The sequence below is a fragment of the Megalops cyprinoides genome, chromosome 1 (genome assembly GCF_013368585.1).
Source record: "Megalops cyprinoides isolate fMegCyp1 chromosome 1, fMegCyp1.pri, whole genome shotgun sequence".
In the NCBI taxonomy this organism is placed as follows: domain Eukaryota; kingdom Metazoa; phylum Chordata; class Actinopteri; order Elopiformes; family Megalopidae; genus Megalops; species Megalops cyprinoides.
In genome coordinates this window covers 10364337-10467290 of record NC_050583.1, presented here as the reverse complement: position 1 = coordinate 10467290, position 102954 = coordinate 10364337, and the positions used below count along the sequence as shown (strand labels likewise).

The 102954-nt window shown below is 47.4% G+C and overlaps 2 protein-coding genes and 1 non-coding gene across 7 annotated transcripts in view; 2 read left to right on the top strand and 1 right to left on the bottom strand.

Annotated features, from left to right (window-relative positions):
- Positions 1–4810: 4810 nt before the first annotated feature.
- Positions 4811–80424, bottom strand: LOC118776883 (rho GTPase-activating protein 44-like). Of its 5 annotated transcripts, XM_036527516.1 has the most exons (23): positions 80158–80424; positions 31871–31910; positions 31328–31447; positions 30441–30517; positions 29664–29775; positions 29232–29308; positions 26549–26666; positions 26195–26263; positions 26009–26090; positions 25107–25234; positions 24374–24485; positions 21876–21957; positions 21497–21577; positions 19178–19291; positions 18498–18589; positions 17872–18052; positions 15509–15526; positions 13981–14172; positions 11948–12451; positions 9218–9342; positions 8131–8517; positions 6556–6607; positions 5226–5303 (listed from the first exon to the last, which is right to left on the bottom strand). In XM_036527516.1, exons 1-22 carry the CDS (start codon positions 80208–80210, stop codon positions 6600–6602), a joined length of 2772 nt encoding a protein of 923 aa, XP_036383409.1. In that variant the 5' UTR covers positions 80211–80424; the 3' UTR covers positions 5226–5303; positions 6556–6599. The 5 variants fall into 5 exon arrangements, with proteins under 5 accessions (XP_036383400.1, XP_036383417.1, XP_036383426.1 ...); XM_036527507.1 differs by lacking the exon at positions 6556–6607 and having other exon boundaries at positions 4811–5303; XM_036527524.1 differs by lacking the exons at positions 6556–6607; positions 11948–12451 and having other exon boundaries at positions 4811–5303.
- A 17441-nt stretch (positions 80425–97865) lies between these two features.
- On the top strand, positions 97866–97936 carry trnag-ccc. The gene has a single exon. It is a non-coding gene; the product is annotated as a tRNA-Gly (tRNA).
- A 548-nt stretch (positions 97937–98484) lies between these two features.
- Positions 98485–102954, top strand: part of fbxw10 (F-box and WD repeat domain containing 10) — a 12300-nt gene continuing 7830 nt past the window's right edge. Inside the window, exons 1-7 of the mRNA XM_036545570.1 lie at positions 98485–99019; positions 99280–99486; positions 99982–100203; positions 101478–101605; positions 102081–102182; positions 102570–102676; positions 102780–102954. The exon at positions 102780–102954 is cut by the window's right edge and continues 29 nt beyond it. Of these exons, the coding sequence (XP_036401463.1) occupies positions 98485–99019; positions 99280–99486; positions 99982–100203; positions 101478–101605; positions 102081–102182; positions 102570–102676; positions 102780–102954 (1476 nt within the window). The remainder of the gene's footprint in view (positions 99020–99279; positions 99487–99981; positions 100204–101477; positions 101606–102080; positions 102183–102569; positions 102677–102779) is intronic.

Below are 102954 nucleotides of genomic sequence, written 5' to 3'. Positions count from 1 at the left end.
TTACATAGGTTACATTTTTTTTTTTTTTACAACGTTATCCATTTATACAGCTGGATATTTACTGAGGCAATTGTGGGTTAAGTACCTTGCCCAAGGGTACAGCAGCAGTGTCCCAGCAGGGATCGAACCTGCAACCTTTCGGTTACGAGTCCTGCTCCTTAACCACTATGCTACACTGCCGCACACACACACAAACACCGCACACACACACAAACACACAAGCAAATGCACACATATACACAGACACACACACACAGACGCACATACTTTCATTCATGCATATGCGCACACATACAGTACATACACACTTGCAGAAACATGCACGCAACCGTATGCACACGCACACCCACACATACACAGACACACACGTGTGCAAACACACATGTACAAACATCAATCAGACATGATAAAACACCGGGACCAGGCCGAGTCGTTAAAAATGTACTTTTAATTGTTTTGACATTCTGATAAGGACTGCTGTAGGTCTTACAGTACACACTGCGTTCCACTTGGTAGGTTCAGCAAAAAGGTGGAGGAGGTGTGGGGCGGGGTGAGGTGTGGGAATGGGGGGGTGTGTGGTGGCGGAGGGGGATAAGATGTCCAGGGGGAGTGTCCACTTCCCATCCCACACTCTCAAAAACCTTCTCCCCCCCCCCCCCCCCCCCCCCAACCCCCCAACCCTGGACATTTTGCACCCGACACTGTCCGTGACAAACGGAGCCTTCTTTAAAAAAAAAAAAATCACATATTTTAACACACTTCCCTCTGTTTTTCTTTTTTTTCATTTTTGGCCCCCTTCGTTTATTTTCAATTTCAGCACAAACGTAAAAAAGGCAATGAAAGAACTATGTCCTGGACAACACGATCTGAGCATGCACCACAATGTTACAATTTTTCTTTTTTTTAAAAAATACATATACAGGTAAACCAGGTCACCTGTGTTTTTGGGGGCAAAGCAAACACGAGGGAAAAGACCAGCTGTTCTCGACAGATGTGGGGGGCGGAGGTGGGGGGGGGGGGTGTTCAGGTCGTCTCGTCTTATCCACCGATTAACAGACAGAATGGTATTGACTGCCATCTGCCTTGCATTAAGCCCAATTAGCACTGCCGGCAGAGAGTAATTCCAGGGGTGTCTTCTGGGTCTAATGCACGCATTCAAAGGTCATGGCAGCATTCCCCTTCACGGCCAACCCAAACACAGCAAGTCACTCTTTTGACTCAGCAGTAAAAACCTTTCCAACACAACGTAATGTTATCTCGCCCGGACACCCAGCATCCACCCCACACCCCCACCCCAGCAAAAACAGCTCGTCTTCTTCACAGCGAAAGTGCCTTTTCCCTCTGCTCCGACATGACAGGAGCTTGGACAAACCGCCAAATTCTACACTAAGAGATGCTAATGTGGTACAACCTTGTCCAGAATATTCATAATGTGTTGAGAATTTATCTTGCGTGGTTTATATCATGCTGCCAGCTGACATCTGGTGGTTTTAATGTTTTTTTTTGTCCATTCAACTGAATTGCTAAATATATAATGGAGACAAAAGTCTGAACAGAGACGTGATGTGTTTCTGGATGAATTAACGTTGACTATGTGCATTAGACTTCTGTTCTTACGGTCCATCGCCCTTTGGCGTGTCTGAAACATGTACGTGACCCATAGATAACAGGGATAGAAAGATATGAAATGATTTCCGCAGGCATGAAAAAAAGCATGCAGCTGATATCATGAGACTTCCGAAGTGTGCCGGCAATGTGTCTACCCGACACTGCTCTTCTCCCCGTTTGATCACATCAGCGAAACACGTTGCTCTGTGTTCATAACTCACCACCGCGTTCCATCTACCCACACCGAGGAAAGGTCACATCCACCACCGCTCAACGGGCATGCTTCAAAAGGACGATGACAACGACAAAAAAAAAAAAAAATTCCCACAAAAGTTTGGATCTCCCTCCTACAGCTCATGGTAGGCCTCAAACGTGACCTCTGTTTAGAAAGTTGCGCTTCACCAATATATATACAAACTGCCTCTTTAAAAAGTTAACCCCTCTTTACAGAACAGCTAAGAAATCAGCACAGACAAGAGTCCAGTTACAGACAAAACTGACCATTACTTTGTGCACATCCACAAATTAAGGACACATTGCATTATCATATTTTTTAATATATCACCAACACCACGTATTTAGAATCCAGTCTGAATCAAAAAGGCATGAAATCATGAAATCGTCTGCTTGAATCACTGTTGCCTTCGGCAAAGCTGAGAAAATAAGACCCCCCCCCCCCCCCCCCAAACCTGACCTGATTAGAAGAATGGACCAATCAGTTTTACCCTGGAGTTTTGGCCCCCTCCTATTGTCTGAGGTTCTTCGTTAACAATTATTGTAATTGCACTTTGATCGGTTAATGCCTTCTGAGATTTGGGTGTTCTCTTTTTTTTCTGGCAATGTCTGTTTTGCTTGGGCTGGATTTTTATTGCTCTTGGAAAATGTCTGCTGCACTATTTGCGGCCAAAAGAGCAACATACCTCTAACGCTCAGTGTCCGTACGGTATATATAACAAATACTTTTTTAAAAAAAGCTGAATAGTGCGGAGGTCGTTCGTAATGAAGTGTCGATCGTTCTCGCTCTTGCCAAAGTAAACCTCGCGCCGTTCAAATTTCATTTTATTGGTTAAAAAAAGAGATTTGTGAGCCGTCTAATTACGAAGTTAGGAGAAGTTAGGAGAGACACCGGCAGGTGCCATATCAGTGAAACAGATGCTTGTCGTCACGCGTGTTGCGTGTCAGCTATTGCTAGTGGTTAGGAAATCGAAGCAATGCACACAAATAAAGCACTATCCATTCAAGGTCTCCTCGGGCTCCGAGCTGGTAAAAACGCACATCCCAAATATCAGCACTTCTAGTTAGAAAGTCCTACAAAATATGTTGAGCTCGTGTTGTTTGTTCATTCGTATTAATAGAACTATAAAGCTTGCCATTGTTAACTGTGCAAAAGATTACTGCAGTTTGTAAAGTGTGTATCTGGCAATATTGTGTCAGGAACAAAATAACAACACCTTATAATTATATTTTTATATATATATTTATAATTTATCTTTATATATATTTGTTTTTTTTTTCACCAGGTACTGTATGTATATACACATATTTCTGTACAGCATTTTTGTATTTACAATAGAGTTGTGGTGAGCTGGATATTTAGCACTTGAAACAGGGCGTAAAAGGAGCAGCATTGTAACTTCCAGGCAGTGCATATGGATTTGTGAGTCTCTCAGGGTTAAAGGAGGGAAGCAAGACACTTTTTGGGGGAAAGCCCATCTGGGGAAGACACACATGCCCCCCTCTAATGACCTCTCCCTCTTTTCCTTTTAGTGCCTCTTGCCTCCTTCTGGAGGTTCTAGAGGTTTAGTTCTGGGGCTCGGTTCTACACGCCGTGTCCTGCAACAACACATGGGATTACCGGGTTTGTCCTATCATCTGTTAATATCATCCTCAGTTCAAAGACATTTACCAAATAATAAAACACACCCACTTTAAACTGTATACCATTGTAATTTTCATAACACTCACTCTTCAAGAAATACTTCTGAATACATTTAATTACATTCCAAAGGGGACTTCTCATTCTCCTGTAAATTCCCTGGCTTCCTGTGGAAACAGGAAGCAGGAAGCAAAGTGACTCCCTCAGACTCAGCCTCCCACACAGAACGAAAAGACCCAAACTCTACAGGGATATTGGCCGCGAAGCCGGGCCGATATCAGCACCACGCGACTTCATCTAGAAACGGTGCCATGCTATCCGCGGCCCGGGGGCTGTGCCGCAGCTGTCTTTTAACCTCAGAGTTATTCTAATAAAAGGGGGGGACACGCTCACGGACCCTGTCTGCAGCAGTCTGAATGCAACGCGAGCTCTGGCTGCAGCAAAGGATGCTGGGAAAGGGGCCCTGGAGGTGGGTTAACCGAGGAGTCTGAGTCTGTTAGCAGACCGCGGAGTGTGGAGAGGAGTCTGTCACACTCCTGTGCATTCCTCATAGACAGTAACGTCGAGACGGCCTCTGCTGTTCCTTACTCTTGCACTCCCGCGTCTCACGTCTCACTCCCAGACCCCCCCCCCCCCCCCCCCCCCCCCCCCGTCAGCAAAAATAAATCATAAATTCCAAACCATCCACAGGCATAACTGACTTTGATAAACACATTGTAAAAGGTATGACCTGTCTGTCAAAGTATTATTGCTGACCATATGCCACTTTCACTTATGTATATTTTAAATACACATTACTCACATTTTAGATAATATTATTTTTTTCATAAGGGCCAGAAGCTCTAAGTCTCCCACTAAAATGATTCAAAATGAGAAAAGCAAGGCGGTGCAACGTCGAAATCGATGGGCCATTTTGCAAGGAGGTTTCCCACAGCACCGCTTCATGGAGACGATCGATTGCGTGCTAGGGGCCGACCAAACACGGCCACACCCCACAGACAGGCGTGCGAGGTGGGACGAGCTGAGAGATGCAAGCTGCGCCGTGCCCTTCCGTCCAGCGAGGGGCGCCAGTCTCCTTTTGCACAGATGGGCTTCTCCTCAGCAGTTCCAGTAAAGAGCACGACCTGAGGTTCCGCTGAAGATCCAACATCTGATACAACTCCTGGGAGCAGGTAGTGTTTTTTTTTTTTTTCGATGGAGATGAAGGCAGAATTGCAAATGACTCGAATAAGGCAAATAAAGAAAATTTAACAAAAAAAAAAAAACAAAAAAAAACACACAATAAAAAAGTTGTTTAAAAAAAGGGCATGCCATAATCATGTAAAAACAAGCGGGTCAAACAAAACCAGTTAAAAGTTAAAATAAAAAAATAATAATAAAGCATTTAACGCCATGTTCAGTTCTCAATATCTCTCCTTTCCACATTTTCCAACTGTCTGTGGAATCTGCTGGATTATTTATTTCTAATCTATGCAGATGAGATTGTTCGCAGTCAGTAGGGGATGCGGATGTGAGGAGCGGAGCTGGTTCTCGTCTGGGGACGGGTTCCGGGGTGGCCCGAATCGTTCATGGGCCTCAGTAGTAGAGCAAGACTCTTATGAACAACTGAAGGAGGAGGACCAGGTGGGCGGGGCCATGTGGGGAGAGGGGGTGGGGTTTGGGTGTCATAGTGCCGTGCTCTCCGATTCCTCCTCAGACTCGGCCTTGCCGGCCGGGTCTGCCGCTGCCACAGAGTTCCTAAAGGGGGCGCCCATGGGTTCGTCGAGGAGGCCGTCCGGTTCAACATTGATGGTGGGAATTTCCAGGCTTGAGAGAGAATCTGACAGCGACGACGACCATGGCGACAATGGCGAAAATTAAAAAAAAAAAAAAAAGGGAGGGGAAAGGGGGGGGGTGGAGAGATAAGAAAGAGAAGTCAGGTGTTGGTCAGGAGCGGGAGGTGGGGTTAGGGACAGACAGAGTCACACCGGAGTGTGGCGGCAGCGGGGTTACACCAGGGGGGCTGACGGACACATCGCACATCGGGACGCCATCGTGCACATGCTCAGTGAGGGCCCCCCCCCCCCCTTTTTAATGGTCTCTGAGGGAGCGCTGCCCCTCACTGACGCCTCAACTCCATAAACAGGAAAGGATAAAGGGTGAGGGATCTGTGGCTCTGAATATGTGGGAGGGAGAGAGAATCCAGCAACCCACGTTCTCCTGCATCGCTCGGAGGCTAATGCATCCGTCTTTTTCTTGATCTGTAACGTTCAGGCAAAATATCTACACAAATGATGCTACTGTGATCACTGACAACTGTCTCTTACACCTCTGGGCAGGAGATTAAAGACCAGTTCCCCCGAATACAATGGGAAGCAAGAGAACTGGCACAAACGCAGAACGTGCCTGAATGGCTTTTAAAAAGAGGCCGAGATTTCGCCAGAGGGGAACAAGCGGGCCGATTCAATGCACGTGTCTGACGGGCGGTTGGCGTGCTGGCTGGGGGTGATGGGGGGGGATCGGGCGGGGGTTACCTTACAGTCATGTGAGAGAGATGATATCCCCAGTGTGATAACAGCATGGAGGAGAGGGGGGGGGGGGGGGGGTGTTTGGAGAGAGTGATCTTATTTCGGGGGGGGGATTCACTAAAGCCACGGCACTGCAGGATGGGGGCGGGGGTTTACACTTGGTGGGGGGGGGGGGCACAGTACACACGGCCTTGAGACAGGGGCTGCTGGGATAAAGCGGAGCTGGGGGGGAGCTTGGTGGGAAAGCTTGGGGGGGGGGCGCAGGGGCCACCTCAGAAGCAACGACATTGGCAGCGTTTTTGTGGCGCGCCTGTGAGACACTTATTCATAAAGCCATGCACTGCTCCGGCTCAGCCCCCATGCAAAGGCTGAGCCCACAGAATGGGTTAGTGCTGGACTGGACATTGCAGATATATCTCTATATATATATACACATACGGTCCATATATACAGGTATATATATACATATATAAAACACAGCAGGCTGGAGGAAACTCCAGAGTTAGCCAGACGGTGCCAGACGGTGAGGTGAGGCTTTGCACAGTACTTGTAGCTCTGGCTTACCCTATAAGTGCCCCTCACATTTAGCCCACACTGAATCACCCGCCTCATACAGCTGTAAGCACACAATAATAAATCGACAAAAGGAAAAAACAAAAACAAAAAAAGAATAATTCAGAGCTACACAGGATACAGAGGGTAGCTTTTTAACCCTTTCCCTGCTTAAAGTGGGGGCTTGGAAATCCTGGGAAAGACTGATACAGTGTAGGGCGGGCATCTGCCAAACCTACACTCTGTTAAGGTGCAGTGCAACTGGAAATACTCTCCCCAGGAAACACAGAAAGACTCCTCACCTCCTGTCTTCAAGAGAGACAGTGGGGTAAGGAACCAGACTACATCCTACCTACCTACCTACATCTTTTCAAGATTGAAGCATTAAAACAAATAGCCCCTCAGCTTTCTTCAGGGAAAGGGTTAAAAGCCACTGAAGGCTTACATGTTAAAACACTCTTAATTATCTATGCCTGTCTATGACTTTTCTGAACAACTCACAAAATGCACTATGTACAATATCAATGGCGGCTGGTGAGCTGGAAACAGGGGAGGCTGAAACATTACCTTTAAATCTATCATTACTTTCAACCTGTTACCCTTTATCCTCCTTGATTAACAATGAAACAAATAATTCACAGAATAATTGACACCAATCACGTAAATGCAGTAAATGATTATGCTCGCGAAACAGCGCATATTGTCTGTAGTTTGTGTGCTTGCGAAAGCTACAACGTGAGATTGTTTAATTAACAAGGATGGCATTTGTCGATTTAAATTACGTTAAATGCTCATGACACATCACAGCTTTTGTGAGGTCTGTATTCTAAACGTTATTGTTCATTGCACTCAACCTAACCTAAAAGTTTATTCTCAGTAATTTAAATCGATCTAACTAAATTTAGCTCCGTTTTGTAATTTGAATTTTGTAACACAAGAAAGCTATAATGTGAAACATTAAAGAAAAAGCCTTGGGATTACTTGCCACTTAATTGTTCAAATTGCCATCCTTGTTAAACAACCTCATGCTGTAGCTTTCACAATAGCGGACACACGACAGACAATCTGCGCTGTTTCGCGAGCATAATCATTTACTCTATTTACGCACTGGTATCAATTATTCTGTGAATTATTTGTTTTATTGTTAATCAAGGAGGATAAAGGGGAACAGGTTGAAAGTAATGATAGATTTAAAGGTAATGTTTCAGCCTCTCCTGTTTCCAGCTCACCAGCTGCCACTGTACAATATGTATCTATACTTCTGTCCTTTCAATTACAATTCAGTTTCATTCCTCAAGCTTGAAGGCTCTAGTCTAGAAGACACAGACCTTCTCCCACATTTCAAAAAGTGCAATCACAGCTGAAATTGTACCCTGTGATTGACCTGAAGAGTGGGCGTAAAGGAACAGTGATAGAAAGCATGTCTTCATGTCCGTTGCATACTTCTTTAGGACAATTAACACCAAAATAGCACAATAACCTAGCCTGCTAGCAGGGATCTTGAAGCCCAACCACCTGCAGGGGAGAACAGGACAGATAGCATGAGAGAGGGACGTGGTGTCCCAGGTGAAGTGGCGAGGACTTTACCTGTGGACATGCTCTCCCCAGGGGACATTCCATCCAGCAGGCTGTGCTCCAGGGCCTGGGGGCCCGAGGCGGGCAGTCCGGGGGCGCCGGGGGGCTGGGGAGGGGGCAGGCTGGGCCTCTGCCGGGGCTTGGGGGTGGGCCGGGATTTGGTGAGCGTGCCGGTGAGGGACGGAGGGGAGGACAGGGAAGGGGGCGCTGTCGACGCGGCCTGGCCAGGGGAGGCGATGGTGGCATACCCCTGGGGGTAGCCGAATCCGTACGGGGAGGGGGTGCTGGGAGGGGTGGGGGACAGGCTGACTGGCGAAGGCTGACCTGTCGACTGGTCCGACACCCCCCCCGACTGGCCAAACGGCACCTTGGGCGGAATGGGGGCCAGCTTCTTGTTCACTGCAGGGTGGGAAAGACATGGTTCGCACAGTCAGAGGACCGCCACAGGTGTCTTTACAAAGAGTGCCTCAACCAATCAATATAATCATTCACAAACCTATATTTATCATTATTATGCTAATTCCCTGCCTCTTACTGGAATTAAGGGACCATTCTGTAGCTTTTCTAGCTGTTGGATCTTTTTGGTATTCCTGTTTTTAGGTTCCATCTGGAAAATGTACTCTATACAGTGCTTTCTGACAATGCAGCAGCATAGCATAGTGGTAAGGAGCAGGGCTCATAACCAAAAGGTCATTGGTTTGATTCCCCGCCAGGGCACTGCTGCTGTACCCTTGAGCAAGGTACTTAACCCAGAATTGCCTCAGTGAATATCCAGAGGTATAAATGGATTACATGTAAAAACTGTAACCTATGTTAGTCACTCTGGATACAAGTGTCTGTTAAATGACAGCAACGTAATGTAGCGCAACTGTGGAAATGCACTAGAACAAATGCATGTCACGGATCTGTTTGTCTGACAAAGCGGTTAGATGTGGTCACACCACCTGTATACGTATCGTTCTCATGGCACTCTTCTGTAAATCAGCAACAAGTGATTGATCCGCTATCAATTCCCAGGTCTTTTCCCTCCGTCTGCCCTCTGAGAACCTCGATTCCATTTTCGGAATCCCCTAAAGCACAGACTCGCAGAGGACGTTACCTTTGCGCAGGGTGTGAGGGCTCTGCTCGGTGGGTGGCTGTGCCTGTCCACTATTGGCTGAGGGACCCGCAGTCTGAGCAGCCTTCTGCCCAATCACAGGAGAGAGCTCTTTGTTCTTCAGGGTACTGGAGAGAGAAGGGGAGAGAAAGGAAAAAAAGAGAAAAAGGAAGAAAGAGAAAGGAGAGGGGGAGGAAAAGAGTGGAGAAAAGAGAGACAGAGAAAGAAAATGAGAAGAAAACAGAGAGGAAGAGGGAGAGGGACAGAGAAAGAGATGAGAGGAGAGACACAGTAAAGACAGAAGGGAAAGGGGACAGTTTAAAAAGCGAGAAAGAGAAGGACAGAGAGAAGAAACTAGTTATTCCCAGCATCCTGTCTGTTTTCCACCTTCCAATCAGGCTCATTCTCCAATCACTGCTTCCTCATCAGAACAGTGTAAAATCTTGCCTTGTGTTGCCCCATGCTGCCTGTATATCCTCATGCATTGCTTGGAAGTGTTGTTGTGAAATTGTAATATCAGGAAAATCAATGACTTGGGTGGGGAGGGGGGCAGGTTCTGCGCCGCAAAACCAGTGGAAAATAACTGGAGGATCATACTATACAATGTAGTAATGGCTTTGGAAAGGTTACATCTCAAATGACTAAAATGATTTACCCCCCTGCCCCAATTTCCACCCATAGTGATTCTCAGACCAAATGCAGCAATACTTGGCAACCTTGATTATTTCTTTTCACCATCCAATGCCCAATGTTCTAAGTCTAGGAATATTATCCATTACTGTATGAAAACTTTAATGAAACTCAGATGTATGAGATTTAGAGGCTCTATACCATAGTGAGGCCAGTAGCGTTATTCATTTGACCAAGGTACTTAGCCAAATTTTCTTTCATAAATATCTGGCTGTATGAAACCGATGACACATTGCTGTGCATAAGAGCGTGTGCTAAGCAAATCATGTACATTTTTCTCAGGGATTAGTCAAAGGACTTCCTGACTAATACATAACACTGACAACATTTCTGTATTTCTGCATTTCTGTTGTAGGAATACCATCACACCATGTCAATGTTGTGAGAGTGTTATCTCTTTGCTGGATTCTGTTCATCCTGATATTGATTCAGACCACCTAGTATGATTCAGTGAGACTAATTTAGGCTTGGACTGAATTTATCGTTGCTTAGGAACCCCTGAAAAATGAGAAGGAGACAGAAGGAGAAGGAAAATTCAAAGGGTCCAGAGTGCTCTTTTCCTTGAGTGTGTTTATGTGCGTGTGTGTGTGTGTGTGTGTATGTGTGTGTGTGGTTGAGAGAGTGTGTGTGAGTGTTTCATGTGTGTGTTCAAGCATGCATGCGTATGCGTGCCTTACGGTCGCTTCATCTGTTAATCCACAGGCATGCAGATGGGCACTGTCATGAACACTCCACAAAACACTGTACCTGCATTCCCCAAAAACCACATCTATCACATCTCAGCCCCTCGTTTCAGGATTCTACCCTACGGACCTCACATTCACAGAAAACAACACCCACAGTGGAATGCCATGATATCGGAGAGAGCGAGAGGGAGCTCCATTTTTAAACCTGGCTGGCCAAAGCCACTTCGCGGCTCTCTTCTGTAGAGGGAAAGATATGCAAGGGGGGGGGGGTGGGGTAGGGGGTGGGGAGCTGCAGCCATAGCCCAAGTAAAAATCCCTCAGGGTCAGGGGGATGCCCGCTCGGGATTTTGTCTTGTCTTTATGGATATGCAGAGGTAAGAGGATGATGGAGAACAAGCGGACACCTTCACCCCTGAAGGTTCAGGCAGCTATCGTTTTTCGAGCAGTGGAGAGAACGTTGCACTCCCCTTTGGTTGGATTAGGCGTGTGGGGGTTCAGGGTTCGAAGGGGTTTGGAGTCCTGGGGGGATAAGTGATGCAGAAGATACACCCCCTCATGGCTATTCCAGGGGTTTTTTTTTTAATGGTTCATACTCTGATCCCTGATGCCTTTCACATCCAGCATCAGAGCCAGAACCTCACCATATGGCCAAGGCAACCTTCTAAACACCCCAAGGAAACCCCCACAGCTGGGATAATCAAAGAAGTACCAATTAAGGCAATCAGCCATAACTGCAAGTAAACAAGAACAAAATCCAGCAACACAAATTAAGCCTCGAACAAAGAAAATGAAACCAAAAATGTCAACGTACATCATTACAAATCTGAATGTGAAGATGAAGGGTCTATTCATCTATTTAACATGTGAACCCCCCCCCCCCCCCCCCCTCCCGCCACCCTCCTCCAATAACATCCTTTGCTGCTTAGTAATACCACCCTAAAAGGTATTACCCAACAACGTGGAATGTTACTGCTTTTAAGTCAATCGCTGTTGTGCGGTTTTTTATTTGTTGAAAAGAGGCCGAGGGTCAGAGTCGGATTAGATGCATGCATAAAACCAAACCGCTTCCACATGGTTGAAACTGCTGAAATGAAACCCGAGATCCGACTGAACAAAGGAAAGAAACATAAATGACCACAATAAAGTCAGAAAAAAAACAACAGAAACAAAACAGTTGATATTACCAGGGGAGGCACACTTCTTTTTCTCTCTCTCTCTCTCTCTCTCTCTGTCCTCCTTTTTCATCCCTTCCTCTCTCTCTGTCTCTCTAAGAGTGTGTCAGTTTGTCACTCGAGGCTGTCTGTCTTGGCACGGCGAGGGGGGGGGGGGGATTGGCGGGAGGAGGTGGCGTATTTACCTAGTCAGGTTGGTTCCTCTGTCTCGGCTACAGCCACAGGCGGCCCACTGCAAAGGGGCGGACGGGAGTAGGCTAGGGGGGTTTCCGAGGGACGGGTCGTGTCGGGTTAGCACGAGGGGGGTTTTGATGTAGAGGGGTGAGACGTTAGTTTCGAACAGGAGGGGCGCATGCGGTGCGTCGGAGAGGGAGCCCTGCTTGGGGAGGTGCAGAAAGCTGGGTTTGGGGTTAGAGTTTATGTCAAGCTGCTGGGGTGAGGGGGAGGTCGGAGGCGGGAGGGGGGCGCTGTAGACAGTCCAGCGGGAGGGGGGAGGGGAAGGCCCGGGGGGCACGGACTCGGGGCCGGGGGCGACGGGCCGCGCGCAGGGCTGTGTTTTGGGGTGGAAATGGTGAGGAGGGGGGAAGCAGGAGGAGGAGGAGGAGGGGTAAGGAGGGGGCAGTCTCTCCTCCTCTGGGGAAGGGTAGGCGTAACAGGAATCCGACCAATTGGAAGACGCATCGTCCGAGCTGCAAATGTCAAAGAAAGCAAAACAACACAAAATAAAACAGAAAAGGAAAAAAAAAAGGCAACAATGACTGCACAGGGAGATGAGTTTATCTGAGGCAGAGAGAAGCGATCCGTTTTTTTTTTCCCTTGTTTTTTATCAGTCAACGCAGAGCAAAATACACGGACATATACAGGTCGGGTCTCACACAGACATGATGTTACGACGCATTCTACATTAGCAGTTAAGAGTTTTTAAGGTGGTTGAAAAAGGGGAAACGCATTCGTGTTTAATCGTACGTGCTCAGCCGAAGTGAGGGTTTTCGGGTTAAGAGAGGGGGGTGGGGTGAGTCAGTGGTGTGGAGAAGGGGGGGGGGGGGGCAACGTCGTGAAGAGGAAAAATACTAAAACACAAAGTGAAAGAAAAGAAAAGAAAACCCTTCAGATTCCCTGGTAAACAAAGACAGGACATGCATGCGCTTGTGTTCCCGGCCTTTGCCTGCGATGGATTACGAACGATCTTGCGTCTGCACACCGCCACCGAGCGGAGAATTGATGATTCGAACCCCAGTCACACCCGTGAGTGTGTCCTGTATCAGAGGGCCTGGTGTGAAGGGTCAGCGTTTATGACAACGGGCCCTCATAAATCCAACCTCTGCTTTTATGACTTAGAAAAACCAATAAAAGGGGAGATACGATGCCATCTGGCCTAACAAACAGGGCCAGAGCCATGACGTTGCGGTCCGCCCCTCCTCCTCGACGCGGTGTGTCAGACGCAGAGGGCCGTTCAACACCTCCGCAGAAAGGGAGAGAACATTGTGAGCAAAAGAAAGGAAGAGAGAGGGTGTTCATTCCCCTACTCCTGAGCTTTTTTTCCCCTCTGTTACAAAACCAAGCGCCCTAGAGGACAAAAACTACAATCCCGCTAATCCTCTTCTTTTTATAGAAATCCAAATTTCATCCAGGAAGTACACAACTTTAGACAACTACAGCCATACAATCTACCCACAGGGAAAAACAGAACCCAAACAAACAGGAAGGGAGCCAAATAGTCTGTGATACTTTGGAGGGACATGGAGTCAACAGATGGATAGACTTCTGCTTGGCAAGAGTCAAGGCAAGAGAGAAGCAACACTCCAAATCAGGCTAAAGCACCTGTGTAAAAAAGTCAAAAAACTTCACTGAATTCTTCCTACCCTGCAACACTTTCCTCACCTGCGAGTAACCAACCCCTATACAGCATAAAATTAAAAATGAGGTAAAAAAAAAACATCTATTTTGATTGTCTGTATCTATGAATCCAAAGACAAGGAAGTGAAAGGCAATGACAATGTCACTGACATTGGCACCGACAAAGGCAACAATAGCAACAGCAACCACAAAAAAGCTAAAGCAGCAAGAAATGAAACACGGCGAAGCGAAAGAGAGGAAAGAGGGGAAAAAAAGGGGGAAGACGGGAAGAAAGAGGGAGGGAAGAGCTGTGCCAGCCGCGGGATGGAGGGGTGAGGGTATGGAAGAGGACGAGGGAAGAGGCCAACAACACCCGCCTTACCTGGCCCGGTCACCGCTAGCGGGAGGAGGAGTGGGGGAGGGGGAGGCGGACTGCTCGCCCGGCTGTTCGGGGATGAGCGAGTCAGCGGGCGGGGCGGGGGGCTGCACGCTCGGGGGGGTGGAGGAGGTCTTGCGCGCGATAGAAGAGCCCCTGCGGGACACCCAAGACGTGTCCATCACCCTGACACCCATGCTGCGGCGAGAATAAAGACACACGGCCAATCAGAGGTGGCGGGGCGGGGTGGGGGTGGAGACTCCATGGTTGCCCCACCCTGCCCCACTCCCACTCCCACTCCCACCTCACTCACCAACCCCCCCCCCCCCCCCCACCCCTCAATCCTCAGAAGAAAAGCACTCCTCACACTTCATTATTCACACCACTCTTTCGGTGAAATCTCTGCTGGTCTGTGATGGACTGACATAAACAACGTGGAACTCCATAGAGACATCCGACACAGGTCCCCTGAGTAAAGTCAAGTCATTTTCACCCACTTTTTCTTTCCAGAGTGGGACAGAGGGGAATATTTATTGTCCCCAGCAGTGGTTGTTGGTTGGTGATAGGCACATCAGCAAGCAAACACTCCCCACACACAAACTGCACAGCCCCATTTCAGGAGTGAGCCCCTTTTTTATGAACGAAAAGACAAGGTGGTCGTAGGCGGAGCAGAAGCCCCTACCAATGCTGTAAGAGTAATGGGGACACAGCAGATAAAATGGTCACCCTTCCACTGTCACTCTTCAAAAGCACCTTAAAAACCAGGGGCGCCTCTGTGGCCTGTATGAGTCACCTACAGTCACACACGGCTGGGAGACACACAACATACAAAACCGGGGCCCCGCTCTCTTCAGACAGGCCAGGAAAATGGTCATTCTGTACTCCTCTGTGGGATGGCAGTGCTGTTCTCTCCATAACAACAATAATCAAAACGGCATTTAATATAGAGCTTTTCATCAATCTCAAAGCGCTTAACAGTAATGCCAGGGGAAGTTTGGGGGGTGATGAGGGAGGGGCGGTTGAGGCTCACTCACCCCAACCGCCCCCAGAGTATTCTACCCACCTGGATGGTGTGCGGCAGACATTTTTACACCAGAATGCTTGCCGCACGTCATCATCGGTGGGGCTAGGGGATTTTGCCATTTTAAACAGGCGGATAATTGTTAACTGTGGAACTGAATTCTGTAAATTGGGTGGGCAGAAAACAGACTGGGCGTAACGCGTCGCTAACAAACAGGTGCCAATTAGGTTTTTGCCAGTTAGCAGAGCGGGGCTGGGGGAGGGTGGGCAAAGGGAGGACAGCTTGCCTGTGAATCAGCGCGCTAAGAGAGAGAGCCAGCGCCAGCAAAAGTGTACAGAATGGAACAGCCATGTGGACTGGGATCGTGGAGATACCCCCCCCCCCCGTCATACTACTGAGCACTACTTCTTCCTCCCGCGGCTGGAAACAAGATGGGAGACATTCGCCTCTTACACTCCAACGACAGAGAAAAAAAAAAACTGAGAAGCAGGAAAAGGGAGAGTCGTACAGTACCTTTGGATCTTCCTGATGCTGCGTTTGGTAGGACAAAAACAATCAAGAATCAAGGGTAAAAGATAAGCAGGACTGTAGAGCACTGTTTGCCTCGTAAAGCATTACAATCACAGCGACTGCAGGACAAGGGGGGGGTGGGAGGGGGCCAGACAGAGCCAAGATGGTGAAGCAGCAGGGGTCTGGTGGCCGGGAGGGGTGGGGAGGGGTTGGTGTGTACGAAATGAAAGGCATGCTGGGAGTAATGAGGAGAGGGATTCTGGGGGTGAGGGCGTGCCTTCCCAAAAGAGCTGCCAGCATGTCCTACTGCTGAGAATCAATTAGTGCTTCAATTAGTGTGTATTTAAGGCAGCACTGCTCCAGGGACGAGAGACCCCTGATTAAACCCCGCAAAACAAAGGAGAGAAAATGACATGCAAGAGCGTTTAATGCATACATTATCACAAACAGTGAAGCATTACTCCGGTGTGCATGGCCATCTGCGTAGATAGGACTCATTTTACACTGAGAGGCACCATAACGAAAAGTTCACTCTCAGACAGCTACACACTCTCACAACAGCCATAGTTCCAAACTGCTCGCCAATGCTAACACTTTCTTTTATTATTATTCTGGGAAACAGCACCAAAATACTTACAATTCAAAAGGCAGTACGACAGACCTACGTGTTGCAATGGAGAAAGTGAAGTGGTTTCAGCACTCATTGTTCTCAGCATTAAAGAAAAACCTCTCCCTGCTCCTAAGCCCTGGAAATCTCAAGAAGACTCTATTTCTAATGCATACAGTGTGGTATTGATTTGTCCGAACACAGCAGCAGACAGCTGCCATCTAATTAGCTGGGTTTGTGGTCCCTGGCTGGGAGCTGAGATGAACCTGGCTCCTGGAGCTGGCCAGATAAGACGGAGGTAATTTGAAGAGAAACACAGTACGACTGACTCGGAGCTAATCCTCAGCTGACCCAGAGAGCTGTTTGCTTCACACGTCTCCCAGTGACTGGTTTCTCTCTCTCTCTGCTTGTTCACTTGCTCGCTCACTCTCTCTATCTCTCATTTGCTCACCTAGCCCCTCTCTTTCACTCTCTTTCCCACATTCACTCACTCACTCACTCACTCACTCACTCATTCACTCACTCATTCACTCATTCACTCTCTATCACTCACTCACTCATTCATTCACTCTCACTCACTCACTCACTCACTCACTCACTCACTCACTCACTCACTCACTCATTCACTCACTCATTCACTCATTCACTCATTCACTCTCTTTCTATCACTCACTCACTCATTCATTCACTCACTCACTTACTCACTCACTCACTCACTCACTCACTCACTCACTCACTCACTCACTCATTCACTCACTCACTCACTCATTCACTCACTCACTCTCTTTCTATCACTCACTCACTCATTCATTCACTCACTCACTTACTCACTCTTCACCCTTTCAAGACGGGGGAAAGAGAAGAGGAGAGTGAAAGTTCAGTGTCTTGCACCCTTTTCCACCCTTCCTGGTTTGGGGGTGGTCTGCGAAATACTTTGAGCAGGAAAACAAGGAGGTGCAGAGGGGTCATTCTGTGGTTGACTGAGCATTGGACTGAGTGAAACCTTCAGGGTCATATATAGACATCATATTATAATGATCTGGCACAAGCCTGGCTTTGTGGTTTGACATTCTGTCCCGTCACTGGAAGGTTGTCGGTTCACAACCCAACCAAGTACAAAAGTCAGCACAGAGACCTGAGTCAGCACAGAGGCCCGTAACTTCTCCACATGACGATTAGACTGCAAAGACTGTGCTGGGGCAGTTGCCCTGTGATGGATGGGAGTAGCTCAATGCATGGCTTTTTCATGTCACATAAACAGACATAAGCACTGACTGCTGAGGCTCCTGAGGACAGGAAACTCACATACCGAAGTCATGGCTTCCAATAAGCAAAGCACTTCCCTTCAGGCCGTGTGTTTACACACATGGTTTAGATCAACATCTGTCATCATTGCGCAAGAGAGGATGCCATGTGCTCCACTGGCTTAAGAACATTATGGAGGGGCGCTTACACACGCTTCGTAGGTACAATTAAAATGGTGAAACCTACCCTCATCTTCCTGCCTGAAACAGCCACAGTCACATCCAGGTTTGTGCATACTGGTCTTTTAGGTGTTCCATTTAACCCCAGCCGTTCTTGTTGCGTGGCGTTGCCATGGCAGCACGTTGCCAGGAGATAAGCAATGCGATGAGGATGAGGACGAGAGAAGTGTAAGGCCAATGGCAGGTGGTGGATATGGGGACACGGGGTCCGTCAGTGGTTAAGTGAGGGGGAGGGGGCGGTTAACCCTAACCGGTCGGAGAGAGGGGAACCCTACCCGTCCTTCTTGTAGAACTCCAGCATCATGTTGTCGGTGGCGACGCTGAGCGGGCGGCGGCCCTGGTCGTGCTGCTTGCGGTCGGCATGGTCCATGTCCGGCGAGGGCATGGAGCTGTAGTTGGCGTTGTGGTTGGTGTGGACGGGGCTGCCGTAGTTCCCCGTCACGTTGAATTCGATCTCTGAGGAAGAAGAGGAGGAGGAAGACGATTCGATTAGCCTGGATATAGACTGTGAAGAATGTACGGCACACATCAGTGAGGGGTTATAACCTCAAAGCTGGCAGTTTGGGTCCCAGGTGGGGCATAGCTGTTGTGCCATAGAGCAAGTTTCTTATCCTCTTTATCCCTTTCTACAGTAAATATCCAGCTGAAACTGAATGTGGCTTAACATATCAATATCAGAGGTCCTTCTGTAAAATGTAGCATATAGATGTCACTGTCTGTATGTAATGTTATAATTAACCATTCAAGTTAGTCTTTCAGAGCCTCAAAAATGTTTCTGTGCTGCATGAATGGAGCATGAGAACCAAGATCAAAAGGGACTCTCTCTCTTTCTCTTTCTCTCTCTCTCTCTCTCTGTCTTGCTCTCGTTCTCCCTCCCTCTCTCTGTCTCTCTCTCTCTCACCTCCAGGGAAGAACCAGTCGGCGTGCTGGATGATCGGCTCGATTATGCCCACAATCTGCAGGGACACGGTGGTCATCATCTCTGTGATGTTCCTGGAAGGGGCAGAGGGAGCGCCAACGTCACCGGAACGTTGTTACAACCATATCCTACCCAGTGCAGATCAAGCTGCAGTACGACATTCCTCCTTTTGCTAACGACAACTGTCATTTGTATTACCAATCTGAGAGTTTTCAACTGAGAGCTCAGTGCTTAACAAATTCTCACACTGCAACATCCTCAAGAATCAGACATGCAGTGTTGCCACGCACTCGGCACAGTTTTTGTAATCATACCTGCTCAGGCTCACCACACCCACTGATCACAGACTTGTACAAACCGGGCTCAACACCACAGTGATCACAGATTTGTATTAACCAATCAAATCACTTTCTTGTTTTTAACTAATCACCACCATTGGCTTCAAATTGGTATGTCTCTGATACATATATATTAGCTCCACCCACTTTGGGAGTCACTGAGAGTCACTTCCCAATCCCTACAAACCTACTGGGGGCTGAAAGTCCACGATACAAACGATCTAAATTAATTAAAAAACAGATTAGAAGTTAAAAGTGTAATCCAGTATGTTCCCGCAGGAGTGCAGTGAAGGTGAATGAAGAGATCAGGGGGGCGGGGCCTACCCTTCGGTGCGCGTCCACAGCAGGTTCGGCCCCAGCACGATGGCGATGTTCCCTGCGGTCATCTTGTTCGCATCCTGGTACTCATTTAACTTGGCCAGGAATTTTATCAAATATCTGCCAAGACAAAGATCACAGACACAAACAGGGGTGTGAGGTGTGAGTTGTGACCATGTCTCGATGGGACACGCACGGGGGCAGACCAGAACAAATCCTTATTGACAGCCAGAGGCACATCCGTCTGCTTGGGTCTCCCGAATCACATCCTCCCCTCTAACATCCACTGGCCCCGTGTGACTCGGGAGGTTATTAATATTTCGGTGCTGACTCTGCAGGGTCCCGAAAAAGCACAGGGGCTCCTGACACATCCGGGGACAGGCAGCGCCTCTGCTCGCCTCGGTTTGAAGGGACTGTCACTGGGAGTCAAAAACAGACACACGGGGCCTGATGAATTAGAGGAAGTAATAAAAAAAGCTGGCTAAAAATAAGCCGGGTTGTGTGATTCGGAGATGACAGTGGGTAATTTTTCCCCCTCCCAGCAGCCTGCTCAATTTCTTCTCCTTTCTTTCGATCTGTATCTACTTTCTCTTTTTCTCTCACTCCTCCCTATCTTGAAAACTTGCTCCCTCTCTCTGCCTCTCTTCTCACCTTTCTCTCTCCCTCCATCTTTCTCTCCCTCTCTGCTCCTCTCCCTATCTCTGTCACTTTCCCTCACACTTTTTCTTTTCCCTCCCCTGCTATTCTCTCCTTTCTCTTGCTCCCTCTTTCTTTTATCTGTCTTCCTTCTCTCTTCACACCCAATCTCTCTCTTTTCTCTCACTCCTTTTTCTCTTCTCTGCCTTAATACCGCTTTCTCTCCTTTCCCTCCTCCCTCTCTCCTTTCTCTCTTTTTTCTCTTCCCTTCCCTACAACACCTCTCTCCCTTTCCTTTTTCTCTATTCCCTTCAATGCTATCTCTCTCCTTTCTCTGTCTCCCTTCTCCCTCTCTCCCTCTCTCTCTCTCTCTCTCTCTCTTTCTCTCTCTCTCCCTCTCTGTCTCTCTCTCTCTCTCTGAGTGTTGCTTCTGCCCTGGTGCAGCTGAAACAGACAGGCCAATTCAGCGGGGAGATTACGCTGTCACAGTACACTGCCTGGGCAATGTCACCGTCAGGAAGACGCTCCCTCCCGGCTGACGTCACCCGAGCGCGCATCTGGCCCCCTCGCCCCGCACAGCGGGGGCGAGAGAGAGAGATCACGCTCGGCCGGCTCACCCCGAGATGGCGTGCGACAGCCCTCCTTCTAAATCGCAGCTGGACCTCCTCTCCTCAACTGGGGACAGCTGCGGAGACCGACCCCCTCCCCCTTTAAAAAACTCTCGCAGATGAAAAATGGCCGCAATTTAATTTGTTGTCACATCACGCGTTTCATTACCGTCCGCCTGCTTAGGCTGTGTCTTCATGCGGAAATGTCAGCGGCCCAATGACACCAATCACATCCCCGCGTGTCCCCTCTGGCTATTTTTTTAGAAGAGGATGTTCACATCACCAAAACAGGAGAATAATGACAACAAATCAAAACAGCTCACCTGCTCCTGTCTGCGTCCTGCCACTCAGTCATTTAAAAAGCTATTGATTCAAAAGGTAATGATGTGAAAATAACAATAATCTCATTTAACAGCATTTCCCTCACCGACTTCTCATTGATCCAGTGATGCCGACGGGCCTTCGGGGTTTGGCCATAAATCTGGGACACTGTTTAATTCAAATCTGTGATTGTGTGCCTCTGGTGCATCTTAGTTGCTTTTCAACGTAGCCTAATTCTGCGACCTACCAAAAGCAAGTGGATTTACTCTGAAAGCTAATCTCTGGCCGCCACTCGTGGTCTGAGGGGACATGATCGCATCTCATCAGTGTACATTTTTTGTTGTTATTTTTCCATCCTCTTGAGAGCTAATCTCTTATGTGATCCCATACTAGAGAGAACTGTACAATATTCCATTCGGGCAGATCCCTGTACAGATCAAAGACACTCTGATCACCACTCACGGCATCTTTACTTGTTACTCTCGGTCACGCATGTTCCGTTGCCAAAGCCCCAAGTGTTCTTCAATTCAAGTTACGGTTTATCTGCTGTAATTTACATCGCTTACGTGAAATGTCCTCTGTCAAGCTCTCTGTGCCGTTCCCTTTGTTAAGAGCAGAAGATTATATAAAATTCGATTGACCGGAAAGTGGGGTTTTTTTTATTTCTTTTATTAAAACAGGCATGGAGGGTTCAGTGTTAATGAAAAGCAAGGGACCTGCGAGACAGAGGATACAGGAGGTGGGAGAGAGGATGACTCACCTGAAATTGTTACTGTTGGCCTTGGGTAACTTCTCGCACGCTGTCAGCAATGCCTGAAGCCTCTTGTCCTGATCCTGAATGCTGTTGGATATGACAGGAAATTTCAGTAGAGCGACAGGCTGTTAAAATGAGCCTCCCTCTTCTTACCACTTTGCTCCCTACCCTGCAATGATCGCAGACAATTTACTGGATCAAGTAACTCTCGCCCGCTGTCATTTTGCCTGCTCTACATCAGCGCAGTGGTAAAACATCACCAACACCATTCTTCAGCATTATTTATTGCAGTATTCACTACTAAAATAACAATATCTGACACTTTTACATCGAATCAAAGAGGACCAGCAGAGAGGTACGCATCCCTAACTTTTATTTCCCTTACTTGGAAGCCTGGATCCACTCGTCGTAGAGTTCAAAGGTCATCAGGGGCTCAGGGAGCTCGCGTAGGTATGATTTCAGGGCACCTGGGGGGGAGGATATGAGAGAGAGAGGGTAGAGAGAGAGAGATAAGGGGAGAGAGAGTGAGAGAGAGAGAGAGAGAGAGAGAGAGAGAGAGCTGTATTTAATAGCTGTCAAAGGAGCATAAATAAATAGGAAAGGACAAAAATGAACAAAAACATAAACAATCAAAGACCGTGAAAACCCCTGAACAAAAAATCATTACAACCACCTATAATAAGCATGTAAAACCAGAGAACTCCTTCATTAACGTCACATTTTGCGACCTTTTGATCAAGAGCTCCAAACCTCTCTTTCAGACACGGAAATGTAACAGACAGAGGGTAACAGACAGAGAAGGGGACAGAGAAGGAGAAAGACAAAGTGGCAGAAATATAGGAAAGGAAAAGCTTTCAGCTAACGACTGTGAATATCCACGCTATTGGGTGCTACGTGCAGAGGGACCAGGGTAACAAACAGGACAAATCTGACAGCCACACCCCTGGTAAGGTGGAGTGTGTGCAAAGCCCTGGGTCATGTGACCTACACGCAGGAAAGCCTGCTGGCGTGCTTGGCTCTGACCGAACCTAGCTGTTACTTTCGCTCACATTCACCGCTGTGCGTTCCTGGCTCCGGCGCTTTAAATCTCACTTCTGCTGAGGGAGCGATACGTACGCATACGCTTCTGACACTGCGTGACTCATCCGCTGCTCTCAGGGGAAGAGGTGCGGAGCGACCGGCCGGGGACAGCGGCTGCTGTGCCACCTCCACTCAGAGGGTTGCAGGGTTGCAAACGCAGGAGAGCGTGCTTGTACGGCGCCCTTGAGCAAGGCGCTCTGCCTAAAGTACTCAACACTGCAAACGGGTGACAGAACATGCTAAGGGAGTGCGGGAGGCCCCCAGACGTCTGCATGGATGTCTGCAAAACAACAGCGGTGTGATGTGAGGGAACAGCTGTCTTCCACATGGCGTATGAATGCGTTCTGCAGGTCCTTCCTCCAGATGTTGAGGAGCTTGCAGTAGCCCCCGACCTGCAGTAATGGCATGGGGACTGTTACAGCTTCTCTGGCACTCGGCTTCTGTTCGTCTTTCAGTGTGCGTGTGTGTGCGTGTGTGTGTGTGTGTGTGTCTGTGAGTGAGCGTGTGTGTGTGTTTGTATGTGTGTCTGAAAGTGAGCGTGTGTGTGTGCGTGTGTGTGTGTGTGCGCACGCGAGTGTGTGTGGGTGTGTCTGTGAGTGAGCGTGTGTGTGTGTGTATGTGTGTCTGTGAGTGAGCGTGTGTGTGTGTGTGTGTGTGTGTGTGTGTGTTTGTATGTCTGTCTGAGAGTGAGCGTGTGTGTGTGTGTGTGTTTGTATGTCTGTCTGAGAGTGAGCGTATGTGTGTGTGTGTGAGTGGAGCGTGTACGCCCACATGTATAGGCGTACACGTGCTCACGTGTTAGCGCTAAGCAAACACATTAAATTTAATTATTTAGCATTTACTCAGTGCCTTTTAGAGAACATTTCCGTTCAGTTACGGCTCGGGGTAAGGCGCATTCAGACTGCGCGATTCCCTGCATGTGGAAGATTAACGCAACCTGACATGCCTCCCCCCCCCTCTCCTTTGGGAGACACACACAGAGAGGAATTCTGCTGTCTCCATTTAGCTCTGAGGTTATTAATATTAACAGGCTTAAGCAGCGTAATCATGTGGGCTTAGCCTGTTAAGGTGCTCTCAGCCTGCATCCCGGCCACTGAGAGCTGCTGCTGCACCTGAGAGCAGGGTCTTTATCTCCCACAAACAGGAATCGTCATCTGCTCGTTCCCACACATGAGCGGCAGCTTCCCCACACAGGGAACAGGAGTCACTCTGACGTGTCCCTGGCAGTAGGGGGAGCTGGACAGAATGAGTCCAGATTGCTGGGATTTCAAGTTCTTTTTCACATAATCTATGATTTTAGCCCCAAATAGATGCCGCAGGATGCTTGGAATTGTGTCCAGCAGCATTATGTGTGAGTGAGTGTGTTTGTGTGTGTATGGGTGCGTATGTCTATATAAACATTTACTTGTATGATGTGTTTATGTGTGTATGGGTGCGTGTGTCTTTATGAAGATGTACATGTGTATGTGTGTGTTTGTGCATGTTTGGATGTGTGTGTGCCTATATGAAGATACACATGTGCATGAATATATGGAGATGTGTGTGTGTGTGTGTGTGTGTGTGTGTGTGTGTGTATAACTATTTGTCCAGTGAATCCTCTAGTGAAGTCCACAGCCCCTTCTGAGTACAGCTCCAGGTGCACTGTCTCAGTGTGCTTGTAGAATAATTAAGGTTTTACAGATGGCCGAGACAGCGCAGCGGAGGGACCCCGCGGTGCCTACACCGCGCTGGTGACAGGAACACAAGGCTGCGGGGGATGCTCGTCGTCACGGCGACAGCATCGCGCGGGCGGGCGCGGCTCACCTGCGATGGCGTGGGGGTCGGCGGAGTACTCCTGCACGTCCAGGACCCCGCAGTCCAGCGAGGCTTTCAGCTTCTTCAGCTTGGACGCAGAGGGAGCCACTCTGAACAGCCCCTGCGGGTGCACACAGGAAGAAGGAAGTGAGGGGGCAAGCGGGACAAACCCTCTTCTCCGTGCTCATTGGACAACGAGTCCCACCATCGCTTCCCCGTCCAATAAGATCGCAGTCACACCTAAAACTAACCTGAGGGGAAACTATTTCCGTTCTGAAAGAAAGTAACATGGGCTAGCTTCAATTTCCTTTTTAATTAAGAAAAAAAAAAAAAACAAATTCAAAGAAATGCAACTTCAGCGAGTGGTCCAGTTTTTATCGAGAGGGACCGGAGAGAGATATGTAGCGTGCAGTGAGCAGTCATTTTTGGAGAAAAAGAGTGTGGGTAGCCTATACAATATTGGTATTTGTGTGTGTGTGTGTGTGTGTGTGTGCACCTGTTGGAATGAGATGCTGTAAAATGACAAGTCCAGGTGAGAGGGAAAGAGATTTTTGAGTGCCCAGTCCTGTTTTGGCAAGGGGGAACAGGTTCTGAGATTTATCAGTGGCTCATCCAGGTTTTGGCAAGGTGGACAGAGATTCAGTGATTTATGAGTGAGCAGTCCAGTTTTGGTGCATGGAGGCGGGGGTGGTGTTGATGGGGGTGGCGGTGGGTGGTGTTTGGGGTGGGGAGGGAGTCTTACCTCCTCCTGCATCCCACACTCCAGCAGCATGGTCACGCAAGCCTCGATGGGGAAGGCGATCTCCCTCCCACTGATGGACAGGTGCTCCTCCAGGGGTTTCCCATAGCATGGCTTCTCTACCCAGGCCTCTGTCCCACAACACACACATTTACACACACACACACACACACACACACACATGTGCGCAAACACACACATACACATACACAGTTACTTCCCATACCACAGCTTTTCCATCCAGACCTAAACACAACACACAACTACAAGAACCATGCCTGAAATCAGTTAACTACTGCAACGACTGCCAGGACACTACATCCCATTAAACAGATCAGCTCATACATTACATACAATGAGGATACCATGCATGGCAGCTTATAAATCAGTTTATACACAACATCAAACCGAGATCAGCTCATAGACCACAGACAACAATGATATCAACCAAAACAGCTTATCAAACAGTTTATACACCACATCAAACAGAGATAAGATCATACATCACACACAATATGGGTACCATGCAAGACAGTACATCAAACAGCTTATAAACAACATCAAACAACTTATACACTATATCAAACACAGATCAGAGATCTGGCTACAGACACGAAGGGTACCGTGCAAAACAGCTTATCAAACAGCATCTCAAACGCTACATCAAACAGAGGTCGGCTTATCTACTGCACACCGTGCGGGTACCACGTCAACCGCATACAATGTCAGTACAAATATGATGTCAAAATGCTGATCAGCATGCACAGTCACAGTGATCAGTGGCAGTGCAGAAGCATTTGCCTCTGTACTGAGACATGGTTGCCCCGGAGACCTCACAGGCACCCAGCGGCACCCCGCTGAACATGCGACAGGAAGTAGAATTAAGGAGCGGGCGGCGGACTCACCCTGGTGTGCTTTGATCTGGGGCAGGACGCTCTGGAGGAGCTCTAACGACTTCCTGTGATATTCGGCCTGGACCTCAATTAGCTGTTGGGGGTTGGCGGGGTGGAGAGGAGAGCGTCTTTTAGAATCTCTCTAACAGACCGCTGTAGGCGTAGCAGCTACGACATTACGATCAAAGACATACTCACTGTCTGAAAGTAGTTTGCATAGTCTATTTCTTTGGCCACAAAGTTGTACATATCGGCTGATAATTGATCCTAGAGGGGAAAAAAGAGACACAAAATCATTATCTTTTTTTTGCCATAAACTATAATTTACCACATGAGATCATATATTCAAAACTACAAAAAAAGTGCAGTTTAGGATGAGAAAAGGACCAAGACTTAGAGACAGACAAAGAGAAACACACAGAGAGCCAGAGAGATGTGAAAAAGTGGTAAACTGAGGGAGAAAAAGAGACAGCCACCGAGAGAGACAGTCAGAAAGAGAGAGAGAGAGAGAGAGAGACAGAGAGGGAGAGACAGAGGGACAGAAAGACTTGCCCTGCAGATCTCCATGCGGTTGGCTGCCTCCTCCATCTCCTCCCTCAGGGCATCGGCCTTGGCCCCCGTCGGCTGCGTGTTGCTGGACAGACCCGACGACTTGGAGGACTGCTGCCACCTGACACGGGAACGGGGGGGTCAGAGAAGAGACACACAGGGTGTGACTGCATGTACACACAGAGAAACACATGCATGCATACACATACACACACTTACACAAACATACACACACACACACACACACACCATCTCTATAATCTGCAGCCATGTTTTGGATACACAACAGTGCGTGATCAACATTTGATAAACAAAAATACATGAAAGTATTTCTTTCCCATTCCCTGATCAGAGATCTGATCCAAAACCCTTCAGAAGCCTCTCCCTATGCTTGCCAGCCCTCTGCCTGAAGCTGATAACAGCGCATCTCTATCGGTTTAGTTCATTCCGGGCGAGCTGATCGAGACAGACACTTCCTGAGGATGGGTGAGATCAGAAAGGAAGCCTTCGGCAGCGCCCCCTTCGAACACCAGGTCTGACGTCACAGGGGCAGATCGCGTGAGGAAACGCCGCCTCTCGTCCGCAGGGCTAACGCGAAACAACCCTCTGTCTCTCTCGCGGTGATCACGACCGCGCCCGCCTCTCCAACGCCCAACTCCGCGCCGTGTTCGGCTCCTCCGAGACGCACGTGGAAAAATTCACGTTCGGTGACGCACGACCCGATCTGGTACAGAGAGAACTAGAGCGTTGTTAACTCTGGGGCGACCGCGAGAGAGAGAGAGAGAGAGAGAGAGAGAGAGAGAGAGAGAGAGAGAGAGAGAGAGAAGACAAGGACACAGAGCCACGGTCAGTGGGAAGGTGGGTACATGCCCAGGCGAGACACTGCCATTGTACCATTTGAGCAGAATGTTCTGGATTACAGGGTCTGTGGAGATGGGTTAGCAAACCGCTTTACTATATGTTGAGACACTGCTTTTCATATATGTCTCAGTTGTAACTGTAATGTAAATATACTGTTGTAATTGGTCAGCAAGGGTTAAATGTAACCAATCAGAGGCCTGTAGCTCTCAGCTGTGCTGTCATGCCTCCCACTGACACGCCTACTCACGCCCTCCTCCCACGCTCCCTTTCTCCTCTTTTTCATGCCTCTGCTTCTCTACCTCTGCCTCTCATACACTCGCTCCCTCCTCTCCATTTCTTTTCCCTGGCTCACATTCCTTCTCTCTCTTTCTATCTCCTCTTCTCCCTCTCATCCCCTCTCTTTCTCCACCCTTCAACACTCCCAGTCTCTCCCCTTTTGTCAGTCTCTCACAATCCCTCTCTTTCTGCTTCTCTCTCATGCTCCCTCTCTCTCTCCTTTCTCTTACACTCCTAATCTCTATCTCCTTTTCTCCTTTTTCCCTCTCTCACGCTCCCTGTCTCTCCTCCTCTCTCTCTCTCTCACACTCCCTCTCTCTCTTCTTCTCCCTCTCTCTCACACTCCCTCCCTTCCTTTTGCTGCGAAACCACCACAGAGAAAAATCGATGGGTGCCCAGAGAAAGCTGACAGAGGGGGCAGGGATCCACCCTCGCTTAAAAAGAATAAAAACATCAGATGAAAACGTCAGAATGACATGAGCCAGTGCCGGGAGCCTGAATTGTATTCCTCTCTGCAAAGCCACGTGCAACGGCTGGACAAGCGGAGAGGGAAGATTTACCGGCAGGGAAACCAGGTCAGAAAGAGAGCTGGCCTAATGTGAGGATGGAGAGAAAGAACCAGAGAACAGCCCCCCCCAAACAAAAGTCGGCGGCCTGCTGGCAGTACAGAGCGTCTGATAGAGAATCTCGCCTCTGTGCCCGTCCTGTCTGATTGGATCCAACCTCCCTGACGGACCAACACAGACACACAAAGTGTTTTACATCGGGCGGTACTATGTCAAAGAATGTCACATTCACAAGGCAGGACATCCTTCCTGTCAGTCAGGGTACATACAGAGCAGTGTGCACACGCACGCACACACACACAAACACACACACACAGCATACGTTATGGTGAATCCCACTCAATTTCTTTCTACCAGGCTATCTCGACTCCTTGTTACCCCTTTTTCATTACATTACATTACATTATTGGCATTTAGCAGACACTCTTATCCAGAGTGACTTACATAAATGACAGTGTTTTTTTACAATGTTATCCATTTATACAGCTGGATATTTACTGAGACAATTGTGGGTTAAGTAGCGTGCCCAAGGGTACAGCAGCAGTGCCTTTCGGTTACGAGTCCTGCTCCTTACCACTATACGACACTGCTGCCACACTCCTCAACTTCACACCGTTCCCCTGGTTGAGCTTTAGCCTTAGCCCTTTATCCTTCGCGTGCGTGACAGGGTTTGGCAGGGACGCGGCCTGGCGCCGTCCCACAGCCCGAGGAGAGGGCCAGGGGCCTGCGGCTCGGCGAGAGGAGGGGAGGAGAGGGGAAGCTATTCCGCGCAACAGCCAGACCCCGAGCCAAACGGTCTCCCCGCAACACAACCCGGCTGACATTTCCAGGCCCGAGCGCTGTCCGGCCTGGCCGGCCCGGTTCACAGGAGATGAGGTTTCTCCCGCCTGCGGCACGGGAGAGGCACACAAGGCCCCTTTCTCTCCCTGGCAACACCCCCACCCCCCCACACACACCCCCCTGCCTGCGCTGGCAGCACTGACCGCGTGCGGGCGGAGTCCATGTCCAGGACCAGCTTGGCTAAATGTTTCCTCTGTTTCTGGATGTTGGGGATTTCCACCTGAACGGGAGAACACAGAACAAACAACAATAAAGAAAAAAGAAAAACCTCTTCATGGCCTGTTTTTAGGGGAAATGCAGAACAAAAACAGCTCTGTCACACCTTCCGTGGGACTTGGTGTAAACCACACACCTGGCACTTTAAAAGGCCATTGTTACCTGTGTTACCTGAGGTCTGTTGGATCTACCGTAGCTCAAAGCACGACTATCAGCTCCGGCTTTGTAGCATGTGGGAACAATACAGCGTCTATTCACAAAGTCCTCGATTTTTTATTTATTGCGATGAACTGTGTAAATAAAGAGGAGCGGTAACAGATTTGGGGACGGGGGTCGGGATTGTTCTGGCCCGGTTTTACCTCAGCGAGCATGTAAAGGGGCTCGATGACGTCCCTCTCGATCTGGAACTCGAACAGGATGAGCTCCTGGGCTAGCCTGTCCTCCGTCTCCCCGCACAGCTTCAGCATCTTCCTGCGCGGGAACCGGGACACAGCCAATCAGAGCATGGCAAAAACCAGGCCACAGCCAATCAGAGCACGGTAAAAACCAGGCCACAGCCAATCAGAATCGAGCTGAGCCAGGATCTGAGCCAGTGACAGAGGGAACTGGCTCACAGAGCAGAGTGGGGAAGACAGTGTTTGAATTTCTGACTTTGTGTCCTGATTGGCTCTTAGGGTGGAGCTTTATCTTTCCAACACAAGGCAGTCAGATGCACACGAACACCAGTGGCAGGCTAGAGGAATAAGATACATTAAAGAAATAAATATGACCATCTCCATAGAGACGGTGACATATTTACATGAACAAAAATACATTTAAACCTGAGATAATATTCCTCTGCAACCAAGGCGCATGTATTTTCTGTGATTGCTTCAAAAGGTCAAGTTCACTGTAACATGCTGCACTGCCTCAGTGCTGGGTGTGTGGACTGCGGTCACAGACAATATATCAGAGACAGTCCAGAGCTTGACGTTACAATCCATTAAATGTCAGGACTCTTTAAAAATCATTGGGATGGATGTGGCACATGGTCAATGTTTAATTATAAATATGGTGTGTGAGTGCCTTTGTGGCCTGTGCCTCTGGGTGTCTGTGTGTGTGTGTGTGTGTTTGTGTGTGTGTGTAATGAAACTCACCCTAGCAGAGAGTCATCCCCCAACACCGCGGCTCCCTCCACCAGACACTGGGCCAGTGTTGTCAGTGGCAGCTTTTTCTGAGTGGGAAAAAAGGAGGATATAACCCTCTCGTCGTGGCCTACAAGTTACTCTTACTGTGCACAGCATGTGACCAATGAGAAGAGAGAGGATGTAACCCTCTCATCATGTCCTATAGGTTACTCTCACTGAACACATCATGTGATTAAAACCACCAGAATAATGCCATTTCATTTTTCATTTTTTTTTCACTTTTCATTCATTTTTTTATCTTTCATTCAACTATAAGTGCACAAAAAGAGGGAGATCTGGACTGTGCTTAAACACTGACAATCCCGCCAGTGACGCTTATTATTCTTAATCTTTCCATTGTGTAGTGCTTTAGGGACTCAATGTACATGCATCTGAATTATTTTACTGTATCAGTTATTCTGTATTCATGCATGATGCTGGGTTATTGCGGCCCCGCGTCACAGACTGACACATGCTCGGACGTGGTCTGCAGTTTCCTGTGTGTAGCGTGGTCCATGTGCCCTTTCCTAAGCCTCTCTGGATGAGGGAGTCTGCCAAGTGACTCAGTGCAAATGTCAAAATGTCATTCATAAATCCAGCTTCTGCTCCATCTCTCCCTGCTCCCCGCCTCTGGTGAGACATTCTTTTCTTTTTGAGTATTTAAATTTGCCTATTTTTTTTTGCCTGGCATTTGAAAAAAAAAAAAAAGTGGCTATTTTCAGACACAAGGCAGCAAGGTAGGGATTTAAAACGCAGTTGGATGGCCATTGTGAGGTAGCGCTCCAGTTATGTTATCCAAATGGTAGCATGTTAGCGGGAGTCAGTGGGAGATGGAAGGACTGTGGGGGGACACTTACAGAGGGTGACCTGACCGATCTCTTGTCCACGTCCACTCCTTGCTGACCCTGCAGGCAGGCGGTGAGCTTCTTGTGAGTGCTGTGGGACACCTGCTTGACCAGCTCCAAGCGCTTCTCCACCTGGCCGTGCGACACGCACCACTGAACACGCTCAGAGCATCCTGACAACCGCCCACACACGCACCATCTCGTGCAAGGGTACGAATGCTGACAGAACATGCTGGGGGGGGGGCTGGGGCTGGGGAGAGCTCACACTGTTTTAACAGCCTCTCTCTCTCACTCTTTCTCTCACACACACACATGGACTCGCATGTGCGCACACACACCACACACACGCACACCCAAACAGACTCACACGCATACACATACACACAGATACAGACAGAGGGAGTTGCAGACATGACTTCCATCCCAAATTATTGTACTGTCTATTACCAGCTACAATTAGTATTTTAAAAAATTAAGACCGGAGAAGAACAAACACACACACACACACATACACACACACACACATCAGGCACCATCTGTGGTCGGCGTCTTTACCTGTAGCAGGTCTTCACTTAATACTTCTGTCTTCTCTGCCCTGAAATGAATAAAGAGAGGAGGAAATTACGATAGGGTCGTGTTATCTAAGACGCTGCCACGGGAATTGCAAAATGCACACACTCACTGCCTACTTAATCTGACTGCATCACGCAGTGCATTCTTCTGCTCATGATTAACTTCCCTTCAGATGTCACAGACATACTGAATGGAAACAATGTTAATTATGCCGCTCCGAGCGCCGATAAGATTGAGCAATACGCCTCGCAAGGCGAAACCGCTCTGTATGAATTGGCCGGGTAACTGCGTAAACACTGCATCACTTTTGCTCCCCTGCCGAAGCCCGGAGGGAACCCTCTCGCCGAAGGAGTCGTAACCCTTTGCCACAGCTCTCCCCCCCATGACGTCGACTCGCGTCACTGCCTCCTTGGGTCAATCGAGCTGTTTCCAGATCCAGTTTGGGGGGAGGTGGGGTGGATAACAGGAGGGGTGTTCCTTTTCGCAGAACGTTCAGCTGCGAGGGATCGGTCACGCGCTCCCCAAAATAAACACGGGGGGAGCCTTGGCATCGGAAGCTGCCGCCTGTTATTCCTGGAAGCGTGCGGAACGCGGAGCGAAAGGCGCTGTGTCATCTTGGCGGAGCGTTTCAGGGAGGGCTAGAACCCATCGAAGCGTCGCGCATTGGCCCACGTGTCCGTGCTGACTGAGTCCGCCATCTGAGGAGATCAGGGCTAAGGGTTTAACTCCTCCAGGCCCATGTTCATAGCAGAAATGCATGACCATGACCTGTGCTGATGTGCAAAAAAATGAATTTGTGGCAAGAGAGAAAGTAAATTTACTCATGTGCCCTGTCTCCCCTGGAAGAACTGCCCTGAGCACACCAGTTTCAATCTGTTATATGACCTGAATACCTCTGTTACATGAATCAGTGTGGGGTTTGTGGCTGTAAAGCCAAGCAGCCTTACCACTACCCCTTTATACTGCTATCCTAACCACTGCTCAGTGCTATTGCTCTGACCCCTGCTCCACGGTGCTGCTCTGACCCCTGCTCCACAGCGCTGCTCTGATCACCGCTCCACGGTGCTGCTCTGATCACCGCTCCACGGTGCTGCTCTGATCACCGCTCCACACTGCTTCTCTGACCACTGCTTCTCTGATCACTTCTTCACACTGCTGCTCTGACCACTCCTTCAGCCTGCTGCTCTGACCACTTCTCCACACTGCTGCTCTGACCACTGCTCCAGAAGGGCCTGGACTAGGCCTGAACCGGGCCGGTATAAGGTGCAGCTGAAGCCTGCCGAGCTTCACTGTACACCGTACAGACCCAGTACAAGATCAACGCTGCGGCATTTCGAAAACACACTCAGAAGGCAAGCCTGTCGCAACCCCGAAACCTGCCTACCTGTCAACACTAAAACAAAAAACAAGACATGCAGACAGTACAAAGGGCTAGGCTTCCACACAGCAGAGGGTAACAGATAACGTGGCAGAGAGAGGTGGATTCTCAGATCCGGTCAAAGTCCTACGCCATTGAGTCCGGTGCAAAAAAGAGTCTGACCCCCCGCTCCCTGCCTTCGGCCTGCGAAGTCACCCCTCTCTCGCTCTCAGGGGAACGGGGGCTGCAAGGGGGAACTTACTTTGTTTTGCTCCTGCGTATGGCCCGGGATATGTGCAGTGTCCTCCTCCACATGGTGGCTGTGTGCGTGTGTGTGTGTGTGTGTGTGTAGGGAAGCATGTGTGCGGCACAACTGGTTTCAGTGAGGGAGAAACCTCCCAGGAATGAGACTCGATTGTCAGGTCCTTTCACTACGACACAGAGGTCAACCCTTACAACCCCCACCCCCCATCCCAAACCCCTCATCCCAAACAGGCCAGGCCAGACAGTGTGAAAAGTGAGGAAACAGTGCTTCTGTCTTTGGTCTTTGACGTGTTTCCGCTCATGGAAGCACTCGTTGCAGGAGAGGGAAAACCGAATGCTATTCCGAGCCGATTGATTGGGCTCGGGCCGTAGACTGGAGAAATCGTTCCCTGCTCATCTTTTCTTTTAATAGACTCCCTTTTCGCTATTCGCGGCACTGCTTTTTTAGCCGAATCTGACTGGGGGCATCGATCCTGGTGAGGAATAACAGCAGACAGCTAGAACTGGAGAGCCAGTGGAGCAGAGAGATGTTCCCTCTGAGCCTCATATTCCTCTGACAGCCATGTTTTTTTGCCAGCAGGTCAGATCCCTCCATTTTGACTGATCACCCACACGATGACTAACAACTTTCCAGTGTGATGGGAGCGAAGGCAGGGGGGGTCCACTGTCATATTGTTTCTTAGTTTTGGGGTTGAGAGTGCAATTTTAAGACAGCCTGTTACAGTGGAAAGGGTCACAGGCTCAGATGGCAATAAACGATCCTTTCCTATAAGGAGCCCGTGTGCACAAATAGCAAAAGGTTTCTAAAAGATGCGACCCATTCAGTTCAATTCATTCAAATGCAATCAATTCTGGGCTCAGCTGCTGTAACAGAAGAGTCATTGAAGAAAATGAAATGATTCCACCCCATACATTTCATCCACTTCTAAATACAGGTATTGACCAGGATAATCCAGGTGAAGCACCTTGCTTAAGGCTACAAGTGAGTATATCCCATCCTGGATTTAAAACCACGATACCATCCAGCATTGTCACGTCATACTAACCGTTAGTATCTGCTGCCAATGCAGAGCACAGATCTGTTTCAGTACCATGCTACATCACATTACATCACATTACACTATTGTCATTTAGCGTGCACTCTTATCCAGAACAACATACATACAGTAGATTACATTCGTGGCATTCATTTACACAGCTGGACATTTACTGAGGCAACTGTGAGTTAAGTACCTTGCCCAAGGGTAAAAAAAGCAGTGCCCCCAGCGTGGAATTTAACCAGCAACCTTTCAGTTACGAGCCCTGCTCAAGATGCCACACTGCTGCCCGCACAGTGGAAATGAAGGCATGGACTGTGCTGCTCTCACTCCTTAACTGCAGAGACAAAACAAACGCAGGCAGGGCCAGAGAAGCCCCCGGCGCAGACATCGCGCAGAGATGTTTTGGGGGCGGGCGGGGCGAGAAGCGGCTGTTCCGCTCGCGTGATCGACAGCGGCGGTCTCTCCCCTGCCCCCGCGGAACCGCTCACGGCTCCGCGGCCGAGACGGAGCAGGCGCGCCGCTCCGTTTTTTCAGACCCGGGTGATGGATGAGCGGCAACGGCACCGCCAAAAAACGCAGCCGACGTCTCCTCCGCCAGAGCCTCACCGAGTCCAGACGCTTCCACGTGGTGGTCCAAAACCCTGTCAGAACCTCGCCTACATTACTCATTCACTACACCGCTGCAATACATTATTGGCATTTAGCAGACGCTCTTTTCCTGAGCGACTTACATAGGTTACAGTTTTTACCATGTTACCCATGTTGCCCAACAGTACAGCGGCAAGGCTCCAGCAGGAAATGGAACCGGTTACGAGCTCTGCTCCTCTGCCACTATACTACACACTGACACATACTGACACTTGGATTAAAACACTCATAACTTCACCCAAAATACTCATCAAATACACCTGGGCTAAATTACTCATCAACAACTCACCTGAAACACTCATCAACTACAGTAGTTGTACATCTCCTAAAATACACTCACTCACTACACCTCACCTATAATACTCTTCAACCACATCTTTCCAAAAATACTCATGAACTACACCTCATCTAAAATACCCATCAGCTACACCTTCTCTACAATGCTCATCAACCATAACTCACCTAAAATATTCACCAATCTACACCTTGTCTAAAATAACTACACCTAAAATACTCGTCAGCTACACCTTGGTGTGTCTTCCAGTGCTGTGTTCAAGGCTCTTATCTATGTGACTTGAGGATGGAGATAAATCAAGGTGATTTCTTTTTTTCATAATGTGACTTGTAGCATTCTGAAACCATCTCTGAACCACTCACTATGTTACCGAGGAGGGCCTTGAACCCAGTGCTGTGCACGAGCCGTTTCCAGATGTGTTCCAGCATATACTGCTGACGCAGCGTTACTAGCGCCTTGGAACAATGCAACACAGCTTTAGTGCGTGCTTTAGTTTGGTCATAGAGGAGCAATTTGTGAACGAAGCAGAGCAAGGTCTCATGGGCCAGGCAGAAAAAACTGCTGACCGAGGTGGAGATGGGAGAGGATGAGGGAGAGTGGGATGCTCTGAGATATCCACACAGGGGGGATAGGCACAGGCAATTAAATTCTGAAATGACCCCCCTGCGCCCCACCCCTCCCCCCACACGTAACCCGTCTCATTTACTCAGCTCTGTCTGAAGCCAGGTCAGCAGGAGCACCAACGGGAATTAAGGATTTAACTGGCACGACACTCTGGGTCGAAACGCTTTTGCCGTAACCGCCTTAAGTTCTCCATGTGCTTTGCTCTGTGAATGACAGGGATTAAATGTTTCCAGTTCTCCCCGAAGTGCGTCCCACCGGGCTGTCCCGGGACAGCGAGTCCGTCTGGGGCTGGAACATCTGTGAGGCTCTCTGCGGGGGCGCTGACAACTCCCTCCCCGGGGGGGGGGGTTGCTTCTGGGAGTCACAGCTGAGTCAATACGCAGCCCTGGATATCCGCAGTGGACAGGCGAAAACGGGGGAGAATCGCAGGGCTGGGGACCAGAGCTAAACGCACGCTGCTGTTAAACGCCCAGCGCTGGAATCACAGCTGAGAAGAGGGCCTCAGAGCTGGGAATTTCAGAGATGACTAAAGAATGTGAAAAATGGGCTCTGTGTAAAACTTGCTGCCATAAACAAATGGAACAGCGCCTAACATCACAGCTGTGCCGTGCTTACACACGCGTCTTCGCTCAGGTGTCGGCACATTACATTACTGCTTAAAAATCATTATCAAGTCAATTAAAGGGGAAAAAAATGAAAACGGCTGCAACCTAGATTCAACGGCAATATCTTAAGTTGTTCCGATAACTGGATTGGACAATGTTCCCATCCCGGGAGACGGTCTATTTTGAGAGTTGATTCTGTGTCACTGCAGTCTCAGACCGGCTTTTACACTCTTCCACCAGGGGGCAGACAACCCAAAAAGGACCACCTCCTTGCTGTGGAGTCGGCTGTGCTGGTGTGGAGCACGCACAGAAACAAAATGAATTGGGCTCACCCAGGCCTGAATCAGTCAACACCTCCTGCTTCACTGCTACAGAGAGACATCACACCCATGATAACACCTTAAAACCGGGAGTACTACTAAAACTAAACAGCTAATAACAGCCACAGCAGACAAATGAACTGTTTTCACCTTTTGCAGCGCATCTTGTAAAGCTGCTGAAAACATGAGCATCCATTCAGATCAGAAAGCAGGTGGTAGCTCTAGCAGTTGTGAACTGGACCACTGCCTACATGCAAATGCTTAAGCTGTGGCACATCACAACTGTTGAGGAGAGTATTTTGAGTACCTCTTTAACTATTAATTCACATACATGGCCCAGGCAACGGAAGCAATTCTGAAGCACCACTAAAGCAAACTATAAATAGCAACCAATAAAATAAGAAACCTCTAAAAGGAATTTGAAAGCCTGGCCTTCATTTGTCATCTGTAACATCATTACATGGTACAAATCTAGAGAGAAGAGAGGATACCCCCTGTGATAGGTGGATAGGTGGGTTAGGGCTAGAGGGGTGCCGATTAACTGGGCCAGGAACACGTGTTCCGCAGGAGTTAAAGACTTGAGGTGAAGGGGGAGGAGAGACTCATGGGAAAAGGGGAGGGGTCTTACACAGCTGGAGGAGGGACCAAGCAGGGTTGGGGGAGGGGTTATCTGAGGTTAGGGGAGGGGCCACAAGTGGGAAGAGGAGGAGACACGTGTTGCTGTGGGAATAGATAGGTGGAGGTATGCGGGACTTTACGAGGGAGACTCGGAGGTCTAGAAGGAGCAGATGTCGGTCTGAGGAATTCTGACAGACATCAGGCTTCAGGGACAGACCAGGTGCACTGCTGGGGGAATAGAATCATCAGGGGCAGAGGAGGAAAGGAGAGGGATGTAGGAGGCAGCATATACGGACAGAAATTCGGCACTGGTATGTGTGCATATTTTTGGGCATGCATGTGTGTCACAAACTGATTTGTGTGTGTATGTGGTATTCATATACAAAAACACAACACATTCTATTTTACATACATTTCTATTATATATATACACACACAAACACAACGCTCTTGCTCGCAAACACACACATATACACGCACACTCACACACAGAACTCGTCTGGCTTGTGTGTGCATACTATGCACAGGTGTGTGGTAAGCACATGAAGACTTTCTCAGGGCTTCTGTCCTTCATGTGCGTGTTTGTGTCTCCAAGGTCATTCCAGCCAGAGAGATGAGAGAGAAACCTTCGTCTCCACACACAGGGCTCTCTCACATTTCTTCTTACAAACACACACATACACAAAAAAACACACACACACACAAAAAAAGAAAACTTTCACTTTCTCTCTCTAACCCTCACACACACACATACACACTATTCTTTTGCTGTTTTGCAAAGGCATTGAGGGTATGCAGAGAAAAACAAACACACCCCCCCCAAACACACACACACGCACCCACTCTGCAGGGAGGGAAACCCAACACCACCTCCTCAGACGCAAAATGTTCCACCGAGCAGCTGCTGCTACGTCCTAATCAGAAACACTTTCAGTGCAACCGCTTTAATTCCCAGGCACGACTGCAGCCGGCCGGCATGAGGTAAGACCAGCCAACTTTGACACTGTGTGGTAGGGGGGTAAAGGGGATGATGCTTTTGTGCGGCCTCTGGGGATTTCGGGTCAAGCCTGGTCTGGAGAATGAGATGAGAGATGAAGAACTGCTCGGCCGTCCCACCCCCCCCCCCCCCCCCGAGTCCGCCTGGATGCATCTGCCTGTGTTACAGACACGGGGAGGGTGGGAGGTGTCAATCAACACGACTCTCTTATGGGAGGTGAGAAGGGAGAGAGGGGAATTAGAGGGGAGGGAGGAGGAGAGTGCAGGTTGAGATTGGAAAGAGGGGAGGAGAGGGGGAGAGGGAAGAGAGGGAGAGAGGGGGGATAAGGAGGGCGAGAAAGGAGAGAGGGGGCTAAGCAGAGACAGTGTGAGGGGGTTAGAGGGGGAGAATGCAAACTGAAAGGGGAGGGAGGGGAAGAGAGTGTGATAGGGGAGAAGGGGAGAAAAGAGGAGAGAGGGGATCGAGAAGGGAGAAGAAGAAAGAGAGGGAGCAGAGGGAGGACGAGGAAGGTGAGAAAGGGGAGAACTGAGCAGAAACAGCGTGGGGGGGTAGAGGGGGAGAGTGGGGGGGGGGTAGAGGGGGAGAGTGGGGGGGGGGTAGAGGGGGAGAGTGGGGGGGGGGGCGAGATAGCGCAAGGAGGGAGGCACGAAGAGCAGATTTTTGGGAACGAAAGCACAGCTGTGTGTTTTTCAAGACATTTTCACCAGAGGGGTTTGCCCCTAACAGCCAACACCCATGAAAGCTGGACTTTCTCATTACATCATCTTCCCTTCTGACACTGTGATCAAACCGGCACTCATGTTAAAAAAAATGACACTGTGAGAAACAGAGGTGCCATAACCATAACAAGATGATATATAAACAAACTCAGCTGCTAACTAAGCTGTATGAAAAGACAGGTTGGTATATAAAGAAACTCATGGGTAACTAAGGTGGGAGGGACAGAATCAGAATCAGAATCAGAATCAAACTTTATTGGCCAAGTATGCTTTTACACATACAAGGAATTTGTCTTGTAGTGCATTCACACAATGATTTAAAAGGTGACAACAACAAATGCCATCCAGCAGTCGTGGAACAACAAACAGTGAGAGTAGTGCAGGACACATGCATGGAACGGCGTAAGGATGGAACGAATGAGGTATATAAAAAGGGGGGTAAACCTAGGGGTAATTAAGCTGTGTGAAGGGACAGGAGGGTATATAAAGAAACTCATGGCTAACTGAGCTCTGTGAAGGGACAGGAGAGTATATATATATATATACATCTCAGAGCTTACTAAGCTGTATGAAGAGGCAGGATGGTATATAAAGAATCTCATGGCTATCTGAGCTCTGTGAAGGCACAGGTGGGTTTATAACGAATCTCAGGGCTATGTGAGCTCTGTGAAGGGACAGGAGGGTATACATATATATATCTCAGAGCTTACTAAACTGTATGAAGAGGCAGGATGGTATATAAAGAATCTCAGGGCTAAGTGAGCTCTGTGAAGGGACAGGAGGGTATATAAAGAATCTCAGGGCTAAGTGAGCTCTGTGAAGGGACAGGAGGGTATATAAAGAATCTCAGGGCTAAGTGAGCTCTGTGAAGGGACAGGAGGGTATATAAAGAAACTCAGGGCTAAGTGAGATCTGTGAAGGGACAGGAGGGTATATAAAGAATCTCAGGGCTAAGTGAGTTCTGTGAAGGGACAGAAGGGTATATAAAGACTTGCAGAGACAGCTTAGCAGCGCTTTAAAACAATGTGAGGAAGGCGTCAGCCAGAGTGAAATGGATGTGAACAGAAAGAAAAGAGGGAGGGCGGGGCAAGGGGGTGGATGTGTGGAGGAGAAGAGAGAGGGAGACGGAGGTGAAGAGAGAGAGAACGAGGGAGGTGCAGTATGCGACAGAGGTGTGTGGAGGTCAAGCTGATGAATCTTTAATCCATATACAGCTCTTTCATTAATAATAAGAGAGGAAGGAGGGCAGGAGGGACGGCAGAGAGAGAGAGAGAGAGAGAGAGAGAGAGAGAGAGAGAGAGAGAGAGAAGAGGTTTCTTCTCTCCCCTACTAGTTATGTACCTACTCTCAGAACAAAGCGTATATTTGTCTTGAATGTGAAAGCAGCAGTCTTACCCAAGGGTTGCCTGTTTGTGTGAATGGGCAAGGTACTTAACCTGTATTTAACCTATATAAGTGAATATTCAAATGAAACATGCAAAAAAATTGCAGGCTATGTGTCTCTGGATCTCTGAAGAGCATGTGCCAAGCAAATGTAAAAAGAATATGAATAAGAGTAAGGGTAAGAGTATGAATAAGAATAAGAATAATTATACAAGGATCCAAAAATGCAAATTGATTCAGAGTAAGTACTGAGTGCACAGCGCACTCTGAACATGTCAAACTCAGTTCTGCATTCTGTGGTAGCGATGTGCAGGATTAGCATTAAGGGTGTTTATAAGATTACCTTAAATCATAATCCTGAGAGAGGCTTCCCTTTGATCGCATTTCATAAGTGAATCTGTGAATGATATTCATTAACGTACTGAGAGTAGGCCTACTCACATTGCAGCGTTCAAGTCTAGGATGTTCTGAGAAGTGTTTTTTTTTTTTTTTTTTAAAGATTTGGTTAAATAACTTTCCCATAACACAGTTATTTCTCGTTTCACATTCCTGACAGATGGTTGAAATTATCCCATTTGTTAGCAGAACATGGTGAAATTCTGTTTAGCCGTGCTCTGAGTTCACCGCTTAGCTTCAGAGAGCCGCATGATGTCATAGGTAATTTAAATCCTGAGCAGATACTCACATCTGTCTGCTCAATACTGAAAATGACGTCCCCGCCATTGCTGATGCCAAACGTATTCTGATTTGCTGAGTCATGATGCATATTCATTAGTGGGTGCGGTCAGACAGACAGAGCCAAACAGCCACTGTCAGGTACAGCAACGTGGACAACACTGTTCCCTCCTGAGACAGAGACGGAGACAAAGTACAAAACACAAAAGGAGTGCTAAGCTGAGAGTCTGCGGCAGTGTAGCATCGTGGTAAGGAGCGGGGCTCATAACCAAAAAGTTACTAGTTCAATTCCCAGCTTGGGCACTGCCACTTTACCCTTGGGTAAGGTACTTAACCCAAAATTGCTTCATTAAATGTCCAGCCGTATAAATGGTTAACACGTAAAACTTGTAACCTATGTAAGTTGTTTCGGATAAGAGTGTCTGCTAAATGGCAGTAATGTAATGAGTTTTATTTTCTAATGGTCCCTGATAATGTCCTAGCATATTCTGGGGTTGCTGTGGTTGGTGACTCAGTTGCCGGTACGTATGAAGGTGCACTGGTACGGTTTGTCCTAGCAGCAAAATGTCCCGAAAACGCCTCTCCTGAAACGTCCCCCTGACCTGTGAGGAGGCTGTGAGGCTGTCACCTTAAACTCCCCTTTCAAACCCTTCCTCCACCTCCACCTGCCAAAGCATTCCACTCATTCAGCAGTAGGCAGGCTGTCACACTGTTCCTCCGCAAATTACACCTCACGCAGCCATGCTGACAAGGTAAAGGCCAGAAAAACACCACAATTTCACCACCACTTTCGAGCACGGAGAGAAAATAACCTTTCCCCGAATCCGGCGTCTTGATTAGACCCCACCGAAATACCAGAGATGTCTCGCTCTTTGCTCCTTTGTTCGAAACACCGACGGTGAAGCGGGATAATCCGTGTGCTGAGTAAGATCTGGTCGCAGCCTCCATCACAAGAACTACAGCATGGTACAAGAGTGCAGGACATTATGTGGAACCGTACGCAATTTTCTGATAATATCTGACACATTCCCGACAATCTCTTCCCTTTCCTGCTGGTGTTGTGGCAGACAGGAAAGAGGGAGGGAGAGGACCAGAGAGGAGGGAGGGGCGACGGGGACAGAGGGGGGAGATGGGGACAGGGATGGGGGGGCAGCAAGGGTGGTGGAGAGAAAAAGGGGACCAGCAGGGGTGAGAGGCAGACAGAGTGAGGGGGAAAGGAAGAGAGAGAGTGTGGGAGAGGGAGAGAGTCTGAGAGAGGGAGGGAGGAAGTACAACAGAAATGGAGGACAGAACAGAAGAGAGACAGAGGCAAAGAGGAGAAGGAGGAGTGTGAGACAGAGGGAGGGGGCAGCAGAGATAGAGGAGGGATAAAGAAGGGGAGGAGGTGAGAGTGGTAGCATGTCACACACGGTAGAGATGGGGGGAGGTTCACGCAGGGTGCATGGAGGAGCATCATACAGGACTAATCCCTCTCGTCCTTCACCCCAGTCAGCCTGTCCTCACCTAGAAAGGCCTTCACCACCACGTCACACTTCCTTACTGGGTGCTTCGTTCCCTCCAGTGGAGGGGGAGGAGGGGCTAGCTCAAACTCCCAAACACAGTTCACCAATAACTGACCAATCACAGTTACCATCAAACCTTCATCGCTTAGCGTGGCCTCCCTCCTCTACCAGTGGCCTCCACTGCCTCTTAGTTACTCCAAGGCCACCACTGCTCTACAGCAAGGTTACTCTAAGCTTGCACAGTACTTTGTGAGATGTACTCCGAGCCAAGGGCCCTGAACATCAAGCTTCATTAAGGGTTTTCACACAGTAAGTCTTCCTTGGGTTTTGTCGAGTGCCTCCTGAATCACATTGCAATGTTCTTTCAGCATTACAAAGTGATTCTTGCACAGATCAACACTGGTGGGAATCTGACAAACAGCTTTAGCATGGCCACAGGTGAGCAGGGATCAGAGGAGATCGGTTTTATTGTTATAAACTGCATGCAGATGAAGAGGAGTCTGTGATTTACGGCGGCGGTTAATGGCCGAGGGGGCGATTCCCGCAGGATGTGGGATGGGATAACACTCAAAGCTGAATCTGCCATGGCGAGCTATCCCATAATCCCACTCTCCCCCGACCTGTGGCATGCTGAGAGCCCCTTCCTCTGGGTGCTCCCCCTCTGGCCTTCCTTAATCTAATGGAGAGAGCAGGCTAATGACTACCACAGATAGGCCTTCTCCTCTCTCGTCTTCTATGTCTCTCTCTTCCTCCTTAACCCCCCCCTTGCTCCGTATCCCTGACTCTCCTCTCCTCTCCCTTTCCTCTGCTCACTCTTTCTGACTCCCTCTCTGTCTCCTTAAGTCTCCTCTCCTGTCTCTATATTTCGACTCTTCTCTTTCCCTGTCTTCCTCCCTCCCTGTCTCCATAACTCTCTTCTCTCTCTTTCTCCCTTCCTATGTCTACATCCCCACTGTCCTTTCTCTCTGTCACATAACTCTCCTCTCCTCTCTCTCTCTCTCTCTCTCTCTCTCACTTCCTCATCAATCCCCATGCCATCTGCTTTGACCCCCCCCGACCGCCCGCTTCACTTTCGCCCCCATGTCCTCATCCTCCCTCCGCTGCTCTGGGACCCCTCCAGCCTCCAGAAGGTAGAAAGGCTGAGACTCCTCCACTGATCCCACTTAGACCAAGGGGGGGAGGCATTTTCAGAAAAAATGCAGGAAAAACCCGCTCTTCCTTCGCCTCAGTGAAGGTCCCACGGTGGACACTCAGCGCAGGGTTTTACAAGATCGCGGCAAGAGATCCAGGCTCCCGCTGTGTCGCCGGCTTTCGGTTTCTGACCCCGAGGCGCCGTTTATCACCGGAACCCAGCGCGGGGTTAGCGCTCCTGGCCTGGCCTTTCCGATCAATAAAACAGCCACCGTGACAGGCCTGGTCGCCCCGACGGGTCACGGAAAGAACACAACCCCAGGATTGTGTAGCCTCCTGGAGCTACAGAGGAGTGGAGGGTCCCTCCATTTTTCACTCTGTGTGTCAGGTCTCATGCTACCGCTTAAAGAACAAGCAGAAATGGAGATAACTGCAGAGAGAACCAGACGACAAGATGACAGTATGTCTTTTTTTTTGCCACCCGACTCCCCCTCTCTCTCTCCCTCTCTCTCTGTTTCTCCCTCCATCTTGCTGTCACAGTTTAGGAGGCCACACGCAACATTTTTGCAGCGCGACATGAAGAAACCGGCGGCCGTTTCAAGGACTCAGGGCCCCCCCGAGAGCTCTTCCAGGTGAAGCAGGAATACCCAGCATGCCTCAGCCACCAGGCAAGAGGGGGGTGGGTTGCCATGGCAGCGCGCTCTCTGCGAGGGCTGGATAAAAATACTGCACGGGGAAGATGTATGGAGAAGATAAATGTTACATTAGGGTACGGAGGAGCTATTTTAACATGCGAGACATGCCCCCCCCCAAGCCCTTTGCTGAGAGAGCTTGAAAAAGGCTCAGCCATCATTTGTCACCGCCGTGCGACAGCTGAAATCCGTCCCTCCGATCCCCTCGCTCTCGCTGTCTCCAAGGTCATCGCGCTGTTGTGCGTGTGGGAGGCTCTGCCTCTAAAGGAGTCGCATCGTTATTGAACCCACGTACGGAACTGGGACAGCACGCACCTCCCCGATCCGCTTCATCTGTATGTGTGCGTGTGTGCGCGCGTTTGAGTGTGTGTATGTCTGTGTGTGTCTCTGTGTTCGTGTGTGTGCGTGCATGCGTGCATTTATTGTGAGTGGTTGTGTATATGTGTGTGCTAGTAGTAGTGTGTGTGTGTTTGGTACATGTCAGAGACATACTCAGGAGGAGCTGAGCAGGAGCATATCACGTTGGCCACCTCAGCAGGGGTCTCACTGCATCCACACACTCCCTGCAAATCAAACGTACAGTGGAGAGCTGCTCTGACTGCGCGTCCACCTCTGAATGGCGGCAGAAACTCTCTTTAAAGGTAACACAGACGATGGGAGGAAAAAGATAATCATCTTCCACCTGGAACAGTGCCAGGGAAGGGAAAACTGAAGAGGGCGTGGTGTGGTCTCACCTCGGCACAGCAAAACACAGCAGCTGTGGGTACAGATCAGCAGAGGGTACAGGAAATGACATCAGCCGGTGGGAACAGGAGAGATCAGATCAGGGTGGTATAGGAGAGATCAGCTATGGATACAGCAAAGGAGATCAGTGGAGGGTACGGGAAAGGAGATCAGCAGTGGCTGCAGGAGAGACAGGCGGAGGATTCAGTTAACATGACGCTCTCGGCTTCCAGGTTTTCTGATTCCGAATTCACCTCACGTCCCATCACCACGTCACCGCTGGCAGGGGCCGCTGAATCAGCTGTTTTAAATTAAAACATGCAAACGAGGACCGTACCTCAGCACCAGACCTGACGGTGCCCGTATGCTGTCTACCCTGCAGCTACTACCTGTGAATCATTCCTAAGTGGGGTTCATTTACACAGGGCAGAGGCTTACAGAAGCACCTCACATTTAAAAAAAAAAGAGCACAAATTTCAATGGGGGTATCTCCTGTATCTCTAGCAAGCTGAGGGGGAAACCAGACCCCTGAGATGGGGGATGCTGCAGCCATCCTGCCCTGGGACCGCTGCAGTGTGCTAAACCAGTGGTGAGGTATATATAGACACACCCTGAGAGGGGATCGCCCCATCCCTGCATGTCCTTCCACAGTAACCCCCCCCCCCCCCATCCTGAATGCCAGCTGTCCCACAATGCCCCAGACAGGGTGTATGCACTTCTCTGACAGTCCTCGGGGCCCTGGGCGTACTTTTTATTTCAGTAAGATAAGATAAATTAATAGATTAATAAAGATGAATGAATCGCAGGCTGTTGCAAGCGGATGTTCGACGCCGCAATGCATTAGGACACCAACTCTCAGAGTGAACATGAGACGGTAAAGAAAAAAAAACAACTGGAAAGGGGTCATTGTAAATGACCCCCCCCCCACTTCCCCCCGTAACTTAAACCTGACATGGTGCAGTCCGACTCCCAATCCCACCCCCTGCTGTGAAGCACATATGGTCCATTCTCTGCATTACCTCATAGCTCTGTACACCGGCGGCATACCAAACGCTGTACTGTGGCAGCGTCTGGGGAATTCATCTCCGGGGCCCAACGTGCTTCAAAAGCAAGATGAGCGCAAGCACTGACCGCAGCCAAAACCTGACAGAGTATCTGTGATGGGGAAAGAAGGTGGGGGGGGGGGGGGCAGAGACTCAGGCCAGGGACAGGGGTCCTTTTAGCCCTTCTTGCCCAAGATCAACACCCCCCCTACCCCCGCCCTCCCCCAGCCTCCCCATGGAAGCGCAGGCTGGACCGAGGGCGGTTCTGGAAGACCCGTGCCAGCCCACGGAAAACACTGTATGGGCCTTCGGAGATCCTACGGCACTGAAACATTTATGTTTCTTGCATTTGCAGCATCAATATTTAAGTGCTGCTAAAAATACACAGGGCCAGCCTCTGAGAGGAGTGTGTGTGTGTGTGTGTGTTTGTGTGTGTGTGTGTGTGTGTGTGTGCGTGTGTGTTTGTGGGGGGGGCCCGCCGAAGGAGTACGCTAAGGGTACGAGGAGGAATGTGTGTGCCCGCACCACGCATTTACTCCACTTCCCCCTCCCGAAATAACTGATAGGAGCCAAACAGGCCAGCCGGTGCTGCCAGCTCTCTGCTGCTGCCGGGGGACACAAACTTGACTTGACTGCTGACTTTACACCGCTGACTATTTACGCCGCTGACGTCACGTCGCTAACTTTACTCTTAGTTCATTTACGCCGCTGGTCATTTGCACTGCTGATTTTACGCTGCTGATCATTTACGCTGCTGATTTCACACTACTGATTCAAGCCTGCGGATTTTTACTCTACTGACTTTCCATCGCATTTCCATTTCTCTTTGATTGTCAGTGAAGATCTTGCTGGAAGTGAGTGAATTTACAGAGCAAATGCGGAAAATTGTTTTTCCCCTGGTGAGGCCTGGCCGGGCCCCGCAGAGTCAGGGCCCTCAGCTGAAGGCTTAATAGGAACCACACCGAGCTTCCTGCACAGGGGGGATGGAGGGAGAAGGAGAAAAGCACAGGAAGCCCGAGCCAGGAAGGAGCAGACGAACACTGCATCGCAAAACACAGTAACCGAATAGAATAGTAAAGAATGATAGACAATAGCAAGGGAATCCAGGGAAGAGCAGCCGATTGCAGCACCATGGTACAGAGGTGGGTGAAGGGTCAACAGAAGAGGAGACAACTGTTACATCACAATACAAAGATGGTGTGGGGACCCAGGGAAGAGCAGCCGATCGCAGCACCACGGTACAGAGGTGGGTGAAGGGTCAACAGAAGAGGAGACAACTGTCACATCACAATACAAAGATGGTGTGGGGATCCAGGGAAGAGCAGGCGATCACAGCATCACGGCGGAGAGATAGTAGAGGAGTTGAGATGACCACCACACTGCAATACAGAGAGAGCTGTGGGATCCAGGAAAGAGGAACGGTGTACCCCATTTATAATGCCATTTGACCTGGAGGTGCCTTCCGAGAGGGGACTGAACAGCAGAATGTGATTTAATACTTCGTACTCTTCACTGTACAGTACGGGTCCTAGCTGTCATGCTCACAACAGAGGCATCTGCTGAGTAACGTAATAGAGATATAACTGAGCAATACCCCTGGCCAAACATTTGACGGTGTTGAACCTCCTGTCTCAGTGTTGATATACTCTTACACAGAATGGAAAATGGAACTCTTTCCCAGAGCCGCGAAACATCTGGAGGGATCACCATTTCACAACCAGGAACAGAAAATCGTTTGTTCCCCCCCCAAACTTGTTTGGACGACGTTTCCTCCGCTATTTGATGTGGGCTCCCAATTCAGCGCCGAGACCCAGGACAACGGCAGCGCCGTCACACGGAGTCACGGGGCCTGGCTGAAAGCTTTGTCTTTCGGAACCCGGGGGATTCTGGTTTCGGCAAAACACTCAGAACCGTCATGGGAGCGATTTACAGATGGTGAGTGAAGGCTTCACAGGGTGAGGGAGCCGCCCCCTCCGGCCCGCTGAGCCCACCGTGGGGGGAGAAGGGGAGCAGCCGGCACCCTGCCGGAGCTCCCCTCCTCTCCATACCCCCCCCCCCCATGCTGGCAGAGCTGCGGTATGATGACTCACCAGCTCACGCTCAGCTGAGGCAGAGGACGCTGGCTGGAAGCAGCTGTCCCCAATTTTCTTAATAGGCAGACCTTCAGCACAAAAGCCACCTCTCCCTTTTCCCCCAAACCCCCTACTCCAGTTCTTCTCTTCCGTCACCCTCTGCTAACAAGGCCCCCCCCCCCCCCCCCCTCCCCCTTTAAACTCCCCACCTCTCCTAACATGCTGTCAGGGTGGGTGAGTAGGGGTGGGGGGTGTCGGGGGTCCATGTGATTGATTGCTTCCAGAAGGTTCATCGCATAGGGAGGACTGTTTAGCAGGCACACCCGCCCACCAGTAAATTGGTGTTTTTGCACAATCTGTGTGTGTGTGTGTGTGTGTGTGTGTGTGCGCGTGTGTGTGTGTGAGTGGTAGGGGATCTGGAGGAGGGCCCAGGTATTGAAGGGGGGGAGGGGGTGTTCTCCTGAACCACAGTTACTGTAGAGTCATTGTTTCGGAATGGATGGGGGCTCCCAGTGAGAAGTGAGAGTGAGGAGTGAGAAGACAGCGGTCAAATCAACCAAGCAGACCTTAAATTCCTGAATATTAAAGATGCCCAGAGCTGAGCGAGCCAATAACACGCAGAGCGACCGAGGTCTCACGGGACACCAGCAAGGTAACAGAAACCTCCTTTAGACACAGAGCACACCATTACATAAGCGATGACCTAATCGAAGCGGCTGTCCAATCAAAAAGTGAGCCAAGGTCAAGGCAGAGGTCCCCACAAGGAACGCTACATGACGTCAAAAGCCGTCCCTCTGTGCCATCTCTGTGACAGATTTATCTGCTGGAGCCGTCAGCACAGCAGACCACAACAGCGGAGTTCCTTCACTGCGTCTGTGTGCAAATAAAATACATAACAAAAGCAAAAATTAAAAAAAATAAAAGTGGGAACTGGAATGGAGCTGGGACACAGGCGCAGTGCCTAAATAATGGAAAAGCATTCTGTTCCTGTGAAAACAGCAGCTGTTTCTCAGGGCGGGGCCCCCGCTCATGTTCCCGGGGAACGGCTAGACGGGACGGGGCGCTGGCGGGGCCGGGACACGCTCCTCCGTCGCGGTGCCAAAGAGGTGGGAGCGGCCGCCAGCGGTTATCTGTGCGAGAGGCATGCCTCTGTCTGGAGGAGCTGTCACTACCTCAGCTTCCCTCTGCCCTCCTCCCTTCCCCGCTTGTGACAGCTAGTGCGGACGGCCAGGCAGGCCAGGTCGACCTCCCTTTTCTCTCTCTCTTATCCTCACACACACACACACACACACACGTACACACATAAACACAACCACACACACACACACACACACGCACACACACACACACACACATACACATGCACACACACACACGCACAGATAAACACACACGCAAACACACACATAAACACAACCACACACACACACACACACAGGCACACATACATGCACATGTACACAGATAAACACACACATAAACACAACCACACACACATACACACGCACACACACACACACACACACACACACACACACACATACACATGCACACACACACACGCACAGATAAACACACACGCAAACACACACATAAACACAGCCACACACACACACACAGGCACACATACACGCACATACACGCGCGCAAACACACGCACACACGTGCAAACACACGCACACATACACACACACACACACCCACACGTGCACACACACACACAAACACACTCAGCGCTGAGCTGACACTCACCTTCACATCAACACCCACACAGGCCTCACCGTGATTCAGAACTCAAACCTCCTTCACCAACTTTAAGAAAAAAAAAATCAAGCAATCACTAGTCATCTGAAAGCTTTCCTCTGCATGTAACACGCCCCTCTCTGCAGGGACGCCAGAGCTTGGGTCCCTCCCTGTTATCTCACCTGTCTCGCACCTGTCCCGCAGGTCTGACAGGTTACCGCTACAGCTACACCTCCCCTACCGAGGATCCACCACACCTGCAACCTGTTGTCACATGAGGGGATGCTCCGCTTATAACCCAGGGAAGTCTACAGCGCAAGCGATTCATGCTGTGAATAGGGCTATAAATACACATTCACAACTCGACCCCGAGCTCCACCCTTGTGACTCCACTGACTGAATGCACTGACTGAGGACGACTAACCACATGGCGCAGGAGGTCATGTTTTGTCCCCAAACAAGCTCTCTGCGGTTTACAAATACTCTCAAACGCAGTACATAAGAAGCAAGAAGTGATAGCCCTGATAACAGAGTCAGCCTCAGATTAGATGTATCATTCAGTACTGGGCTGAGGGAGGCATTCTTCGCCGTGTTATTGAAGAAATTTCCGGATGCATTCAGCAGTACAGAATCCGCCCAGAGAGCAGAAAACATTCGGGTCTGCAAACAAAACGCTCCAAATTTCCCCTTAGTATTCTGAGACTTGGCAGGATCAGCCAATCAGAGTGGGGGTGGGGGGTGTGTGTGTGACGGGTGCACTCCTTGTCTGAGCAGGACAGCAGCTCAGAGCCCCTCCACCACCTGTCAATCACGCAGACTCCTCCCCATTTCCTGTCCCTGCTTACCCCACCCACTTCCACGTATTGTGACCCAGCATGACGGGCCAGAAAAGAACACACCACCACAATGACAACTAAAAAAAAATAAAAAGCCTTCAGTAACAATGCCACAGAAATATGAATCCCTCTGCCCTTTAAAAGGCAAAGAGCCGACCAATCCCTGCCCCCAGATACGATAAGCGAGTCCTGCCATACGGAGAACCAATTTAGCCGTGTGTTCTTCTCTGCCCGTCTCTGTGTCAGATAAAGGAGGAAAAGAGGTTACAGTAATGAGTACATGGCGGCTTTCTGTGTAAAATGGCTCCATTAGTTCCAGGCTGTGTTCAGCCCCCCAGGCTTTAATCGAATGCCATCTCCCCTTCGGGTTGGTTTGTGCGCGGGGGGGGTGGGAGGGGGGAGTGGAGTGATTCGTGGGTCCGACAGGGATGCGAGCTTTGCCTGTGTGAGGATCAAACAAACAGAATGAGCTATGACACGTCAAGTGGGGCCTGGAGCAGGAGAATGTTCATGAGGCCTTGCTCTCTTCTCCCTCTCTTTCTTTCTCCCTCTCTCTCTCTCTCTCTCTTTCTCTCTTTCTCTTCCACCCCGTAATGAATCAAATTTAACTGCCCTGCTACGGCACGGCGGCTTGGAAGGCTTCCTCTTTCCCAGGCTGCTGTTGTGCACAGACAAATGGGACTTGCATAGTACCCTACATTCCAGAATCGCTGCACAGGATTCTGGGATGCGTGTAGAGGAAGGAGGAGGAGGAGGAGGGTGGGGGTGGGTGTCTGGACCCCTGTACAGTGGATTAAGATCCTCCAAATTGCCCTCATCAGGAGATAAGAGGCCAATGGCTGTGTGAATCAGACACCCTGCCCCTTCACCTGTTCAACACCTGGAGGAAATCAATCCGGAAAGTTCCGGATTGATTCCAAAAAGTGTTACCACCAGACTGGCACACAACAGCACTACCCAGTGTGAGATCAGCGTAGGCTACGCAGGCTAGAGAGAAGGCACGCAAGAGAAACCGCCCTTAATGAAGCCTCTGATTGAATTGATAATGAGGCCAAAACGTGTCAAAATAAAAGCCCATGGGAATAAGGTCATTTCACGTTACAATGATTTTAACGCAAACCAGCTCGACCTTCAGCCGTGGCCGGGGCTGTGGTGAGAGAGATCTGAGATTATAGGGAAAAGAGAGGGATGGAGAGGGAGGAAAAGAGGCTTCAGATCTGTGCAGGAGATGTGAAGAGGTGGCGATCTATGATCTATCTGGTAGTTTTTTTTCTATTACAATGATGGATGTCGGGTTTAATGAGCTCTGATTGGCAAGTCGCTGCCTCTCTGCCACTGGGTTAATTGCAAAGAGCAAAGAGAGAGAGAGACAGCGGGAGAGAGAAAGAGACCGTTAGAGTAGGACAGGTTGACAGACACCCACGCACACACACGCGCACACACACACACACACACACACACACACACACACACACACACACACACACACACACACACACACCAGGCTCTGTGTCATTACGCAGACTGCTCTACTGACCTCTCTGCTGCCAGCTAGTCGTTATGACAACAACAGACACCCATCCCCACCCTAACATCATAGGGGCCTGGGGGGTTGGTGTTGGAGGAGAATGATAACGTTCGATAAATAAATACAGGATGCAATCCCTCCCTCAGACCTAGACAGCAGTTCCCCCCACTCCCCCCCTCCCCCCCGCCAGCGCAGGCTGGAGTCCAGGCCTGCTGTGTCTCGGTGTACAGGAAGCAGAACTTCACAGAGGCCCTGTCCTGGATGTGACCTCTGTCTGGAACCAACTACACCTACAGCGCCCCCTACCTCTGTTAGCCAGTCCAAGGAAGTGGGGACTTCCTTCTGAGGTTATAGGGCACCTCCTAATCCAAGGGCTTCGTGGCCTTCCTGGGTGGATCCTTCTTATACTGTCTCTCCAGAAAGTGACACTCCTTCATCTGGGGGGCGGGGTTATAATTAAAGCCCTTCCCACTAAGGCTGGGTCCACTCCAGAGTCCTGCCTCTGGCCTGAAGTGAGGAAACCAGTGCTTTCAACCATACTGCATACGCTGTCATGCTCCCCTGAGGAGGGGGAAGATGAGGAGTTCCCTTCTTGCCTGTGTTTAACAAGCAGGCTTCAGTAACAGGATTACCAGCTGCGTCAATACCCATCAACAGGAGACTCCCTCACCAGGTTCTGATGGAACGATACATTCTCAGTGTAATCCACGCGCGTCTAAACAATAACGCCACCGGGCTTCTCTTAGACACACAGTCCTCAGCTAATTCCTTTCAGACTGTACAGACGGGGCACGGTCACGGCGTTTATGCCTGGCATTCAAAGGAACACAAAGAATGAAACACACAGAGAAAAACACACATACAGACACACACACAGAGTTGCCAGGAGCTCTTTCAAGGGGTCTCACACACATGCACACAGACGCACACACACACACACACACACAGTCTCGGGGAGCACTCTAAGGGGGTCTCACTCATACTCACACTCACAGTTTCGGGTATTTCTCTCTGGAGGTCTCACAAACACACGCTCTAGCAAGCACACACACACAGACTTGGGGAACTCTCTATGGAGGTCGCTCACATACATGCATACATACACACACACAACCCCCCACACACACACAGTCACAGTCTCGGTGAGCTCTCTCTGGTGGTCTCACACACACACAAACACACACACACACACACAGCTCTCTCTGGAGGTGCAGGCAGGGTGTGCAGTGGGTAATGGCGTGCAGCTGTCACGGAGCTCCCTCCCGCAGCGGTACCGGGGGTTCTGCGGCTCCGCCACTCCGCAGGGGCCGGGGGGGGGGGGTTCTGAGATTCGCATTATCGCGCCGATGCGGTCTTGGATCCCCGTCGAGGCGAAAAACCATTCCGCAGGCGGCTCTGGGCGCAGGGTTGGGAGGAATGCACATTCCGCGACTGCGAAAAAGGGGGCCTGCTTTTGGAATCCATTCAGACACGCGTGGAAGGAGGCCGTGAAGGAGGTCCACCATGGGACCTTTCTGGGCAGCACACCCTGCTGCTGGCTAACTAAGGCTATGATGAGAGAGACAGCTCATATTTGCATTCGACCTCTCGCCATCGATGAACAATCTGAAAACAGACTTTACAACTTTTTCCTGTTCCAATCTGGAGACATTAAATATCTGCAGGGTAAGAGTGTGCTGAGTCAGTCATGAGATTTACTGCCCTCCTCTTGTGAGCATGTCCACACACACACACACACACACACACACAGAAAACCTACATACACCCATACACACACACATACTCAGCCACACACAAAACTTGTGCACACCCACACATCCACACACGCACACACATCCACACACACACACACACACACACACACACACACACACACACACACACACACACACACACAGAAAACCTACACACACACATACTCAACCACATACAAAACTTGTGCACACCCACACATCCACACACGCACACACATCCACACACACACACACAAACATACACACATACAGGCCACTTCCATTTGCAGCTCTGTAGCCAGGCCACTGATTAATACACTCACCGCTTTAAAGATGCAGGAGCCAGGGGAGAAGATGTACAGCTCAGGTTGAGAGACTACAGTACGAGCTCTCCCAGAGACCAAGGGCAGATCAATAAACTGAAGACCACGGCAACGAGGGGGGCACTGCACTGATTCGCCTGGCTCCCTTGTGTCTCTGGGACTCTGTGTCTGAGCGACTGCGCTGGATAGGGCATTGCACCCAGGACAGCCTCTGCCCATAGGTCATAGGTTCCAATCCTGGAGGATGGCCACTGCTGTGGCGTCAAACGAGCCCAGGAATTTCACCTGATCGTCCAGCTGAGTGAGAGCAAGAGTGAGTCACAGCAAGAGCACGCAAGATGCACCCAGAGCATCTACAGGGAGAACAGAACAGAACGGAGGGGTGTGACGGTGAGAACAGGCAGGGACGCCCCCCCCCCCGCCAAACAAAGAGCTGCGTCACGCCCCGCACATGCCGTTCCCTCACCTGGGTGTGTCCAGTGGCCCGTTCTGCTTAACTGCAAATGCCCAAATCTCAATCACGACAATGCGTCGCAAAGGGTGACAAGCTGATTGAAATGTTTAAAATAGCAACAGTGTTTTTTTTTTTTCTCCTATTGTAATGCCGTTTCATTTCCTGCATCGGCTATCGGCATTTGAACACACGCCCATCTCAGACTTGCAACAAACCGCCAACACGGTGAGGCTCACCAGCAGGACCCGAACATCGTAGGTTTGAACCTCGAACCCGCTGCTGCACTGCCTGAGCAAGGTGACTCCACACCCGAGTTGCCTCGGCAACTAAAACCACCCAGCAAATAAAAAAAAGAGAGGACACAGCAGATTTCAAAGTAAAAACAGATCCCCAAACTTTAAAGGGCGAGAGAGACAGAGAGCAAAGGGGGTTGAGCACGTCCCGTATGCCGCGGTATCAGACAGTTGCGTGTTCAAAACAATCCGCCCCGGCCGCCAGTAATCTCAGCGCTTACGGCGCTTCCATCAAAGAACATTTCAGCAGCCCTTTGGAAGACGGGGCCTAGAGGCTTTGTGTTCTGAGGCCGAAGAATTTCCTCCCAGGATACCAGGGTTTTTTTCTTAACCCATTTATCAAGGCGAGCGCTGAAATAAAAGGACATTTCAGGGCTGGAGAACAGGGGAGCAAGAACAGGAAAGAAAAACACACTGATTTTTCAAAAAAGAAGTTCATGTTGACCGTGTCAGTGCTGCCAGATCCACAGGTGGAAGATGTAAACAATACTGTCTATAGAACTGTCCATCACTAGAGAAAATTGTAGACTGGAGAGTGGGTGTGGGTGCCCCTCTTTGACAGTTATCAGCTGTGGGGAGTGACAGGGGGGTTTAGTTTAGGATCGATGTAGGACTAGGCCTACTATGTCAGTTTTTGCAGGCCCATTTCCTACAACCCCTTGTTGGGGGGGGGGGGGGGGGGCTCTTTCAGTACAGCACCTTGTACATATGTACGTAGCCCTACACACACACACACACACACACACACACCCTCCCGGATGAGAACGTCCACACATTAAGTCCTCCGTGTTTGCCTGTGCCAGTTCCCACGTGTGCACACAGCAGGATATAATAACCGGCGTGATTAATACAGAGGGATATTTATAGCAGCCTGTCCCTCTGCGCCGTGAGGCTTCCCTCCTTAATTTCAACCCCCCTCGTCCGCCGGCTGGGAATACATCGCTCCAACAAAACGAATCTCGACTTCCCTGTGACGGCTCCGCCTGGGCGGGGCACCCTGTTGTTAGCAGCAGCTGAGCAGTGAAAAGGACGGGAAGAGCCAGGGTGTAGTGTGGGGGGGGGGAACCTTCACAGTTCCCCCAAAACTTTGCTAAATTGTCACTTGTTGAATGGATGAGGCTTGCTGTCTTCCATTTCCAACCTTGTAAATAGCTGAGCTCACTCATCAATTCCATTCTATACAGGCTGATGTAATTGGAAAGTGATAATTGCCTTTGTCTTTGTGAACCAGCCCATTGGTTAATGAGCCACACCCACCTAATTAAAGGCCTATTAAATACAGGTGTGTGGGTGGGGGAGTAAGGGGCCGCTAACCTGCTAACCATGTGCTCAGGCCGGTCTTGTTCGTTTGTAGGCTTTTAAAAACAAATTATTGTTTTGCTCTTCACTCTTTCTGTTCTGTTCTTTTGTGAGAAGTGTTGGCCTGTTTCTCCACCGGAGCTATGGCGGCAGCCCCTTGAACCCACAGTGAGTGAAACCATCATGGGTTATAAGTGACTCACTGAATTGGACCAATCATAGCATTTTACTCTGAAGAGCAGAGTCTTCTGATTGGTTCAACCAAGTCACTACTTGCTGGTGCATGGTAGCTCTACTCATCATGGTGTTTAGGAAGCCTCACGTTATACATAATGACATGCACTTCCTGCTTAGTTGAAGATGCAGAACTATAGCATAAGAGTCATTCTATAATTTGGAGTACATTCCATGTTCATTGGTGACAATTACATTTATTCTAACTATTTTCTTCAAAAATATGTTTTACCTATTAATGGAAAGCCTGTTATAATATCACACAAACAGTATGTGCATCCTATGCTTCATTTAGCTTGAAATTTGTCACGATGTTCCTAAATTTACAGTTTTTGTAATGTTACAGTTTTTGCTATGTTCGTTTTTCAGCTGAGGGTGTCTTGGTTTCAAAATAATGAATAAAAACCATTAAAGTCAACAACTTTTTTAAAAATTATTTCAAAAGTCAAAATACTAAAGAAAAATAATATTTTTAAATTGATTTTCTCCTTTAAATAATTATCTTAATTTATTAACGTCTGCAAAAGTTCTGTCAACTATGTTACTAAGAGGAATATGTAGGTCATAGAATATATTAATATTAATATATTAAGGCAAAAACAGGACTGAAGGAATATACTAACTTGAACCACTGATTGTTCTATTGAGAAAGAACATGTAGCCCAAATTACAGAATGATTCATAACTAAATCACAAGGGGATAAGAGTCTGTACACAACCGTAATGTTCCCAAATAATCTTATTTGCACATAAAGGTAGTCACACCTTTGTGCAAATAAAATCCTTTGGGAGAATAAGAGTAGTGTGCGGACTCTACTTCCTTTGTGAAACCCCACCCTCCAATCACTGCCTGAGGCCAATTAGAATTATTTCCTCCCAAATCTTTCCGGCCTTCCCCGCCCGCGATTCCCTCGTTGAGCTCATCTCACCTCAGGGACGCGAGGTGGCCCCTGCCCTGGGCTCTGCGTGTGACACCCACCCCCACAGGAACAACGCACGCTCAGAGCCAGGGCTGGTGCACTGACCCACTTACGGCTGCCAAGATCACCGCCTCGGATAGCTGTGGAAATGAAAATGGCTCAGCCGAGATCAATAATCTGAAACAACTTCGCTGTGTAATTTGTTCTCTAGCATTGGGGCATGCAGCAGGAGACTGTGGGCGGGGAGTGGGGGGTGGGGAGGTGGGGGGGTGGTGTGGAGATGAGAGATTGGGGGCTGGGTGCAATCCTTCTGCATCTGCCCTGTAATGAGCGGGAACCACAGACCTATTAGACACCTCCTCTTCTATCAGAAGGGATGCGGAATATGGCAGGGATAACACAGTCCCTGGCTAATATCAGACCTGGAAATCTGGGAGGAGGGGGTGGATTTAATATTGGGAATAGTCTGCTGTCATTCAACTTCAGCCTTCCAGAATATTACCCACAAGGCACTTCACCACCCTTTGCTGCCCCCATACTGAAAGAGGAGGAACCCCCCTCTCCATGAAAGAAATTACAGCTTTCGTCAGGAGCACAGTCGCTGAACATTGATCAGCTCTAAGACGCCTTTCCTTCCATTTTCTACTAAAAGGGGATTAAACGAGATCACTGCCTGGGTTTGGTGAAGCGAGTTTGGAAACTGAACGCTTTCACAGGGTTTGGCCGCCCCGCTCGGCTTGGCTTCCTCTTAATTTCCCTCCTTCTCTTTCCTCCTGACTGTGTCGAACATTACTGCAAAAATGCTTTTCATTGAAACAGATTTTGAAAACGCACCCCGAGGCTACACTGAAACATAAATACTTAAAATTTAATTGTTCTCTCACACTTCATAGGATGCACGCCGATGTGGAGCTTGAGGGTCTTTATAGAGACAGTATATACTCAAGCACAATCGCTAGAGTTAATATTTACTTGGACGTACCGCACACGCACGCACAGTGGAGTTGCGCTATTACCACCTTCTGAATTGCGTTCGGTTCCACACCGTAAGGAATGCAATTAGTGTTGCATACACAACAACAATCACTCACTATAGGGTTATTAATGCATGCTTTGTGCATGTAGGAGTGCTTGACATACATTACCCAGAGGAGGAATCTAATGAAATCCAAGCAAACATATTTCAGAGAGGCAACATGGCAGTGGAACAAAACATTACAGTAATTGTAGTTGAGCTCTTTCACAAGCACCTACCGGTACCACACTCGATGGCATATTCGCCAAACACACCTTTTACTACGCCTTCCGATAGGTCAAATTTAAATAATTACATGACATTATTGTCACTTAGCAGATGCTCTTATCCGGAGCATCTTATATAGATTACAACTTTTACTTTATGTATTTATACAGCTGGACATTTACTGAGACAACTGTGGGTTATGTACCTTTTCCAAGGGTACATCAGCATGGCCCTAACTGGGAATTGAACCAGCAACCTTTACGTTAGGAGTCCTGCTTCCTTACCTCTACAGTACACTGCAGCCCGAATCATACGTCAGTGTCAACGGGTTAATTTGACAATATATTTTTGAAATACATAAATGGGAAAGACCCCGGGTATGGCTATTTCTGGTCTCTGCAGGTCTCTCCGGGGTCAGAGGGTACACAGCGTGCAGGTCTGGAGGGGAGTCCAGGCCGCACGCTAAAGCCCTGGGACTGGGCACCAGATGCCCGACGAGGGTGGGAATGCAGGAATCAGCAGACTTTGGCCCCCCGAGCGAGGAACTGCAGATCCCTCCAGTTGTAGCCCTCCAAACGGGGCATCCGCAGCGAATCAAAACAGAAGCAGCGTGAGGGAGACGGAGCTCAGAGCTCAGAGCTCACGTGTGTGGACCTGATTCAGCGTGGCCTGAGCATGTGGAGCAAGGGGAATCACTGCAGGTTTGTTTTTGTTGCATACACAATGAGGGGCACCTGCTGACGGACCGTGGAGCATATGTTGCACTCCCCCTCCCCCTTCTATTATGGAAAGATAATAATCCATATTTTTATGAGCAGCGTCACGGCTGAGTTTAATGCAGGTTAGGTGTCGGTATGAAGGGAAAGCACAGCAGTATTCCTTAGGGGTTCGTACTCACGGCTCTGCTAATTCCACATCTGATCAATCAACCCCGCCTACTGTTTGCTGTGTCCTGATCACTAATATCCTCGTGTCTGCCTGCATTTGTGTATGCGTATGGGCATGTGTGTGTATGTCGGTGTGTGTGCACGCGCACGTGTGTGTGTGTGTGTGTGTGTGTGTGTGTGTGTGCGCGTGCGTGCGTGTGTGTGTGTGTGTGTGCGCGTGCATGCGCATGCGCGCGCGTGTGTGTGTGCATGCGTGTGTGTGTGCATGCGTGTGTGTGTGTGCGTGTGTGCGTGTGTGTGTGTGCGCGTGTGTGTGTGTGTGCGTGTGTGTGTGCGCGCGTGCGTGTGTGTGTGAGCGTGCATGTGTGTGTGTGTGTGTGCGCGTGCGCGTGTGTGTGTGCGTGCGTGTGTGTGCGTGCGTGTGTGTGTGTGCGTGTGTGTGTGTGTGTGTGTGAGCGTGCGTGTGTGTGCCTGCCTGATAGAGGTCCACTTCACTCAGCAGAGCAGAAGCCATTTCTCTGCTGTTTTGCTCCCATTTGTTCACAAGATGTTGTCGTCCAGCTGAGCCCAGTGGAGGCTGCAGCTGTGCCACTCTCTACACAAAAATAAGGGGGGGGGGGGGGGGGGTGAGGAGGGAGGGGGGCAGAATTCAGAGGAGATGGGAAGGCTCTGAGCCTGAGACACAGTCAGACGGCTGGATTATGTTCTTCTAGGATCCATCGTTTCAGGGTGACCCACCGATGTGCTGAGTCTTTGGATTGGAGCTGGACCTCACACGGGTCCTCTTTGAACACGCAGGGCGTGCCCTGTACTATGCATTACTCACACCCAGAGCAGACAAAAGAGAACAAACAAACTCACTGCTGCTACTGACACATGGCATAGCTGTACACCCACCCCACATCGTACTGCACTACAACCTACACGCAGCATAGCGCTCTAACCACCACACAACATACTGCACTACAATCTACACCCAGAACGGACAAACCACACCAGGGCTCACTGCTGCTGCAGACACCCAGCAGAGTGATATAATCACCCTCTGCTTGTGATGCACTAGACTGGTGACCCCACGCACACTCTTGTGAAATAACTGCAATTCAGCGCGATTCAGTCCTGTTTAGAAGGCCGAACTGTAAAGAGCACCCCCGGGGTCTCAGGCGGCTTGCCTAAATGGCAAAAGTGAGGATCGGTCGGGGAGAAAAAAGGGATAGAGGGGGGGGGGGGAGAGAGAGAGAGAGGGAGAGAGAGGGGACAGAGGAAAGCGGGTTACCAAAACAGAGAAACCCACTTAGCTGGCTGGCAAACTAGGTCATAGCTTTGTTAAGTATGCCAGAATAGCTGCAAGTAATGCAACAAGCAAGCATGCGCGCACACACAAACACACACACACACACACACACACACACATGCGCGCATGCATACACACACGCGCGCTTGCGCACACACACGCTTCAGCACAGATATGGTCTCCCCGAGACAGCTCGTTGGTTCACACGGCGAGCGAGGACGGGCAGGAAATTGCGCTGGGCAGCAGGGCTCCAAGCGGAGTTATCTGCAATGACTATTCCTGTAAGAAGACACGTTTCTGGAGAAGACCTCCATTACGGCTCAAAGAGCTGTGGGTTTCACACAGAGCTCCTCTCCGCGAGCCTGTTAAACCACAAACAGGGCTGGGGCGTCTGGTGTGATTTTAAAACCGAACAGTCAGCTGACACACACACACACGCTCCAGTGCGCTTAGCAACATTTCGAGACGGCAGCCAAGGGCGAACGCGAGGCGGGCAGAGAGGTGGAACCGGATAGGCTGGAGGCAGCGAATAAGGCAAGATGGAAAGGACCAACACAACCACATTACATTTCTGTGGTGGCTTTTTCATCGCTTATTGGGGGGATGGGTGCGGGTGCAGTTCCAATCTAGCATGACTCACACTACTGACTTTACAGTAATTTTTTTTTTTTACCCCACTTAGTCCTCACTGTTACCTAAAACCCTTTTCCAGGCCTGTGCTCCATGACGCTAAGGGCATTTCTACTGTGAAACTGCCGCTGTGGCCTTTGATCAAAGTCCTCAGCCTGAACCTCTTCAGTAAAAAATTCCAGCTTTATGAATGGGTAATATTCTAGCTGTGCAATTTGCCCTGGGTAAGGGAGTCTGTTGAGCGAATAATTAGAGTAAAGACCTGACAGAAACGCTTGTAATTCCTCCTATCCTGTCACTGGGCGGCTGAATCATTTCTGAGGTAAGGGGTGCAGTAGAGCTTCTTGGGGAGATGCTGTAATGCTGATCCCCGACTCCCTCCATGCCAGGATACCCACGATTTTCCCGTGACCTTTTGTGCTCCACCCTGCGGAGGCGATCGACGGTACCTGTGGAGTGAGCTCTGGCGACCCCAGAGAATTGTGGGAAACGGAAAGGGACCGCAAGTCTTCTACTGTACCGCAGCAGTAACCAGTAATACCGGTTCTAATTTAGCTGCCATGGTAATGTGCTCTCAATTTAAAGGTAAAAAAAGGGGGGGTGAAGTTTCCAAAAAAACTGGAGATGAGGGCTGCATGAGAGAGGACAAGAAAGAGGAAGACATGGATGAGGTGGATGATTAGGGGTGACAGATGCCCGCTATCAGAGGGGCCTCGTTGCCCCTGGATGGTCGCCTTGACGTCACACAATTCAGTCCAGATAGATTTGGCTTGCGTCCCTGCTGGGCCCGTGAGCTCAAAACCCTGCATGGGACGTATCAGGACATCCTCACCCCGCCCTGCTAACGCCTCGCTCATATCTCTCTGTCACACCTCTTCACATCACTGGAGCTCGCTGTCTGTTCCTTCACATTAGGGATGTGCGTCCTTATCTTTCTCTTTGTTCCTCTCCTCTCACAAGAGTAGGGTTCAGACTTCATAATCTGTCACTATCTACTCAAATCACCTGATTAACCTGCATACGAGTGCTCCTTTTCATCCTGCTGAGTCACGCTGACACACACACGCGCACACACACACACAATACACGCACTGCATACATACACACACATACACATACGTGTGCTCACACACACACGCACACACACACACAATACACGCACTGCATACATACACACACATACACATACGTGTGCTCACACACACACACACACACACACAATACACACACTGCATACATACACACACATACACATACGTGTGCTCACACACACACACACACACACAATACACGCACTGCATACATACACACACATACACATACGTGTGCTCACACACACACACACACACACACACACACACACACACACACAATACACGCACTGCATACATACACACACATACACATACGTGTGCTCACACACACACACACACACACACACACACACACACACACTGCATACATACACATACGTGTGCGCACACACAAATCAAATCACATCAAATCACCATCAAAGAGATGCAGAACCCCTTGCAGTGGAACCAACACATCATGTGGACCTTCTGAACCGGTCAGCACGGGGCAGATTTTGACCCCCCAGACAGCAAACCCAGTGTATTCCCAAACACAGCATTTGACCTGGGCTGCCACATAAAAGCTCCACACGACAACCGCGTGAACACGCTATGAGGACTCTGTGTCAGCCCCCGTTACTGTGACAGAGAGAAGAATAAATCTCTGTAACAATCGCTGCCGTCGCCGTGACGACGTGAGGGTTACATCCAGGCTGCCTAGCGTCGCTAGGGCCGGGCGGAGCGAGTGAACGGGCCACCTCTTTCGTCACAGGCACAGAGATGAGAGGGCAGCGATTTATCAGGAAATCGGCGCTTTTTCCCACCCTTGTTTGTTACCAGTTTGGCACAGAGCAGGGAGGGAGGGAGGCGGCGCGGCGCGGCGCAGCGAGGGGCGGCCCACTTCCTCTCGGGAGGTATTTGTCGTTCCTGAATGACAGGAAGCGGTCGCGTGGGAGGGAGCCGCCTCAAACAGAGGGCCGCTCTGGGGCCTTTCGCGTCGCGGGGCTGTTCAGTTCACCTCCAAGACGCCCAGCCCCCTTTTTTTCCGCCTTTGGCATCATCACTTGAGCTGCTCCCTGGCCTGCTCAAAGCTCCTTCCACTTCAAAGCTGCCTGTTTTGTTTCTGTACCGGTAAAAAAAATAAAAGAAAATCCTCTTAAGGTCCCCCCGTCGGTCTGAGAGCTGACAGAGACTTTTGCGTGATTTAGGACAGATGTCTGTAAGACGGGCTTCCCCCCTGAGGAGGGCGGATAGGATCATGCCTTCCTGTATCTCACCCTAAACTCTTTAACACTCAGGGGCACATACCTCTGTATACCTCTCATACACCCTCCCGACTATGGCTTTGATACTGGGAGAAACAAGATGCTCGTAAAAGCAGGGAATGTATAGACAGACAGATACCTCTGAAGCCAAAAACAAACCAGACCAAGACTTGACCGGACCAAAAATGGCCCTGATCTGGTTTCTCCACATAACAACACGGCAGTGACCCGCAATTAACTTTTGATATTTTGTGATGCGTTGTCTTCCTGCGAGGCCAACAACTGCTTGTGAAACATTCCACTGATGTATCCAGTTCTTTTTTTTCACCTGTTTATGCAGTACGGTCACCTTTACCTCGCACTGGAAAAGGGTGTTTACTGAATAACAAGGTATGGGAGTGCGTTCCGGCAGGAGGTCACCAGCAGTGTGCGCCCTAAAATAAACCTGCCGCGGCCTGCGAAGACAAGGCATATAAAGTATTCAGAAAGAGGGAGGCTGAGCATTACAGCTGCGCCTGCCACTTCACCCTCTTGAGTTACGTGTCAGGAAGGGCACATCCTGGTTACCTACAAGAGCCGGGTGAGGTCATTGTCGGGCGAACGCAATGACATCGCTGCCCACGCACTTGTGGCCGATCTCCTCCACCTGTTACCAAAGCAGGGCAACCAATCAGGGCAGGGCTCATTCTCTGCCGAGTACCTGGAGCACGGTATGTGAGTGCTGGTTCAACGGGCTCAGCTGCGTGTAAGGAAGTGACGACATGATGTCACTTCCTCCCCAATCAGTTAAAGAAGTGATGGATGCAGTTGCGGGCTGTGGGGTGAGAATGGCCCATTTTCTCGCCAGTCATCGTCACGCCACATCAGCTACAACACTGACTGGAACATCGCTAGGACGCCTCGCTCAGCTTGTGTTCGCTTTAATAAAATAACAAACAGGCAGAGGACATTTGATGTGCTCGCCTTCCCGAAAGAGACAGTGTGGTCCGTCTGCGTCCCAGTTTCCAGTGTCTGCTCAGATTAATAGCAGCAACTTCACAAAGCAAAGGAGCCATTTCTTTAAAAAAGGGGAACATTTCGCTCCCATGCCAAATCTGCCCAGTTGTGTGTTATGAATAGCTAAACTGCACAGCAAGGGTAAGCTGCGCTAGAATATCTGCAGTAATGTTGCTCTTTACAAGGGGTTTGAGACTGGAGGATTGAACAGCCTGCATTGGGGTCTGAGAGGCCCCTGCTTCACTCCCTGTAAAGGAGGAAGTTCTGCTAAGCATAACATAACGGACACACGCACAAACACACACTCACACACACGTTTACACATACACACTCACACACACACACACAAATGCACACACACACACACACAAACACTCCCAAACACACACACACTCACAAACACTCACATTCCCAAACACACACACACACACACACACACACCACAGAGTGGAGAAGAACAGCATAGTAAAAAGGCAGTACTCTCAGCCCTTTTCAGTCCTTTCAATTTACACTTTGTGGCACACTGGGAGGTCTGAACAGTTACTGTAGAGTGTTCTGTTCTCCCCCTCAGTAATGTCTGCCCCAGTATAATCAAACAGAGAGTCAATGGGGAGACAATCAGTCACACAGAGACAGCTGCGATGCGTGACACTGCACTACCAGAAATGTAGGTGACAGTTTCGCTGGAGTTCAGACCCCCTTGACACTTACTCGACCCTTGGAAACGGTGGGCAGGTGAGGGGTAACTAAGCGACAGAGAGAGAAGGTGCAATCACTCTGGTGCTTCTCCAGACAAGTCGTTTTCTCACAAGATTTTTGGTGACAAACTCGCAACCTTGTTGAAAGGTCACAGCAAGAGCGTTCTGCATTGGCTGGGTCTCCAAGTGACCGCATAAAGGACGAAACACTGATGCAGCGGAGATGTCATTCTGGTAGCGTGCCCGGACTGTTGAGAGAGATGTACATATCGGAGGTCAGACCAAACAGGACGACAATCACTGCACTTCAGTGCAGTACAAATCAAAGGTAGAAACCTTTCAGAAGGGCTTCACACTGCACACACGATCAGGCTTCAGTTGGGTACATGTTATTTTTTGGGGTGATATAACACACGTACACCTCTGTATTACACACACTGCCTTCAACTGCAATTCTGCTGTAGCAACTCATCACTGGGCTGTAATTGCCTCTAATTAAATGAGACAATATTTTTATTTATTTTTTTTTTTCTGGATATTCATCGCAGGGGTTAACGCTGCTCAGTGGAGGGTGGTCCACATGAGACGAGGCAGGAAACGAGGAGGATTTTTCATCCCCGCGCTCCTTTCCCGGCGGACCCCGTCCCCCGTCCTCTCCTCTTCCGTCTGTCCCAGAGTCCCAGCGCAGCCATCCCCGCTGCTCCCTCATTAGGCTTTGAGGTGTCCCTCCCCGCCTCCCTCCTTCCTCGGGATCCCTGAATTCGGCCCCGTTACGCCCGCCCTCACGGGAGAGGGCCAAGAGCCCCCCTACCTTTGATGTTCTCTCGGGTCACGGATTCACCGCTATTTTACGCCCGTGCTGCGCCACTAGCCTGCGATAGCCATCAGGACGGAGGAAGCCGGGACGCTCTCCGGCAACATCAAGGCCCTCTCTCTCCCCCAACGGCCTGTCTAGCCATGTCCTCACGCCATTTCCCGCATAATTCATGTTAATTCATGCTGATGCTTTATTTACTGCATAAGCTGGGATTAGAAGCTAAACAGGAATCTACGCAAGAAAAAAAATCTTTAGTTTTTGATGTTAATTGTTTTGCTGTCCCTATAAGCTGATAAAAAAAAACCTGCAGGCAGTTCATTCATTCAAAGGATACAAACAACCTTCACTCATTACATTACTGTAATTTAGCAGACCCTCTTATCCAGAGGGATTTGCGTAGGATATCATTTTTACATGCTATCAATTTATACAGCTAGATGTATACTGACACACTTCTGGCTTAAGTACTTAAGTGCCCATGGGTACAGCAGCAGTGCTCCAGCAGGGAATCGAACCGGCAACCTTTCAGTTATGAGCCCTGCTCGATATCACCATACTACACTGCCGCCCACTCTGTGGATTTGCTCAGCAGAAACCTTAATGTATACTTGCATTTACTTTTACATCATTATATTTTACTGGTGGATTTTTAATGCTGCAAGTCTGACTGTGCACACACACAATACACGCAGTCCCCGGAACCTGAGCCCCCCCCCCAGTTTTTACTCCCCATTAAATTTTAACAGCCAGGCAGAGCAGTGTAGGTGACACGCCCATGACAGCTGCTCTGGGGAGTTACCTGTTACCTGTCCCCCCGGTCACACACGGAAAAGGATCAGGTGTCCCTCCTGGCTGCACAGTTCTTGCTTTATCCTCGACGATGCTCAGACCAGCACGACAGTCTGCTCCCTGTGTGACCTGGGTATATGTCACATAAACAGGGGGCAAGGCTACTCGGAGAGGCCTTGTGTGAACCCGTCTGGTGCGCACAAATCTTCAATTTTTCCTCATTTTTAAACTATTACTGATAAAACAACCTTTATATAATTACCAAAACCTTTGGAAACAAGTGAAGACACTGATGGAATTTTCATGCTTATATGATTAACAACCACAAAATGTGGAAAGCCCATTCTTTCAACAATAGGAAACACATTCATTCATTTGAATCATTCTACAATTGCGAAATACATCATTGCCACATATAACACATTTAGGTCAATCATCACCGTCATTATAATCATCACCACCATACCTATGCACAGTCAGAACCCATATGTTCTGGTGAAAAAAAAAAAAAAAAACATATTGAAATTCAATAGATCTGATTCTTTTTTTTTCCACCCTGTCAGTCCCCGTGGCCCAGCGCTCTGAAAATAATCAGTTTCAGGCGATGCGGAGCTCCGTTTCTTAAAGGTGAAATGAAATGGAATGAAATGGAACCCATGAATATCATCAGGATCCGCCGGGCAGTGCAGGGCGGTGCGGTGCGGGACGCCGCCGCATCCAGGAGGATTATGTTTTATGCATGTGACTCGTCAGGGGGTATGGAGCAAAGGGGGGGGGGGGGGGGCAGCAGCAGGGGTCACTGTCACGAGAAACGAAGAACTGCTTGAAGAGGAGTACCAGCAGTGTGGTATAGTGGTTAAGGAGCAGGGCTCATAACCGAAAGGTTGCTGGATTGAGTCCCTGCTGGAGCACTGCTGTTGTACCCTTGGGCAAAGTTACTCAACCCACAACTGCCTCAATGAATATCCAGCTATATAAATGGATAACGTGGAAAACTTGTAAAATTGTAATCTATGTAAGTTGCTTTGGATAAGACACTCTGCTAAATGACAAAAATGTAAATGAAGGGAGGATGAAAAACAGGAATGGAAAAAAGGTCCAGGCTGATAAAACTGGGAGGATTTCTCTCTATATATATCCCTATATCTCTGTCATGCTCGTTTTCTCCCTCTCTTAGGTTAAACCTGCAGCACACGAACACCACAGCAGTGACTAGTCCAGAGACTTCCCTATAACTCACAGCAGTAATTTCACAGACATTAAGTCACGACACTGCTTGTTAGGTCACAGCGGATGGATGGAGGGGGTGGCAGCTCACACGGTTGAGACATCCGGCATGGGAGTCTGGTTTAGCTGGGACGGCATCTGAAGAAGTCCCTGCCACATTTTAGTATGGGCTCTCCAGTACAGGGCAAGGGCACAGAGAAAGAGACTAATACATACGGTAGGCTGGTGTCCTTCATCCATACGCCCGGAAAACCCCCCTGGGAATGCTGCTTTTAATACAAACTGAGCACTTAATTAGTAAGGTTTGACCCAGCTGTTAATTGAAATGCTGAACTGTGATGGTGTCCCAAATCTAAACGTCTGTCAAGAGAGGAAGGTGTGGCTTTAGAGGTGACTTTGTCGTCCACGGTAACGCCGCAATATTTTCCCTCCACGGCGCAATGGTATGACAATCTGTACAATTGGTCCAGGCTTAACAGTAGGATTTACTCATCATAATGAGGCCGCACTGCGAGACACCTTTCATCTTATTAATACCAGAACTGTGCCAGATTAAAGGCCTGGATCAGTAGAGAGATTATTGACAGCCCAGGACAGCACATTAATGAAGTTAACAATTTACTCTGGGCGTCATTGTACCACAATACAGAATGAGAAAACAAGCCAGCCAATTTGCTGTTAAAAGGGCTACGGTCATCGAGTGCATGTTTTGCCTACACCAGCCTGGAATTTGCAGCTCGTGAAACAGAACAATCGTCGAGGGAGCAACCGGGACGGTACGTCAAGCCGTGATGTCACTTCCTGCCGGGCTGAGATCACAAATTGGCTCCGTTTCGGTTGGAAGGCTCGAGTTTCGCTCTTTGGTGTGGGTGTGAGTAGGCCTGGAGGGATGACCCCTGTGTTGGTTTGTTTTCATATGAGGTGGTGATTCTTGAGTCACTTGTTTGCTTAGCAGACGCCTTTCCTCATGTCCACTTCTGCAGGGCTCTCATTGCATACTCTCCATGTGTCTAGGCAGAGCAAACTGAAGCTCTTTGAGTCCATTACATTAAATTACATTACATTATTGTCGTTTAGCAGATGCTCTCATTCAGAGTGACTTACATAGGTTACAACTTTACACGTTACCCGTTTATACAGCTGGATATTTACTGGAGCAACTCTGTGTTAAGTACCTTGCCCAAAGGTAGAGCAGGAGTGTCACAGCAGGGAATCAAACCAGCAACCTTTTGACTATGAACCCTGCTCCTTACCATGATGCCACACTACCACCTACATTACTGTGCCCAGTAGTATGTACACCCTGGATTCAAGGGCGTAGTTTTGGTCTCAACACTGGTAGGGACACAACAGCCGAGGGGACATTGGAATTATGTAATATGACTTCACTCCAAAGATAATGCAATACAATATGACACGGTTAAGGGTGCAGCTCCTGTACTCAACTAGGCCTCACAGTGTTACCATCCTCACTGTTGCTCATTTCCCTGTCTGGTACACAGAGAGGGAGGAGGATGGTGGGGGGGGGGGGGGTGGGGAGGAGATGTGTAATGGCTGGAGTGACTGTAAACCGTGACCCTGTCTGGCCAGGGTGTGTCCCGCAGCACCATGCGGTCATAGCCACAACACCGTTCCCAGATCACGAAGCCGCTCGCCTTCTCGGCCAGAGCGTCGCCTCGCCCCGGCACCCGCGGGGCTCCTGTCAGAGGGGGCTGAGAGGCTGGCTTCGAGCGGAGGACGTGACACAGCTGGTCCAGCTGACAGCTGAAGATTGAGCCTCTCGGCGAATCCGTGACTGCCCGATGTGCCACGACATTCGGTCGGAACAGGTGCTTCTGCAAGTGCTGACGAACACCCCCACACCCCCACACCCCCACACCCCCGCCCTTTGCTCATCTTCCTCCTCTGCCATTTTATCCCCCTCCACTTTCAAAGGAATCAGCTGCACCAGCCCAGCTGTGAGTGAGAAATCTCTCCCAGCTGGGGTGCACATTGCACAGACGCCAAGAGATACAGGGGCGGTTGAGATTCTCATTCCTGCCGCTGGTTGGTCATGGGGTCGGAACGGTGTCAGCGCGACACTCCCTCTCATAGGCCTTGAGAGAATCCCAAAAACAGGGCCTGATCCTGCCTGCATCACACTATTGTCACATTATTGTCTTATCCGGAGCGACTTACATAGATTTTTATCCATTTTATCCAATTAGACAGATGGATACGTACTGAGGCAGTTGTGGGTTAAATACCTTGCCCAATGGGGACTCAAACCAGCAACCTTCTGGTGATGATCACAGTTTCCTTACCATTAGGCCAGTGTTTCTCAATCCTACTCCTGGAGCCCCCCTGTCCTGCATATCTTCTATCTATCCTTGCTCCAAACACACCTGGTTGAAATTAGTGATTAAATCAGGTGTGCTCGGCTAATCAAAAGTGCCACTGCTGTATTCACTCAGGTAGCTCGAGCAGGGAAAGATGGAAAACGTGAAGAGCAGGGGGGGGGGGGGGGGGGGGGGGGGGGGGGCCCAGGAGCAGGATTGAGAATCAGTGCATTAGGCCATACCGCTGCTTAGTCTCACTGGGAAACACAGGAAGAGGCTACCGGAATGTACAGGGAAGGACGCAGAGCAGGATTAAGATGCAATTCAATGCCGCTTTGAATACCACTCAGAGCTCCAGCTGGTGCTTCACCGGCCTGAAAAGTAGCTCATTATTAATTCAGTGAGGGCGCTCGTTAACGAGCCAGGGGGTGGATACGAGAACCCCTTCGAGCATCTTTTCCTAAATCTCGACGTCATACCGGGAGGGGCAAGGGGTCCACCCTAACCCGCCCCTCCTCTGCCACTTTTCCCAGCACACGATACTGCACCCCCTGGTGAATCAGGGCCCTCTGCTCCCCTGCACCATCCCCGTGGTTCAGTTTGGCCTTTTGTGAGAGACCGACTGCCAGCGAAGCCGCGAAATATCCAAGAGTGTGGCTGTCTTGTAATGATGCACAGAAATGAGAGTGAGGTGGGGAGTGGGGGGGGGAGAGAGAGAGAGAAGGAGAGAAAGGCAGACCAAGAGAGAGGGAGACAATGAGAAAGAGAGACAGCAAGAAAGACAAAGGGAGAGAAAGAGAGAGCGGGAAAAGACAGAGGGAGAGAAAGAGAGAAAGGGAGTCAGAGAAAGGGAGACAGAAAAAGTGACAGGGAAATAGGAAGAGACAGAGTGAGAGAAAGAAAGGGCCGGCTCTCCCAGCCCCCACTGCACTGGAGAGCTCTGAATGGCGTTTTATCTCCTCATAATCACAGCAGAGTTGAAAAACTCACCAGCCTCTACAATAACTACACCACGGCAGTGACTATCACGGGGAGGGGGGGGGCTCATTTCTGACTCCCCACAGCATCCTCCACCCTCGACACGTGTAAAACTTCACACCCTGCTGTCAATTTGAGTCAGCCCTTTAGCTCCTGCCAACCCCCCCCCCCCCCCCCCCCCCAACACCCCACCGAAATGCCAGTGCTCACTACACGGAATTCTCCCTGCCATGTAACAGCATGTTACAGCCATGCCACCTAATCAGCGTGGCCTTTCACGGCCGCGTCTGCGCACCCTCACTTTCGATTTCTGCTGAAATGTGTCTGTGGACCACTGCACCCCCCCCACTACCACCACCCCCACCCCAATCCCCAACCCCCTTGCCCCCCCCCCCCCCCCCCCCCCCCCCCCTTCCCTCAGCAACAAAGAGTGGCCCATAGCAACAAGATTCCCAAGGAGCAAACACAGCTACGTGCACCAGAATCATTTCCATTGCTTGTGGTCAGAGATGCTATTGGAGTGGATGCCTTCCCTGTGTGTGTGTGCAGCAGAGCAGAGAGCCGGATACAACTGGTCTACTGTGTCAGCTAATGAGGGAGGTTTTTTTTTTTTTTTTGCTAAGTGAAAATGGGCAATGCGCATAAACATAAATTATTACCACCACTACACACCACACACCACCACCAATGACCGCCATGTAAATTCCTCCAGCCCACAGAACGGACCCACACGCAGAGCACATTGGGAAATGCTGGGATACTTAACCTCCCGGAGCGGCAAATTAAATTGCTGCCCAGAGTGGGGAGGAGAGGAATAGAAGGAGAGGAGAACAGGGAAGAGGAGAAGAGAGGAGGAGAGAAGGGAAGAAAGAAAGGGGAGAAGGGAGGAGCTGAGATGAGGAGAATATGACAGCAGAGGAATAAGGACAGCATATGTGTGGAATGTGTGAGTGTGTGTGTGTATGCATCTGTGCTTGTATGTGTGTGTGTGTGTGTGTGTGCGTGCATATGTGTGAGACTGTGTGTGTGTCTGTGTGAGACTGTGTTTGTGTGTGACACTGAGTGTGCATTTGTGTGTCAGAGAGTCCAATGCACTACTATGCATAAACCTTAATTACTACAAACTGGTCGCCATGATCCTTAAAGCACATGAAAACAAGGTGCTCTCTTTGATTAATGAGCTCCAGCTCGGGTGAGGTAAGACTATGGCATGAAGTAGAACTGAACCAGGCTCCAGGACAATCGTATTAGATCTACAGTTCTCCCTCGAAGCACTGATTTAACACACCCAGACAGAAGCATTCCCCACTGCTTTAGTCAAAAGGAACAAGGCACAGCAAATCTCACATACCACAGAGACAGACCCTCGCTGTATATAACAGGTAACCAACCATGGCTCGGTGCATTTCGATGAATAAAACAGAAATGGAAAAGTAGTGTCTGAATGACATTCTGGACCACAATAATGTGAAGAGCGAAAAAAAAGCACACCACGTTAACACATATCACTCTCGTGCTGTTGCCATGGAATGGCAATACTGTATCAACACTGTCATCAACAGAACCTTGTTTATTAGCTGGGTAACCCCAGCGAGCTGGAGACCCTAAATCAAATGGGTAGCATAATTTACTCCTGCACCATGAGAGCAGCCCCAAGCACATGCAGTGTGCCCCCATTTTAGCTCTTAAAACACTCCATTGAGAGAGGCGCAGTTTTTCAGCTCGACGGGGTAAAATACACCGTCAGCCACGCCGCGCAGCTTTAGGTCACAGAGGTCGACGGGTCACAAAAACAGGACCTCCACCCCTAGAACCTCGAGCAAGGACGAATGTGACATTCCCAGAGCACTGCGTATAGCCCAGGCGGTCTGGATTTAGAAGCCCGGGGTAACCCTATCTCTCTCCCTGACAGACACCGACATGTGCCCGCCTCGAACGCTGAACGCCGAGGAGACGCAACACGAACCCCAGGCTCGGCGCGGCAGGGCCGGCCCTCTGGCACGTCTCGGAGGCACATGCCAGACGCCGGCGAGCGGTGGAGTGTTCACCGGAGGTATTCTCAGAGTCTCATTGGTCCGAGGAGGCCTGGAGGCAGAGTCTTGCCATGTGGCACGGTCCTGTTTCGGGGCGCCGGGAATTCTACATGGAACGTGGTGGTGGCCGCACCGCCCACCCCACAGCACCACATTGGCATGTTTGGTGCATCGTCCACCTGCCAGTGCGTGGTCCTCTTCCCAAATGCCTATGCCCAACCAAACGCCCCCCCCCCCCCCCCCCGCCTGCCCACACCAGAGCTACTCTCACCCCTGCATACCCGACTCCTGACCCAGCCTTCAGGGGTCAAGTCCTAAGACTCCCGTCCCCCTCCCCAAAGTTGTTTGTACCCTGTGCCTCCTTTGTACCCCTGCTTTGCATCTGGTCACGCTGCACACGTTAGGTTCCTAATGGGCTGGGACAGCTCCACATCATCTCTGATTCTATTTGGCAGGGAAAACAATGAAGACAATAATGAAACGCAGGTCTCTGCCGGCAGAAGGAAATGCAATTTATGATATGGCTTTGATTACAGACACCGCTTCAAAATAGCTGCCAGGAGAACATACATTCTCAGCCGTAAATAAGAGGCATCCTGAAAGCAGATACTGTTCCCGGGGCCCTGCATATTTCATGCCATTAAAAATAATAGTAATAATGACAAGAAGAAGAATGGAAAGATGGCTTATTACTCTGGAAATGTATCTGGAACCTTTCTCTTGTTCACACGTTGATGGAAGAAGTTTTTATCGGTAACAACATTCTTCTGCTTCCTCTGCTGACCCAGCAGTCTAGCAGAAACTGGAAAAAAAAGTTTTCCTTTTTCCAAGAGGAGAAAGATGTCATTTCTTAAAGAGACAGCACCGTTCCCTTCTGCGAACATAAACACCCGACAGCTTCCCAGCCTGTGAGAGCCAAAATATGAATGAGAAGATGCCTATAAATAACCAGCTAAAAGGATTACACCGGTTGCCCTGTCTGTTCCACCACACTTAGGCACCCACTGTCACAGGTTTTCACTTTTTTTTAGTGGAGTCAGAGTTGGCATTATGCCGGATTAATCGTGTTATTTCAGGACTTAGGAACACAGTCATCTAAGCAGAATGCTCTGAATGAATGAAACATACGGGACTTGTGTCTATAACTTTTTACAGGCCAGTCAAGAAAAAAAAAAAAGCGAAACAAAAAGAGGCAGTCTGAGACACCTGTAACAGGGACATGGAACTTTACAAAATGGCTTCCTAGATTTAGCTAGATTTGAAGATTACTGTCATTGTATATTAAAATTAGGGGTCTTTAAGCAATATTAGGAAAAGGTGTCCTTTAAATGCCACACGGGTGTACAGTAAACACACCACATTAGAATTAAAAACGGAAAAGCAGAGAATTTGTTCTTGAAAAGACAAAGAAAAGCAATAGAATCTCATCTCAAAGCACTTTATATTATTTTGTTCACATGACAGTGTATAGATACAGATGTTTCTATATATTTACAATTTGGTATTTCGCAGACGCTTTTAACCCAAAGCGACTTACAATTAGTGCATCAATCAGGTTTAGCTAACTACATCATAAGCAAAATATCGCAGTAGGAAAGCAAATTATTTACAGTACCATGTTCCTGTATATCCTGCAACAATAAAACAGAAATCTGCAAACAAAACCTACAACATAGAGACAAGGTAAGAACAAAATATTTTTTTAAAACATTTTATCTTCATATATCGTAGCTGTTGTTTTAAATGTTGAGTCTGTTCAATATAAGGAATTCGTGCATTACACGGGTACGTACTGTGCTATATTTATGGGCTTAAAAAGAGTCTGGAATATTATGAGACGGTGCCGTCCCTGGGGAATACCAGAACTGGAGCCCGGTTCGAGCTACCCGGAGAGGACTCGCATATCGCCTTTAACGCGCGCGGCATCTCAGCCTTCTAAATATTACTAATTACCACGGCTGTTCTGCCGTTTAGGAAACAGGTTATTACTCATTACCGTGCCGCTACGCCTCAGTGGGTTACTGCCCCGGGTCCCTGGGCAGGCGGGCTGTGTGAGGGGAATGCTAATACTCGCTCGCGGTACCGCTAACGCTAACAGGGCACGCTCGCTCTTACAGGAGAGCAGAAATGCCGGCGCAAGACAGGGCACATGCACACAATCAGACACACACACACACCCTCACACCCACCACAGAAAAAGTGGAGAAGAACGGTGGCAGTACTCTCACCCTTTTTCAGTCCTCTCGCACTGCTTATACAAAACAAAGCACACATTTCTATTTACTGACACACCTGGCTTTCACGTGTTGTCTGTGCAGTGCTACCTGCACACTGCTATACATACATATATATATACACACACACACACACATGCTTACACTGATGAAGCAGGGAGCCTCTCCTCCCTCAGCCCGATTGTACTCCCCATGCGTAATGTGACAGTAATCACCTACAGTACAATGAGGTGTAAAATGGCCCCAGTCTGGGTGTCATATCACTCTAGCCTGGCTCTTTGGTATGCTGTCCTGAACTTGATGCTATACACGTTCATCCCTGCCTGTACTTGGGTCAGGGTCTGATTGACAGTATCAAAGCACCCCCACCCCAAAGTTTGGACAAGGTGTGTCTCAGTCCACACCACACCTGCATTCCTGAGGTGTCAGGGGGTGATCACTGCTTTAGTGGGACGGGGGGTGGGAGGGTGGTGGGGTGGTGGTGGTAGTGGTGTTTGATTTTTGTATGACTTAAGCTTTAGAGGTAAGATGCTGCACTGAGACCGAAGCTGTTCATGCGCAAGAGTCTGGTTTACACAAACTTCAAAACAAACCAGAAGGACACAGTCACCTTAGAGGGAAACAAAAACAGCTGACATTTAAAACAGACTAGCCTTACAAAAAAAAAAAAAAAACAACACAAAAAACAGGCTCACATCAAAGAGAGAGGGATATTTATGAGATTTTCAGGGCACCTTCATTCACACTAAGGCATCACTCCTTGGCTGATGTGATATGGTTGAAGTCATGTTGCTTGTTGACATTCACACCCGCGCTAACTAACTATTGCACTGAATTTCCACAACAGCACTGTACAGCCAGCAGGCCTGGTGCTATGGGGCTCATCCCCAGACATCAGTGCACCCCGAACTGTCTCCTTATATCCAGACATGTACATAGTTTTCATGACTTTTTGTGCACCCCCCCCCCCCCCCCATTTACAATTGCCCCCTTCTGTATATTCTCCTGGCATCAAACCTGAGCATAGCATTCAGAGCAAGTCCATGGGTTAGTTTATGAGGCAGACTGGGTTGCCGCTCTGACGGGGCAGAAATTGCCATGTCACGATTTAGAATTTGCAGCAGACCGGGACGCTTGTGCAGAGAGGAGAAAGTCATGTAATGACAGTTGGGGGTGGAGGGTGGGGGGGTGCGAGGGTGCGAGGGGTTGGGGTGTAAATGACACTACTGATTACAGCAGAAGGCACTTGGTGTGGCACGTAACGGAGAATAGGTGTGACATCTGCTTTCAGAGGCGCTAACAATCCACATGTCGGCCCGCTGGTAAAAATCTGCCATCAATATAATCACTGCCATTAGCAAAAATATATATTTAAATTGGCACAGGATCCAGACATACTAACTACCACTACATCATGTGGTTGCTACGGTGTAATCGTAAAGATATTTGCTGTAACCAAGATCTAAGCCCTACAGCCTAATACAAAACTGTGAGGGCAAACACACGTAATGTTGATTCTTAAGCTTGATCTTAATCTTTGGCCTTGCAACAATAGAACAAGAGAGACCGCTTGATTTGGGCGAGGGATGTCCCATAGCTGAATTAGACATCGGCGTCCACGTGCAAACCGGGTGTGGTTTTTTAAAAGCAAACGAAAACAGAGCACTTTCTGTTGACTTTAGCGGGAATGTAGGCCAAGCCTCTATTCTTCCAGTTTCCTTTCGGCAGCCCCTTCTCTCACACCGTCCCGATCACGATCCCATTCGCCCTGAAGGCTTTAGGCACACGCTGACTCAAACATCACTTCCCGGTGACACAATACCACTGCATTTAAGATGCCTCGTTACCGTAGTAACTGACACACTGTTCTCCGGTTTCGGCTTCTTCCCTTGAGAGCAGTCAGTACTGGCTCTGTTATATTAGCCTCAAAATCTGAGGTAAATGATCCAATTTTTATTTTTACATTTTGTGTGATTTGTTTATGCCGTTGCCATCACAGAGGTAACACCCCAAAACTGCGAGACCTTTCGTCATATTCGCAGAAATTTCCACATGTCATAATTAATTGTAAAAGAACATAACTGGAAGTCTGGACTTCTAGGCCGCTTCCTGTGTTCCAGTGGACGTTTCTGCATTATATCAGACCACATTATATCAGGTCATCAGGCTCCCGAAGGGGCCAACACAGAATGGCACTCCTTGTGTTATTTTTATGACCTTTATGCCTATTTATTTTGGCTCTGAAAAGACCGTCATTTGGACAGTGCCATCGACAAATGCATAAGGCAAAAGAAATCAAATCATTTGCAGCCCGCAACACGCAGCTCGAACCGACAGTGGCCGTTTTAATTTTCACCTCCTGTCGGTGGCGTAGGCCGCGGGCATCAGTGGTCAGAAATAGAAATTTGACCATTTCCTCGTTCACTGCGAGCCGAAAGTATCAGTTGTAATAAACGTCATTGATCACACAGCATTCTGCACATGCCATATCAGTACGTGCGAAAAAACGTCGTGAGGTTAAAACAACAAAGTGAAGTGCTGTTGACGGAGAGGTGGGGTGTGCATTGGCCACACAGACGTTATGTTCATTACCAACGAGCAGAGCCAATCTTTTGCAGTCTTACTTGGGCAATGGTTTGAAACGGGCTGTCTGTACTGAAAGCGTTCTAATTAAAAGTAAGCCGTTCGCGACTGAATGGCTATATAGGAACCAACCACAAGTGGTCTGAAACATAATTAGGAAGGTATGCTGACAGTATCAAATGGCCATAGCCTAGCTATCATCTACCTAAGATAGCGATACTCCTCTCGAAATAGGGTAACAACAAATGTTCTATCCAGAAACATCAATTACGGCAAACTGCCCCTCTCTGAGACGTTGTTGATGTTTCCCATTGCAATTAAAACGATCAAACCGACAGCGAAAATGACAGCACTCATTGAAACGTGTCAAATCCATGCGCAGACTGTCTATTTAAGCAGTCCGACTTTTCCTTTGCGTTGGAGGTGGGAAAAGGCTACGGGGCTGCTCCGATCTGCAAAATGCGACCAGAGATCAACCAAGTATCTGCCTCTATTGCCCACTGCTGAAATTACTGCGTTATGAAAACATCGCAGTTTCCATTCCCCCGCTCGCGACGCATAACCCGTATCCGCTTCTATCAGCGACGTATAGCTCTTTACAGCATTTAACAACAAGCACAACCGAACTCTGACGATCGCAAACAAAACGATGCTAGAAGCTGTGCTGCACTCAGAATAATAGAGAAGCCCCGGAATTAGGCTATATTTTTCTGGCATCACGTTATGCCCTTTCGTTCGACAGAAGGTTTCGCATTTTTTCCCAATTCCCATTCGTACCGTTTTCAGAGAATTGCGCCGCCACGGTATCACTGCAGTATGCCATTCCGCGACGATTACGCCAATTAAATTAATTACTACATACACAGACTATAAATGAGATATCTTGGACTGCTGCTAATGGTATGGCTTTCGGTGTTTAGGAATGCTATTAAAAGCGTAACGAGTAAATGAAATGCATATATTTGCTTAGTCAACCACTTTTTCAATCGCTTGGAAATGTACCAACGCAGCCAGATCCGTTCACATAGCCTACGACTGTTTCCTCATTCAAACTCCTATTTCCCCCGAACCATGTCAGGAACAAACGACTTTATTAGAAACTGAACGAATTTACGTGGTTTCCCCGTCCTTACCTGCCCACTGTTTGGTTAGCGAGCTGTCGCATTCGATTGAATTGTTTCTTCATCTTGTATTTTTCTGCGTTAACCCCAATAGTGAAAAGGACTCGGCATTTCTCATTGACGAACCATCAAGACTTCGCAGCGTGTAGCTAGACAATCCACCCTGCGACAACCCTTCTTCTTCATGGCAGTCGAAAACACGTTGCAAAAAATTTAAATTAACAAATTCACTGCATTTCCATGCCCTAATCGCCTGCTCCCCTGCTCAGAGATGCTGGACCAATTTCTCCTCTTTGGGCAGAATGACAGCTCACGACAAGCAGACGCTGCTCTCCGGTGCAGCATGGGAAGAGTAGTTTTCCAATCAAATTGTTAAAAAAAAACACAGCGGCAGATCACTGATCTTTTTTTTAAGTACGTGAAAATGCCACGTACAACCCACGCGATGTATTAATGATTACGCGTAAAATGTGTTCGTTTAGAACATGAATGTTTGACTACAAATAACTGGGTAGTATATATCATACTGCAATATTTTTTATCTGTATGATCTTGGCATGAATTGCGTTTGTGTGTGTGTGTATGTGAGACCGTGTGTTTGTGCGACTATACACCATACACAATGCACTTTATGTAACAACACACACAAACTTCAGATACATGATAATAATATCATAATAATAATATATAATATTAAAATATAATTACATATCCATCCTGAAGTGTGGAGTGTAACCGAACCGTTACTATTTTCAGACGTTGCTATGATAGAATTTGCAAAGCTGTACCAAAAACAAATAAACAACTCTTTCCTGCTTCTCCACAGAGGTCTGTTTATTTACTGATGAAGAGGAATGATTGTATTGGACACAGAGACCTTTGTCAGAGCATGTGAACAGCTTAGGAGTACACCTTCAAGTAAGAGGAGCTGTCAATGAAAATCAGGTATTGAGTTACACAATCATCAGAGACCGATTGTGGAAATTAGCATGTTAATAGGCTAAACAGGTAACAGCATTCAAGGTCCCTGTTACATTGTCGTCGTCCCCCCCTGCCCCCCCCCCCCCCCCCCTCCCTCCCTCCACCAGTGCGGCAAACAGCACCCCCCTGTGGCAATATCAGTATATCACTGTATGAATGTCATTGTATTTACTCAAACATTCTAATTATGCTTAAATTCTTTTTAAATGCACTTTGGTGTAAACTAAAAAAAACTGGAATGCAGAAACGCATGGACAGATACACTATATGGACAAAAGTATTCGGACGCCTGACCATTACATTGTAATTACATTGTTTTCAAATACATATACTTTAATATGGAGTTGGTCCCCCTTTCGCAGCTATAACAGCTTCCACTCTTCTTGGAAGGCTTTCCACAAGATTTTGGAGTGTTTCTGTGGGAATTTGTGCCCATTCATTCTGTAGAGCATTTATGAGGTCAGGCACTGATGTTGGACGAAAAGGCCTGGCTCGCAATCTCCGTTCCGGTTCATCCCAAAGGTGCTCGATGGGGTTGAGGTCAGGGCTCTGTGAGGGCAAGTCAAGTTCTTCCACACCCAACTCATCAAACCATGCCTTTATAGTCCTTGCTTTGTGCACTGGGGCACAGTCATCTTGGAATAGAAAAGGGCCTTCCCCAAACTGTTGCCACAAAGTTGGAAGCATAGCATTGTCCAAAATGTCTTGGTATGCTGAAGCATTAAGATTGCCCTTCACTGGAGATAAGGGGCCTAGCCCAAACCCTGAAAAACAGGTGTGGCCAAACACTTTTGTCCTTATAGTGTACTTTTGAATGATGTGTGTTTTAGTTTCCAGGAAAAGGGTCTATCTTCTTCCCAAATAAAAAAAAGGTTGTTACATTGCTTGAGTTTTCTGTCTGTGAAAAATCACCCTGCTATAGGGCTATATTAATGCCCTTTAAAATGCCCCACACCAGCCCCTCACACGACCTCTGCCCAGAAACACAGCCGGGCATCTGTCTTTGCTGGCTCAGCTGGCAAGGGGTCAGCCCTTTCACGCTGTCCACGGAGAGGTCTCCATTGCCTCCCTGTGGAATAGCAGCTCCTTCTGACATTTTATGGACTCAGATAAACATGCAAAAGCGCACTGAAAAGCCAGGCTTTGGAATGTTTTTCATGGACCGATTCCAGCTTCTGCTGCTTTCAGTGGACGGGTGCTTCCAAGATAGACCTCACTCTCCCCATTTGCAGTTTTGCATCCTACCAAGACTTACAGTCTAATAGGTCAAAGGTCAAGCACGAGCCAAGTCAGTGTAGCATACTCACCCAAAGTCAGACTTCATATACATCACACTACATACATACACTACATATACAAAATGTTATTATCATAACATTTTCATTTAAGAACAGTGGCAAATAACTTATATACAGTAAATTGCTGTTTTGTCCCACAATGAAATCTCAAATGTAAAATACTTTATCTTCCACGAGGCTGCCAATTACATACACTAAAGCTTGAATCGTAATTGCAACGATCTGTTCTTATTTACCCTCTAATTTACCCGGACAAGAACAATCACCGGTCAAGGCCAAATAGGTTATCTTTGAATCTGAATCCCATAGCAATAAAAAGAAGATAATCAGTTAGTGTTATTTTCAACAGCATAAATTAGCTTACACTTGGGACATTGATTCCATAGTCATGAGTGAAGGTAAGGATTTGGTTAAAAAATGGGCCCAGGCCCAAAGAATTCATAGATTGACCGATATATCAGCCAATGTTTGCATTTTTCAACACATAAATATCGGCAGGAACTGAGGTCGATATTGCAGATATTTATTTTTATGTTAACAGCACTCCCTCTAGTGTCACCATCGTGCTTTTTCCTGCCGCACGAGATGACTTGGACGGCATAACCAATACCTATCCAGAGCTCTGAAAGTTGTGTGGGAAGGTGTTTTAAACGGATGTACACTTCTAAATGCATTTCCTTTGCCATTCCATATAGTAAACATGTGTTGGTATCAGTTAGTGGTGGTCATTCATAAAAGCATTGGGAGATTCTCTATCAAGAAACCTGTCTGCAATCCAGGGGTGGACAGTAACAAAGTACATTTACTTGAGTGCTGTACTTAAGTACATTTTTCAAGTATCTCTACTTTACTTGAGTATTATTTTTTTTGGAAGCTTACGACTTTTACTCCACTACATTTGAAAGACAAATATTGTAGTTTTGACTCCACTACATTTCTATGAAGGTTCCCGTTACTTGTCACTTAGCATAGCTTTGAAGTCAGCTGATGAATTTTCTTTTCTTTTCTAAAATGCGATAGGCCATACGCTGTGTTTGTCACAGGAAAAAAACCAATCACAGTAAACTACTCCTACGCTGTCAGTCACAAACTTCATCGCTGCCTACAAAAATTCGCCGTCTTATGAAGTTATTTTTGTGTCTTTTAAGGCAAGCTTCTCGCACTGCAATCAAAAATCACAAAAAGTTTTGACTGCGAATCAGTCCTCTTTGCTTGCGAATCAAAAAGGTTTGCTTGTGGGTCAAAAAGTTTTGCTTGCAAGTTGAACTGGACGTAATGGGTGAAGAATCTACATTTCTATATCTATGGGTGTGGCCATGCTGTCGATCCAAGTCAAACCCACCAATAGAAACTTTTCTTTCATCCATCAGCGTAGATCCCGCTCCTTAACGTTCAGTTCAACTTGCAAGCAAAACTTTTTGACTCACAAAACTTTTTGATTCGCAAGCAAAGAGGACTGATTCGCGATCAAAACATTTTGTGAGACAAACTTGATTTTTGATTGCAGTGCGAGAAATTTTCTCTTAAAACTTTTTATACTTGCATTAAAAAGACACAAAGTAACTTCATACCGTCGAACCTGAGAAAGCATGTCGAGGTATGTAAACATTTGTTTAATTCCAGATAAACATTTTCAATGAAACTGTAGTAGTTGCAGTTTTTATGCTATGTCGTTGGTCAAATGACTTTTTTATGGATTTGCCCGCCAAGTTGTCATATTGGGACTGGGTCCTGTGTGAATCCACTGCAGTGTTAATTTTCACACCTATTTTTAATTTATTTTTAGTCTTAATCAAACGAATAAAATACATTTTAGTCTTAGTCACATTTTAGTCATAGCCTGTGCAATTATTTTAGCCAAAATAAAAATGACTAAAATTCATTGTTAATTTCGTCCATGAAAAATTTGACGAAAATATGCCCTGATTATATTATTCAATGGTGTATTCTCCCACTCATTTTTTTTTTTTTTGGGCTACATCATTAATGCTAGCTAGCTGTGGAAGAAATAGCTCGATGACTGTCTAGTTGCCAAACTTTTCTAGCTGAGCCATCCAGCTACAATGAAACATTTCACCCTACAATGTTTAGTAAAATTCAGCTTGTTTACTACTTAGTTAGCTAGCTAGCTATGCACCAAACAAATCAGACGTGCCACAGAACCACTGTGCATGTGAGCTAGCATGCTATTTGCATCATCCGGTGGTCGTTTTCAGATGGTATACAGCCTGTTAATTTATATTACAGCTTAATTTTCTATCTACAGGTCGTTAGTTTATATTATTTTTGTTTTTGTTTCTACTGGGGAAAACTGTATTACACAACATTTCCCGTATCCCGCCATAGCTATACGTACAATCCCGGTATTTTATACGGGCAAACTGTATAGGTTGACACCTATGTGTTAGCTAGCTAGTTCGGTTTTATGACTGGCTTGACATTAACACCCTAGCTAGCTATGTGTAGCCTATGGCTTATTTGAGGAAAAGTATAACTCAAGTCATAAAAACATTACTAAAAAACAAATGGTTAAGACATGTTTTAACTTTTACAGACTAAGGCCTAGTCCATACATACACGGGTATTTTTTTAAAACGTAGCGTCTATGCGTCTTGGCCTTTCGTCCACACGCAAACTGCGTTTTAGGTCACTGAAAACTGACCTTTTGCAAAGATTCTTCCAGGTTGAAGATGTTCAGAAACTCCGTTTTCAGTGTTGACGTGTAGACAGGGAAAACAGAGTTTTTGGCTTGTCAGAGTGTGCGCCGTTACCTCCTTTGTTTGCATGAGGCGATTTTCTGCAATTGCGGACGTAGCCAAAATAGTGCTGGTTTTAACCTTGCTAACAGGACTTTTTACATGTAGGGATGTAACGATACCAAAAACTCACGCTAGGCTACGATAATACCATGATAAAAAGTCCATGATGCGATATTTATTGCGATATTAAAAAACGAAGAAAAATGATGACTTGAAAAAAAGTCCTTTATTAAATAATAAATCAGCATTTTTTATTCAATTTGTTTTTCCTTTTAACTTAAAGTGTTTTTGCTTTTCTTCTTTAATAAAATAAAATAAAAAGTAGCCAGCCATGACCTAAGCATGTGCAAAAATTGACATGAATTGTCTTTAGCTGATTTAACTATGTATGTACAATTGCAAAACAAAAACAACACAATTTTCGACAAGGAGAGATAGTAGAATGCATATAGCCTATTAGCAAAATAACCATGTAATATCCTGGTAGATCTCGTCACAGTCCCACGATGGTATCGAGACATTTTTTATCGCGATATCGCGAAATTGGATATACCGTTACATCCCTAATATTTACACATAAATGTAAAGTTACTCTTCCACTATATTGAGGAACAGAGGCGTCAGAATGCCCTATGGAGGTCACTGCTACATCCAACACTCCCATTTTCTCGGTGCAACGGTATTGAGATTAAAGTAAGACATTTTCTATTTAAAAAGAAAAAACATCAAATGTTCTGTTTTATATAATATTTTTCTTCCTTTGAAATCATGGGTATGAATAATTATGAAAAGCTACTTTATTCTGAAAAGTTTCATTTTCATGTGGACTGAGATTTTTTTAAAAACAGTGCTTGTGTGGACGGGATTTATTATTTTTTTTTTTTTTCAAGAAAGAAGGAGGAAAACCCCCATTTTAAAAAATACCCGTGTACGTGTGGACTTGGCCTAACTCTTATGCCTCTCCGCTTTGGCTGTCTGCTTTTTATTTTACAGGTTCTACAAGCAAGTCAGTACATTCAGTAGGTTGTTTCAGAGTCATTAGGTTCTGTAAATGCATTGTGGCAACAATACAAAAATGTGTTGACATTAAAAAGAAAATGTAATTTTGAATACTTAAGTATTTTTAAAAGCAAGTACTCCAGTACTTCCAAGTACTTTAACTCAAGTAAGAATTTTACTGAACAACTTTCACTTGTATTGGAGTAATATTTGACCAGGAGTATCTATACATTGACTCAAGTAATGGAATTGTGTACTTTGTCCACCTCTGCTACAATCAGCTGTTGCTATAGCTAAATAGCTAGTTAACACCGTGAGTAGTTGTTCTGCTAGTTTGCTACATTTTATAGCTCCACCAGAAAACTACATCGGAAATCCTTAAAATCGATTTTGAATGCTTTCCCCTCGCTTTACTGTAGGTACTCTAATTCAAACATAATCATTTGGAGCTTCATATATATTTTGTTCATGATAATGTATAATCTGCATTAATGTTCTTTATTTCAGGTAAAACTGTGCGTGCTACCTAGTCAGGCAACAACCTGAAATGATTTTATCTGTCTTGCAGCTACGTAATGGCAGACTGAGCTCACAAGCTTACTGTTAAACGAGTTTTGTAATCACAAACCATTGACAAGTAAAAACATTTAATAATCACAAACATCAGTAAGGTTAGCCATTACCTTACTTTTACAGTAGCCTGTATCTTTTTGATTGTAACATTAATTGGCATTCTATTTGTCTTCTTTTTCAACTTGCAAACAGCCTGCAAATTCTGAGTGACTGAAATTACTGCCCGCAGTACGCATTTATCTTTCTCTGAGTCATGGGAGGGAGGCTGACAAAGAGTTGTTGGAATTTTAGTATTTTCTATGTAAGACAAGCAGAACGGGCATGGGCATTCTAAAGTAGTCGTCTTTCTCACATTGTGTAAAGTATGGTAATGGGCAATTAATGGTAAATTTAAACCAACATTTGAGGTTGTAATCAAAAGGCTTCTGAAGGGTGAGATTTGCGGCTGTCAGAATGTTATTGTGACATTTTGAGAAGAAAAAAATCTGATATGACCACACTTCGATTCAAATCAAATCAAATCTTTTTATTTTTTTACTTTTTTTGTTATAGTGCATTTTTACAATTGACACTGTTACAAACCCTGTATATACAGGTTGGTGGATTTTCCAGAGGGAATCAAAAAACCAGAAAAAAACCCAGGCCAATCGGGAAGAAACTGGAAAATTATTCCCTGACCCCGGGAAAAGGCGGTCGAGAGACTCCTGGAAAATAGTGAAAACGTTGTCAAAGTGATAAAAACACAAAAGGAGTTGAATTCTATAATCAGAGAGGTGAACAGGGGATGACGTGGTGGGTTTGGGTCGGGAAGACTGTAAGTGAGGATCCTAAACCTGACAGTGCAGCGATGGTCCAGGCATCTCATTCTTTGCAGGCAGTAGATCAGCAGGTGGCGGTGCTGCAGCAGCAATCTAAAGCTCCAGCAGGTGCTCAAAGAGTGGAAAAGGGAGAGGAGATAAACCATTATTAGGGAGACAAACAGATTAGAGGAGACTAGCCTGTTAGAATAAGGATGTAGCAGCATAACTAAGGGATGGGATATAGAGAGCTGGTGCAGTTAGACCTGAGTCAGGGCAGTCAGGGCAGACCTGAGGCTGCTGCCACCAATCGCAGCTGGAACTGCTAAACATGGAGTTACCATCCGTAACGGATCAGCTGCATGATAAATGCGACTGTATTGAACCACACGCAAACAGATAGCCGACAAGTCACCAGGTTTCTCCAGGAGCACAATATTGGAGGTTTAAAACGATATGTCTTCAGACATAAAATTCTGCTCTCTGAACATACACGCATGCTCAACAAACGTGCGCTCACAAATATCACATCCCGCTTCTGACGTCTGCTGCGTATGTTAAGCCCTGCAGGAATAGAATGCCTGATCTTGATTGCAACGACTCTCTCCCTCCTGGATACACTAATGCATGTTTTGTGAAACAGCCATAATGTATGAAAAGGTCGCATCCGTGAATAGGAATACACAGAGAAAATAACAGGCCGTTTTTCAACATGTTAAAACTTACATGGACGCAGCACAAAACAAAGCCATGATGTGAGTATTGAAAAATTTCAAACTTTTTTCAAAATAAAGCTATACCCAGGGGAAGTTTGTAAATATAAGATTTTGGCCTCAGTAAGAGGTGTCATATACTGCATCTAAATGGTGACTTGACATGTTTTTAAGCAATTCTTATTTTCATTTTTACACTAAACTACAGTAGTAGAAATAGAGGAAGAAAAAAAAAGTTTATTCTAATTTTATACAAACATGATTCCACAAACTCCTCCGGAAGGTGCCACGAACCCCTGCTGAGCCCTTGGGAAGCCATGTACCTCTGACTCTGAAGTGGGGTACTCCTAGGACTGTTCCCTACAACACAGACAGCACAGGGGCTTCAGCCTCAACTTTCGAGGAGGCATTTTCAGTTTGTGATTTTCTGTAGTTTTCAGCTATGTCACATAGTTAAACACTGAGATATACTGCCTCCACTGAATTCAATAACAGGTTTGAACAATTCAGAAATATCACAAAATGTCACATACAATCCACATTATATTACAACTAAACGTACTGTGAAACCAAGACAGCGAACTTGACACCCACACCTATCTGTGCGTTTCAGTGGCCGACATGTGAATTTGCACAGTCACTTTTCCTCAATGTCATTTTCCTTTGATACTTACCCCTGTGCAGCAGCCTCATTTTCCTGGCACTTGAGAAGCAATGCCCAGACCTCATCCTGGATGGCTTGGATCTGAGCTTTCCTACAACAAGAGAGTACAGTGACTGCAGCCTTTATTCTGATGTTTTATTACATTTACATCCCAGAGTTACACAAGATACAGTGAATCTCTTTCTGCCAGGAAAAGATTTGAACAATTAAAAACCAACATATGGATAGTGGGGATATGGTCAGTGGCTACATTGTTTATCTGGAGTTAGGATCCAGTTTCTCCAACAAGGCTTCTGCAGTCTTAGAAACAACATTTGATGTCCCTTGTATGTATTGATACAATTCGACTAATGTTAAAAAAAAAATCAACACTAAAACTCTATATACACAAATTTACACAACTTTCCCTCTGCAACATCGTCTGTGATACTTACTGTCGTGCAGCCTCGTCTTCCTGGCCCTCGCGAATCAGCGCCCAGATCTCATCCTGGATGGCTTGGACCTCAGCTGCCTGGTGACCGTTCTCATTGTGGCCGCGGTCACCCTCCAGGACGTGGCTTTGTTCTGAAGGAGAAATGGTGACATTGAATATATAAAGGCTTAAATATGAAAGATAAAAACATTGCATCTGTAGGCTACAGTCGTCTCTGCGCAACATACCCTCTGGCTCCTGCTTCTGTTCTTCTGGTCTGCAGGTCTCCTGGCTCTGATTCCTATAACAAGAGAGTAAAGGAGCTTCAGCTTTTATTTTTGATTCATAATTTTCTACAATTGTATGTTATATTCATATCCCAGAGTTATATTCTCATCCCAGAGACAAGATACAGTGCATCTCCTTCTGCAGAGAACATTTTTAAAAATGTATATATACATACGGTCCATTGATTATCTGGAGTTAAGATTTAAATTCATTAATGACGCTTCTGTAGTAATTTGATGTCCCGTGTCTGAATGAACTTGCTATAAAACCAAGATGCTAACCTTGATCAACCTATCTGAGGTTTTCAGTGGCAGACTTGCGAATTCATTCACTGGTCTGGGAGTGTTGTTAGCCTGGTCTGACACTGTTGCTCATTAAACTTGAATGGATACACTTACTGTACGTTCTACTGTGCTGGAAATCACTCTGGATAAGTTAACGTGATGTAATGTAATGTCTTTCCCTTGATATCATCTTCTTATGATACTTACTCCAGTGCTGCCACCTCATTTTCCTGGCACTTCTGAATCTGTGCCCAGATCTCATCCTGGACAGCCTGGATCTCAGGATGCGGCTGACTGTTCTCATTGCAGCCTTGACCATCCTCCAGGACATGGCTTTGTTCTGGAGCAAAGGTAATAACATTTCATATAGAGACTTCAAAATAAAACATTACTAAATTTTAAAACATTGAAACATCACTGTATTAAAAATGACTAAATTGGTAGGCTACAGTAGTCTCTGTTCAACGTACCCTCTGGCCCCTGGGTTTTCTCCTCAGTTTTGGAGGTCTCCTGGCTCTGATCCCTACAATAAGAGAATACACGAACTTCAGCCTCAGAAACTTTCCAATCTTAATTTTATTTTATATTTTTATCCCAGAGTTAGATAAGTTACAGTGCACCTCTTTCTGCCAATAATAGATTTGAACAACATTTTAAAAATATGCATATGGGAAGTGAGGCTTCTTTACTAATTTCATGTCCCATGTCTGAATAAGCTTATTATAAAACCAAGATGTTAACCTTGACAAACCTATCTCAGCTTATCAGTTGCAGACGTGAATTTACACTGTATCTTTCTCTCTCTGCACCTCTTTCGATACTTACTGCTGTGCTGCCACCTCGTTTTCCCCGCACTTCCAAACCAGCGCCCAGATCTCATCCTCGATGGCTTGGAGCTCAGCTGCCTGGTGACCGTTCTCATTGCGGCCGTGGTCACCATCCAGGATGTGGCTTTGTTCTGGAGCACAAATGATCAAAATGGTAACAAAAATGGTCAAATATAAAATTTATGAAATGGTCATAATGGTTTAATATAATGGCTTAAATATGAAAGATAAAAGGCATAACATTTATAGGCTACAGTTGTCCCTATGCAACTTACCCTCTGGCTCCTGCTGTTGTTCCTCTTCAGCCAGCTCCTGATTTTGACACAGAAATAGAGACCACAGTTTGAGAATCTCTGCATTGCTCCTCAGATTCTTTGATTGACAGTGGGCAAGACAATAAGGTTTGAAAATGGCATTCCCAAGACACTGCATAGACAAAAAATCAGTGATACCAGACATGCTCTGTTAATGAAGGGGAGGGAAGTGTGTTACTATTGGCTGGAGCAGCTCACCTGGATGGTCTCGATGTCCTGTTCGGAGGTCTTAAGATCCTCCTCCACTTTCTCCACCTTGGACAGCTTAACGTCCTCCTGAACCTCTTCCCTACAAAACAGAGCACAGGGGCTTCAACATTGATTTTCCTGTAATTCCTTTTAGCTCTTAATTTCTGTGGTTTTATATTATATTTATATCTAAGCATTACACAAGATACAGTGCATCTCTTTCTACTAAGAAAGGACTTGTATAATGTTTTAAAAATGCACATACAGTCAACTGCTGTATTGATTATCTGGAGTTAACACTCAGTTTCATCAATGAGGCTTCTTCATTCATTTGATGTTGCGTACGTGAGTAAGCTTATCAAGATGCTATACTTGATGACCCCTTCTCAGCTTATCAGGTACAGACATGCAAATACACACAGCATCTTTCTCCTGACAGCACCTTCTTTCGATACTTACTCCAGTACCGCCACCTCGTTCTGCTGGCACTTTCGAATCTGCGCCCAGATCTCGTCCTGGACAGCCTGGATCTCAGGATCCGGCTGACTGTTCTCACTGCAGCCTTGGTCATTTTCCAGGACATGGATTGTTTCTAGAGCACAAATGGTCATATTTTATACAATTAAACACAAAACTTTTTGCAAAACAACAAGCGATAAGTACATTATTCTCATTGAAACGTACCATCTGGCTTCTGCTGTTGTTCCTCTTCAGCCAGCTCCTGATTTTGACACAGAAAAAGAGACAATTGTCTGAGAATCTCTGCATTGCTCCTCACATTGTTTCATTGAGAATGGGCATGAGAATAAGGTGAAAAATGGTGTTCCCAAGACTCCATGGCAAGACAAAGATTGGCACCACACAGCTGTGTTAAAGGAGGGGAATACAGTGTTGGCTGGACCAGCTTACCTGGATCTCCTGCAAGCTCTCAGCTTTCTCCTGGTGATAGTCGCTTGCCTGGATTTCCTGCTCGAAGGTCTTAAGCTCCTCCTCCACTTTCTCCACCTTGGAGAGCTCGACCTCCTCCTGAACCTCTTCCCTACAGAAGAGAGCACAGAGGCATTAACATTGATTTTCAGGCAAGTACTTTTAGCTTTTAATTTCTGTAATTTTACAATATATTGATATCCCAGAGTTACACAAGATACAGTGCATCTCTCTATGTCAAGAACGCATTGAACAGTTACAAATAAAATATGCGTATACAGTCAATGGCTACACCGATTATCTGGAATTAAGATTCAGTACCATCAATGGAGGTTTTGTAGTCTTGGAATCCACATTTGACATCCCTTGTATGTATTGGTATAATGCAACTAAACTTATTACAAACAGACATGCTAAACCTGATACACCTATCTCAGTCCTCAGCAGAACAGAAGCAAATTTATAGACTGTCTTTCCCTCGACAGCGACTTACTGCAGTGGAGGCACCTCAATCTGCAGGTCCTCCTGAATCATCATCTGGGTCTCACCATGGATGGTATTGATCTTAGTTTTCAGGAGACTGGCTACACTTCCACCTCGGTCATCATCAACGTGGATTGGCTCTGGAGCACAAATGGTCAAACTTCATGCAAGGAAAATTACCCACAAAACTTACAAAGCGCATGACATCTTACAGAACATGAAGTGATAAGAAGTACATTACTGCAACATACCCTCTGGTTTCTGCTGCAGTTCCTCTTCAGCCAGCTCCTGTTCAGAAGGCTTCAGCTCCTCTTCCACTTTCTCCACCTCAGAGATCTTGACTTCCTTCTGAATCTCCTCCCTCCAACACTGAGCAACGGGGCAGAGTGTAGAGTGCAGAGTGATTTTGCTCTCTTTGTGCATCATGCCCATGTCCTCAGCTTGGTCTTGGATGGTCTTCTTTTCCTTCTTTCTCCTTTCAGTCTTCATTGCTGACTTCAGATGAGTACTTTTCTCAGCAATTTGGAGACGTATGTTCTGGAGCTCCTTGGAATTGTCCTGAAATGGCATAAAGTGCTGAATGGAGAGTAGTTGACTATTCCATGCAGATCATAATTCTGGGTGAAATCATGAAAGCTGAACTAAGAGATCCAGCTATATCTCAAAGTTAGTGTTGTCAGTTTTGACTGCATTACTGACAATTGGCAATTTCAGCCTCTCACCTTTCGCACCTCTGCGAGCAATGCTTCCAGTTCTACGACCTAAAAGAGAAACGGACATGAACCTTGAGAATTAAAGTTTTTCCCAAAATCTGCAAATATCAGTGGGGAAAAAAAGGCTTATGGAACATACTTTTGTTTTCAGGTCCCCAATCCTGGCAAGAATTTCACTTTGCTCATCAAAGAGCTGGGCAATCTTTTTGTGAAGTTGTTCTCTTGCCACTACAAGAGAAATGAAAAGGAAATAAAAACAAGCCTTGACACATGTAAAACATGATTCATGTACACATCTATATTACAAGTATTATCCATAAAATTGAAGTAAAGATACTTACATTCATATAGTTTGCCATCACACTGGAGGGAAAAGACAAGAGAAAATGAAAGAAGAATCAAAACTGTGATTTAACTGTATGTATATTTTCACTATAGACAGTATTACTGTCTGTAGTGAAAATGGGTTACGGTCCTCACTTCTGTCCAGATGAAGCCGAGGGCAGTGAGGAACTGAAAAGCAGCAGCGATCAGCGCGGCCTGACGAAGCAGAGCGGGATGCCATTCTGGCTGCCATTGCTCAGGCAAGCCGGCCATGAGCTGAACAAAATTCAACAAAAAAGAGTCTGGGTTAAAACACCTGCTCCATGAGACCACACGCTAGGTGATGGTGGAGGTTGAGTTCGTGTAAATTTCAACCTTCTTGTTGTTACTCAGGACATACTGTGCATCCACACTTTTAACCAGTCTGATGATACATATCTGCATGTTTACTTACAAACTCTGACCACTTGATCAACAGTCCCCGGACAGTTCCGAGTATGAAGCCGTGGCCGTCAGGTCTCGAGAACTGAGGGTCTGCGGCGCAGCGCTGCAGTCCTGGGGAAAGGAAAAAATCGCTCTGCATAGGTAACGCTGAAATAACACGGTGATGTCTGCTCCACACGTTTACCTTTTAAACAGACCATTCAACCGATCCAGAAATAAGTACATTATTACTACTTAATGATAGAAGGTCAGATTAATGATTAGAATATTTTTGACCATGACAAATATGAACTGAAGCGAGCGTATGAAATAAACAACTATTGAACTGTTTCATTCTCAAACACTGGACAATAATATACTCTAATAGTAATGCAATTTCAGAGTAAACTGTTAATTTTCTGAAGAAATAATGTATTTACATTTACATTTACTCATTTAGCAGAAGCTTTTATCCAAAGCGACATATTTGACATTGAAATTAAGGGTTTTTGAATTGGGCCGTCCAATAGACTTACCACCACATTCTGCAATTTCTAGTATCCAAAAATGGTACACTAAATTCAGGATCCACCAACACCAAATCAGCGCCATGTCGGCGGGCTACAAGTTATGCTTGAAAATGCATGACATATGCATATGCATAACAAAGAATAACAATGAATAGCTTCACGGTACTGTGCTATGTTCACGATACTGCAGTATTCCGCAAATGATACCGAAGTCGAACGATCGTCAATTTAAACATAATCATCGATGATCATAGACTTGTCACAGAGGGCCGGTTGAATGGTTCTATGACGTTTGAAAGGTCCACATATAATAAACTTAGTTGCAATAAGCTGTTGACCTGCATCCGTCTATTTATCAGGGGCGTAGGAGCCGGAGGGGACGGGGGACACACGTCCCCCCCAATATTTGGTTGGGCTATTTTTGGTCCCCCCAAATAGTTCCCCAATAAATTGATTTCTCTAAATGAGTAAAAACATTATTTGTAGTCGTGTCACAACACCCGGCAAATTTAGAATAAAAGTTTCATTTGGAAACGGAATATCATTCTCCCTGATCACGTTTTGTGAACGCGCCACTTTTTCTGACTTGATCATTATCCAAAAAACACCTAAACCTAAGCCTTAAACATGTAGCCTACCCGCTCCCCGGGAAAAAGGGAAAAAAACAGACATTAGATCGTTTTTTGGGGTAAAGACTAAGTATGGTATATGATATTGATATGCGTGTGTGGATTCATTTAGCGATCAGTTTCACGTTAGTCATCGTTTGAATAATTTGGCAACAGCGATCGTAGCCAAGGCTATTAGCTAGCTTGTTTCTGTACTGTTGAAACTGCTGTACGTTAAATAAAATTTGCTTTCAGGATAGCTTGAATTCATGTTAAACGACGACCGCAAGCACAGTAAACCCATTAAACAGGTTTTTATTTTCGAAGATAACCCAGGGCTCCCGCTCGTTCACACTGCAGATTAACTGGTACGACAGCTAGCTAAAACAGTGGTTTAAAAAACACTGGGCTAAAAACTTTTGAGTTCACGAGGTAACCGCCTTTGCAAATCAAGGACGTAGGAAGTATTCTGGGCCACTCGCCGCACGCTATTTTCGGTAACATTCTCCATGGCCTACTACTGAGCAGTATTCTGTTTGAGTATGTCATAAATTTTCATACATAACGTTAGCTTCTTACTTATTTCGCTGATCGTTAATGAACAAGCTAACGTTAGCTAGCCAGCTGTTTTGTCACTGACATCCTATTGCCGAGGTAAAGTTAGTATCAGCTAGCTAGCTAGTAATACCGGTGCGATAATTATGTGACCAGCTTTGTGAAGAAAACTTCAACACAGTATTCAGTCGACATTTTTAAGTTTTAGAAACGGCAGACGAATAAATGTTTTAAGTTAAACAAAAAGCGTACACACAGTATGTACTGTACTTCCATGCTTTCCTGTTCAAGGCCACAGATTTTCATCAATGTTTTCCCTGGCTATATACAGTGAAGGAAAACCTGTCTGCTGTGTGTAGTCTATATTCGGTAGTCTTCTGCTGTGATTGGAATGCATGCACCATTCATTACATCAAAGTGTGACATTTGGTTATGTGGATTAGTGTCATACACTTTCCATCTCCACGCAGAAAAAAATAGCATAACTCTTCTTATATATAGGCCTAATGAGATGCATCTTAATATTGGGTGGCACGCTTTCATGTCGGGCAAACTCTGCCCCAGATGTGCATCTCCTACGTCCAGATGAGCTTAGTAGTAACAGAGGTGTGCAGCTCTTCTTGAAAGCACTTAAGCGGTGTTTACACGTGCATACCTTCTTATTTCAAGCCATCCTGATATTGTTTTATTCTTCAATCAAGATATATGCTCCTTTTAAGGACTGCAGATTACTTATACAGACATAAAATTCATAACAAGTTGTGTCCCCACAATATCAAACTCTCTCCTACGCCCTTGCTATTTATGCATAAAATATTTCGAAATTTAAATAACCTAAGTGTGATATGTCTCTTTCCGTTTCACAGGGTAGGCTACTGTTAAGTATATTAAATTCATATTATTACATTAATACGTTTATACAATGTGTGCAAAAGACACATCAGTGTCTCCGACAATGCTAAGTTACAACTGTTATCATATGTCCCGATACCTTAATGTTAGTATCATGGTATGATAATGTAATAAATGGTAAAATAAATAAAAAATAAATAAATAAATAAATCCCCAAATACAAGATAAAACACATGCTCTGGATTTTATTTTCATCACGGGTGCTTTCTAATGGACAGGGATCAGTGGACCCGCATCTGTCTATTTATGCGCCAGATTTTCCTACACTTAAATAGTTCATAATAAAAATATTACATTTGATTAAAGTTAATGCATTCACAAATGCAAGGTGGTGGGTGGTTGCCAGTGTGTAAGCGCAGACGTAATAAGAGCGGATGTAGCTTTCGGGGTGTAGGCTATGTTTATTTCGGTGTTTATGACATGAAAAAGATGAGTGTGCAGCCTCACATGGACCTCTAAGGTATCAATACATTGTGAGTCTAATCTCGGCAGCTAACGCTATGGATGTGGACTAGAAATGCTGTAGCCTGCAATGCTCACGCAGGCTAAACAAATTCCTTTACAATGGCTCCCTCTGCTGGCCTTTTTTTAGACCTGAGTTTTTCGAGTTTGCGGACGTGATTTCAGCAAGTCCTGCGATCACGCATGCTTTCTGTTGTTTCACACGGTAAAACTACGTACAAACGTGTTCAACACTGTTGGTAAATGCTGTGGTAACTTGTATTTCCGACAGAATAACATCTGAGCATCGAATTGGGCTCAATATCTCGACTGCCTCTACGATTAGCTAGAGAGCTAGCTTGCTTTAGTTAGCAGAGTGCCTACATCAGTATTAGCTCGTTAAGGTTAGTTCGGAAAATAAAATGCATGCACGGGCTACATGCTAATTTTTGTTTATCTGTTAAAAAATACATGGGAACTGTATTTTTACATGGGATTCGTATAAAACTGGAGTTTTATACGAATCCACATCAACTAATGTTATGTGATGTACTTTCGTAACAGTTTTAGTAATCGAGTAAACTAGTATAATAATCTCAGATACATACCAGCTGTATTATATTGAACACAACTAAAAAAAAAGATCATGTACCAACTAATTTCATGACATCGCTTGAAACTCTGAAAGAGTTCTTTACTTTCATCGGCGCCGCTGGTGTAGTGGTATCATGCAAGATTCCCATTCTTGCGACCCGGGTTCGATTCCCGGGCGGCGCACTGGTTTTTTAATATTTGAATGAAAATCTAGAACAGTGTCCGCAAAAATGACCAAATGCATGATAACATTGCATGCACACAACGAACCACTAAATGATTAAATTACACTCTAACAACCTGAAGAAATACGGTGTTGTAACTGTTTTATTGCATTTCGATACTAGAGGAGGCGCAAGAACGCGTCAGGTTGCACAGCAACCGAGCAACAACCCAATACATTTTGGCTTCGACTTTGCAAAAAGCGTTGGTAATCATTACCGAGTTCAGATTCGATAGTCTTTGAACGACCAGAAAACCATAAGGAGAAATTACAATCGAGAAACTGATTTGGCTACTCTGCAATGATAAATACGCATTACGAGAAAGCTTGCAGGCTATGAGATGCTGTACAGATATGAAACAGATTTTAAAGGAAATGAAAATGGGAATACAGTATTAATAGATACGGTTAAATTAATATAGCTGTGTGACAATCGATTGTTTGAAGAAGGGAAAAAGTCGAGCTGCAGGTAATGTTAGGTCTATCTCCTGTCCTGAAAAAAAAAAAAATGAAGCACTCCGAAGCCAAAGAAATATGCGAGTACAGACTGAACGCGGAAAACCACCTGTGGTGCAAAAAAGGGGATTCTAGATTCAGCACGTGTGGAACTTGCAAATCATGCCTGTGTCTGAGCAAACTCTCCGAGACGACACAGTGGCTCTCACGGGCTGGAGGGGCGTCAAAGTGGAGGTTCCTCATCGGAATTCTCGTTCGTTGTAAGAGCGTGGATATTCTCGAAAGCGTCTACAAGATTTTGCAGGTGACGCTTGGGAAAGATTTCACCTACGCCAGATCCCGGCAAAAACCAGGTGTTCCGGAATATTTGGTCACTTGGAGCTCAGACCGAGCGCTCGACGGGGAACTTATCCGAAAGGAAATGCGGGAAACGTGGGATTGGTTTTCTGACAGCAAGTACTGGACGAAAGTGAACTACATTTTAGGACTTCTGTCTTTGTGCCATACCGAGCTTCTTCATGCCCTTGGGAATCTTATCGGGGTGCTAATTGTGCGAGAGAAACGGGCTTTAATGGGGCACGACGCTGGTAAGTCATACCATTCCACGTTTACGCTGTCAAATAATGTTCTTTGACTTTCTATTCTCCTGCTTACCTTTGATATTCTGATCGACTTTTAAAAGAAACCATACTACTTTATAATGGCAGTTCAATATACGGTACCAATGCGTTAAAAATGATCACAACCAAATATTGACTGAAAAAAACCTGAGGTCAGTAATGTTGGTCACAATAGTTTGCACGCATCCACCCGATGCTCTCTTCCCGCACCTTTCCTCTGTATTAAGTACTGGACGACCTGCAGGATGGCACCCCCTCCATCCCAGAATCACATTACACCTTCAACTCTGATGACCACCCTGAGCTGGAGCTACTCATTCGTGCCAGCTCCAATTATCAGGCTCTGGACATCCCTGGTGACGTCCAGGATCCGGAATCTGCCGTGGTCCTGCAGGAAATTCACAACCTGGAGCCCAGTAAACGTCAGAGGGAAGGTAGGACTCATTTGGGATCATAATTGCTGTGTTTATAGATAAGGGATGAATGATAAAGAGGTGTCAAAAACCATAACAGAGTGTCAAACTTAAAAAAATGTCCTTGTGTATTTTCACTCATTATTGGGAGTTATTATTATTGAAATATGCTTAAAAGCTAGCATGTCATGTTTAAACAGGCCCAGCTGAGGAACAGGGCAGTGAAAATCTGAGTCGTCTAATTATCCCTAAATTGTTACATGAATGGTTTGCCAAACAGTCATTTTAGTACAGTATTTGGTTTAGATGGCACTTAAAGTGTTATTCATGTTGTAGTGTGACGTGTTATTCATGTTGTAGTGTGACGTGTTATTCATGTTTTAGTGTGACGTGTTATTCATGTTGTAGTGTGACGTGTTATTCATGTTGTAGTGTGACGTGTTATTCATGTTTTAGTGTGACATCCTGTGGGATCTCTTCTTTCTCTTAGACGGTTTTGTGTGTTGCGTTTCCCAGAGTTCTGCCTCCATAAGGAGTCTGCTTGGGCAGGATTAGAGGAGCCGGGGTGTGGGGGTGTGGTTACAGAGGAAGGGGTGGCGAACACTGTCACAGACAGGCAGATCTCCGAAGACCCCGCCCTCACGGTGGTCCCCGGCTCCTCCAAGTCTCTCTCTGGCGTCAGCCGCCACCGGGACTTCATCCGCCGGCTTCCCGTTCACCTGGCCAAGAGGATTCTGGGTAAAGGAGCAGTATTCATGCACAGTAGCGAGACACTGCGGCTTCGCTGTCCTCCTCCACAGGTGTTGTGCGATGCCCCTGATGTGACAGTCACATGACGCCGACCCCTCATCGGTTCACCGTTAGCAGCTGCTTCCCATGCCAGTTCATTTGCAGTCTCAGTGTCTCTGGTGACCCCCCTGTGTACCTCGCTCTCTGTCCCCCTGTGCCACCCGATACCTGCCGTGTTTGATGTGTTGATGAACAGCACTGTGTCCTGCTGGTAGTCCTTTGTTGGCCCCATAGTGCCTGTTGACATTCCTGTGAATTAACCCCGCGGGGAGATGGATTAAGGCTGAGAGGTCACGGCGATGACTTTATTACCAAAGGACAAGCTAATTAAGCCCCTTCTACCACATTGCACTGTGTATGAGCTGATCCTCAGGGAGAGCTCAGGCAGGGCAGAGCACACACAACAGCCTAGCAACCTGAGAGAGGTCCCCTCTAATTAAGAGGCTAGAGCATTGGCTCTGGGACCTGCTGTCTTTGTGTATTTACTCTGAGGAGGGTGTCACGGGCACTCGAGGCTTGAACAAGTGTAATTGCAGTTGTGGGCCCGGGCTTCATTGATGCAACCTGGACCCGTACCGGTTAAATGAAAATTATTACTGCATCCCTTTGATGCAGACAAAAGGACATACAGACATACACAGCAGCCTAGCAACCAAACAACAAAGAGAAAAGGATGGCACCTTGCCTTACCTACAATACAAAACAAAATATCTGACGAATTCCAGAAAGCTGCTGCCATTAACATTCACCAGCACAGTAGTCTAAGCAAAATATGGATTTACCAACTACAAGTCGAAGCACATTTTTGAAAGCCAGAAAAGGATCTAGACCAACATACTAAAAATCCATAAATATTGTGCAGGAATATTCTTGATTTGCATACACCCACTATGGGCTCCCAAATGTCTCTGCATAAATAATTTTGGCATATAGTATGTTTTCGATATTATACCTGAATATACCTGTGTATATCTTTTGGAGAACAGTGTTTCAGTACTTCTGCCTTTGATTGGTTCCCATGAATGCACAGTGGCTGCATTTTGATGTTGTCATTAATTTCTTAAAGTCTGATAAAACATTCACCTGGGTACAGACAGGGCAGGTTACCAGAGATGTAATGTGTAGTAACAGTCTTCTCTCATTTAGCCACAGCTTTAGCAGTAGGCTGTAGCAGTTAGGCAGGGTCCTGGTGACGGTGTGAAGGGGTCTGTGGTGTATTTCAGGCCTCGTGGGCAAAGCCGGGCTGCTCAGCTGCCGTTACGTGTCACAGCACTGGCGACTCCTGGCCAATGAGATCGAGGCAGAAATTGCGACCAAGAGGATGGTGGAGAATCAGGCAATGATCATGCAGGTACAGTTACTGTGGAAGTGAAATTCCACTGCAAGTCATATTCTAAACCGCCAGGAATATGCAGAAGACAGATGTTTAAGGTTTAAGGCAAAGTTTTTATGTGTTTGCTTCTGTCTGCATGATGCTGCTTTCTTTCCAAAAAAAGAAAATTAATGATAATAGATAAAAAAAATGTCCTAATTAAAATACTGTACATGTCCTTGTTTTTGTATTTCTTGCTGTTTTGTTAAATGTCTTTTGTGTTTGCATATTGGAAGTTGCTCTTGATGAGAACATCTGCTAAATTACAGGGCATAAATGTAAATGTTTGAACGAAAAATGATAAATTCTGTATTAATTGATCGAATAAATTAAATTAATCCGTGCACTATAAGTAAAGTACTTTCTGGCCTGGTATGTGAATGTTGTGCGGTGTTGTGGCCTACCCACTGGATCATCTGGAGGCGGTCAAACACACTATTCTGTACCTCCTCAGGGTAGTTCTTCGGTTGGCGTCAGCTCCGTCTTCAACGAAGTCCGAGAGGTCCTTGTCCCTGTCAAAGAAGACGAGAAGGACGTCACCTCTGAAATCACAACGGTACTGTATCCAAGTCCAGCGCAACGGCTCACAGACTCACTTTCTCTCACTCTGGCTGTTCAGTGTTCTGCTGTTATCACTGAGGTCTCAGAGTAACTCAGTCACATGGATAAAATCAGAAATAGAACATTGGGATCATTTTAGGAGATTTCTTTAATAATCAACATTGCATTATGTACAAAGCAAACAAAACAACATCCTAAGAACTAAAAAAAATACTAAAATGCCATTTTATATAAAAAGACAATTAAGCCAAATGTGGTTACATCAGAAGAGTGAGGTTCTACGGGAATGTGGAGCCCTACCTACCTGTGTCCAGCAGCTACACCAATGTACCTTACCTGGCTCTGTCTGACCTTGTGAGATTTTGTTTGTCTTTGCCTGCAGGACAGAGGCTTTGAGACGGCCTACGTCGGCATCAGAACGAAACCTGTGGAGATGGAGGAAAAAAACGTGTTCTGCGGGGCGTACAACATCCTCGTGCTGTCCAGTCGGTGAGCGCCACGGCTGCGTCTCGATGACAAGGCGCAGTTTGAAATTTTTCCCTCTGGCTGGAGTAGAAAGGATTGAGGATCAGCTTCTCTCTGTGTCTGGCAGAGAGGACCCGGCCAGAGTGGTGCACTTCAGCGGCGGGCAGCTGGTGGCCGTGGGCTCGAACGACCGCCTGGTGCGCCTGCTGGATGTCAAGACGATGAAGGAGCGGCCGCCGGTGATGCAGGGCCATGCTGGGAGCATTCGGGCTGTGCACCTCTGCGAGGACCGCGGCCTGGTG

Bases quoted from the DNA above. Each gene is read 5' to 3' on its own strand.
- LOC118776883 (XM_036527507.1), bottom strand. From the start codon at position 80,210: ATGAAGAAACAATTCAATCGAATGCGACAGCTCGCTAACCAAACAGTG. The intron at 29,309-29,663 runs GTAAAACCGGGC...TCTCCCGTTCAG, and splicing joins CCCTTTACATGCTCGCTGAG to GTGGAAATCCCCAACATCCA. The intron at 5,304-8,130 runs GTAAAGTCCTCG...CGTCGCTGTCAG, and splicing joins TGGGGAGAGCATGTCCACAG to ATTCTCTCTCAAGCCTGGAA.